The 129,648-nt window shown below is 45.9% G+C and overlaps 1 protein-coding gene across 1 annotated transcript; it reads left to right on the plus strand.

Annotated features, from left to right (window-relative positions):
• Window positions 1–75,271: 75,271 nt before the first annotated feature.
• Window positions 75,272–111,887, plus strand: LOC119969513 (serine incorporator 1-like). Its single transcript, XM_038803210.1, has 10 exons — window positions 75,272–75,480; window positions 83,742–83,903; window positions 92,107–92,300; window positions 93,077–93,156; window positions 93,414–93,551; window positions 102,094–102,263; window positions 103,663–103,753; window positions 104,966–105,149; window positions 108,769–108,999; window positions 110,985–111,887. Exons 1-10 carry the CDS (start codon window positions 75,442–75,444, stop codon window positions 111,121–111,123), a joined length of 1,428 nt encoding a protein of 475 aa, XP_038659138.1. The 5' UTR covers window positions 75,272–75,441; the 3' UTR covers window positions 111,124–111,887.
• Window positions 111,888–129,648: the final 17,761 nt, after the last annotated feature.

The raw sequence follows: 129,648 nt of genomic DNA on the forward strand, positions 1-129,648 counted from the left end.
GGGAGACTTGATAGAGGTTTATAAAATGATCAGGGGAATAGATGGAGTAGACAGTCAGAGACTTTTTCCCCGGGTGGAACAAACCATTACAAGTGGACATAAATTTAAGGTGAATGGTGGAAGATATAGGGGGGGGATGTCAGAGGTAGGTTCTTTACCCAGAGAGCAGTGGGGGCACGGAATGCACTGCCTGTGGAAGTAGTTGAGTCGGAAACATTAGGGACCTTCAAGCGGCTATTGGATAGGTACATGGATTACGGTAGAATGATGGGGTGTAGATTAATGTGTTCTTAATCTAGGACAAAAGTTCGGTACAACATCGTGGGCTGAAGGGCCTATTCTGTGCTGTATTTTTCTATGTTCTATGTTTTCTATGATCTGTTCAGCTGGTCCTAATGTTACTGCTTTCTTGTTGTCGCTGCATGGATTGCCCTTTTGTTAAATGCAGGAGTAACTGGTGTAGCTTGTTATGAAAACACTAATTGATTGAGCAACCACAGTTCTCTGGGGGAGAGAGAGTAAGGCTGCATCCAAGTAATCTTCCTTCAAGTATGCCAAATATAATAGATCTCCAGAAGGACACCTGTACTGCAAAGTGCTAGACTGCTTGCAAAAATGGGCAGACTGCTTTCATAAAGCTGAGTGCTTCATATTACCAGAATACAACCTTCAGCAAATTAAACAATCCATCATCTGCTAAGCCCTTTGGATAGGTTCCATTTGAAATAATTGTCCAACTTCTTCAACTCTTGTGAGTGAGAGCAAGAACTGGTGGTACAGGGGTTGTAAACAGTACAAAACTGCCTTTGTCCAAAGTCCCTCTTCTTATGGATGGGAGCTTCCACCATCTGCCCCACAACCTGTCTGAAGATACAATAAACCAAGGGCAGTTCAAAGTTCTTACAGGGCTTGACAGGGTGGGTGAAGGAAAGATTATTCCCCTGGTTGTTGCTGTTCTAGAACCAGGGGACACAATCTCAGGATAAGAGGTGGAACATTTCGGACTGAGACAAGATGAATATTTGGAATTCTCAATTCCAGAGGACTGTTGAGCCTCGGTCATTGAGTATATTCAAGACAGAGATTGAGAGATTGCTAGGTATTAAAATTATCAAGGGATGTGGGAATATTGTGGGAAAATGGCATTGAGATAGCAGGTCAGCCATAACCTAGTTGAATGGTAGAGCAGAATTGAGGGGCTCAGTGATATATTCCTGCTCCTATTTCTGTTGTCCCTACGATCAAATCAAATTTATCTCCAGTTTCCTGATCAGTGACCACCTGTCTATGCCCATTATCAAGCCACATTGGAAATTAAAATCATTTCTAAAGTGTCCCCAGTTAATGGCAGTTAGTTGCATGGTTTGAATCAATTCAGATTATGGCTTCAACTCGCAGAATCAACACTACTTGAAATATTTTTCAATAGTTGTGTATTGTAATAAGTCTCCATCCCTTATGTTGTCAATGTTTAGAATGGGGAGCGGTCTATAATGGGAAATGGTGCTACGCCATTTGTTAATAATATAAAAGTTGCTTGCAAAGGTTCTGATAACACATTAAACAAACTGCCTATTTCTGGCTGTTTAATAGTGCCTATTTATTAATCCTCTGTATGTTAAAAGTTTTTTAGTCTCAGTAATTGGATTTATCAAAGACCCATGTTGGAGCCCTGAAGAAGGAGAGGAAGGGTCAAACACCCAATTGAAACTAGCCATTAATCCAAAGGCTGCTGTTTAATCCTTGAGACCTGAATATTATCAGCTTGTTGAGAAAATGTTCAGGATGATCATGACGTAACTGTCAGCCATTGAATTGCACTGTGTTGGCAAATAGTTTTGCAAGCCAGTATGAGATATACGGAAGGATGCCCTGCAAACAGAACATTTTACAGCAAAGTCTATTTACTCAGTAAGCAGAATTTTCTCGAAACAGTACAGAGCAGCAAACAGTCAACAGAATCTACTTTGAAAGAATCTTTACAAATGATAGCAAACAGAACGCATGACCAAAATTGACAGCTAAGGATGGATACATAATACAAATTGATTATTTCTCCAGAAAAGTGCAGAGAGTGAAGCTGGCTATATACAGATTATATACATAAAATTAATCCCTGTCACTTACAGCAGAGTGGTGTCCAGGCATGATTGGTGAGGAATTACCCAAATATCTCCATTCTGGCCAGGAATAGAGGTGTCACTAAATGCAGCAGAATATTTTAACTAGCTTCAGTCTGTTAGAGCAACAAAATGAGGAAGCTTAAAACTGATCTCAAAATAAGGAGACTTAACCTATTATGGTCTAACTGACCACTGCTTATAGCAGGCAAATTGTATTAATTCCAACACAGTTACTTTGAGCGGTTGAAACTGGAATGCATTAATAAAAATAACTACAGATTTACTCCTACTGTAAATTTAATACATAATTTTTCTTGTTGTGACAAGTTTTTTTCATTACACTAGTAAGTAGGAAGTAATTTTATAATGTTTTCAATATTCGATCAGAATAATCTTTACATCTATTTCACAATATTAGTAACAGTTAGTGGTCATAACATTCCAATGGTATTGGACGTTTGGATGGCAACGTTTTTATATTTGACTAAAATAGGATTCCATCTAACATTGTGTGAAATGATGCTGACAGTGTATCTGAACTCTCATTGCAAGACTTTACAATAGCCATTGGGGGATGTTACAAAGCGATCAACCCCTAGGCTAGATATCATCCCTGAAGAGAAACAAATGAGAAATAAAAATAGCACTAATCTTCACACCATCGCCTCATCAAATTTAACTGAGCAACTCCAATGCATTAATCTGACGAGCACAATCCTGAAACACTGTAAATGCGAGCATGAAAGATTTGGGGCTGGATTCTCCATTCCTGGGGCTAAGTGCCGGTGCCAATGGAGGATCCGTGGTGTTTCACGATGGGAGAATCACCTCAAAACCCGCACCGATTCCGGTAACGGTGAGAGGCGAGCACCGGTGCCTTGTGAAACACCCGCGGAACACGCGGAAAACGGTCGGAGAATCGCTGGGTCCCGAGTCGCAGATGCGCAGGACTGACAAGCTGCAGCCATAAACACCGACACCCCCCATGCACGCATCAGTTGTGGCGGTCATGCTGGACCGCATACACGCCCACTAGACCCCACAGCCCACCTCCTGGCCAACCCCACCTCAGCCCTCAGTCCTAGCAGACACCTCCCCGGCCAGTGGCATGGATCTCGGCTGAGTGTGGTGGCGCTGGACACTGTCCGCAGCCAGTACCCAGGCTTCCGACGGCTGGGACCACACATGGCCTGCGCCGTCGGGAACTCGGCCCATTAGAGGCAGAGCATCACGGGTGGGTGGGCCAGCTGATGGCGCTCCAACGGGGTTGTGACTGCGCATGGCACCCTTCCTGATGACGGCGATTTGGAGGGGCGGAGTATCGCGAAACGGCGTCAAACCAGCGCCTGTCGCGATTTCGGAGTCGAGAGTCATTCTTCGCCCGATCGCCGTTCTCGATTTAGCCGGGGGCTACAGAGAATCCCACCTCTGATGTCAAGCCACATGCAGATGGAATGCAGTTGTGTGATTCTTTTTCATATGATATGAAGATAGCTGTTTTGATCAGCATTTGTTGCCCACTTTTTATTTCCCTTAAGAAGGTGGTGGTGAGCTGCCTACTTGAACTACTGCAGTCCATGTGGTGCAGGTACACCCACAGTGCTGTTAGGAAGGAATATTCCAAGATATTGACCCAGCAACAATGAAGGAACGGTAATATAGTTCTAAGTCAGGATGGTGTGTGGCTTGAACGGGAACATGCAGGTGGTGGTGATCTGCTGTCCTTCTCCTTTCAGGAGGGTTTGGAAGATGCTGTTGACGGAGTATTAGTGAGTTGCTGTAGTGCCTTTTGCATATGGTACACACTGCTGCCAATGTATGCAGGTGCAGAGAGTGAATGGTGAAGGTGGTGGGTGTGGTACCTGTAGCTATCTCAGATGGCCACCTGCAAAGGACCATGGGAATTATGGCCAACCCAGGACTCAGACAGACTCAGAGCTTGTGTGTGTATTTGCAACCCAGATAGCTAGACGCGATCGAAACCCCCCACTCGTTTGCATTCTCATGACCCATTTCCCCAGAACAAAAGAACTGTACTCGGATAACCGATACAGATACAGACTAATCCGTGCCACTCCCTTTACTCAGGGAGCCCAAACAACCAAGGTCAATGACTGCTAAGGACACGCCCAGCCATCAAGGCACCCACCCCTTTATTAGCCAAAATCGAAGGCAGTGATCGAAGCCTGTAGAATTATTGGTTCCAAGTTAAAGGCCGGCCCAAGGAGCGCGAAATCCCAGAGGGATAAGAAGAGACACAGCCATGTGCTTGGTCTCTCTTGGATCCGGCCTATGCCAACATAAGTGCAGCATAATGACCAGACAGACAAGTTCAAGACCAACGATTGCTACCAGACGGATGAGCCCAGCAGTAACAGAGCGACTTCTTCCACCCAACCATGCAAGATCCAGGCAAAGGCCTTATCCATCTGCATAGAGCCGGTTGCCCTGAAGTTAAGTATAGGTTATTGTCGTTGTTAGGTGTAGTTTAACTTGTCATGTTTTGTGTTGCATGTCGAAGTAATCCTTGTGTGTAAATAAACCATCTTTGAACTTGAACTGACTAACTGGTTGTGTGGCCCTTTGATCGACATCCGGTAAACCCTTGCGGTGGTATCATTTGATACCTGGTGACTCTAAAGAGCACCATAATTAATTGGCAACATTACTCCGGTGCCGATTGGCAACATACCAATCAAGCAGGCGGCTTTGTTTTGGATGATTTGAGACAACTTGAGAGTTGTTGGAGCTGCACTCATCCAGGCAAGTGGATAGTATTCCATCATTCTCTTGCTTTGTGCCTTGTAAATGGTGGACAGGCTTTGCAGAGGCAGAAGATGGGTTACTTGTCACAGAATTGTCAGCCTCTGATCTGCTCTTGAAGCCTTTGTATTTATGTGGCTGGTCCAGTTCAGTTTCTGGTTAACGATAACCCCTAAGGTGTTAATAGAGGGGGATTCAGCAAAGGCATTGAATATCAAAGATCGATGGCTAGGTTATCACTTGTTGGAGATGGTGATTTCCTGGCACCTGTGTGATGTGAATATTATTTGCGTGACAATGTCAGTGGATAGGAGGCATTCTTTGATGTCTGTAGAGCAAGGAGGTTTGCTTGGCAGCTAACACAAGATTGATCCAGTCTAGCTTTTGACTGAAGTATCTAGTGCTGTAGATATGTTATTGGGTTGCAGATGGCATGTTCGGAGGAAATTGGAGCTCTCACATAAATCACTGCTGTGAACAAAACATAGCACTCCACTTCATTTTTTTTCTTTTTTTAAAATAAATTTAGAGTACCCAATTATTTTTTTTACAATTAAGGGGCAATTTAGTGTGGCCAATCCACCTATCCTGCACATCTTTTTGGGTTGTGGGGGCGAAACCCACACAGACACGGGGAGAATGTGCAAACTCCACATGGACAGTGACCCAGGGCCAGGATCCGAACCCGGGTCCTCAGCGCCGTAGGCAGCAATGCTGACCACTGTGCTACCGTGCTGCCCGCACTCCACTTCATCACATTCAAGTCGCAAATGTGGAAATCTGAATGAATGCAATGCAGATAAGAAAATATCCCTTTTCCCCACTCAGTGTCATTCTGGTGATCCAAAACCATCCCCAGAAAGAGCAAAATTTGCGTCAACCAAACCTCCTTTTTCAGATGAATAAATCATCCTCTCCGCACTGAGCATTGTTTTAGAGGTTTTGTTTCCTATTCCCCTCTCCAAATTGAATTTGAAGCACAATTGAACCAATCCTCTTGCAGCCCTCAAATTATGTGATTGTCTGTGAAACCCTATCCAAGATCCAATGTGACCACCATGTAGGCAAAATGGTTCAAACTTTTCTTCACGGCCTCAGCACTGGCCACAGGCTCAGCAATGGACATCCCAAAAAGAATCAGAACTGTTCCTTCCATTGGAGGCTTCTCCAATTAGTTCCTGCTGCCTTCAGGTGTGTACCACCTTGATCTACAAGGGAGCAGAAAGCATGTCAGTGAACGTTGTGCAATGTATTTGGCTGACATGGCTGTCAGTGATGAATAGCTGGTAATCTGTGCTAGCTGTGAGTTTTGGGCTTACAGCAGTGCTAACAGTGTGAGGGTGCAGTGGTGCTTACACATGTTGAGGATAATCTTGGTTGATAGACATTGTTTGGTGGTTGAGTGGGAGGGATGTGATGAACTGAGCAGAGCAGCTGGGAGGATCTGCCGTTTGAAGACATATTCACTGACCTTGACCATTTGCGATGAGGACATTGAACTTGTTGCAGAGTTGTATTCAGGTACTTGGCACTTGACTCTTCGCATTGAATTCCACATCTGTCTGCTCCCACTACTTTTTGAATGTGTGTCTGGAGGGCCTCTTGGCTCCCTGTGAATGTAGGATATCTCCTCTCTTGCCCAATTCACAATAATATCCTCCTGCTCAGGATTCAGATTACCACTGATTAGATGCTGGAATCATTAAAATGAGTAAGCAACGCAAATTTGGTGTTTGACTGCAAAACAATGGGCATGAGTTAATCGAACATGACGAATCTTCACCTGTTTTCAGAGACTATCAATTCAGCTCCCATTGACTATCCGAGTCAATGTTTGATTATCTTTTTTTAAATATTTCATGAGATGTGGGCATTGTTGAGTAAGCCAGAATTTATTGCCCATTCCTAATTGCCCTTGAGAAGGTGGTGGTGAGTGACCCTCTTGAACTGCTGTAGTCTCTAATGTTGGATACCCACAGTGCCATTAGGAAGGGAGTTCCAGGATTTTGACAATGACAGTGAAGGAACCGTTCTTTATTTCCAAGTCAGTATAGTGTGTGACTTGGAGGGTTATTTGTTGGTGATGGTGTTCCTATGCATCTGCTGCCCTTGTACTTCTAGGTGATAGAGGTCACAGGTTTAGAAGGCGTTATTGAAGGTGCCTTGGTAAGTTGCTGCAGTGGATTTTATAGATGTTAGGACTGCTGCAATTGCGTGTCAGTAGTGGAGGAAGTGAATGTTAACTGTGGTGAATGGACTGCCAAACAAGTGGGCTGCTTTGGCCTGGATGGTGTTAAGCTTTTTGAGTGTTAGAACAAAGAACAAAGAACAATACAGCACAGGAACAGGCCCGTCGGTCCTCAAAGCCTGTACTGGTCATGATACCAACCTTTGCCAAAACCCTCAACACTTCCTTGTGCCGTATATCTCTATACCCATTCTATCCATGTGTTTGTCAAGATACCTTTTGAACACCGTTAATATATCTGCTTCCCCAACCTCCCCTGGCGACGTGTTCCAGGCACTCACCACCCTCTGCGTAAAAAATCTGCCTCACAAATCTCCTCTAAACTTTGTCCCATAGACTTTAAACCTAAGCCCCCTGATGACTGACCCCTCCACCCTGGGAAAGAATACCTGCCCATTCACTCTATCCATGCCCCTCATAATCTTGTCGACCTCTATCGAGGTCCTCCCTCAACCTCCGTATTTCTAATGAAAACAGTCCGAGTCTATTCAGCCTCTCTACATAGCTAACACCCTCCAAACCAGGCAACATCCTGGTCAACCTCCTCTGTACCCTCTCCAAAGACTCCACATCCTTCTGGTAGTGCGGCGCCCAGAATTGTGCGCAATATTCCAAGTGTGGACTTACCAAGATTTTATACAACAGTAGCATGACTTGCTAGTTTTTATACTCGGTGCCCCGTCCAAAGAAGGCAAGCATTCCGTATGATTTCGTGACTACTTATCCACTTGTATTGCGACCTTCAAAGATCTGTGGACCTGCATGCTCAGATCTCTCTGACTTTCTATATTTCTAAGAGTTCACCATTTTCAATATATTTCCCCTCTATGTTAGACCTACCAAAATGCATTACCTCACATTTGTCCGGATTAAAATCCATTTGCCATTTCTCTGCTCAAGTCTCTAACATATCGATGTCCTGCTGTATCTTCTGACAATTTTCAATACTATCTGCCACTCCACCAACCTCGGTGTCATCCGCGAACTTACTGAGCAGACATTTTCCTCCAAATCGTTTATGTATACTACAAACAACAGTGGCCCATGCACAGATCCCTGTGGAACACCACTAGTCACAACCTTCCATTCAAACAAACACCTTTCTACTACTACCCTTTGTCTTCTGTGACCGAGCCAGTTCTGTATGCATCTTACCACCTCACCTCTGATCCCGTGTGACTTCACCTTTTCTACCAGTTGGAGCTGCACTCATCCAAGCAAGTGGAGAGTATTCTATCACACTCTTGACTTGTGCCTTGTAGATATTGACAAGTTTTTAGTGGTTAGGAGGTAAATTACTCACTGCAGAATTCCTCAACTCTGACTTCCTCTTGTAGCCACAGTATTTCTATGGTTGTTCCAATTCAGTTTCTGGTCAAGATGGTGATGGCGGGAATTCAGCGATGGTAATACCATTGAATATCAAGCAGAGATTATCAGATTATCTTTTGCTGGAGATGGTCATTGCCTGGTACTTGTATGGCACAAACGTTTCTTACTACTTATCAGCCCAAGTTGACTCTTGTCCAGATCTTACCACATATGGACACAGACCTATTTAGTATCTGAAGAATCACGAACTGTGCTGAAAATTAATGGTGCAATCAGCAAACATCTCCACTTCTGACCTTATGATGGTGTGAAGGTCATTGATGAAGCAGATAAAGTTGGTTGGGTCAAGGATAATACTCTGAGAAACTCCTGCAGTGATGTCTGGGACTGAGGTGATTGACTTCCAACAACCATGTGCCCTTCTGCTAGGTATGACTCCAAAAAGTAGAGATTTCTATCAATTCCGATCGACTACAGCTTTGATGCCACATTGGGTCAAATGCTGCTTTAATGTTAAGGGCGGTCAATATTACCTCATCTTTTGAGTTCAGCTCTTTTGTCCCTGTTTGGACTAAGGCTGCAATGAGGTCAGGAGCCAACTGGCCCTGGCAGACCTCAAACTGAGTGTCAGTGAAGAGGGATCTCATAGAAACCTGTAAAATTCTAACCGGACTAGGCAGGGTAGATGCAGGAATGATGGGCGGGATTCTCTGATCCTGAGGCTAAGTGTCGACGCCGTAGTAAACACCGTTGCGTTTCTCGACGGCGTCAACATGCCCTCAGGAACAGCGATTCTGACCCCTACAGGGGGCCAGCACGGCACTGGAGCGATCCACGCCGCCCCAGCTGCCGAACCTGGCGTGAGATGGGTGCCACGGGTCTGCACATGCGCAGTGGGATCGGTGCCAATGCGTGCATGCGCAGTGGGACTGGCGCCAATGCACGCATGCGCAGTGGGATCGGCGCCAATGCGCGCATGTCGGAATGTGGTGACTAGGGGCTTTTCACAGTAAATTCATTTGAAGCCTACGCGTGACAATAAGCGATTTTCATTTCATTTCATTTCACTAGGCGCTTTTCACATTAACTTAATTACAGTGTTAATGTAAGCCTACATGTGACAATAAAGATTCTTACAAAAAAATTTTTTAAGGACTTTTAGAAACATTGAAAAATAGAAAATAGGAGCAGGAGGAGGCCATTCGACCCTTCGAGCCTGCTCCACTCTTCATTATGATCATGGCTGATCATCCCGTTCAACAGCCTAATCCAACTTCCCCCCCAAATCTTTTGATATCCTTCATCCCTAAATGCTAGATCTAACCGCTTCTTGAAAACATAAAATGTTTTGGACTTAGCTACTTTCTGTGGTAATGTATTTCACAGGCTCACCACTCTTTGGGTGAAGACATTTCTCCTCATCTCTGTCCTAAAAGGTCCACCCCGGATCCTCAGATGTGACCCCCTGGTTCTGGACACACCCACCATCAGAAACATTGGGCGGGATTCTTTCGGGAACACAGAGGGAGAATTCAGAATGTCCAAATTACCTAACAGCACGTCTTTCGGGACTTGTGGGAGGAAACCGGAGCACCCACGCAGACAAGGGGAGAACGTGCCGACTCCGCACAGGCAGGGACGCAAGCCGGGAATCGAACCTGGGACCTTGGCACTGTGAAGCTATAGTGCTAACCACTATGCTGTCTTTCAGTAATCTTCAGTAATATTGTAGAATGTTGTCAGAACCAAAAGCCTTTTCAGTATCAGTGCCTTCAGCCCTTTTTTGATACCATGTAGAGTGAATCAAATTGGCTGAAGATAGGCAACTGAGATGATGGGAACCACAAGGAGGAGGGTGAGATGCATTAACCACCAGGCACCATTGGCTGCTAGATGTGGTAAGACTGCAGAGCTTAGATCTGGTCCATTGGTTGTGACTGTACACCTGTTGAATCATGTGCTACTGAGGGAACATCAATTTTTCTACTCTGAAAAGAAAATCAAGTAATCACAAAGATCCCATAAACCCTTAATATATGAATCAAGATACAACTTTTAAAAAATAACAAACTTAACCTAAATCATCCATCTTCTTCAACTGTCCACATTTTCTCCATTCTGAGAATAGATTGATCCTTAAACCCTTAACGTTATTTGAGTGTTGTGAATTTTCTACTTGTGTTCTCCAATCCTATGCTCATTGCTCTGGATAAATGATTTGTTCACTTCTACTGCATATGTACCTTTCTGTATTTTGATCCAGTACCTCCAGTATCTCCCTCAGGCGTCTTTCCTCCAATGAAGATAAGTTTAGTCAACCAAACCCCCTATGACCTGGATTCATGTTGGGCAATCTTTGTAAAGGTTTTCTAACGCATTTTTATCACTTTATGGCAAAGAAGATACAAACAGCAGGCGATATTCCAATATATTGTTCCATTTACTTGTACCCAATGTCATCTCTGGACACATCCCAGTAACCAATTTGCTTCATTAATAACAAACTTACACAGATATTTTCAGACTATATTCAATAATTGCTTCTTAATCCTTTTTTGTTTCGGTTTTTGCCAAAGAGTGTGTACCCTGTCACATTTTCATCATGGATGCTTCTTCAAATGACACAACAATAATATTCAATATTCACTTTCTCGCAATCCACAACATGCATGTACTCTGAGCGGCAGATCAGTAGTTTGGATTTGTTGTCACTGGGGGCATTACTTGCTCCAATATTTCTTCAAAATGATAATCAAACTCTGCCCTCAGAAGTTGGTTTACTTCAGGTTTCATTGACATCTGGAACTCCAGTACTTTTCCCGTGACCAATCATTTTTGATTTACCATAATAATAATCTTTATTATTGTCACAAGTAGGCTTACATTAACACTGCAATGAGGTTACTGTGAAAATCCCCTAGTCGCCGCATTCCAGCGCCTGTTCGGGTACACAGAGGAAGAATTCAGAATGTCCAATTGACCGAACATCACGTCTTTCGGGAAGTGTGGGAGGAAACTGGAGCACCGGAGGAAACACACGCAGACACGGGGAGAACGTGCAGATCAAGTCAGGAATTGAACCCGGGTCCTTGGCGCTGAGTGAAGCAACAGTGCTAACCTCTGTGCTACCGTGCCACCCAGGGGAGGTCAATGTCACTAGTGCAGAATCATGACTCCCCAGCTTCTTCTCTCTATCTTCTGTTGCAAGCTAATTCTTAATCCATCCAACCAATGTAATCGGTATTTAATAAATTGTCTCTAGCGTTGCAGACAGACAGTCAGTTCAGGGATTGATGTTATGTTTCATTATCCCAAATATTCCTCGTCCCAACCAGATAAACCAGGTTAACCTACCTCTAAATACCAGACTTGTGCCCATTACAAATGCAGATCTTCTGTATATACCATCACAGGTTTTGTGGTAACAGCTTCTTCCGTGAATGACCTGAGTGTCTGATTTTATGGGAGTTGATTCACACTGCATATAGATATACTTGCATGATGGTGTAATCTGGGGTGTAACAATAATACCCCTTTGTGACCTAAACTGGATATGCCTGTCTTCCACACTGGTATGTCTTCAATCTCTTGGAAGGCACTTAGCAAGACAAGGTCAGATACAAATCACTAAGCTGTTTTATTTCACAGCACATGGTCATAGAGTCGCAATTATGATTAAAGTTCACTGATTCTATTCATTTTCACTCTACTTTGTTGAATAAACTTGCCTGAGTGAATCACATTGATAAACCATTTTATTCATATTTTCAGAACTTTCTGTGTAACTACTGGCAATAGAATCCTTCATTTTGACCTTTGGCCAGGCCCCTCTCAGCAATCTGACGCTTTTTCTCAATTCAGATTCTGCTGAGGGACAGAGGGGTCAGAAGAAAGGGCAGGGGTGGGCTCTCAGTGCCCTCCTCCATTCTTGCTTCCTGATGCCAGGTCCTTTAATCAGGTACTGAGTGCCTCCATCCCAGGAACCCTAAAGCAAACATGACAGGTTTTCTATTTGGCTCCCTGCCCGGCAACTGTCCTGCCTGTCACTAGTTCAATACCAGTGGAGGTGAGATGAGGTCGATGAATGGGCATTAATTTCTTACTTGAGGGCCTCATGGGTATTGGGTTGCAAGGCCATCCATGAGTTTGGTGTTCTTACAGGGAACAGATCAGTCCGAGGGGGAGTCGTTGAGGAGTCTTATAGCTGTGGGAAAGAAGCTGTTCCTATGTCTGGATGTGCGAGTCTTCAGACTTCTGTAAATTCTGCCTGATGGAAGGATCTGGAAGAAGGCAATGCCTGGGTGGGAGGGGTCTCTGATACTTCTGCCTGCCTTCCTGAGGCAGCGGGAGGTGTATACAGAATCAATGTGGGGGTGGCAAGCTTGTGTGATGCGTTGGGTTGCGTTCACCACACTCTGCAGTTTCTTGCGACCTTGGTCCGAGCAGTTGCCATACCAAGCTGTGATGCAGCTGGACAGGATGCTCTCTATGGCATATCTCTAGATCTTTGTGAGAGTCGATGCAGACATGCCAAATTTCTTTAGCTTCCATAGGGAGTAGAGATGTTGTTGGGCTTTCTTGACTGTTGCATCAACATGAGTGGACCAGGACAGACTGTTGGTGAAGGTGACCCCCAGGAACTTAAAGGTATCGACCATCTCCACTTCGGAGCCATTGATGCAGATGGGAGTGTGTGTCATGCTATGCTTCCTGAAGTCGATGACCAGTTCCTTGGTCTTTCCAACATTTAGAGAGAGGTTGTTTTCGGTATACCATGCAACCAAGTGATTTATCTCCCTTCTGTAGTCTGAAGTCTGTCGTCGGACTACATGGTGAGAGAAAGGCAGAAAAGAGAGATGGCAGAAAAGAGAGACAATGTGTGCATTGCAAGAGAAGAGAAAGCACAAGACCTTAATCCTGTCCTTCTCCCACAAGACCTCAAATCGACACCGAGCCACATCTCCCCACTCCATGCCACCATCCGCCCACCCACTACCCACACCCACCTTATGCCTTCCCTATCCTCTCCATGGGAGATTCAGAAGAGATTGATCACTGAGAAAAAAAAAATTGACATCTGTTGTAGTGAGAGCTGGTGAATGCTGGAAAATTATAAGAATTGCATATGTTCGGGTTGCAAGGATGTGGTTAATAACTGCCTTTAACTGTTTTTCGAAAGAATATCTGTTTGAAGCGAAGGCGAAGACCTCAAGATGAAAATTCTAGATAAAGATTTTAAAAGATACGAGAGAGGGAGAGTGAGAAAGAGAGAGAGAGCAACATGCGTATGTCAGGGTAGATTTTCACCTCCACTCCAACAGAATAAAAATTGAGCATAGTTCCAGATGATCAATGGCTGCTTTCCCCTTTGAGGGGAAGCTTATTGTTGGTGGTTTAACCTGAGGATCGCCAACCTCAGGTGAGATTGAAAAGGCGGGCCTTTCATGAATAACCTCTGCCCGTACGAGAATTCAGCCCGTGCTATTGGCCTCGCTCTACATCACAACCCATCTGTCCAGCCAACTGAGCTAAACCGATCGGCTCTACCAGCTAGCGAAGATGAAAATGCACATCACAATTTGTGGTGTTTTTGTCTGAAAAATTTTAGACGTTAGAAGTTTTAGATGTAGATGACAAAAAATGGCAACTGAAAAATATTCCAAAAGCTTTTGGAAGGAGTCAATTGGCTCACATCCTCCTTTCTTTTATGCACCATGCAGACGCTGCGACAATGGAAGAACGGACATCGCGCGACAATCGCCAAGCAGGAATGTTCCCTTCCAGTCAGGGAACACTTCAGTAGTCAAGGAAATTCAGCCTCTGATCTCCGGGTAAGCATTCTCCAAGGCGGCCTTCAGGACGCACGACAACGCAAAATCGCCGAGCAGAAACTTATAGCCAAGTTCCGCACACATGAGTGTGGCCTCAACCGGGACCTGGGATTCATGTTGCATTATATTCACCCCCAGGATCTGGCCTGGGCTTGCGAAATCCTACCAACTGTCCTGGCTTGAGACAATTCACATCTCTTTAACCTGGGGTTACCCCTATCTCTGGATCTGTAAAGATTTAATTACCTGCAAATGCTCGCATTTTAAGCATAGTCGTGCATCTTTTTTTATAATAAACAATTTTATTGAGGTAGTTTTTGGCTTTATAAACAGTTACAGACATCATCAGAAAGGAAGCAAAAAAGGCAAAAATGTGCAAACATCCACGTACTTTCAATACTTCCATCGTAACATATTGCACAAACCCGCTCCCCTCCCACCGGTACTACCCGCCATATTTTCCCTCCTACTCTACTCAACCCCCCCCCCCCGCTCACTCGCCCGCAAAGAAGTCAATAAATGGTTGCCACCTCCGGGTGAACCCCTGCACAGATCCCCTCAAGGCGAACTTAATTTTTTCCATCCCCAGGAAACTCGACATGTCCGCAAGCCACCACTCAGTCTTCGGGGGCTTTGAGTCCCTCCACGCCAATAATATTCGTCGCCGGGCTATCAGGGAAGCAAAGGCCAGCACATCGGCCTCTTTCTCCCCCTGGATGCCCGGGTCTTCCGAAACCCCAAAAATTGCCACCCCTGGACTCATCACCACCCTTGTTTTTAGCACCTGGGACATGACCCCCGCAAATCCCTCCCAGTACCCCCTCAGCTCAGGGCATGCCCAAAACATGTGAACATGGTTCGCTGGTCCTCCCGCGCACCTAGCGCATTTGTCCTCTAACCCGAACAATTTGCTCATCCGAGCCACCGTCATATGGGCCCGGTGAACGACCTTAAATTGGATCAGCCCGAGCCTAGCACATGTCGCGGTCGAGTTTACCCTACTCAGGGCCTCTGCCCACAGCCCGTCCTCCATTTCCCCGCCTATCTCCTCCTCCCATTTAAGTTTCAGTTCCTCTGTCTGGGACCCTTCCTCCCTCATGAGCACCTTATGTATACCCGAGACTCTGCCCTCCCCTTCTTCCCTCCTAGAGACTATTCTGTCGAGGATCCCCATTGGTGGGAGGCGCGGGAAAGATGGGACCTGTCTACGAACAAAGTCCCGCAACTGTAAGTATCTAAAATAATTTCCCCTTACCAACCCAAATTTCTCCTCCAAGCTCCTCAAACTCGCGAAGCTCCCTTCCAGGAACATATCACCCACCCTTCCCGCCCCTGCTCGCCGCCATACTCGGAACCCCCCATCCATACTGCCGGCGGCAAACCGATAGTTGTCGCAGATTGGCGCCCAGACAGACGCCCCCATCTCCCCCACATGCCTCCTCCACTGGCCCCATATCCGCAGGGTCGCCACCACTACCGGGCTGGTGGTGTATTTGGCCGGCGGCAGCGGTAGAGGAGCCGTGACCAGGGCTTCCAAACTGGAGCCCCTGCACGAAGCCGCCTCCACCCGCTCCCAAATAGACCCCGTACCCACCATCCACTTCCTTATCATAGCGATGTTGGCCGCCCAGTAATAATTGACCAGACTCGGCAAAGCCAGCCCTCCCTCGCTGCGATTCCTCTCCAACATCGCCTTCTTCACCCGCGGAGACTTTCCCGCCCAGACAAAGCTCATGATCAGCCCGTTAACTCTTTTGAAGAAGGACTGTGGGATAAAGATCGGGAGGCACTGAAAAATAAACAAAAATCGAGGGAGGATTGTCATCTTTACAGTCTGCACCCTCCCTGCCAGCGACAGCGGGAGTGCATCCCATCTCCGAAACTCTCCCTTCATTTGCTCCACCACCCTGGCCAAATTTAACTTATGCAGCCTGCCCCAGTCTCGTGCCACCTGGATTCCCAAATACCGGAAATTTTCCTCAACTAGCCTAAACGGTAGCCCTCTCAATCTGTTCTCCTGGCCCCTTGCCTGGACCACAAACATTTCACTCTTGACCGTATTTAATTTGTATCCTGAGAACTGGCCGAACTCCCTCAGCATTCCCAGTATAGTTCCCATCCCGGCCACTGGGTCCGACACGTACAGGAGCAGGTCGTCTGCATAAAGAGAAACCCTGTGTTCAACCCCACCCCTCACCATCCCCTTCCAACCCTCTGCGGCTCTCAGCGCAATCGCCAGCGGCTCTATGGCCAGCACAAACAGCAGCGGGGAGAGCGGGCAGCCCTGCCTGGTCCCTCGGTACAGCCTAAAGTACTCCGACACTTCTCTGTTGGTCCTGATGCTGGCCCTCGGGGCCTGATATAATAATTTGATCCAATCCACCAATCCCTCCCCGAACCCAAACCGTCCGAGCACCTCCCATAGATAGTCCCACTCCACCCGGTCAAAGGCCTTCGCGTCCATTGCCACCACTACCTCCACCTCTCTACCCGCCGGGGGCATCATTATCACATTGAGCAATCTCCTCAGATTGGCCGCCAGCTGCCTACCTTTCACGAACCCCGTTTGATCCTCCCCAATCACCTCCGGTACACAGTCCTCAATTCTACCCGCCAGTACCTTTGCCAGGAGCTTGGCGTCTACATTAATCAGGGAGATTGGCCTGTAGGACCCGCACACCTCCGGGTCTTTACCCCGCTTCAATATCAGAGATATGGTGGCTTGTGACATTGTCGGTGTCAGGGTCCCTCTGTCCCTTGCCTCATTGAAAACCCTCGCCAAGACCGGGCCCACCAGCTCAGAGAACTTCCTATAAAACTCTACTGGGTATCCATTCGGCCCCGGGGACTTCCCCGACTGCATGGCCTTTAGGCCCCCCAATACCTCCTCTACTCTAATCGGGGCCCCCAGCTCTTCCACTCGCCCCCCCCCCCCCCCCCCCCCCCCCCCGCAACTGTTGGGAATGTTAACCCGTCCAGAAACCTTTTCATCCCCTCCGGTTCTTCCGGCGGCTCCGAAGTATACAGCTTACGATAGAAGTCCCGGAATACCCTATTCAATTCTGCCGGATCCTCCACTTTGCGCTCCCCCTCGTCCCTCACTCTACCTATTTCCCTGGCCGCCTCCCTCCTCCTGAGTTGCTGCGCTAACAGTGTGCTGGCCTTTTCCCCATACTCGTACACCACTCCCCTCGCCTTCCTAAGCTGTTCCACGGCCCTGCTCGTGGATAGTGCCCCCAGTTCCGCCTGTAGTCTCTGCCTCTCCCTGAGTAAAACCTCCCCCGGGGACTCCGCGTGCTCTTCATCTATCCGACCCATTTCCCTGACCAATCTATCCATCTCTGCCCGGTCTACCTTGGCTCTGTGGGCCCCAATTGAAATCAGCTCCCCCCGCACTACTGCCTTTAGCGCCTCCCACACGGTCGCCGCTGAGACCTCCCCAGTGTCATTCACCTGCAGGTAATTTTTTATACATTTCCGAAGCCTCTCGCAGATCCCCTCCTCCGACAGCAGTCCCACATCTAGCCTCCATTGCAGGCGTTGATAGCTCGCTCCCCCGAACTGCAGGTCCACCCAATGCGGGGCATGGTCTGAAATGGTAATTGCTGAGTATTCCGTGTTCTTTACCTCCCCCATACAGTCCCTGCTTAGTACAAAGAAATCTATCCTGGAATATACTTTGTGGACGTGCGAGTAAAACGAGTAGCCCCTTCCTGTTGGCTGTCCCTCTCTCCAGGGGTCCACTGCCCCCATTTGCTCCATAAACCCTTTCAGCTCCCTTGCCATTGCTGAGAGTCTACCCGTTCTGGGACACGACCGATCCAAAGTCGGGTCAAGGACCATGTTAAAGTCCCCTCCCATTATTAGCCTGCGAGAATCCAAGTCCGGGAACTTCCCCAGCACTCTTTTAATGAAGTCCACGTCATCCCAGTTCGGGGCATATATATTCACCAGCACCACTCTTCTCCCCTCCAGTCTGCCCCGTACCATCAGGTATCTGCCCCCCCTGTCTGCAGATATGCCCTCTGCCTCAAATTGCACGCGCTTGTTGATCATGATTGCCACCCCTCTGGACTTCGAGTCCAAGTCCGAGTGGAAGACCTGGCTAATCCAACCCTTCCTTAGCCTGGTCTGGTCTGACACTTTCAGATGTGTCTCCTGCAACATAATTACGTCCGCCCTCAGGGCCCGCAAGTGCGCGAACACCCGCGCCCTCTTAACCGGCCCATTCAGTCCCTTGACGTTCCAGGTGATCAGCCTGGTCGGGGGGCACATCCCACTCCCCCCACCCCGCCGGTCAGCCATAGCCTTTCTCGGGCCGGCCCCTGACCCGTGCGTCGCGCCATTCCTGGCCCGCCCTTTGGCTGCCTCCACCCTCGACCTCCTTTCCAGTGCCTATTTCAAGTCCCTCTCCCGTCAGCAGAACAACCCCCCCCTCCCCTAACCCCATCCCCCGATACCCCCACCCCTGCCATCTACTGGCTGTAACTTCCCCCCCCATCTGACTTCCTTGACTAGCCAATCTGCTAGCCCGGTGACTCAACACTCCGGCGCCTTCCTGTCCCATTCCCCTTGTTTACCCGTCCTCCTCCCCACCCACTGGGGCAAGCCGGCTCCAGTGTCTTCCGCGAGCTGCACAAAAAGCACAAACCAGCCCAAACAGGGGAAAAAAAAAAAAAAACCACAGAAAAAAGAGAAAAAGCACATAAATGTCCATGAACAAAGGAAAGAGTCTCAAATGTTCCGCTTGGCCCCCTTGGCCCAGCAAACCGTTGAGCAGCAGTCCAGGCACATTCGGCGTTCCTTCCCACAGAAATCCTCGGGCCCTAACTCGCGTCCTTGGGGCCTCCTTTCGGGACCAGCCCCAGGTCCCTCACAAAATCCATCGCTTCTTCGGGCTCGGAGAAGTAGTGGTGTTGACCCTGGTGCGTGACCCATAGCCGAGCTGGGAACAGCAGACCAAACTTCACGTGCTTCTTGAACAGCACCTCCTTGACATTCTTAAAGGCTGCTCGCCGCCGAGCCACCTCCTGGCTTAGGTCCTGATAAATGCGGAGAACACTGTTGTTCCACGTGCTGCTCCTGGCGCTCTTTGCCCACTGCAGCACCCGCTCCTTGTCCACGAACCTGTGGAACCTAATCACCATCAGGCGGGGGGGTCCGCCCGGCCGCCCCTGCCTTGCCTGCACTCTGTGTGCCCCCTCCAGCTCCAGCGGTCGCGGAAAGGCTTTGGCCCCCATCAGCTGCTTCAGCAGGTCTGCTACAAATGCTGTAGCATCAGCTCCCTCTGCCCCCTCCGGGAGGCCGACCATCCTCAGATTGTTCCTGCGGACTCTATTCTCCAGCTCCTCCACTCTGTCCAGCAGTCTTCTCTGCCGCTCTTTCAGGCCGTCCACTTCTAGCGCTGCAACCGTTTGCGCGTCCGCCTGCTCCTCCACCGCCTCTCCCAGCTCCTTAACTTTAACATCCTGGGCGTCCAGCCTCTGGTTCAGCTGATCCACCGCTTTCTGGATTGGGTCCAAGCTGTCCCGCTTCAGCGCTTCAAAACTGGACTTCATTACCTGGAGCATGTTATCCAGCGCCAGCTGGATTGCTGAGTCCGGGGTCCGTGTGTCCGCCAACTTAGGTCCCAGGTAATTTTCTTCAGGTCCTTGTCTCTGTCCCTTTTTCTCCTTCTTCTTCTGCCTTCTGGAATCCCGCTGTTCCATGTGCCGCAGCCCGCTCCTCAGCGCCTTCGCTGCCGCTTTCCTTCGCCCAGCTCCTTGAATTTTACCTCCTGGGCATCTGAAGTGGGTCCAAGCTGTCCCTCCTCAGCAACTCCAAACTTTTTTTTCCCTTTGTCCTGGAGGAAGGAAGGTCCGTGGGTCCGCCATCTTACCCTTCAGGTCAGCTTCCTCCTTGTCTCCGTCTCTCTCTCTTTCTTCCTCACCTGCTGGCCTCCCACACTTCCATCTGCTGCAGCCCGCTCTCCTCTTCTGTTCCCCGCAGCCTTTTTGCCGCCCCCGTGGTCCCGTTATCGCGGGGAATCAGCTGTTCAGCCACGCCGGAGTGAGAGCCCACCGAATGTGCGGCTCACTCGTACATCGCCGCCACCGGAAGTGATTGTCGTGCATCTTTGACTCTGTCTATGTATATGTTTCTGGAACATACCTCTTCATAGCCACAGACACCAAGGGAAAAGAGTGCTAATGCCAGTCCCCAGAGAGAATAAAAGGTGTGAGAAGCCAAACAGCAGCAAAACTAAAATCAGAGGGTAAACTGTGACAGATGTAGGGGGGAGCAAAGGGGAAAAAAGGTAAGGAGAGGGGAGGAGAAGATAAAGAAGGAAATATATATATATATATATATATATATATAAGAAAAACAAGAAAGAAAGAAAATGTAAAAGACAGTTAAAATGAAATGGAATGAAAACAAAGGGGTCGAGGTGCAGAGACCGCAGAGACCATTCCCTCGAGATAAACAAGTCCACTCGTCCACCATACCCTACACCTCTCAAAGCATGATGGTAATTCAGTCAACCATTGGCAAAAAAAGATAGTAATGCATTCTATGGCTTCTCCCTCAGAGAACCCTACCTACCTTATCATTTCCAGTAGCAGCAGACCAATTTTGGAAATGCTCATAGTGCCTATTACATAAATACATTGTAAGCATAGATTCTGAGCCAGAAGTTTACGTTGTTTACGTTTACGCCAGTTTTGGCGCCATCGGCAGAGCGGGAACCACTCTGGCACGGGCCTAGCCCCTAAAGGTGCGGAGAATTCCGCACCTTTAGGGAGGCCCGACGCCGGAGTGGTTGGCGCCACTCCGCTACGCCGGGACCCCCCCGCCCCGCTGGGTAGGTGAGAATTTTGCCCCTCATCTCATCATCTGAACGCTACAACCTTCAGGTCTCAACATCGAATTCAACAACTTCAGACGATTAGCTCTACCCCACCTCGACCCCTTTGTCTTCATTCCATTTCATTTTAACTGTCTTTTACATTTTATTTATTTCCTGTCTTTCTTTGGATATATATTCCACCCCCCCCCCCCATCTTATCTCCCCTCTCCTTACCTTTTCTTCCCTTTGCTTCCCTCTCCCCGCTACATGCTTCTGACTCATTTGCGCGCCATTGGACCAAAATATTGCGCGTATGTGCGATGATGTCAGGACAAGTCCCCAACATCTTTACGTGCAGTTTCACCAATCTGCCCAAACAACGTAAACTTCTGGCTCAGAATCTATGCTTACAATGTATTTATGTAATAGGCACTATGAGCATTTCCAAAAGTGGTCTGCTGCTACTGGAAATGATAAGGTAGGTAGGGTTCTCTGAGGGAGAAGCCATAGAATGCATTACTATCTTTTTTGCCAATGGTTGACTGAATTACCATCATGTTTTGAGAGCTGTTAAAACTGAATGAACTGTGGCAGGATTGGACAGAGTCAGCATGTATTTATGAAGGGGAAATCATGCTTGACAAATCTACTGGAATTCTTCAAAGATGTAACTAGGAGAGTTGATCAAGGGGAGCCAGTGGATGTGGTATATTTGGACTTTCAGAAGGCTTTTAACAAATTCCCGCATAAGTGATTAGCGTATAATATTAAAGCGCATGGGATTAGGAGTGGTGTATTGAGATGGATCGAAAACTAGTTGGCAGACAGGAAACAAAGTGTAGAAATTAACAGATATTTTTCAAATTGGCAAGCAGTGACGAGTGGGGTACCGCAAGGATCGGTGCTGGGACCCCAGCTATTCACAATATATATTGATGATTTAGATAGAACATAGAACAGTACAGCACAGAACAGGCCCTTCGGCCCTCGATGTTGTGCCGAGCAATGATCACCCCACTCAAACCCATGTATCCACCCTATACCCGTAACCCAACAACTCCCCCCCCTTAACCTTACTATTAGGACACTACGGGCAATTTAGCATGGCCAATCCACCTAACCCGCACATCTTTGGACTGTGGGAGGAAACCGGAGCACCCGGAGGAAACCCACGCACACACGGGGAGGACGTGCAGACTCCACACAGACAGTGACCCAGCCGGGAATCGAACCTGGGACCCTGGAGCTGTGAAGCATTTATGCTAACCACCATGCTACCGTGCTGCCCCATGATGATGGAACAAATGTAATATCTCCAATCTGGCATATGACACCAAGTTGGTTGGGAGGGTGAGCTGTGAGGAGGATGCAGAGATCCGTCAGTGTGACTTGGACAAGTTGAGTGAGTGGGAAAATGAATGGCAGTTGCAGCATAATTTGGATAAATGCGAGGTTACCCACTTCGGTAGCAAAAATGAGAAGGCATACTATTATTTAAATGGCTATAAATTAGGAGAGGGGAATGTGCAATGAAACCTGGGTTTCCTCGTATACCAGTCACTGAAGGTAAGCTTGCAGGTGCAGCAGGCGGTAAAGAGGACATATGGTATGCTGCCCTTCATTGCGAGAGGATTTGAGTACAGGAGCCAGGATGTCTCTCTGCAAATATACAGGGCGTTGGTGAAGCCACACCTGGAATATTGTGTGCAATTTTGGTCTCCTTATCTGAGGAAGGATGTTCTTGTTCTAGAGGGAGCGCAGCGAAGATTTACCAGACTGATTCCTGGGATGGCGGGACTGACATATGAGGAGAGATCGAATCGGTTGGGATTGTATTCGCTAGAGTTTAAAAGAATGAGAGGGGATCTCACAAAAACTTGTAAAATTCTAACTGGACTAGACAGGGTAGACACAGGAAGGATGGTCCCGATGGTGGGTGTGCCCAAAACCAGGGGTCACTGTCTGTGGATTTGGGGTAGACCATTCAAGACAGAGATGAGAAGAAATTTCTTCACCCAGAGAATGGTAAGCCTGTGAAATTTGTTACCACAGAAAGTAGTTGAGGCCAAAACATTGTGGGCGCAATTCTCCGCACTCACAACGGTGCGGAGAATAGCGGGGGTCGTAAATTTTTACGGCCACGCTAGTCCGACACCCTCCCGCTATTCTCCCCCCCCCCCCCCACGCCCAACTCCCGACACGAATCGTTGCCGCCGTTTTTTTTACGGCCAGCAGCGATTCTCAGCTGGCCGATGGGCCGAATTCCAAGCCCTTTACGGCCGTTTTTACGAACGGCAAACACACCTGGTCTGGCCGTTCGTAAAAACGGCCGTAAAGTCCCGATCTTGGCAACCATGGCACCGATTGGCACGGCAGTACCACGGCCGTGCCAAGGGTGCCATGGGCCCGCGATCAGTGGGCACCGATCTCGGGCAGCGGGTCCGATTCCCGCGCACTCTTTGTCCTTCCGCCACCCCGCTGTAACACTTCGCGGGGCGACTGAGGGGCATCCCGGCCCGCGCATGCGGAGGTTTCGCGCAAATGCGCGATTACATCATCCGCGCATGCGCGGGTTGGAGTCTTCCAATCCACGCATGCGCGGCTGACGTCATGTGACGCGTCAGCCAGCGCAAACTCTGGCAAGCGGGCTTAACGAAATTCGTTAAGCCCGCGATGCCGGAGTTCACGGCCGCGGCATACTAGCCCCGACCGGGGACCAGAATCGGTTCCCGGTCGGGGAGGGGGAGGCTGGCGTCAAACCCGCCCGGTTTTGACGCCAGCCTTACGATTTCTCCCTAGTCTGGGAGAATCGCGCCCTGTATGTTTACAAGAAGCAGTTAGATATAGCACCTGGGGTGAAGGGGATCAAAGAATATGGGGGGGAGATTTACCAGGATGCTGCCTGGTATGGAGGGAAGATCTTATGAGGAAAGGTTAAGGGACTGACGGCTGTTTTCGTTAGAGAGAAGAAGGTTAAGAGGTGACTTAATTAAGGCATACAAGATGATCAGAGGATTAGATAGGGTGGACAGTGAGAGCCTTTTTCCTTGGATGGCGATGTCTAGCACGAGAGGACATAGTTTTAAATTGAGGGGAGATAGATATAGGACAGATGTCAGAGGTAGGTTCTTTACTCAGAGAGTAGTAAGGGCGTGGAATGCCCTGCCTGCAACAATAGTGGACTCGCCAACATTAAGGGCATTTAAATGGTCATTGGATAAACATATGGATGATAAGGAAATAGTGTAGATGGGCTTTAGAGTGGTTCACAGGTCGGCGCAACATCGAGGGCTGAAGGGCCTGTACTGCGCTGTAATGTTCTATGTTCTATAAGAGTGGAATTAGGCTATTGAATTGGATGACATATACTGGGGTTATACATTTTGCAACATGATACAAAATATACATAAGGGTGGAGGTGAATCTTGTAACTATCTCCCAGCGATAAACTGTGTTTTAGGAACAGGGCAAAGGGTGTAGTGCAGAGTGACAGCATGCCTGTCAAAGAGTATTGCTAGCGGCATGAATTAATCAACACAGCATCTAGTTGTAGTGGAGCAACAAAAATATTTCAAAATGCTTTTCACTTCCTTTGATGGGGTGGGGCCTCTGCCACATACTTCAATGGGGCTACAGTTCTTTCAATGTTAAGGATTATTTTCCTGCAGGATTTTCTTTTGACACAGCCACAGATTGTGTCAGATTTTGGATGCGATTTAACGGAAACATTTCTAGAAGTGTCATTTTGGGAACGATTGCAGGGGTTGAAATTAACAAGGTTTATTGCAATAAAATTCCAAAACTCCTCCAATCCCCTAAAGGTCTCCTTCCCCCACCTGCACCCAGGTCAGGGTTTTTATACAAGTTGGGGCTCTCCTTGTTAAGGGGAAGCCCTGACCCCCTTAAAGGGGGCATTCATATTCTGGGGAGGTCATGGGAAACTGTATGGTCGTGATCCCATCTCCTCCATAGGGGTTTTAACAATGCCATAGCACAATACAAAGAAAAAGGGAATGAGCTTTGATGTCCTAGCCAATATTTATCTCTCAAAAAAACAGACAATCTGGTCATTTTCTGACCAGATTCTAATTCTGAGTATTAGCTGCCACATTTCCGACATTACAGCAGTAACTCCAGAAATGAAGCAATACATTTGGGGAGGGCAAACAAAGCTGAGGAATACACAGTGAATGGGAAATAGTGAGAGGGATAAATGAAATCAGAGACCATGGCATGTCCACACGTCCTTGAAGGTGGCAGGACAGGTGGATAATGTGGTTAAAAACACATTTGGAATGTTTTCATTTGTTGGACGAGGTATTGAATGCAAAAGCAAACAAGTAATGCTGAAACTGTATAAAATGCTGATTATGTCACAGCTGGAATTTTGTGTACAGGAACTCAAACGAAAATAGGATTAATGGCAATCGGGGAAACACTCCTCCAGGTTGGACTCATGCCTAGTACAAAGGGAGTTATGGGCAGCACGGTGGCCTAGTGGTTAGCACAACCGCCTCACGGCGCTGAGGTCCCAGGTTCGATCCCGGCTCTGGGTCACTGTCCGTGTGGAGTTTGCACGTTCTCCCCGTGTCTGCGTGGGTTTCGCCCCCACAACCCAAAAAAATGTGCAGAGTAGGTGGATTGGCCACGCTAAATTGCCCCTTAATTGGAAAAAATAATTGGCTAATCTAAATTTTAAAAGAAAAAAAAACAAAGGGAGTTATGGTGCTTTGAGGTCAGTCACCTCAATTCCAAGATATCACTGCAGAAGTTCCTCAGGATAGTGTCCGAGGCCAACCATCTTCAGCTGCTTCATCAATGGCCTTCCCTTCATCATAACGCCAGAAGTGGGAATGGTTCTGGTGATTGCACAATGTTCAGCATAATTTGTGCCTCCTCAGATACTGAAGCAGTCTGTGTCCAAATACAGCAAATCTAGACTTGAGCTGAAAAGTGGCAAATTACATTTGCACCATACAAGTGGCAGGCGATGGCCATGTCCAACAAGAGAAAATCTAACCATCGCTCCTTGACATCCAATGGCATTATTATCGCTGACTCAACTATCAACATCCTGGGAGTTCCCATAGTTCAGAAACTGAAGTAAACCAGCTATATAAATACTCTGGCTACAATAGCATGCCAGAGGCTAGGAATCCTGCAGTAAGTAACTCATGACTCCCCAAAGCCTGTCCACAATCTACAAGACACAAGTGAGGAGTGTAATGGAATACTGTCCCCTTGTCTGGAGGAGTGCAGCTCCAACAAGAAGCTTGACATCATCAAGGCCAACGCAGCCGGCTTGATTGGCATCCCGTCCATAAACATTCACTCCCTCCACCACTGACACAGAGTGATGGCAGTGTGGACCATCGGCAAAAATGCACTACAGGAACTCATCAAGGCTTCTTAGGCAGCACCTTTCAAACCCATAACCACTAGCATCTAGAAAGACAAGAGCAACAGACACCTGGGAACACCCATCTGGAATTTCCCCTCCAAGTCACTCACCATGCTGACTTGGAAATATATTACCACCCCTTCACTGTGGCTGGATTAAAGTCCTGGAACTCCCTCCCTAACAGCATTGTGGGTGCAATTACACCACATGGTTGCAGCCGTTCAAGTAAAATAAATAAGAAAAAACTGCTGACCTGAACTGCAGCAGTTCAAGTACGGGCGGCAGGGTGGCACAGTGGTTAGCACTGCTGCCTCAGTGCTCCAAGGTGCTGGGTTCAATTCCAGCCTCGTGTGACTGTCTGTGTGCAGTTTGCACGTTCTCCTGTGTCTGCATGGGTTTCCTCTGGGTTCTCTGGTTTCCTCCCACAGTCCAAATATGTGTTGGTTAGGTGGATTGACCATGCCAAATTGCCCTTTGTGTCCCAGTGTCCACTGGTTAGGTGGGGTTACTGGGTTCCGGATAGGGTGGAGGCATGGGCTTAAGTAAGGTGCTCTTTCCAAGGGCCGGTGTAGACTCGATGGGCTAAGTGGCCTCCTTCTGCACTGCAGATTCTATGATTCTATGTACCTGGATTTACACCTGAAGTGCTGTAACTGGCAAGGCTACAGCTCAGATGCTGGAAAGTAGGATTAAAATGAGCGGCTATGTTTTTTTCCACTTTTTTTGGCTGGCACAGACACAATGGGCTGAATGGCCTATCTTGGTGTTGTAACTTTTCTATACTTCTATGGTTGTAACTACACTTCAAATTGCAGGATTAGCTGTAAAGTGATCACGGTGATCATGGAAAGCTCTATAAAAATGCAAGTCTTTCTTATTTTAAAATAATTTGGCTGCTGACAGTCAAAGGGGTGAATTTGACTTTTAAGAGAGAAGCTGCAGTAGGCCTCTATCCTGGGAGAGTTTGGTAGGACAGACAGGCTGTAGCCTGTGACCCCTGACCTGGCTCCCTCCAGCTCCCCAAACTACCCCAACCTCCTGAAGCCCCCACCCAAGCACTGGGGGCAGCACCTCGGGGTCCTTGAGCTGCATGCCGGTAAATGGAAATGGCTACTCACCTCCTCACATCCCCTCAGTAGCCATTGCACCAGCTGCCCATTTTTGTAAAGACGTACTAAACAACACCTGCGTGACTTCCCATTGGGGAGTCAGTTGACTCCCGGGTGGCCACTGCATTTGACTTCAATCTCACTAACAAGATTAAAATCAATACAAATTAGGCTTCATGACTTTCTCACCATTTTTGGGCCAGATCCAGAACTCACCATCGGGATCAGACCGGGTGAATTTCAAACGGGCGTGAATCTTGATTTTGGGCTCTCCAGCAATTCCCTGACATGCCCTGCTCCAGTAGGGTGCAAATAGGTGGCTGAATCGCGGTCAACACGTTTTTAAAATGGCACTATCAGAATTAGGTTTACTTTCAACAGAATGCCATAATCTTACTCTCAATATTTCAGGAAATAGAAGCAATGTGATACTTTTAGTTCATTTTTCCTCCAATAATAAATACCTTAAGCACAGGTAAATAACTCTTTTGAACTCATTTAGAATGTATTGGCAGGTTAACAAATTTTGGAAAAAATTTCAAAACAATATATACAAATATTAAGCACTCCTAGAAAATGAAAATTCATGAACAAGCCGTTTTATTAATGAGGAAATTTAATCCTCAAAACTACCTTGATGCACACATCTCAACAGAAACACACCCTACATAAAAATGAATATATAAGCTATTCAGCATATGAACATTGCACATTAGTCTCACCGATCACGGTTAAAAATAAAATAAGCAAGTCAGTTAGGAAATTATTGAAATGTTAAATGTTATAAACGTTTGAGTAAAATATTTCCGAGTGGAAATTTTGTTGTTGAGAAATAAGGGCTGAAATTCTCCAGCCGTTTGCTGGCAGCGTGATTCTCTGGTCCCGCTGGCAGCATCCCCTGTCTGCAGGTTTCCTGGCGGCATGGGGTGACTTCAATGGGAAAATCTCATTGAGGCAGGAACACAGAATCCCCCCTGCCAGCGAACAGCGTGCCACCTCCTGCCGCCGAGAAACACGCGGTTGGGAGAACCAGAGATCCCAGCCCAAGGTTTTGTGTTGTAATTGTGGCCGGGATTCTCTGACCACCTCCCCCCCTCTCCCCCCCCCCCCCCCCCCCCCCCCCCCACCCCGGGCCAGGTAGGGGAGAATCCCGCCCTGTATATATGCCATACAGGTCCATCCGACAGAAGCTTTATACAATTGCAATCAATATCAAAAAAATCAATTGATCATCGAGAGATGAACTACAAGATCACAAAGTTGCAAGTGCACTGATAATTCGTATTCAAGGAAACAGTTAACATACCTGTAAACTGGGACTTCAATACATTGGTGTAATTCCTTGTTTTAAAAGATTGCCCTTTGTGACCAGGCCTGTGTAATTGCCTTCCATCAGCTCAATCTAAACAATAATATTAGTGTTTTATTTAAATTCATAGATTGAATATGAAATATAGGATATATTGACTATTATAAAAGGGGCCGAATATGGGGTGGGGAAGAGGGGAAGCAATAAACTAAAAACATGTCATAAGCGGCCTTATGACATATTTTTGTCTGAGGCAATTTTCAGTGGAGAGGATATGTGGTCATAAAGGACTTTCAGAATTTTCGGACTAAGATGAAGATGCACCAAGTTCCACTGTTGACAACCCCTGTGCAACACAGGTGCAGGACTATTCAGAAAAAGCTATTTAGGGCAGGGTCAATTGATTGACAATGCAAAGAAATTGAGCATCATTACATTTAGATTAAACTATAAGTAGAAACATTCAAATCTCATCCGTGGATTATTAACTTGTTATATTGATTTACTGTTTAATCTCCTCGCCTGTCTGACAAAGCAGCATCTACTATTCTTCACTGTATCCATGAGGTGGATTTTGTTGCACAATGAACGTGCTTGATATACAAACCAGCATTATTTTCTAAATTTAGCTTAGTCACATGCCGTCCTCAGTTTTCAAGGAAATGCGTGAAGTCAGTGCCACACTAATGACTTATTCATTTTTCAATTGATGTTGTTATTTCCAATCCCATTCTCCTCTAGAATAACATCTTTTTTATTCATCTTTTGAGTTGAAAAACCTGCATTGTCACGCTAAGAACAGGCTCTCTCTAGATATAGTTAACACGGCAAGTAATTTGGTCATTGTACTAGTGGCAACTTGATACACTAGTATTTAATATCAAATTTCATCCATTTAAATTCACTGAAAATCAAAAGCTGAAAACAACACTTTCAGTTAAAAATATTGACTTTCTGCACTGTATTTTCAAAGTCTTTTTTCAGCACCGATTTTCATTTGCAGCTCGAGTACTGAGAAGTGGGCAATGTTCTTCTTCTGATAAAAAGTCATTGATGAAATGAGATGAAAATCGCTTATTGTCACGAGTAGGCTTCAATGAATTACTGTGAAAAGCCCCTAGTCGCCACATTCTGGCACCTGTCCGGGGAGGCTGGTACAGGAATCAAACTGTGCAGCTGGCCTGCTTTAAAAGCCAGCGATTTAGCCCAGTAAGCTAGATATGGAACATTGGGAGAGACAACCGGTAGCAACTCTGCTATGGTCATATCTGGGCATATGATCATCACTTCACGTTGTTGACGGATCACAGGCTGTTAACAGCTATTTTTGGGCAGCAAGTAAACTCCAACGATGGTCTTTGATTCTATCTACACAATCATTTGAGATCAGATACCAAGAGCCAGAGAACCACACCAATGGTGATGCATTGCCATGTTTGCCTTTGCCTGCTGGTCAGATAACACCCACTATTGAATATATCTTCTCTTGTGCACAGATAGATCATATTCCAGTGACTGTAGCTCAAGTCCAGCGACATACCAGAAATGATCCCATAATGGGAAGGTACTGGAAATTGTATTAAACGGGAGGATAGCAGGAACACATCCTGAATTAAAGCTGAATTTGCAGGGAACTTGAGTTGACAGTACAGGGTCTGTCGTGGGGGATGAGTAATAATTACAAAGAACAAAGAACAATACAGCACAGGAACAGGCCCTTTGCCCTCCAAGCCTGTACCAGCCATGATACAAGCTTGGTGAAAACCCTCAGCACTTCTTAGTGCCGTATCCAGGGGCTAAACCAGGGGCTGGTTTAGCACACTGGGCTAAATCGCTGGTTTTTAAAGCAGACCAGGGCAGGCCAGCAGCATGGTTCAATTCCCGTACCAGCCACCCCAAACAGGCGCCGGAATGTGGCAACTAGGGGCTTTTAACTTCATTGAAGCCTACTTGTGACAATAAGCGATTTTCACTTTCACTTTCACTAAGGGGCAATTTAGTATGGCTAATCCACCTAACCTGTACATTTTTAGGGGCTGGTTTAGTTCACTCAGCTAAATCACTGACTTTTAAAGCAGACCAAGCAGGCCAGCAGCACGGTTCGATTCCCGTACCAACCTCCCCGGACAGGCGCTGGAATGTGGCGACTAGGGGCTTTTCACAGTAACTTCATTGAAGCCTACTCGTGACAATAAGCGATTTTCATTTCATTTTCATTTCATCCCTCTACACCCATCCTATCCATGTATTTGTCGAGATACCTTTTTAAAAAAAATTTTTATTCAAGTTTTTCAAAAACAAATTTTCTCCCCACAATTTAAAACAAACAAGGCGTGTTTCCACACCAACACAAGAAAAGAACTCACCCCCCCAAAGACGCAAAGGCCAGATTGCCGGCCGCTCTCGCCTCCTGCACTCCCGGCTCCGAAGCTACCCCAAAGATCGCGAGCCCCCAGTCCGGCTTGACCCTAGACCCGACCACTTCCGACAAAGTCCCCGCCACCCCCTTCCAAAACCTCTCCAAGGCCGGACAAGCCCAGAACATATGGGTGTGGTTCGCCGGGCCTACCGAACACCTCCCGCACCTGTCTTCCCCTCCGAAGAACCGGCTCATCCTTGTCCCTGTCATGTGAGCCCTATACAGCACCTTCAGCTGAATTAGGCTGAGCCGTGCACAAGAGGAGGAGGAATTCACCCTCTCCAGGGCGTCCGACCATGTTCCATCTTCAATCTCTTCCCCTAGCTCTTCCTCCCACTTCGCTTTGAGGTCGAGATACCTTTTGAATGCCGTTAACGTATCTGCTTCCACAACCTCCCCTAGCAGCGCATTCCAGGCACTTACCATTCTCTGTGTAAAAACCTGCCTCGTACATAGCCTCTAAACTTGCCCCAATGACCTTAAACCTATGTACCCTAGTGACTGATCCCTCCACCTTGGGAAAAAGTGCCTGCATATTCCAATCATTTGTACTAGTTATCTATGTCCAATCAGGATTACTGATCAAGGTTAAATCATGCATAGTTTATGGGAACAACTAACCAATCAGAGACAAATCGAGTCCCTGTATTATTACACTTAGCAGTTTGTTTTTAACTGTGTAACTCTGTGCCTTCTTCCAGTATAATGGAACTAAAGGTTTTAAACTGGCTTCAGTGTAACATCTATCATCTAATGCTGCCCAAATATCCCGCTTCAGTCTGCCCGAAATCTATTGGTCTCCCAGTGCAAAGAATTGTCCCCAACCGATTGTTGTAGACTGGTGCATTCCAAAACCCTGGACTACATGCTGAGGGATGGACTACATGCTGAGGGATGGACTACATGCTGAGGGATGCACTAAAGCTTACGGAAACCGCCAGTGGGGCTTAGTAGAAGGATCTTTGCTGGAGCGCCTTGACTAGGCTGAGTGGGGCAGGCTAGCCAGACCCAGTCAAAGAGACCCACCCCGGCATGTGGTGGGGTGGGGGTGGGGAGGGGCATTGTTATCAAGGGAAGGGGACTGTCTTGCTGAGGGGCCCCTTTGTTTTACTCAGCATGCCGGAGAAAGAGGGATTCCCTCCGCCAGGCCACTAGACAATGAAAGGAGGAGGGGAGAATTAATAAATATATATATAGAAGTCAGTATAAAGACTTTTTAAGAAAAAGTAGCATTTTTATTAAGGGTTTCAAATTGATTTTTCAGGAACATTAAAAAAATATATACTTAGACTCTGAACAGGAATCTTGGGAAATAAAAGATAGAGGGCTAATTGCTCTTTCCAGGATGAATGTAAGAACACATAAAATTGCAATAATTTCTTAAGCTTCTTAAAAAAGAAGTGACACTGAAAGTTATAATCTTAAGGGGTTATACTGTCACACGATTAAGATTCTCATCGACAGTTGCCTGAGGAGAGAATAAGTTAAAACGTTACCTCAGCCAGTATGTTGAAGAGAAATAGTTTGCCCTGTAAAATCATGACTGGGAAGTTTCCAAAGCCATACCTCAACGGGTTACTGACTGCTAGAAAGTGAATTGAAATTAAATTTATTAGATGTCTATCTAAATAAATGGTTTTAATAATAATAATCTTCATATTGTTACACGTAGGTTTAAATTAACACTGCAATTAAGTTACTGTGAAAAGTCCCTTGTCGCCACATTCCGATGCCTGTTTGGGTACACTGAGGGAGAATTCAGAATGTCCAATTCATCTAACAGCACGTCTTTCGGGACTTGTGGGAGGAAACCAGAGCACCTGGAGGAAACGCACACAGACACAAGGAGAACGTGCAGACTCCGCACAGTGACCCAAGCCAGGAATCGAACCTGGGACCCTGGCGCTGTGAAGCAATGAGCTGGCAGGATTCCATAATTGAAACAGCAGTTACATTAAATGGAAGTGTAGTTCAAAAGAATTACCAAAACTGCATCAATGAAATGCAATTTATTTCAATTCCGTATCATAGCGAGGAATTGCCAAGACAAAGCGTAAACAGCAGAGGTAATGAGTACCCCATACTTAAATAACTTTGTCACTTGAGAGGTGAGAGGATGAATGATTCCATTTGGGAAACTCAGGTGTTATTACAACCACCACAGGAATGTTTTCTGTTTTGCAAGTAGTTTAAGCTAGAAAATTCTATTTCCTTTTCGAAATGCCCTGCAAGCTCACAGCTTACATTATCCACTTTGCAGTTACCTGATTGATGATATGTAAATAAAATATACAAGAAGTTAAAAAGACTACAAAGTACATTGTGCTGTTTCGATTATTATAGTGCTCTCCATTAACTCTGTGTTAGTGCTGCAGCAATGACATGGTTATATGAAATCTAGTAGTTACTGTCTGATATGTGCTACACTACCATTAGATTCAGAAAAAAAACATTTCATTGTCTGTCTAATCTTTGAAATGCATTAATTGGCAAGACATTGATGCTTCTTTGAGGTAGTTACGAACTAAACTCACCTCGGGAAGGTATGTCTTGTTAATTTCAGTCCAAGTAACCTTTTAATGACATATCAAATGTTAACCTCTCTGGCACTGAACATGTGAAGTCTAATTTTTTGGGGTTTTAATTGTTACTGAAAATTTCAAGCTTCTGTTTAAACTTTTCTTTCTGTCTCTTTTTTGCTCTTTCATGGGGCTGGATTTTACGTTTGCAAATCAGTATTGGTGCCATCCCGCACGCGTGTAAAATCTGGAGCGGGTTGTGAACCTGACTCCGCCAAGCAGATTTCAATAATACAGGGACGTGGACAGTTGTTGGAATTGGCAGCCCAACTGTCATTTCTTTTTTTAAAAACGGGCAATAAGCTTGTCAACATGCCGATTGACTGAATATTATGCTGCCCATACTATAATGCAGTTAGCATGGACAGGCAGCAGAGAGTTGGGGGTCTGTTTTTTCATTCTCTGTGGTGAAAATGCAAGAAGGAAGAGGGATGCGTGCTTTGTGGGGGTGCCCTGTGCACATTGTAAACACTACCAGCCCAAGATTGTAACTTTCTTTGTGGTTCCCACCCCCTCCCCTGACAAAGCTACAGGCTCCCTAAGCTCCTGAAAAATTGAAAAAGAGCTCAAAGCTTGAACATGTTCTTTTTGTTTGTTTGCAAAGAACGGGTCTCTTGTATGAATTAGTGCCACTTCTAGCAAGTGTAAATGAGCTGCATTACGTGGGCAGTATGGTAGCATAGTGGTTAGCACAATTGCTTCACAGCTCCAGGTCCCAGGTTCGATTCCCGGCTTGGGTCACTGTCTGTGCGGAGTCTGCACATCCTCCCCGTGTGTGCGTGGGTTACCTCCGGGTGCTCTGGTTTCCTCCCACAGTCCAAAGATGTGCAGGTTAGGTGGATTGGCCATGAAAATTGCTCTTAGTGTCCAAAATTGCCCTTAGTGTTGGGTGGGGTTACTGGGTTATGGGGGTGGGGTGGGTGTGTGGGCTTGGGTGGGGTGCTCTTACCAGGAGCCGATGCAGACTTGATGGGCCGAATGGCCTCCTTCTGCATTGCAAATTCTATGAATTACAAACTTGACTGATTATCTTAAATTGGTTCTTCGTGCGGCTATCGGGCCCTCAGGGGTGTTCAGCAAATGCTGTTCAATCACAGAATCGCATCTAACAGTAAATGTTTTGTTTTGGGATTTGGAAGCATGGGCTGGTTGAGTACTGCCTGTACTCTGCCTATTATGAACAACCGAAGCAACATCGTGTTTGGTTCGATCACCCAATCACTGCGACATATGGCTATGTATCTTGTATTGCACCAACACAGATTCACGTGTGACATTGCTCAAATATGTGGGAGGCAAAATGTCTTTTTGGGCTGATGTCAGCAAGATTACACGATATACAGCAAATAATGATGTGATCAGGGTAGCCATTGTGCCATTGCGTCTCAGGTTCAATTCTGGCCTCGGGTGACTATCTGTTTGGAGTGTACACTTTCTCCCCGTGTCTGCATGGGTTTCCTCCGGGCACTCCGGTTTCCTCCCACAGTCCAAAGATGTGCAGGTTAGGTGGTTAGGTGCCATTGTAGCTTCGATGCTTTTTATTTCTGTATCAAGTTTGTAAGGTAATCAAATGACTCGGGCCCTTTTACAAAATTGCTGATAAAGCCAATCTTCCAGCATGTGGTGCTATTCGAATCCCAACATATCTAATCTCTGGTGAAGGTAGGCTTGCGTAATTTCTGTTAGGGTTCTCCACAAATACATTTTTTTTACACTTCTGTCACTTTAAATGCTAGAAATTCAGCAAACAGTAACCCAAGCAGCACAGTGGCACAGTGGTTAGCACTGTTGTCTCACAGCTCGAGCATCTCAGGTTCAATTCTGGCCTTGGGTGACTATCTGTGTGGAGCCTGCACTTTCTCCCCGTGTCTGCCTGGGTTTCCTCCGGGTGCTCCGATTTCCTCCCACAGTCCAAAGATGTGCAGGTTAGGTGGATTGGGCATGCTAAATTGCCCCTTAGTGTCCAAAGGTTAGGTGGGATTACAGGGATAGAGTAGAGGCAAAGGCTTAAGTAATGTGCTCCTTCCGAGTGCCGGTGCAGACTCCTTCTGCAATGTAGGGATCGTATGATTCTATAAGTACCGGAGAATGTATATTGCGCACATTCATTGAACGGGGAGCCTGCAGACTGCAGTTTCCAGCCTTTTTCACTCTGCTTTGGAGGAAATAATTAGCTTTCACTCCAGCAGCAATGAAACTAACTATCACCCACAGGATGTGGGACTGTATTATCTAACCCCTACAAACTGGTACTCAGCAGATTCGAAGAATCCCTAACAGCACAAGAGCCGTTTGCAGAACCATTCTGCGCTGTAAACATTCAGTGAAAAATTCAGTCACGTTCTTGTGTCTTTGAAATGGTTCTCTGACTCTCCCTGGTGGCGAGTTCATGGGTGACTGAAAAGGAATGCAGCCATCCATAAACAGGGTTTTTTAAGTTATAAACATTCCGCGGACAAGGATGGAGATGGAAGGCTTCAGCGGGATGTAAAATGGTGTAAAACAGAGTGAGGAAGGGAGCAAGAGAGAAAGAAGGTGAGAAAGCAATTAAGGGGGCTCGTGAGGGAATGAGGGGCTGGGAAGGAAAGTGGGGGTGGGGGTGAGAGATTGAATAATGGATGAGGGAAAGGAAGGGAGATGTGATGAAATGTGTGAGCTTGATTGCAAAGAAAATTGATGTGTGAATTGTTTCTGGTGATATCAATCTAAGCTGTTCTTCTTTTCCATTTTGGTGTAATTGCCAAGAAATATGGAGCAAACTCGAGAAATCAGTGGCCAAGGTGAGAAAGATGTTGATCCAAACTCATAGAAGGGAAGCTACATATGCCAGCAGTGTGGCTGACTGCTTACTGGCTATGGTGCCTGAAGCTTTCAAGAAGTTAAATAAAATATTACATTCATTGCAAGCACCATAGCAGTGGTACAAATGTAAAATAATCCCCAAATATTATTTCTGAAATATATTACCGCTGCCTTATTTCACTGAATATTTATTTGTCTCAGCACAGTTTCTCCTCAGTGATACGCTGGCAATATACAGCTGTGATGCTCGGAAAGAAACAAACATTCTTGTATATACAAAGAGCCACTGTGCAAAAGACTCACACCCGGTGTAACAGCTAGTGAAGTGTCTGGCTGCTCCCTCTTTGCAAGATTTTATAGTGTTACAAAGATGGTTGGAAACTTTCACAAGTACAAGCCCCCGTCGCAGCAATTGAAAATTATACACAGCAAGATTGGAGACGAAGCAATCAGATGAGAAGGAAGTACAGTGGTAATATTGAACTGTAGACCTGGAAATAGACGAATAATCAAAAGTGCAGAATACCATGTGACACTGATGTTGAGCCTGGCAGGAATAAAAAGCAAAGTTTGGGAATTTTCTGCATTTCAGGTCAACTGGACAAAAGTGTTTATTTTCGGAATGAGGGGATTGTTCATTTATGCAGATTACAATGTATCTTTATAATGTCAGGCAATAAAGCTCTAAATTTGAAAAGACATTAAAATATGAATAAACTCAGGTGAGACTGCAAAAGTAGGATCATAAAGATAAATGCACCAAACCAAACTGCCCCTGACCTTGGGGTCAAATGGGGGTTCTGACTCATCATAGTGAGGAAAATAGTCACCCAGCAGCAATTGTCCCTGAATTGGCCAACTAGTGACCAAAGGGCATGCTCGCTGTCCAATTATGGGTGCCCACAGGGCTATCCAGCATGGAAGCAGCTGCAGCCTTCAACTTAAGGAACCCTGTAAGCAACTTTTCAAAGTTTACAATTAGCCCATGGCCACAGTTACTTGGCTACCATTCTGGAGGGGAAATCTGCTAAAGAGGGTGGTTGTGACCAGGCAGGTGAGAAACTTGATTTTCCTGCTCCCTTGCATCCTTGCCAAGGCCCCCACCCCCTCTCCCCAGCCCACCTCACCCCAACCTTGCCCTGTAGCATAAGGTTCCAGCATTGGTTAGGTGTTGCTAGCCTATTAATGGATTTGCCACATTCATTGCAATATCCTCTCACATTTTCTTCACAAACCCTGCAATTGCAGCTCTCAGCTGGCAGTGAATTGACAAAAGAAGTAGTGTATATTATAAAACTGGAAATAGTTTGTCAGTTGAATCTTGGAAGTGAAATCAAATTTAACGCAATCTGGCAATCATTTAGAAAGAAAACACCAAAAAGGCTGAACTTAAAAGCCAATGAACCTCTTGAATACTTTATTTTTGATTCAGCCCACACATTATAATTTACCATCAGTTCTGTCATTTCAACAAAATTGAATCTGCACATGCATTAAGCATGGAAGTGGGCCATGCTGAATTTTATGATCGCAGCCCAAACTCTTTCAAATAAGTGACAGACTCCAGGAAAACCTAATGCAGCTTATTGCGCACAAGCCAGAAAGGGAGCAGTTCTTCAAAGGAACAGCTTGTCAAGAAACTCAGGAGCGAGTCCATTTTCCAAAGATTCCATTGTTACAGCTGCTCCAATAATGAAACAGCTCATGCCAACATCCGGCAAAACATAGTTAGCATCTCAACATTGGCTAACAATTCGTAGAGAACATGGACACGATTCTCCCAGTCCCGTGCCGGGCCGGAGAATCGCCGCAACCGCGCTACGCTGCCCAGATGCCAGCGCGCGATTCTCTGAGGTGCGGAAAATTGGCACCATTTGCGCTGGCGCGTTTGGTACGGCGCTGGTCGTGGGCCGCTGTACGCGTCGCAACTGCCGATTCTCCGGCCCGGATGGACCGAGTGGCCGCGCGGAAAAAGCAGAGTCCTACTGGCGCCATCCACATCTGGTCACTGCCGGCGGGAACCCTTCAACTGCGAAGGGTTGGGGTAAGGCGGCCTGTGGGAGGGGGCTCCGTCCCCGGGGGGGCCTCCGATGGGGTCTGGCCCACGATCGGGGCCCACCGATCGGCGGGCCGGCCTCTCTCCCCGGGCCTACTTTGTTGCGCGTCCGGCCCCTGAACCCTCGCGCCATGTTGCATCAGGGCCGGAGCATTCAGTAAGGCCCCCTGGGGGGGCCAGAATCACTACTGCCCGTGCCCGTTTCGTGCCGTCATGAAATGTGACGGCGTTCATGACGGCGTGGCAATCTGTCCCGCGATCAGAGAATCGTGCCCCGGATGAGCCATTTAAGTGTCAAACATGGATGTAAGCAGTGAGGGTGTTCAAGGTATTTAAATGTTCCCAAAACACTTATTCTTTTGAAAGGCCATGCCTGAGATTGTTACTTAGAATGTTCTTCTAGAGCTCAACACTCTGCAATTAAATTAGTGAAAATGAATTCCTTGGGTGTGTGCGTCTAATTGTTCACCGGAATATTGCAATGAATAACAGCAAAGTTACTAATGGACGAGTGACACCAAACCAATGCTTGAACTTCTTTCTACAGAGTTTTATCTGACAAGACTGTACTTTATTTTACTTATTACGTAAATAATAATGTTCTAATTGTACCTTATTATGAAATTCCTATTTGAAAATTAGCGGCCGATTTCTCTATATGGTGGTTAATCTCCCTAGCCCTTTCACCTCATCCTCTCACTCACCGCCCCTATGGCCTCATGCCCCCTTCATACCCCTCAGATCCTCATGCCCCTGCCATGCGCCCATGCCCTTTTCTAACCCCCATACTCCCTCCATACACCATATGCATACTTCATATGCCCTCACCCAATTTCCAAAATGAGCAAACACGTGAGCCATATAAGAACACTATGAAGTCTTTGAAATGCTCATGAAATAAAAGAAATAGAAATTCTAGTTGAAAAAAGCTCTATTAGAAGCTCAGAAAACTGTCAATCAAACACACATTGCCCAGGAAACCGCAGCTGGTGGACCGGGGAATCCCGCTCACAGTCGTTGAAATTTCCTTTGAAAAAACCTTCTTCTCTCAAGTGCTCAGTAATATGTCAAAATAAACTAACAGCCATTCAACAAGTTCTTCAAAACATTTAATCCTATAATCTCCTCACAAAACTGTTAATAAAACCATGCACATTATCCTCTCTACAGCATTATCAACAACACCTGCTGAATTCAATCGATTAGTGGGGTTTGAAACTCAGTCCAGCATTCATAATGAGATTCCACCACACAACTCAAAAAACAACCCCTATAGAGCTTAATATAATTTTAAAAAAAATTTAGAGTACCCAATTCATTTTTTCCACGTAAGGGGCAATTTAGCGGGGTCAATCCACCTAACCTGCACATTTTTGGGTTGTGGGGGTGAGATCCATGCTGACACAGGGAGAATGTGCAAACTCCACATGGACAGTGACCCAGAGCCGGGATCGAACTGGGACCTCGGTGCCGTGAGGCAGCAGTGCTAACCACTGTGCCGCCCTTAGAGCTCAATACCATAGAGTTTTTGAAGTTTCCCTTTTTCTTCAAAGGCACACCAGATGCAGTTTTGTCAAATCAGCTCTTGGATCTGGGTTTGCACAACATGAAATTTATAAATGTAGTAAACAATGAACGGGATTGAACAGACTCCATGAGAACAGAAATAGACTGGTCAATTGCACAGATACAAAACAGATTAAATTTAACACGGAAAATATGAAATTATACATTTTGGTAGGAAGAAAAAAGAGAGGAAATATGAACTACATGGTACAATTTTAAAGGACCTGAGGAAGGGGCAGTGCTCCGAAAGCTCATGTTTAAAACAAACCTGTCGGACTTTAACCTGATGTTGTAAGACTTCTTACAATTTTAAAGGAGGCACAAGAACAAGGAGACCTGAGAATGTGTGCACACAAAACCTTGCAGGTGGCAGGACAGGTTAAAGAAACTCAGAACAAGATCTACTGGATCCTTGGATTTATTACTGGAGGCATAGATAAAAAACACAAAGAATTTCCAAAACCATTATAACACATTTAGCAGGCTGTAGCTGGAGTATTCTGTTCAATTTTGAGTACTTGGTTGTCTAGGGCTGACAGAGGGCCCAGAAGAGATTTACTAAATGAAAGCAAATTACTTCAGATGCTGGAATCTTAGAACTCCCTTAAATGCACAGAATCCTTACAGTGCAGAAGGAGGCAGCACGGTAGCATGGTGGTTAGCATAAATGCTTCACAGCTCCAGGGTCCCAGGTTCGATTCCCGGCTGGGTCACTGTCTGTGCGGAGTCTGCACGTCCTCCCCGTGTGTGCGTGGGTTTCCTCCGGGTGCTCCGGTTTCCTCCCACAGTCCAAAGATGTGCGGGTTAGGTGGATTGGCCATGCTAAATTGCCCGTAGTGTCCTAATAGTAAGGTTAAGGGGGGGAGTTGTTGGGTTACGGGTATAGGGTGGATACGTGGGTTTGAGTAGGGTGATCATTACTTGGCACAACATCGAGGGCCGAAGGGCCTGTTCTGTGCTGTACTGTTCTATGTTCTAAAAGAGAAAATGCGGCAGGTCTGGCAGCATCTGTAAGGAGTGAAAAAAGCTCACCTTTTGAGCCCAGATGACCCTTTGTCAAAGCTAAAAGGTATAGAAAGTGGGAGATATTTATACTGTAGGCTGAGGGAATAAAAGATGAGTCATAGCCGCAGAAACCAAGGGAAGAGAGTGCCAATGGCTGTCCCCAGAGAGAATAAAAGGTGTGAAAGCCCTTTGGGGCAGAGAATGGCAGAGAAACTAAAATCAGAGGGTAAACTGTGACAGATGTAGATGTGGGGGGAGGGGGGACATGGGTGGGAGGGAGCTAAAATGAGAAAAGGGGGGAAGGGGGAAGCAAACGGGATAAATGGTAAGGAAAGAGGGAATAAGATAGGGGGAATGAGTTGCGGGGGGGGGGGGGGGGGGGGGGGGGGGGGGGGGGGTAATTATATATAAAGTAAACCAAGAAAGAAATAAAAGGTAAAAGGCAGTTAAAATGGAATGGAATGAAAACAAAGGGGTTGAGGTGGGGTAGAGAGATTTACTAAAATTGTATGAGAGATGAAGGACTTGTGGAGAGACCAGAGAAGCTGGGGTCCTTCTCCTTAAAGCAGAGAAGTTTAAAAGAAAATTTGCAAGAGGCGCTCCAAAGAGTGAATAAGAAACTGGTTCCACTGGCAGAAGGATCTCTAATCAAAGTTGATTTGCAAAAGTACACGATGTGACCTGAGCAAACGTTTTATTATGCAGAAAATTGTTGTGATCTGGAATGCATGACCTTATAAAGGTAGATTCAACAGTAATTTTTGAAAGAAATAGGATAAATACCTGAAGAAAACAAATTATAAGGCTATGTTGGGGGGTGGGGATAATTGATAATTGTCTGTGCCTCTACGGTAGAGGCACAGACAATATGGACTGTTTGGCATCTTCTTTGATGTATCATGTGATGATTCTATTTGCAGGTTGGTGCCCAAAATTCCAGACCCAAAACATTGATTCATGATTATTCAGGAACTGAAAAATGTAGCATCAATCTGAATTCTTTAAGCTGTCTAAAATTATGTGCGGGACTCCCCGTCGGCCGTGCCAGAATCGGGAAAAGCAATTGGGCGGAGAATTGGTTCCGCTCCAAAATTGCAGCAGGTGCCAATTTCACACCAAATCGCAATACTCCGTCGCCTCGACAGCCGGGTCAATATGTTCCAGAACGCGCAAACAGTAAACGCCATTGGCATATCATTAGCGGGCTCAACAGGGTGTTCTCAGGGGCCTCCACAATTCTCCGTCTCCAATGGGCCAAATTCCCGATGGCAAGGTTCACTTGTGCTTTTAAAAATTGTAAAACTGGTGCCATGGCTGCTGAGGGAGAGAGAAGGGGGTACGGAAAGTGTCCAACGTCACCATAATTTGCTGACAGTTGTGCTGCTGGCCGGGAGGCTACTGCCATGGCTGGGAGGAGTAGCGGGGGGTGGCCAGGTGGTGGGCTGTGCGATCGGGGTGGGCGGACATGGACACCATTGCTGCAGCCTGCAAGGCAGCCATGCAGCTGCGCACGCCACTGACTGCCCACTGAGAACGTAGGGCCATGGGTCGTACGGGTGTACCCACAGGCCACCCCCCAAGGTGACGTCTGGCCTCAGCCGGTCCATCAGTGGTATGGGTGCGCCCCAGCACAACCAGTGCCACCTTGTTGGCTGGGATGGTGTGTGGGGAGTGAAGTGTGTATATGTGGCTGCAGCTTGTCGGCCTCCTGAGTGTCAATCACGAATCCAGCAAATCCAGCATGGTTTCTCGTTGGAATCGATTGTGTTCCACGCAGTACCAGTGCTAGCCCGTCAATAGTCACTAAATCAGTCCAGCTGCAGCGCCAGTTTTGCTGTCGTGGAAGTCCATGAATCTTGCCCCGAAACGGAGAATCCATTCTTTTAAAATTCCACTCTGTTCTGTTTACATGCACTAATGTGCTTGGGTAAAATTCTCATATTACGACATTGTCATGATATGCAAACATGCAACCAATGAACAGTCAGGACACTCAGAGGTGGCATCACCACAAGGGGGCATGGCATAAACACTATAAAAGGGATGAGGCACTCACATCCTGCCTCTTTCCACAGACAGACATCTAGAGAGTTACACAGGGTTGATCAGCAGCATCACACCCCAGCACGTGGCTTACAGCAAGCTGGTACAGTTAGACTGAGTTACTACAGTTAGATAAGCAGAGAGTCGAACTACTTTGAGAACTGTGTTAATAGTTCAATAAACACGTTGAACTCATTTCAGAGTCTGGAGCATCCTTTAGTTAAGACTGCATCAAGTAGCAGCCTGTGTTATCTGAAGCAGCATAACACAACAGACTTTATTACACACATTATTTTAAGTGGATTAATGACTTGCCTACTTAACAAACCTAGGCCAAGATCTGAAAGGAAAATCAGTTCCTGTATTATATCAGAACACCTTACATTCATCTAATCAACCATTCCTTTGCAACTTTGTCACAACAGAAAAAGTAGCAATTCCAGCAATTCCAGGCAGCCATTGGGGAAAAAAGTAACATGCTACAAATAAGATAAAACTGACCTTCAAGGAGTTACATTCACAAGACAGTGGGGGGAGTCTCACCAGAATTTGGCAAAGTGTCAAACTCTCACAGAAAACTGGGGCGGGATTCTCCCCTACACGGCGGGCCGGGGGGTCCCGGCGTAGCGGAGTGGCGCCAACCACTCCGGCATCAGGCCTCCGCACCTTTGAGGGCTAGGCCTGCGCCGGAGTGGTTGGCGCCACGCCGACTGGCGCCAAAACCGCGCAAGCGGCCTTTGATGCCCGCCGCCCGGCGCCGGGGCTGGCTGAAAGGCCTTCGCCGGTTCACGCATGCGCCGGTGCGCCATGCTACCGCTGACGTCACCACCGGCGCATGCGCGCTGGAGGATTCTCTTCCGCCTCCACCATGGTGGAGGCCGTGGCGGCGACGGAAGAAAAAGAGTGCCCCCACGCCACTGACCTGCCCGCCGATCGGTGGGCCCCGATCGTGGGCCTGGCCACTGTGGGGCACCCCCCGGGGTCCGATCGCCCCGTGCCCCCCCCCCAGGACCCCGGGGGCCTGCTCCCGCCGCCGATCCCGCCACCACCAGAGGTGGTTCAAACCACAGCGGTGGGAGAGGCCTATCAGCGGCGGGACTTCGGCCCATCGCGGGCCGGAGAATCGCCGCAGGGGGCTCGCCGATCGGCGTGGGGGCACGCCGATCGGCGGGTCGTGATTCCTGCCCCTCCAATTCCCGGGTGGTGGAGAATTCCGGCCACGGCGGGGGCGGGATTTTCGCCGGTCCCAGGTAATTCGCCCCAGGTATGTGGAACTCTCCAGTTCTACAGACCGGTTTTCACATGGAATCTTGAGCGTTTTTGCCAAAAGAATGTGGATGTGCTTGGTTTACGCCGTCACTCTGGCGGGGTGGGGACTCGTAGAGATGGAAACCCCAGCGCCACACAGATCAGGGTGCCACCTTTAAAGGAAGTTAGTCTCATTTAAATATGTCAGTGCTCGATTCTCCCGAGGCCCGGGAACGAACCGCCTCATATGGGAGACCTCGCCAGATATGGACTTGGCATAAAGGCACCTGGGTGGACGGACTGTGGCACTGCCACTGCTACCCAAGGTTATCAGTAGACTTTAAATCAAGAATTTTTAATTTTTAAATCAAATTTCACCATCTGGCATTGTGATATTTGAACTTGGGTCCCCAGAGCATTACCCAGGGTCTCTGGTGTATTGGTCCAAAGTGTATAATAAAGTTCACCTAACCTATATGTTGAATTTGGCTAGGATGAGCACAAAGGCCTACACTTCAGGTGTGATTCATCAGACTTCCTAGTCGCTTTAATCAAAACAAGATTTATTCTGAGAATGTAGTTAACATATATATAAGACAGGAAGAATTTTTTTTATCAATTACAAACTAAAGACAACACAACAGCTACAGTAATCTTGTATATACCACTTAATTAATCCCCCTTTAGCTGTTCCAATTCAATAACAAAATCCAATAAAGCAAAACCCCTTTCAAGGGCGTGGCCCAGCACACTGTATTCTCACTTGAATGGGACGGGCCCTTTCCCTGAAATTCCTATCCGGTTCCAACCAGCAGATTCAAACTCCTTCCGGAAAGCAACTCTATCTTTAAAGTTGCCAAGGCAGTTTACCACACCGAATGTGCGTTTTCACTGGAACAGCTTTTAAAATGGAAACAGAGAAAAACAGGGAAACGCTTCTCTTTCCTTCTGCAGTTCAAAGCAGCAAAGGCAAAACTGAAACCCAAAACCCTGACAGCCACAGCCTAGCTCCACCCACAAATGACATCACTGAAGCCGTGCTACAAGTCACATGGTAAGAGAAGAGACCAAATGTTTCTTAAAGGCACACTCACATGACACACTACCAATTTGGGGGACTATTCATGCAGAGTGCTATTAGACCCATGGGCATACCACACATTGTCCAGCGCTCAAGTCTGGAATAACCCATTTTTTTGCAATGTGTACACATTGGTCTCCGGGGCTTCTCCTTTTGGGCTACAAAAAGGCTGCTTGCACCCTCTTTTGAGTTTTTATTTTTGATTTGTGTTTTTTATTTTTGAGTGGGGGTTCTTTCCTAACTTGATCACCATGACTTTCTTTACAATGCTCATAGGAATAGTTTGGAAACGGTCTGCCTGAATTTACAGGACTATGAGTGAGATCATATCTCTCTACTCCATCCCTAGCTGTGAGGATTCTCTGTCTCTCTAACTGCATTCACAGATTGGAAGGTAATCATTTTAAAATTTCTCTAACAATACCAACTTACACAACCCCTTATAGGTGCATGGGATTTTTAGGGGCCTTTCTTGGCGGCCAGATACAATATGCTTCAGGGATGGCATGACTGCACAGTGGTTAGCACGGCAGCCTCATAGCGCCAAGGCCCTGGTTTGATTCTGACCTTGGATGACTTTGTGGAGTTTGTACATTCTCCCCGTGTCTGTGTGGGTTTTCTCTGGGTACTCCAGCTCCCTCCCACAGTCCAAAGATGTGCAGGTTAGGTGGACTGGCCATGCTGAATTTCCCTTAGTGTTCAGGGATCTGCAAGTTAGGTTACGGGATTATAGTGCTGGAGCGGTGTGGTTAAGAGACTGAACCTAGGTAGAGTGCTCTTTTGGAAGGCCGATGTAGACACAATGGACCAAATGAGCTCCCGCACTGCAGGGAGTCTACGATTCTATGTTTGAACGTGAAAGAGGTTTGTTTGTTTGGGCTTTTTTACCAGTATTCTGGAATACCTAGCGATATACAACTGGGGCTAACTCATTGATGCTTTGGATGATAGCCTTGGGTTGCTCATAATTCAAGTCCACATCAGATGTCAGCTTAGAATGGACCTCTCCCTGACAACTGCCCTTGAATTAGAAATGTCCAGATCTCCAAAGGCCATTTTACTTGTCCTGCTACTTTCTCAAAAGTGGCAAAGAATGGCTCCACATCACTCTATTCAAATATAAGAATAAATCGAGCACATGTGAGGGCCTCAGAGAGTGGTCGTGGGTTAGGAGGGTATAGGTTAATATCAGGTAGGGAGAGATTTTTCCTCATTGGGTCCAGCTGTCTGGCCTTTCTCTCCCTTGAGCTACAAGCTCCATTTCCAATTTTTGGAGCAAGAATTATTTTTCCCCCACATTCGGGTGGCCCTGGTGGAGGTCAACATGAGGAGAGATCGACAGGCATGAGTCTAGTCATTTCCATTCACCTTGGATTGTACTAAAAGCAATGAGAATGAGCAGAGGCAATAGGAAGGCTGACAAATTGCTCGCAATGGGAGGTGGGGCCTCAGCAGGAGCCACATGCACCATGATCTGCAGGGAGTTCAACATTAGTGTGAAACAATGGATGATACTAAGTGGAGGCACCTCACCCAAGCCAGAGTTCTGCATCACTTCTTTTCAGGAATGCCCACTGTATTAAGTGATGAGTCTTCCCTGGGATCAAGGATCTCGGGGCAGAAGTCCCAACTGCTTGAAGTAGTTGGCCAATCGGAGGCCAATTACTCAGCAGCACCACCAGGGAGGGGTGGCTTCTGGTGGTACTACACCCATCTGAGGTCCAGGATTACCAATGGACCCTGGATCTAGGCACAGGTGTGATCGTGGTGAAGGGGAGGTTGGTAGGGTAGAAGCATCAGCAGAAAGGCAGAAGGAGGGGGTGGCTCTAAGTGGGCCCCCTTTCCCAGTGCCAGGCCCCTCAATCAGATATTGAGAGTCGTTGAATGAGAAGCCCCAACCACCCGGAAGCTCGCAAATAACCCAACAGGGTTCACTTTTCAAGCTTCCTGCATGGTGAGTTGTCTGTCGATTGCTAGGTGATTACCAGTGGCTGCTTGATGAGGACCCCTCCTCCCCTCCCGGTCTCACCCCTCCACCCACTCCAATGACCCCCCTGCACTTTGTCGGGCATCACCCCCACTGGGTCTACCCCTACCAATGTCTGAGCCACCATTTACCTTCTTCCCTTAAATTGTCCTTTATAAACTCCATTACAGCAGCCAGTGCTGTAAAAATGGGGCATGTACCTCTGCTCTGTGCCCCACTTACTCTCCGTTGATGCAACTGGGGGCATGCTTCACTGCTCCTGTCTTACCCAGCCTGTGGGAAGAAGTTTGGGGAAGACAGGAGCTTTGGAATTTCAACGTGCATATTACGATCCTGGACCAGACCCCAACAGTTGCTAGGATACCGGACAGAAACCCCAATTTTAATTTAACTCATAAGACTGTGAGGAAAGGATACTTCACTCCAGGAGTGATTTCACGCACAAATAGAGATACAGTATATTAAAACAGGATTAATACAGGATTAAAATAACTTTTATATCAGACAAGAAAATAGTTTATAAATACCCGGTAAACAATGCCTAACAATGACAATGAAACACTGCTATCTTTTATCTCCAAGCAAACAAAACCAATCTCAGGTCAAAATCCACTTTTAAATACAGTTAGCTAACTCAGGAATACGTGCTGTAAACCGCTTTGAGAGAGAGATCCTTCAGGAACCTGCTTGCAGATTCTTGCCTGTGTAAAACTATTGTTAAAGCTGCCAGCCTTTTCAGAAATTGCTGTTCTGAAAAATATTTTTACTGAACTACTTTGAGAGAAGCTGCTGGTCTGTCCAAAGTCAAATCTCCAACTGAACTCCAAAACTGAAACTCAACACCTGACTGCTTCAGCCCCATGGTTCGTCCCATTAACTACTTACTATGGTCAAACACAATGGGCGGGATTCTCCGTTGCCCGACTCTGATATCGTAATCGACAATTAGGTGGAGAATCCACTCTGACGCCCAAATCGGGGATGGTGCAGTTTTGATGCTGGTCAGTGATGCTCCTCCCCGATGGGCCGAATACACGACTGCGCGGGACACGTGTGGTCTCGGCGGTCAGGAACCCGGCGTGGCGGCTGCAGACTGTGTCCAGCACCACCACACTCAGCCAGGATTCATGCCGCTGGCTGGCGGGGCTTCCGCGAGGGCTGGGGGAACTGGTGGGGTGTGGCCAGAGGTGACTTAAAGGGTCGCGGATTGCGGGCTGAGTTCACGCACGACTGGAGCCATGTTGTACGGCACACTGCTGCAGGTCATCGCCTGTGCACATGTGCTGCCAGGGACCCGGCCATTCTTCGACCGTTTTCAGCACTGGAGCTGGGGGTTTCATCCAGCGCCGCTGCTAGCCCCTCACTGGTCCCAGAATCGGTGAGGGGTTGGCGGTGATTTTTGTGTTGGAGAACTCCGTGAATTCTCTGTTCAAGCCTGATGTGCTATATGAGTTGGTTTAACACTGACTGCAACTGGATGCAGTAAGACGAGAAACAGGCTTCCGACACAGGAGATGGTCCAACACTGTTTTATTGAACCTGCTGATTGCTATACATAATCTGCTGTGGGTTGACACTCTATTAATCTAAATTTATAACCTCTGTCTGGCTTGACCAGACTGGCTCTCTGTCACATGGAGACGGTGCTCACTGCACTGTGCACCCTGACTATCTCTGTAGCTGTATCCAGTGAGAAGAGGCAGAGTCTTGATGCCTCGTGTGTTTTATGGTGGTGGTGTCCCCTGCAGTGTCCTGTCTGGTGATTGGTTGTTCTGTGTCCTGTGTGTTTATTGGTTATTCTGTGTGTCAGTCACTACCTGTCTGTATCTCATTATATTCATGAGTGGATATTATGACACAAAAAGAAACGGAGGTGCAGCAAAGAGAAATGGAGAGGAAGCGATATATTTTTATGGGCTTTTAAGAAAATAACAACCTAGATGGAGTGACCAAGAGCAAAGTTGGCATTACCCATGCAGAGTAATTTGACGGGGCAGGCACAGGGGGCTGGATTCTCCCAAAATGAGACTATGTCCCCACCATGCCGGCGTAAAAACGGTGGCGTTTTACTCCCAGGATTCCTAGAACAAAGTTAGACGAATTCAATGCCATGCAGTTGGCTAGCAGGGACCTGGAGTGAATCTCGCTTTTGCTGCAGATACGGGCCCCCGCACCTCTGGGTCAGAGGCCGCACATGCGTATGGCAGCGACCTTCAGCAGCCGCGCAATGCTCCATGGCGGACTCGGACCGTGGAGCTAGATTTTCTTTAAAAATCCCCCGATCGGCCGCGCGCCCGAGCCTCAAACCCCGCACGTCTAATCCCCGGCCACCTATAAGGCTGGTCTCCGATATGCCCAACCTGACCAGGGCGGCCGTGGACTGAGTCCACAGTCGCCACGCCAGCATCCCGACTGGCAATAGGTGGTTAGTTCCACGCCGTCGGGAACTCGGCCGGTCGGGAGCTGAGGTTTGCTCAGCGGACGTACTCTGCGGTTCTGCCGATTTCCGGGGCAATGAGAATGCCGGGCCCAATTACGGCCTGAAAGTGGACCCCCCCCCCCACCGCCCCCCCCCCCCCCCCCCCCCCCCCCCCCTCCGTCAGCCATGATATCGGCATGGGGCTGTGGAAAATCCAGCCCAGGATCTTTATGCTTTCCTGTCAGAGCAGGTGAATTATGAGGCAGTAAAGAAAGCTATTCTGGATGCATATGAATTGGTTGCTGAAGCACATAGGCAGAACTTCTGGAATTTCTGGAGGCAGCCGGGACAGATTTAAACAGAATTTGAAAGGGTTAAGCAGAATAATTTTTATAGCTGGGTACGAGCATTGGAGTTGAAACTACCTATGAGGCTCTGAGAGAGATCATTGTCTTAGAGGAATTTAAGAATTCCCTCCCTTCTACAATAAGAACCCATGTTGAAGACCAGAGGGTAAAAACTGCTAGACAAAGAACAATTATGGCTGATAATTATGAGCTAATCCATAAATTTAAACCTTTGTTCCATCACCCCCATAATTTTGAAAAGGATGCTGACGGGATTCTTCGCCAGCGTGATTCTCCATTTGCCGGCAGCCGGAGGTTGCCTGACGGCGTGGGGCTACCCCACAATGGGAAGCCCCATTGACCGGTCGGCGTAACGGAGACTCCTGCCGGCGGGTCAGGGCAGAAATGTGGCGTGGCAGGGCGGAGAATTCCACCCAGGAAGTCGGAGAATGAGAGGAAGGCAGGTAGCCAAGGTAAGCAATGGATTGCTGGGAATGCTCTGAGATCTTCTCCTCAGACTTGGAAGGAAGGTACTAAGGGTGGAAGTGAAACTTGTAAGCTTGGACATTACCATTGTAATAAGGGGGCACATGTTCATTCAGCATGTTTGAAGTTACAAGAAAAACCTGTGGAACTAGTGGGAGTTCATAAGGAGCAGGTTGAAAAGCGAACAAAAGTGGAGAATACTACAGGGCAGACTGTAGCCTTAACTGGGCTTAGGAGACTTGAGGTAAACTCTGCTGTGGGAGCAGATGTGAAGAATGAGGTTGTTGCTGCTCTCTGCTGGTATCAACTAAGGACACAGACAAAATTGAATACTCACTGCAAGTTTGATATACTGTTTTAAAAAAATATTTGATTCAAGGCATTTTCATATAAACAAACAGAAGCTGAAGAACAACCAAACAACCCACACCCACTCTCCCCTTGCTCCCTTAATACTGTCCCCTCCTCAGCTCCCACCTTCCTCATTTTAACCCCCTTACCCCCGCCATCCCTACCTCCCTGCTGACCGTTCAAACCTCCTTCAAGAAAACAATAAAGGGTTTCCACCTCTGGGTGAACCCATCCACCAACCCTTCAAGACGAACTTGACCTTCTGCAGCCTCAGGAATTCCGCCAGGTCACTCATCCACACGCCCCACTTTCAGAAACTCCAAGTCCCGGCACCCGAGCAAAATCTGTCTCTGGGCTATCAGGGAGGCAAAGGCCAGAACATTGGCCTCTCTCACCCAATGGACTCCCGGGTCTTTCGACAGCATGAATGTCGCCACCTCTGGATTCAGGACCACCTCTAACCCCACCCTTGCCAGAACCTCTTCAGCCTTGTACTTGCTCAGAACATGTGGACGTGATTCGCAGACCTGCAGCTGCCTAAACCCTTCCCCCTGGGCAACTTGTACTCTTCCTCCAGATCCTCCAACTTGGCAAATTTTCCCCCTACGAATAGATCGCCAAATCGCTCAATCCCTGCCTGCTGCCATCCCGAAACCTCGCATCCAACCCCCCCAGGCGCAAATCTATGGATTTCACAGATCGGTGCCCACACCGTGGCACCCTCCAGGCCCAAATGCTGCCTCCACTGTCCCCACATCCTTTGAGCCAGCATCACAACTGTGCTCATGGAGTACCTGGCTGGGGAGAATGGCAGAGGCGCCAACAACAAAGTCCTCAAACATGTATCCCTACACAATGCTGACTCCATCTGACCCTTTCCTCATGATTCACTTCCGAACATTAGCGATATTCGCCTCCCAGTAGTAATTCATCATGTTCAGCAGTGCCGGCTCCCTCCCTCCTCTAACTGCCCACCTCCCCGCGCCCCTGCTCCAGGAAAGTCCTCCTAACCCATGGGGTCTTCTCCACCCACACAAACCCAGAGATCAATCTTCTTAAAAAATGACATATGGACGAAGATTGGGAGGTCCTGAAACACAAACAGACACCTTGGTAGCACCGTCATTTTACTGTCTGCATCCGCCCTGTCAGCGACAGTGGCAGCACATCCCATCCCACCTCTTGAAATCCACTTCCATCTGCTCCACCAGCCGAGCCAGGTTCAACTTGTGCAGCTTCGCCCAGCACCACGTCACGTTGATATCTAAAGCTCGCCCCACCACCCGAAACGGCAATTCCCCTAACCTCCTCTCCCGCCCTCTAGTCTCAATCGGAACATCTCGCTCTTTCCCATATTTAACTTGTACCCTGAAAAACGGCCAAATTCCTCTAAAACCCCATGATGCCTCCCATACTGCCCAACTGAACTATCCAGCATACAATGATATCTTGTGCTCGACGCCCCCCCCCCCCCCCGCTCAATGCCCGAAGCGCCATTGTCAGTGGCTTTATCGCCAAAGTGAAGAGCAATGGGGGGAGCGGGCACCCCTGTCTGATCCCCCGATGCAGTCCAAAATACCCCAAACTCACTCGGGTCGTCTGCACACTCGCGATCAGCACCTTATACAGCATTCAGACCCAATTTACAAACCCCTGCCCGAACCCAAACTGCCCCATCACCTCCTGCAGGTACTCCCTCTCCACCCGTTAAAACGCCTTCCCACATTCACCGCCACCACTACCTCCACCTCCTGCACCTCCAAAGGCATCATGATTACATTTAGCAGCCTCCTCACGTTCGCCATCAACTGCCTCCCTTTCACAAAACCCGTTTGATACTCACCTATTGTCCCCAGGATGCAGTCCGCAATTCACGAGGCCAACACCTTCGCCAATAGCTTGCCGTTTACATTCAGTAACGATATCGGGCGGTACGACCCACACAGCTCCGGATTCTTATCCTTCTTTAATATCTGGGCGATGGAAGACTGCCACTATGTAGGGGGAGTTCCCCCACTCCCTTGCTTCATTATACGCCCTCACCAGCAGTGGCCCCAGGTCCGCCTTTACCTTTTGTAAAACTGCACTGGTAACACACCTGGCCCTGGGGCCTTCCCTGCCTGCATCCCAAAATACTGTCCATCACCTCCCTCAACCCAATTGGTGCCCCAGTCCCTGAACCTGCTCCTCCTCTACTGTGGGAAACTCCAGCTTGTCCAAAAACCACTACGTCCCCTCCCCTCATGGTCAGGGGCTCAGACTTATATAGCCTTCCATAAAATGCCTCAAACACGCCATTGTTCCCCTCCAGATCCATCACCACCTTACCCTTATCAGCCCTCATTCTGCCAATCTCCCTCGCCACCTCTCACTTCCTCAATTGACGGGCCGACATCCTGTTCACCTTCTCCCCATACTCAAATACTGGCCTCTAGCCCTTCCCCGTAGACAAAAGCCGAAACACCATTGGAGCCCCTGTCTCTCCTTCAACAGCCCTGCCACCGGTGCCTCTGAATACCTCCTGTCCACCCTCAAATTCTCGTCCCCCAGAATTGCCATCTCCGCCCACTCTGCTTTCTCCCTGTGCGGCCGAATTGAAATGAACTCCCACTCACCAGAGCATGGCGGCCATGACCTCCCCGTGCTGTTTAGCTCCACATATCCCCGAATAGCTGCCCTCACCTGCTCTCACACCAACTAATCCACATTAGGCCTCCACTGCGGCCACAGCACCCCCCCCCCCCCCCCCCCCCCCCCCACTCCACCAGGCCACGCACAAATCCATCTAGTGCAGCTCATGGTCAGAAACCACAATCACCGAATACTCCGAGTGGGCCACCCCCACCAACAACGTTCTATCTAGCACAAAAAAATCAATCCGGGAGTACACCGGGTGCACATGAGGGATGTACAAAAACTTCTTCACCCTTGGCCTCCCAAACCTCCTTGGTCCACACCCCCCATGTGCTCCATAAACCTCTTCAGCACCTTCGCCACTGCCAACACCCTCGACGACTTGAGACTCGATCAGTCCAAGCTCGGTTCTATAACCGTATTAAAATCCTTCCTCATAAGCAACTGGTGCGAGTCCAAGTAAGGAATCTTCCCTAACACCTGCCTCATAAACTCTACATCATCCCAATTTGGGGCATAAATATTTACCAGAACCACCAGCATTCTCTCCAACATTCCACGAACCGTCACATACCTGCCCTCCGGATCGGCCACAGTGCTCCCCACCTTGAAAGCCACCGCTTATTAATCAACACTGCCAACCCCCCCTGTCTTCATATCCAGCCCCGAATGAAACACTTGCCCCACCCATCCCTTCGTCATCCTCGTCTGGTCCCCTATGTTTAGGTGGGTCTCCTGCAAAAAGGCCACATCCACTTTCAGACTCCTCAGGTGCGCGAACACACGTGACCGTTTGACCGGCCCATTCAGCCCTCTCACGTTCCACGTGAACAGCTGGTTGTGGGGCTCCCTGCCCCTTTCCCCTGCCGATCACCCCCATCCCTTTTTGAGCCAGCCCCCGACCCATGTCACCTGACCCTCCAGGCCCGCCCTCGGATGTCCAGCCTCATCGATCCCTTTCCAATTGCGCCACACCAACCTTTGTCAGCAACCCTCCGCCCACTCCCCCCCCACCCCACTCTCGAACAAAGAACCCGCCCCATCACACCTTTCGCCTGCCTCCTGGCAACTCCCCACTTCACTCCCGTTAACTAGCCCACCCAGCTAGTACGGTGGTCCCCGCCTAAGGCTTCCAACCTCCCTACCTCCCCCAGTTCCCCGCCCCCAAAACCATACAGCACTAAAGAATAACAAAAGGCGCACTCACCATTGTTGTTCCCCCATGAAAAAACCTGCCCCCCAACAACCCACCATCAAAAACCTCAAAAAACACACCAACTCCTCCAAAGTTCAATATCCTCTCACTCCTCCCAGTCCATCGTCCCTCACAAACTCCATGTTTTTCTCAGGCATGTCAACATAATACTCTCGCTTAAGGAAAGTCACCCACAGGCGGGCCGGGTGTAATACTCCAAACTTCACCCCCCTTTTAAAGAGGGCAGCTTTAACCCAGTTAAACCCAGCCCTCTTGTCGCCAGTTCTGCTCCCAGGTCCTAGTACCCCCACAGATCGTTCCCTTCCCAGGTACATTTCCTGGTCTACCTCTCCCATCGAAGAACCTTCTCCATGTCCAGGAAGCGGTGCAACCGGACCACCATTGCCCTCGGCAGCTCGCCCGCCTGCAGCCTTTTCATAAATGCCCTATGCGTTCGGTTGATCTCCAAGGGCAGGTCAAAGGCTCCCTCCCTCACCAATATCTATTGCATCTTTGTCACGTACACGTAGGCCTCCGCACCTTCGATACCTTCAGGCATACCAACAATCCTGAGGCTTTGCCTTCAGGAGCGATTCTCCAGATCCTCCACCATTTCCCTCAGCCTCTTCTGGGTCTCTCACATCACTCCCATCTCAGCCACCAATGAGGCCAACTGCTCCTCACTCCCCCCCCCCCCACTTCCTCTTCCACTTTCTAGATTGCCCGGCCTTGGGACTCCAGCCTCTGCTCCACTCGCTTGATCCGTGACTTACTCAGTTGCACTACCTTGACTAGGTCCTCCAGGGCGTCTTTCCTCTGCTGCCGAAACATTTCATTGAGGAATTCTATTAACTGCTCCATCGACCTCTGGGCAGGCAGAGCAGTCCCCTTGCCCTCCGCTATCTTATCCTGTGGTGCACCATGAAGACTCTCCTGCTCTAGCAGCTCCTTCCTTCTTGCACCACTGCTAGTCTATGGGTCCATCCACCAGCCACACCAGAGGAATAAAACTTTTCTCCTGACCCTCTTGCTCTCAAATACTTTGCCCTTCGAGCGGGGAAAGGACTAAAAATAATCCGCCTTGAGCGGGAACCATCACATGTGCGACCATTCACTCCATGGCCACTACCGGAAGTCTCAAGTTCGATTCACTGTTGTACAGTTTTTATTCTTTAACTCAATTCCTTAGCTATGTGTCGATTCAAACAGTTACATAAGTTTCAAGACGCATGACTTGAACAAAAATATACTACCCGGATAGGTAGAACTTGGCCAAGCTTGTTCTGGAGGGTGTATGTCTGTCAGCTTCCAAACTCAGGTCTGATCTTGTGAAGGTTGATCCCCCGGATTATCGCCATGGAATCTTGGAAGTCCCTGCTATTTTATAAGGTTTAAGTTAAACAATCCTTTAGCTTCTAGGCATCTGGGGCTGTTTAGCTCACTGGGCTAAATCGTTGGCTTTTAAAGCAGACCAAACATGCCAGCAGCACGGTTCAATTCTTGTAACAGCCTCCCTGAACAGGCGCAGGAATGTGGTGGCTAGGGGCTTTTCACAGTAACTTCATTTGAAGCGTACTCGTGACAATAAGTGGTTTTCATTTCATTTCATTTCATTCGACCTTGAGAGAGCCTTGTTTTCGATGTTTCAAAACAAAAAGTGTTATCAGTGAAATAGGTTGCAAGCAGTCATTCTGTCTCCCACGAAAGTCATTCTGCAGAGAGACAGTCTTTCACACAGACATACCTGTTGGTCTTTTTTACCATCATGCCTCACGGCACATTTTGCCCATCTTTCCTACTCAGAACCCCCTTCCCCTTTTTGATCCACTGAAATGAGCAAAGTGCATCACAAAAAACCTTAGCCAGTTCTATCCTTCAGGCAGATACACAAGTCCAAACTGTGTTACAACTAATCATAACTGCTAAAGCAATTACATTAATGTGTATATATATAAAACATACTTGGCTTGATTGGAGGGGTATACTGGATATGGACAGGTTATACTTTTGCTGGCTTGCTGACATTTTGTCCAGCATAATTCCTACTAACGTGTTGTTCTTTATCTAGGGGGATTGATAAACATAAGATAATTCTCACACTTATTGCAAATTACGCTTCAATATGCTTAAAATTTCACATTTAACTGGTCTTGTTGAATTCACAACTAAATCTTATATAAATTAACATAGACATATCCATAATCATAGATATGCAATTTTCTGGGTGATTTAGAACAAACCAGCTGTCTGCTTAAATGGTTAATTTTCCTGCAGAACCTGAAGGGGCAGTGAGTGGGTGAATAAACTCGGCACACCATTGCGTTCTTTAAGCAATTTTAAAACTTATTTTGTTCAATTCCTTCAATTTTGCTTAAAAACTTCAACTCTTTTGTATATCTTTTTTACAACCAATTTCAATTTCCAATTTTTGATACGTAATCAAAGTTACAAGAGATGTTTGGTAAAATGGGTTGTTAACTGACTCTCAAAATTTTTTTAGAACTCAAATGTTCTGGAAGATTCAAATTGGATTGCTGCCAAGTTCATCTTATCTTTGTTTTGAAATAGACAGACCTCCACAACTGCTTTATCTCAAACTCAAGCACAACCCTTTCGAATTCTAGTATGGTTCAAATTTATTTTCAACAGAAATGCATAGCAGTTCAAATTAAATGAATTTTAGTTCCCTTTCCAAACTAATTCTTTATTCATTCCTTCCAAATTTTCCCTCAATATCCTATCATCCAATTTCCATAAATACTGCAAAGAATTTGATTCTGATTCTGGTCTGATTCATTAGCCTTTTCGATTATTATTTGGTTAATTATTTTTGCATATCCTTTCAGTATTTTCATAATATCCAACCCTGCTTGATTTATTTCTTTATTTCTTGTTTGATATCTTCATTTAATTTCCTAAATATACTTTTCACTTGTCTTGTTAAAACTCTCAATTTTCATCCAGATCTTTATCCAAATCTAATCATGATGTGGAGATGCCGGCGTTGGACTGGGGTGAGGACAGTAACAAGTCTTAGATTACAGGTTAAAGTCCAACAGGTTTGTTTCAAATCACTCACTTTCGGAGCACTGCTCCTTCCTCAGGTGAATGAAGAGGTGGGATCCAGAAACATATATATAGACAAAGTCAAAGATGCAAGACAATGCTTTGAATGCAAGCATTTGCAGGTAATTAAATCTTTACAGATCCAGAGCGATGGGTAATCCCAGGTTAAAGAGGTGTGAATTGTCTCAAACCAGGACAGTTGGTAGGACTTTGCAAGCCCAGGCCAGATGGTGGGGGGTGAATATAATGCGACATGAATCCAAAGAACCGGTTGAGGCCATGCTCATGTGTGTGGAACTTGGCTGGAAGTTTCTGTTCGGCGATTCTGCGTTGTCGCGTGTACTGAGGCTGCCTTGGAGAACGCTTAACCGGAGATCAGAGGCTGAATGCCCTTGACTGCTGAAGTGTTTCCCGACTGGATGGGACCATGTTCTCTGTTGGGGACGGGCAGAAAGTGTAACTGCGTCTTCCTCACCTGCATTTAGCAACACATGGGGCTGGTGATTGCTCTCATGGTTGAATAACTTTAACTGGTTTACATGGTACCACCCGGTTTAACCAGAGTCTAACATGACTTTGTACACCAAGACATGTTTTATCTACTGTACAATGAGGTCCACTATATTTAGGGGACAAACACATTCCAGGTTGGTGAACTTGGAGCATGACTTTAATCCCAATCTCATACGCCACAGGCTTGACCCTCTCGTCAAAATTTGCTTCGCTGCCCTTCTTTTTCTGTCCCACTTTAGCTGCATCGGCCATATGGGCAGCTTTGATATCATCCATCAATTATTGTACAGCCTTTCCATGGCTGACAGCGTTAATTCTGGCTGTATTACGTCCAATCTCATCGAGGGTTTCACTCCTCTCATGGGGCATCCTGTCATCAGGAAATGGGGAGCAAAACCTGCTGAACTGGATAAGGTATTTTTAGGACAAAGAGCAAGACTGCATTCCCAGTAGAATTATTTTGTTGGACTGTTTCCGAAACATGATTTTCAAGGTTAGTTTCATTCTTTCCACTCGACTGGGGGGTAGGCAATGTGGAATTTCTGTTTTATTCCTAATAGTGTCATTACATCCTGTGTAACCTGAGCGGTGAAATTAGTTCCTGGGTCTCATTCAATGTTATGGGGGAGCCCCATCTAGTTAACACCTGCTGTACCAGCACATTTGCGGCTACTTTTGTCATTTCTATCCTAGAAGGGAATGCTTCAATCCCTTTGCTAAAGGTTTCAATGATGACCAAAATGTATTTCTAACCTTCCCTTACATGGTGGCAAGGGGCCCACATAGTCTATTTGTAAATTTGTCCACACCCCATTTACTGGCCTGGTGTGTCTAACCTCTTTTTTCTTAGCATAGTGGTCTGGATTATTTTGGCACAAACCAGACAATTACTTACATAATGCTTTACGTCTCCATCTACTTCGGGCCACCAACATAAACTTTTAATTCTTTCCGTAGTTGTATTCGCACCTTGCTGTCCTTGGACATTGTGACAATGATAGATTATCTGTTTCCGATCATGGATCATAAGACCATAAAACATAGGAGCAGAATTAGGCCACTCAACCCATCGAGTCTGCTCCTCCATTCAATCATTACTGATATTTTTCTCATCCCCATTCCCCTGCCTTCTCCCCATAACCCCTGATCCCCTTATTGACCAAAAAACTATCTGTCTCTGTTTCACCACCCTCTGACTGAAGATATTCCTCCTCATCTTTGTTTTAAAGGATCGTCCCTTTAGTCTGAGATTGGGTCATCTGCTTCTAGTTTTTCCTACAAGTGGAAATATTCTCTCCATGTCCACTCTATCCAGGCCACGCAGTATCCTGTATGTTTCAATAAGATCCGCCTCATCCTTCTAAACTCCAATGAGTACAGACCCAGAGTCCTCAACCGTTCCTCATACGACAGGCTCTTCATTCCAGGGATTATTACTGGGGGCTGGTTTAGCACAGTGGGCTAAATCGCTGGCTTGTAATACAGAACAATGCCAGCAGCGCGGGTTCAATTCCGGTACCAGCCTCCCCAAACAGGTGCTGGAATGTGGTGACTAGGAGCTTTTCACAGTAACTTCATTGAAGCCTACACGTGACAATAAGCTATTATTATTGTCAACCTCCTCTGGACCCTTTCCACGGCCAGCACATCCTTCCTTAGGTACGGGGCCCAAAACTGCTCACAATACTCCAAATGGGGTCTGACCAGAGCCTTATATAGCCTCAGAAGTACATCCCTGGTCCTGTATTCTCGCCCACTCGACATGAATGCTAACCTTGCATTTTCCTTCCTAACTGCTGACTGAACCTGCATGTTAATCTGAATAGAATCGTGAACAAGGACTCCCAAGTCCCTTTGTGCTTCTGATTTCCTAAGCATCTTCCAATTTAGAAAATAGTCTATTCCTCCATTCCTCCTTCCAAAGCACGGTAGCATGGTGGTTAGCATAAATGCTTCACAGCTCCAGGGTCCCAGGTTCAATTCCCGGCTGGGTCACTGTCTGTGCGGAGTCTGCACGTCCTCCCCGTGTGTGCGTGGGTTTCCTCCGGGTGCTCCGGTTTCCTCCCACAGTCCAAAGATGTGCGGGTTAGGTGGATTGGCCATGCTAAATTGCCCGTAGTGTCCTAAAAAGTAAGGTTAAGGGGGGGGGTTGTTGGGTTACGGGTATAGGGTGGATACGTGGGTTTGAGTAGGGTGATCATTGCTCGGCACAACATCGTGGGCCGAAGGGCCTGTTCTGTGCTGCACTGTTCTATGTTCTAAAGTGCATAAGCTCACACTTTAATGTTAGCCATTGTCCTCTTTTACCATCATGCCTCACAGCACGATGTTGTCCATTTTTCCCCTCAGCAAGGTAAATGTGAGAAATGCTGGATTTGTGTCTCAGGGGAAGTTCACCACATTTTCCTCCACTGATGTAGCCAAACCCATAATTTTTTTAAATTTAGAATACCCAATTCATTTTTTCCAATTAAGGGCAATTTAGCGTGGCCAATCCACCTACCCTGCACATCTTTGGGTTGTGGGGGCGAAACCCACACAAACATGGGGAGAATGTGCAAACTCCTGTAGCCACCTAAAATGGACGCTGAGCTACAAAATAAGCCAAACGCTGAGACTGCAGGGAAACAGGCAGTTTAGCCAGAACAGCAGTCTGCAAAGAGAGCATTTTGCATTCTGCAAGTAGCAGAAACCAGTTTGGGCTCAGGTGAGAAGACCTTAGCTAGGTGCAAATGGCAAAACGCTTTGCATGCTAATGAGGCAATCAGACCTGAACACCCACACAATAGAAACATTTGATTCTGAATGGACACATTTGAATCAAGGCCCAGACATCGAGGCACCAGAAACCTCCAAACAAAAGGGCATAAGAAACGCCCCCCCCATCACGGAGACCCCCTCGCATTGGGGAATTAAAACAGTATCGATAAGGAATTGACCCAATAGATATCCAAAGGTTAAAGCCCGCCCAAGAAGAGGGAAGGACAATGGGATCCCTATAAAAGACAGGGACCTCGTGTTGTCCGGTCTGTTTTCCGTGCTCCGGCTTAACTTCGGTCAAGGTCTGTTTTTCGTGCTCCGGCCCTGACCAAGAACTTGAAGATATACTCTGACTCCAGCCGTCGAGCACCAGCCGCCGAACCGTAAGTGCCAGTACGACGCTCGCTACACGAACTAAGCCCGCTAGAACCCCCAGTGACCAGAACGTTTGCTGAAGGTTGCAGCCCAAGACCAGGACGAAGGCCTCGCTCCCTGACCTTGCCTGTTCCTGTTAGATAAGTATTCTGATTACTTTAGTTTAGTCATAGCTTAGTCTCTTAGTGTGTGCATGAGTATTTATTATAACTGTATAATAAATATTATCGTTTGGACCTTACTAATCGGTGTATCGTCTTTATTACTTTGAACTTGACCTTGGAATACTCGTGACGGTGTCTATACGGCACCTGGCGACTCCTAAGCTGAATAAATACACAGAACAGAGCCTAGTGGTGTTAAGCACTTGGAAGTTAATACACCCCAATAAACGCGTTTTGCCCACATACCAAAACGTGCAACATTTAGTGGCGACTTCCTGACGGGACACGGTTGTAAGTGGAAACCCCACACCGTCCAGGACCCTGAAATTTGAATTAGAACTCCAAATTACAGAGAAAGTAAGAAAGTAAAGAAAATCACGAGTATTCAAGGTGTTCAAACTAATAAGCGTAATTCGGAAGTGTGTTTAGTGCATGCGTACTAACAGGGCTGTAAGGTAAAGCTGAAAGCATTTTTGTTGCGACAAACTTTCGGTAGTTTTTGAACGGAACATAGCGTAAGCCATACCCGTTTCTTGAAACACAACCCCAGCAACCCCCTGTTCCAAATTAACTAAAAGAGAGTCAGAGGAAATGGCCATGCAGGCAATGGAACGTCTGATGGATCCAGAAAGGTTTGTGGTCGCAGCGACCAGCAGCAGTAGCAGGGTAGGTCAGTGTCCCACGTGGGAGCTGGAACTCCGCAAATATCTGCAAGGAAAGGGATGGCCCCTTTGGAAAGAGTTTTGTTTGAATGAGGAGACAGGTCCCGGAAGTACAGGACATACTTGGTGGGAGAACCTCTCTCAAATTCACAAAAAGAACCTTAGTAAAGCACGTAAGCCGATGGCAATTGTGTCCTGTTTGGCACAATTGCGAGGCACAGAGGAGGTCGTCAGGACGCTCCGGGCAGAAATTAGAAGAAAGGAACCGAATGAGTAAGGTCGATGTCAGGGACATTGAGAAGGAAAATCTGGATCTAAGAGGGAAGTTGGTAGAGAAAGGTAGAGAGGTAGAAGAGATGCCAAGAGGGCACATCAGTCTTGTCTAGCCCATCTCAGCAGTTCCCAGACCCAGTACGAAAAGGCTTATCAGGACGTGCAACGTGCCGTTCTGATAAGAGAGGAATCAGACAAGCAGGTGGAGGCGTTGCAGAGGCAATGCTCTGATCTCAAAGCAGCTTTGAGAGCACTCCATGCTGCAACCACAGAACAAAGGCAAAGTACTGTGGATCACGCGAAATGCAGGAAACAGATTGCAGAGCTGCAATCGCTGCTTTCGGTGCAAAATGGGTTCCAAAGCACCTTTGGAACCCAGTTAGATGGAGAAAATGCCCCAGATTGGCAAGAATTAAGTGAAACAGCGCAGTGATATGTTCAGGGAACATGTGCGCCAGCAGCGCAACAGAAAAGGCAGGCACCCCCACCCCCCACAGATCAGATCATAACCACACCCATGAACCCAGTAACCACGCAGAGAAAAGCTATAGCAGAAGGCGCACCAGATATAACCTACACCACCCCCTTAACTGTAACCCAGCTCAGGGACGCATGTGAGAAGATCACTCCGTTCCTCCCCACCGCAGACCCCCACCAGTTTTTCGCTAAAGTGAAACAGCAGGCTACCATGTACGGCCTGGATGAGAGAGAGCAGGTTAAGCTCACAGTTCTGAGCTTAGACCAGTCAGTAGTAGCAGCCCTCCCCGACCCACAGAACGTTGCCGGAGGCACCCTAGAGGAGATGCACACCTCCATTTTAGATGCCATAGGGTATAATCGAGGTGACCCCGGGGAAGGACTTAATAAGTGCCGGCAGAAAAGATCCGAACACCCCACAGCATTCGCAGGAAGGCTGTGGATTCATTTCAACGCAGTTTTTGGCGAGTTAAATAGAGCACATTTGAACCAGGAAAATATGGTCAAATGGACGTGCACCATTATCTCACACGCGACAGAGGCAGGACAGAGCGCTTGCAACAGTTATGACCCCTCAGAAGAGGCCCATAATGAGAAATGGGTCCTGAAAAGGTTGTCCCGCGCTTGGGAGCAATCAATTCAGGGAAAGAGTAAGGTTAAATCCCCAGAAGAGGCTCAGGCTGCAGCAGATATTCAGGCAGTGAGAGAGCACCAGAAACCCGCATGGGTAAATGAAGGGAAGAGCAGCCCACAGCAGAAAGGACAGGAATGCTATAACTGTGGACAGTTAGGGCATTGGGCAAAGGAATGCAATGCACCCCAGCGATCTCAGAGAGGCCAGCAGACAGGCACTCTGAACCGCAGTAAGGCAAAACCCATCCACAATATAGCAGTACAGTCAGGACCCACCAATGTGGACGAGACGAACTGACGGTGTTCGGGCTCCCCCACTTGGGTCTGTGACACACTCTGGGATTCATCGGGGAGACCCGTAGTCACAGCGAGAGTAAAAGGGAAGCCCATAGAGTTACTCTGGGACACAGGAGGCTCCCGCACCACAATTAACTCTACGACCACGGCACACGCAGACACGTGGCCGACCACCTCCACCATTACACTTAGCGGGTTCACTCGCAGCAGGGACATATCACAGCACCCGTAGCGATCCAGCTAGGGAACATCTCAACCAAACACCCCGTAGTTTTAGTAAATCTAACCCGGACAGCAGAACACATCCTGGGGATAGATTTTATGAACGCTCATAGCTTGTCGTTCGACCCAGTGAACCAGTGTGTCTGGCGAATGGCTAGATCAGACAGAGCACCAGCCACCCTCACAGTAGGAGACTACGCTAATCGGATTAGCGCAGTGGGAGAGTACTCATTTGACCTGACTACACTCCACACCGACAGACAAATAAAAGCCCTACTGAACAAACACAGGACAGCATTTGCAAGTCACCGTCATGACTGTGGCAGAATGACTGGACCAGTTCACGTTACCGGACAGGACCCCCGACCACAGAAACAGTATAGATTTCCCCTGGAAGCAGAGGTGGAAATAGAAAAGGTGATAGGAAGCTTATTGGAGCAAGGTGTGCTCAGAACGGTAGCCTCGACCAATAATGCCCCTATTTGGCCAGTGAGGAAGCCCGATGGATCATGGCGTCTGACCATCGATTATCGGGAACTCAACAAAGTAACCCCCGCAGTAGCCCCAACGGTAGCTACTAGTCCCGAGACCATGCTCAAGCAGGGACTCAACTCCAAATACTTCACGGTATTGGACATCAGTAACGGATTCTGGTCAATACCATTGGCAAAAGCGTGCCAGTACAAATTTGCCTTCACTTTTAAAACACAACAGTATACGTGGACATGCCTTCCACGATTCCCCCTCCATTTTCCACCGACAGTTGGCAAGTGGTTTAGAGAAATTCTCCCGCCCCGAATGTCTGGTACAGTATGTAGACGACCTACTACTGCAGACAGACACAAAGGCAGAGCACATTACGCTTCTGGCCGAACTCCTGGAACTGTTGACTTCAATTGGATGTAAAGTTAACCCAAGAAAGGCCCAGATTTTAGAAAGTAAAGTGATGTATTTGGGAACAATCATCACACACAGCAAACGCGAGATTGAATTCAAAAGAATTGATTCGATTGTCAAATTGCCCCTTCCCCAAAATGTTTCAGCCCTCCGGTCGTTTTTAGGACTGGTTGGCTATTGTCGGAACCACATCGACGGATTCGCGACAAAAGCCGCCCCACTCTCAGACCTCCTTAAGAAAGGAGCCCCCTGGGAATGGCTTCCGCAGCATACAGAGGCTGTGGAAGAGTTAAAAAGAGCCCTTAGCGCAGCACCCGCGCTGCTAGTCCCAGACCAACTTTCCCCCTATGCAATAGAGGTAGCGAGCACCGATCTGACCCTCTCGGCCGTGTTGCTTCAGGAACGGCACGAGCAGCTAAGACCAGTGGCTTATGCCTCCCGACTGTTAGACCCGGTAGAACAAGGATTCTCTGCCTGTGAGAGGCACCTCCTTGCTGTCTTCTGGGCAGTACAATACTTCTCATACATTACCGGACTCAACCCCATTACTATTCTGACCGAACACACACCCACACAGTTACTCCTAGACGGTCGACTGAAGGACGGTTCAGTTAGCCAGATTAGGGCAGCTAGGTGGACACTACTCTTACAAGGACGGGACATTACAGTAAAACGGACCCGCACACACACATATTTAGCAGACAACCTCCAATACCCCGGACAGCCCCATGACTGTGAAATTGTAGCTCCCCTGCATAACACAGGACCCTTTATAGCAAAAACACCCCCCAGGAAGATAGGGAACCCAAAACAAAGTCCCCAACCCACAGACACGTGTGGACCACTGAGGATTTACGTAGACGGTTCCTCCACAGTTTTAAATGGTGAGCGTATCACAGGATGCGGCATCTATGTAGAGGACGTGCAGGGTCGCGCTCTCGAAGAAATCGCACTAAAACTACCAGGTCACTTAGGCGCGCAGGCAGCAGAGCTCGCGGCCATAGAGTATATAGTGGACCACCCCGCTTCTTTCCCCAGCCCAGCAGACATATATTCAGACAGCTTATATGTCTGTAATAGCTTAACCGATTTTCTGCCCCTGTGGAGGACACGAGGTTTTGTCTCCGCAGACGGGAAACCCCTTCCATCAGCCCCTCTACTCCAGCATATTTTAGAAAAAGCGAAGGACAGGACCTTCGGAATAATAAAGGTACGAAGTCACCATAGGTCATCCCCCCCCTGGGAATGTAAAGGCCGACGCACTGGCTAAGGCAGGTTCCAGGCGAGGACACTTATGGACCCCCCCGGCTAGCGCACCAGCTAGCGCCCCTGTGAGCGCAGTCCAAATCTCACAGACAGATATTAAAGATCTTGTAGCAGCACAGAAGCAGGATAAGGACCTCAGGGAGGTTTTTAAAGGCAACTTTGTGCCAGAGTACGAGAGATTTAAACACGCACTGACCACACATGAGGGTGTGATCATAAAGGAACAACTTTATGTGGTCCCGCAGCAGGACAGGAATGCAATGATTGCTTTATTCCATGATAACCACGGGCATCAGGGAATTGATGCAACAACGAGGCACCTCAGGCAACTCTGTTGGTGGCCTAATCTCAGGACTGATGTAACGCATTATATTGAGAATTGCCTTATTTGTGCTCAGAATAACCCGGAGAGGTATTCTAAAAAGGCACAACTTCGGCATACTCGCCCAGTTAACGGCCCCTGGACAAACCTCCAGATCGATTTTATAGGACCATTGCCCCCTTGTAGGAATGGCTATAAATACGTTCTGGTGGTCATCGATACCTTTACCAAATGGGTAGAGGCATTCCCCTCTAGAACAAATACAGCTAAGACAGCTGCAAAGATCCTGACCCACCACATCTTCACGAGATGGGGTTTACCCCGAAGTATTGATTCGGACCAGGGATCTCACTTTACAGGACGGGTCATGAAGAACGTCCTGACAATATTCGGCATAAAACAAAATTTCCACATTGCGTATCATCCACAGTCCAGCGGGATTGTGGAGCGCATGAATCGGACTCTAAAAACTATCCTTAGGAAAATGGTTCAGGAGAATAACTCCACATGGGATTCAGTGCTCCCATTTGCACTCATGTTCATAAGGAACACTGTTTCCACTTCCACAGGCTACACACCACACACACTCATGACCGGACGCCCTATGAAAGGGACAGAATTCCTTTTAGGACTGGACATGACCAGCCCCGAGGTGACGGCCCTCACACACGAAAAGACGGTTAAAGACTTAGTTGAGACTGTGAGGTCTGCACAGATTGCAGCCGCAGTTCAGCTTGGAAAACGCCGTCAACAACGCACAGCTTGTTTTAATAAGACCGTACACCCCACAGAATTCCAGGTTGGGCAACAGGTAATGTTATCTGTTTACAACCCCAGCAGTTTTTTGGCTCCAAAATATTCCGGCCCATACTCAATTTCGGATAAAATTAGCCCCTCAGTTTACAGGGTAAAATATCCTAATGGGAAGACCGCGTGGTTCCATATCAACCAGTTAAAGGCATATGGAACACAGTCTAACCATGCTCATCATGTACTGCTAGATGCAGCAGAACACTTCACCCCGCCCACTAGAGACACTTTTCCACCATCCCCCTCACAGACCAGTTCATCAACGGACTCGCCCACGACTCCGCCCACAGACCACGACAGACCACGCCCCGAAACGCCCACAAGCTGCCACAGCAGAGACAGCAGGACAGACACTGACTCTGAGGACAGCGACAGCACACAGCCATACAGCCCACACTGCACCAACTACGACCCCGACTCCAGTGACCCCATGGAAGTCACTTACCTTAAAAACCCAGAACCACCACCCGACCCCGACTACCCCGACACCACACTTGACACAACACTATGGCACAGGGACAATTCATACAGACTTGTCCGCAATGACGAAAGTGACCCCCGGTCACACAATTCAAAAATAGCATGCCTGATCCACACAAGGGTGTGGGATCCGGGAGAGCAGGACGACACGGTGTCTGAATCCCGACACGGCAACCCCTTTGTGACCCTGTTCACAGAGACAGAGGAAAAGTGAGGTGTCCAGATGATGTAAAATAGGAATCGCTTGAGGGAAGCGATGTCCTTTCTGATGGAACCTGCACGTATGTTTGTCTTCGTTTTATGTTTGTTTTGTTTCAGGAAATGTAAATGGTTCAGTTGGAGGATGGACATCTTCTTTTCAGCTGAAAAGATTGTGACCACCTCACATACACGTTAGCTTGTCCGCCGATACCTTTGAGAACTTCGGTTCCAAAACACCAGTTTGATTGGAGATCTTTTCAAAGTTGTAAGGCTTGTGACCGCCTTACACACACAATAGTTTATCTGCAGATACGTCTGAGAACTTCTATGGTGAGCAGCTCACCGTATCGGCTACAATATCTGAAGCCCAGCTCTTTTCCCAAACGGAGCATCTTGGCTCCATTGTTTTTAGGTGCCCCTCTATTCGGTGAATAGAGGCTGCAAGTCACGGTTAACACATTCGTACCCGTTTTAATCCAGGTTACTCAGGCAGTGGACAAACGGCACTGAGGACCCGCCCTGTCTGAGAACCCACTTTGGTCAGCCAAGCTCGGGTATGGCACAGCACGCCCTACCCGGGGATCCCATCCAACTCGTACCCGTAGCGGCCCATACGCAACTCATTCGGACGTTTCTTTCAAAATTTTGTTTTCATTTTTCGCTAGGCAGCCCTTAGGCCGCCATCCCACATGCTATTTACATCCAGGAACATTCGGATGGTAAACTAGCAAAGCCTGCGAGACGGCTCGCAGGAGAAGGATTGTTAGGTGTATTCTGGTCTTCAAATTCGCTTTTGAAAAAAAAAAAATGAGGGGAGTCACAGGGTGTGACTTGGCCAGTCATTTTTAAAGGGTCAATCGGAATATAAAAGACAGATGCACTAACAGGTAAAGATCTTAAACTGTGTATTGACAGATACTGTGCTTGATCCCATAGCTTTCGAAGGACGAGACAGGGATCGAAGCAAGGATTGTCCATACAGGAGGAAGAAAGAAGGAAAACCAAGTTGAAGATGATGGAAGCTCACCTATTGCTTTTAACTGTTATATCTGTTTGTGTGGAAGCAAGACACGTTTCCCCCACAACCCCCACCGTAAATGTTTCCCTTACAGCCACTCCCCAGTGCTCAGCTCTGATCAGTGAGGTTCAGACCTGGTGCACTAAATTTATGACATGGTACTCCATGTCATACGTAATCGAATCACTACTGGTGATTGCGATCCTCGTTATCCTTGTACAGACCCTCAGGTTGAGGAAGTGGAAGAGGAGAGCCTCCCGTTCTTGCCCTTCCGTCTATGGAGTTCGATCTCCTATTTTCCGATTTCATCAATCCCCTTTGCCCCATGATGAATAAAGCACTGTGTAATGAATAAAAAAATTCGACCCTGTATTGTATTGTCCGATACTCGACTGCCGAGTTAGGAAATGTGATGTTGTGGTGTGAATGGTTAAGGTTTTAGAGTGTGAGGAAATGTTTAAGTAAAGTTAAGGATAATGGTGATAGGTAGAGGTTCCCAGTTTATGGTAATGCATGTCCCCTTTGACATAGCGCCAAGTAGAGATGTAAGGTAAAAATTTTCTTCCCATAGTTTAAGATAGAGTAGCCCAGGAACTGGCAAGAGGTCAGGGGACACAAAGAAGGCAACCCAGATACACTCAAGGCGACGTACATAGGTGATCCTTCACAATATTTTGATTGTGAGGATCACAAGGAGGGAATGTAGCCACCTAAAATGGACGCTGAGCTACAAAATAAGCCAAACGCTGAGACTGCAGGGAAACAGGCAGTTTAGCCAGAACAGCAGTCTGCAAAGAGAGCATTTTGCATTCTGCAAGTAGCAGAAACCAGTTTGGGCTCAGGTGAGAAGACCTTAGCTAGGTGCAAATGGCAAAACGCTTTGCATGCTAATGAGGCAATCAGACCTGAACACCCACACAATAGAAACATTTGATTCTGAATGGACACATTTGAATCAAGGCCCAGACATCGAGGCACCAGAAACCTCCAAACAAAAGGGCATAAGAAACGCCCCCCCCCATCACGGAGACCCCCTCGCATTGGGGAATTAAAACAGTATCGATAAGGAATTGACCCAATAGATATCCAAAGGTTAAAGCCCGCCCAAGAAGAGGGAAGGACAATGGGATCCCTATAAAAGACAGGGACCTCGTGTTGTCCGGTCTGTTTTCCGTGCTCCGGCTTAACTTCGGTCAAGGTCTGTTTTTCGTGCTCCGGCCCTGACCAAGAACTTGAAGATATACTCTGACTCCAGCCGTCGAGCACCAGCCGCCGAACCGTAAGTGCCAGTACGACGCTCGCTACGCGAACTAAGCCCGCTAGAACCCCCAGTGACCAGAACGCTTGCTGAAGGTTGCAGCCCAAGACCAGGACGAAGGCCTCGCTCCCTGACCTTGCCTGTTCCTGTTAGATAAGTATTCTGATTACTTTAGTTTAGTCATAGCTTAGTCCCTTAGTGTGTGCATGAGTATTTATTATAACTGTATAATAAATATTATCGTTTGGACCTTACTAATCGGTGTATCGTCTTTATTACTTTGAACTTGACCTTGGAATACTCGTGACGGTGTCTATACGGCACCTGGCGACTCCTAAGCTGAATAAATACACAGAACAGAGCCTAGTGGTGTTAAGCACTTGGAAGTTAATACACCCCAATAAACGCGTTTTGCCCACATACCAAAACGTGCAACACTCCACACGGGCAGTGACCCAGAACCGGGATCGAACCTGGGACCTCGGCGCTGTGAGGCAGCAGTGCTACTCAAACCCATAAAAATTTTAAGGGACACAGATGCTACTCAAACTCTCGTTGTCCAATAGTTGTTGAAGTGATTAAGGAGTCCCCAGTGGAAGGACTAGACTTAATTTGGGGGAATTATCTAGCAGGAGTGAAGGTTATAGCTTCAAGCTTGATTACAGAGAGTTTGAAGATACTACTGCAGATAGCACATGAGATGCCAAAGGAATGTGAGAGTTAGGAAAATTCATTGGGCAGTGAATGACTCAAGAAAGAAATGTTGACAGACGTTGATCACATATCAGAGGACAGTGGTAGTGAACCAGATTCTCAGAATTTTAAGACGGAAGGTGACTATAAGCAAGTGGAGTCTGAAGTTAAGAGTGACAGTGATGAAAAGTCAGACCAGAGATTTGTCTTCAATTTTTGTTCTGATTTTTAAGTAATGATAAACAGTTGTTACCGAATAGACACGTCACTAATGAACAATTGGAAAGTAATTCTTCCAAAGCTAGTAAGGAAGATAGCAGACCGAGAGAAGAAAGTGAATTGGACTTTGCTAAATGTAACCTGTTACAGCCTGTTGCAGTAAACCCATTGCCAGTCGCTTCAGGTGAAATAATTTCCCAGAGCATGCTTGCTTTGAAGCAAAGTATACATGATAGCATGGCATCAATTCTTCAGGATAAGGGCAGTAAGGATTGTGAAGTGATACCAAATGAGTGGCTGGTTAATCCACATCCTTTTGAAGGTCCACAGTGCATCTTCGAGGTAAAAGAAGCAGATAGCAAGGGAGGTGAAGTAATCAGTAATCAATTCCTTTTGGGAATTAAGGCGAAGGCGGATGGAGAATCCTGTAGCAGTTCTGCAACCACATATGTCAGCAAAAAACAAAAAGTTCATAGTTCATCTGATTCTGGAAGTAAAGAGGAGCAATTGAAATCTGGAAAGCACAAATCATGTCAGTCCGTATTACTCATTGGAAATAAAGACTGTTACAAAAACTCTGATGAGGAGGTAAAAGTTGTCACCCAAGAAAAGTGCATATCGCGTCAACCAATTCTGAGAGGATTAAACCCTCTGTTGCACATGTTGCTGAAGGTGACCATGTGCAGGACAAGAGAAAATTTAAAGATGGAGGGGTTGAAAAAAGTCTATTGGTTAAAAATGAACTAAATATTTCCCTCAGCGTCGATAATCCTACTTGTAATTTAGTTGTAGAAGATCCTCAAAATTTGGTGAACATTCATTGGACAATCATGAAAGACTGACTGCATTACACCAGAGATGTAAAGAGACAGATCTAGTAAAGGTACTGAAGGAGTATAGATAGAGTTGTGGGGAAACACCAGGGGCCACTCTGTTAACTAATCATGACATAGACATAAAAAACATTGAACCACTACAGCCACATTCATCTTGACTAAAACCACAGCGACTGGCTCGTTTGGAGGCTGAAGAACAATACATGTTGGACATGTTTCAGAAAAAAGCAAAACCACTTTGGTCCATAGAATGGCAAGTAGAGTTTGGGAAATCGGCGGCCACGTTGGAGGATGAACCGATGCTGGCGGCCCCGGACTTTTCCAGACCATAATCCACGTGCATTTGCAGAAAAGTTTCAAACCCGAAACATAAGGTTGTCCGTTGGAGCTTATCATTACAGCAGTTTAATGTTAAATTGTACATATTCCGGAAAAGATCATGGGCTGGATTCTCCAATTTTGCGGCTAAGTCCGACGCCGGCGTGGGAACTGTGGCGTTTTACGATGCCACAATCGCCGCCAAACCCTCAACGAATCCGGGACCAGTGAGGGTCTAGCAACCACACCAGGTAAAACCCCCAGCTCCCGTGCCAAAAACGGTCGGAGAATGACCGGGTCCGTGGCCATGCGCGCAATCGACCTGCCAAATACTGTCCCATAGGACAACCCCTGGCCACCTCCGGCCATCCGTTACCAGTCTCCTCAGCCCTTGCGGAAGCCCCCCAGCCAGTAGGACAGTTCCAAGCCGACTATGGCGGCGCTGGACACAGTCCCCGGTTGCCATGCCAGGTTCCTGACCGCGCGGTCGGGAGCTCGGCCCATCAAGGCCAGAGCATCGGCGAGGACCTTCAGGTGACATGGCAACGCCATTCCAATAGTGTGTGCCGCACGACACGATGATGCTACTTCGGAGAGGTTGGAGAATCGAAAACTGGCGTCAAACCGGCGCCCCCCCCCCCCGGATTTTGGCGTCGGAAGGGATTCTCTGCCCCATCGCCGATTACGATATCGGCGTCAGGCAAAGAAGAATCCCAGCCCATTGTGGTTGTGGATGCTTTGTCACATGGTTAAAGGCCAATTGGTTAATTACCAATGTAGAGACTGGGAAAGGGAACTCGTATAATGGAAATGATTCAGGTGGCTATGTGTTTGTGTTCTATGTCTTGCATACCTCATGATGAAAGATCTGTGCCCTGAGGTTTCATTTTTGTAGGTATGTAAGGATCGTCCTGTTTCAACCCTGGTTATTCTTTTATTTTCCTATTACAATTTTCCTATTACAAATTTGATCCATGGAAGATTAATGGACCTCTGATTTTAAGACAAAGTGACTTTAAGGCAAAGTGACTTTAATTCAAACAAGGAGATTCCAGAAGGCTGTGCTGTTTTAGGCTGGTGATTGCAGATTGGCTGTCATCAGTGCTGACTCGATTTGATTGACTTGGCTGGTGATCAATGAATGAGCTGAAAAGGCTGTATTCTGCCTGGCAACAGGTGACAATTGGGTATATTTACTCTGAGGTACTTTTGAATGCCAAAACAAATCTAGTTACATCTTCTCCAGAAAAACTACTGCAAAGCCTCTCCAAAGATGATCCATTAACTCTCTCTATCCTAAGTCTGAGTGCCATTCTCTTGGAACTGCAAAGTCTTGAAATCAACCCAAGGGCTGGAAGCCAGTTTTGATATGAGACAAAGGGTCTCAAGAAAGAAATAGGCCTGAAGGTGATCCTTCGAGTTGAAGCCAGTTTTGGTATGAGACATCGGCCTGAAGGTGACCCTTTGAGTTGAAGGCCCAGTTTAATAAAATCTAAAGTGCCTCTTCAGAGTTAAGCCTACTGCTTGAGTACTGAACTAATGATTCACAAGTCGACCATCACCAACTGTAAACCAGAGGGTTGGAAGGAAAGCTTGCTGCAAGTAACTTATCACCTGAAGCAAGGACTGTTATCTTTTGCTCTTAACCCTTATTATTTTACTGTTTGCCACCCTCTATGTTTGTCTGTCTTGTGTGTTTGGGTAGATTGGGGAACAGATGGAAGAGGTTGTAGGTCAACTAGCTTGTTATCCAGCTGTAATTATTGCATGTTTCATCTTTATTTCTGTTATCAATTAACAGTATTTGTATTTCACCTTACAAACCTGGCGACTGTAATTATTCACCTGAAGGAGCTGCGCTCCAAAAGCTAGTGACTCCAAATAAACCTGTTGGACTTTAACCTGGTGTTTGAACATAAGAACATAAGAACTAGGAGCAGGAGTAGGCCATCTGGCCTCTCGAGCCTGCTCCGCCATTCAATGAGATCATGGCTGATCTTTTGTGGACTCAGCTCCACTTTCCAGCCCGAACACCATAACCCTTAGATATCTATCTTTACCTTAATAAGACTTCTTACTGTGCCCACCTCAGTCCAACACCGGGTGCACCTCCACATCACTGTAATCATTGGACAGCCAAAGGTAAAGGGAAGATAAAGATTTTAAAAAGCCACAGGAGAAAAGACAGGGAGAAGTTTAAATCAAAGTTCCCAACAAGGGAAGAAAATAGGAGATGTGCCTCAAAATTTTAATATTTTTTCATAGTGCACAGAGATGTGTTGGGTAAACCACTGCTGCGCACAGGGCTCCAAGTTTGCCTCAGGCGGATGGGAGAGCCGTGCACGCGCGCTAGCCCGCGCACGTCACAGGCACACTGGGCTCGCTGACGCATCGGGCGCCGCTCGCGGGCTCGCGGATCCTGGCTGCCTGGTAACGGGGACGGCGCGCGGCCATTTGCAGAGAGAGAGAGAGAGACCGCTCCTTCCGCTGACATTTGGATTGCTCGCCTGGTCGCTAAGCGATGGGCTCGGTATTAGGGGTGTGCTCCCTGGCCAGCTTGGTAAGGACGGAATGAGAGCAGCGGGCCCGGGAGTTTAGGCCGCGGTGGGGACGGGTGGGTGGTTTGTTTCCCAGCGGCAGAAGCTGCGACCCGGCCGGTTGGTTGGTTGGTTGACGGCGGCGGCTCCGAGCTTTAACGATGGGGTTTAGTTTCCGGGGATTAACACAGCGGCCGCCCGCCTCGCTTCTGTTCACGCCAATTGAAACAGAGAAGCGGCTGGAGATTCCGAATAAAGGTGTGGCGGTCGCCCTTCACCAGTCTATGTTTACACCGTGCCAGCGGTGTGCCGCACCCCTGGGGTTAATGACGTTTTTAAGTGTGGACTGACTCTTCCCCCACCTTCTGTACAAATCAGCTGCACCATTATTTCCTGCTACAGTATGCAACAATCATGTGATGTTTTTACACTTGATCGCATTAAGTGAAAAACATAAAAGTACCCCTTTGTCAAATATTTACAAGTTGACATTCTGGCGACAGTAGACTAAACGTTTTCAGAAAGCGGTGCAGTTGGGAATTCCCTTGAAAAAACCCCCCACTGCGGACCGGTATTCTTATTTCCCAGCTTTTACTGTTTTTATTTTCGTGAATGTTGCCAAAATTAACCTGGAAGGTGCACATTACTATTACTGATAAAGATTTGCGTTTGTATAGCACCGTGTTCATGACCTTGCAACACTTTACAACCACACTATCAAAAATTATTTGTTCCAATATGGGAAATGTGACAGCCAGTATATACATAGCTAGGGTCCGACAAACAGCACAAATGATCTTGGTTGAAGGATAACTGTTAGGCAGGATGCCAGGTAGAACTTCTGTTATTTTGCAAACAAGTACATGCCAATCTCTGAGGAAGCCTTGGATTAATGCCTCAACTGAAAGATGGCACATCCTGACAGTGCAGCACACCCTCAGACTGCACATGAAATGTCAGTCTTGACTCTGATATATTTTTAAGTGCGTGGAACCATAGAATCCCTACAGCACAGAAAGAGGTCTGCACTGACCCTCAGAGAGCACCCTACCTCGGTCCACTCTGCTGCCCTAGCTCTGTAACCTCACAATCCCAACTAACCTGCACATCCCTGGACATTAAGAGGCAATTTTAGCATGGCCAATCCACCTAACCTGCATATCTTTGGATTGTGGGAGAAACTGGAGCACCCGGAGTAAACCCACACAGACACAAGGACAACGTGCACCCAAGGCCGGAATTGAACCCAGGTCCTTGAAGCTGTAAGGCAACAGTGCTAACCACTGTGCCATCATGCTGCCCAATTATTAAAAGTTAAAAGTGTTAAGAATTCAACAATTATCTTTTGATTTCATTTTGGAATTTTCAGTTACACTCTCGAAACTGAGCGTATTGCATCTCAAACTGTTCTTTATCTAATTATGCCTCAAATGTATAACGTACCTGCAGTTTGTATGAATGGCAATTTGGCCTTGAATGTCTTATGACCTTGTATGCTGATCCAACAGTGGTGGCCAATTTCATTGGTGAACTTATTTTAATATGTCCCTAACAGGTGATATTGACCAAATAATCTCTTTGAGTAATGTTGATTGAGGGACAAATGTTGGCCATGACACTGGGAATAGATCCCATCTCCTACTTCTCTTCCAAGAGTGCCATGGGATTGTTTACATCTAAGAAGGTTCAACTTCTGCCCCTTTACCTCCTACCTCTTCACTACCCAAGGCCCCAAATAATCCTTTCATGTGGAGCAGTGATTCACTTGCACTTCTTTCAGTTTAGTCTACTGTATTCGTTGCTCACGATACGGCTTGTACATTGGGGAGACCAAACGGACTGGGTGATCTTATTGCTTGCCATTTGAATTCAGCATCTTGCTCTCAAGCTCCTGCAATGTTCCAATGAAGCCCAGCACAGATTGGAGTAACAGCACACTTCTGAGTAGGCACTTTACAACTTTCTGGAGCAGCACGGTAGCATTGTGGACAGCACAATCGCTTCACAGCTCCAGGGTCCCAGGTTCGATTCCGGCTTGGGTCACTGTCAGTGCGGAGTCTGCACATCCTCCCCGTGTGTGCGTGGGTTTCCTCCCAAAGATGTGCAGGTTAGGTGGATTGGCGATGCTAAATTGACCTTAGTGTCCAAAATTGCCCTTAGTGTTCGGTGAGGTTACTGGGTTATGGGGATAGGGTGGAGGTGTTGACCTTGGGTAGGATGCTCTTTCCAAGAGCCAGTGCAGACTTGATGGGCCGAATGGCCTCCTTCTGCACTGTAAATTCTATGTAAACATTGAGTTTAACAACTTCAGACATTTTGATAACTTTCTTTTTCCACAGCTCCCACTTCCTGCAGGGCCACTAAATCAAGAACATAAATCAAAACAAAGAGAGGGATTAAAAGACAGGGAGGAGACATCAAGAACATTTAAAATAAACTTATTTTATTTTTTCAAACCATCACCGATAATTAAAATCCAAAGTAGTTAATTTTGAATGCTAGTAATATTATTTATAGTAATTGTCTTATGCCATTAAGGGTTTACTTACACTTGAATGGATAGATGCTAACGTTTTTTGGTGAGTTTAGTCTGTTTATCATGTAAGTATAGCAACTTCACACCTGGTGGATTATAACTGAAATTAAATACTGTTCAATATTGAAATGGATAGAAAACATTTCTCAATGATACTGCTTCTGAATAGCTGTCCCAAGTATTTGAATGGTGAATCTCTGTTTTATTTTTTATGGCCTATTTACATTACAATAGCTGAAGCCTACGCTACCTATTGTCTTATGTAAAATGGCTAGAAAGTAGCAAGTTCTCACCATGGCTCCAACTGCAACCCTACTTGTGGGAGAGGGTTCACAAGGTCATCAATGCAGTCAAAACAACTAAACTTCCTATGCTACAGGCCAGGTGTGGTCGGCAAGGTTTGTGGTGGCTTGGGCCAGAGACATCTGCAGTAAAGGTTGGTGATGTCCATATTGGCTCTTGTTCAGAGACTTTCTGTGCTAAAGGTCGGTGAGGTTCATGTTGGCTCAGGTTCGGAGACTCCCATGCTATATGTTGGGTACGGTCGACGAGGTTAATTTTGACTGGTCAGAAATGTCCCGCACTAAAGGTCGGGTGCAGTCGGCGAGATTCATGCTAACTGGGGTCAGAGACATCACATGCTAAAGGTCAGGTGCAGTCGGCGAGATTCATGTTGACTCGGGTTAGAGACATCCCACGTTTTGGATGTTTTCGGATTTGGAGAAAGAATACTCGATCTATACAGCAAATTGGATATCACCATTAATTTTTTAAGGAGTGGCAATATCATGAAAAATCCTCTCTATTTTGGGGAGTTTCTCAGTATAAAAGGTACCAGGACGTTTTGGCATAAGTAAAGGCTTGACCTTATGCCATAATTTTATGAAAGTTTTATGTCATAATAATGTCTCCTATTCAACAAAAGCAGACGACAGGATGCAGGAAAGTATAGACCAGTTGGCCTAACTCCTTATTGGCAAAAACCTAGAATCTATTATTAAGGAGCTTGTAGCAGGACAATAAAACATCATTATACAATTAGATAGAACTCAAATTGATTTTCTGAAAGAGAAATAATGTTTGACAAACTTATTAGATTTCTTTGAGGGTGTAAGAAGCAGGGCGGATAAAGAGGTGCCAGTATATGTAGTGCATAAGGGCTGGAAAATTAGCTAACAGGAAACAGGATAAATAGTTCATTTTCAAGTTGTCAAACTAACAAATGGAGTGTCACAGGATTCCATTCTAGGGCTTCAATTATTAACACACCCCGATCAGAGTGAATAACTTCATTGGACACAACTATTCCCCTAACACTGCATACTCTGACCGTCTCCCAGGCTCGAAAAGAAGCAGTCACTCCAGGAAACGTGGAAAACGTGCAGGCCTGCAGGTGAGAGTGAAACAACGCGGCCCCAAAGCCCCTCTGCCTAGCTTACTCCGAGCTAATGTCCAATCTCTAGAAAACAAGCTAGACAAACTTAAAGCCAGACTCACTTTTCAAAGAGAACTAAGGGACTGCTGTGTGCTCTGCTTCACGGAGACATGGCTCACTCCTGCTTCACTGGACTGTGCCCTACAACCAGAGGGGTTCTCAATCCACCGAATGGACTGTACGGCAGCCTCAGGCAAGACAAGAGGAGGTGGGGTCTGCCTCCTAATCAACACCTCCTGGTGCCTGGATGTAGCAACACTGGCGAGTTTCTGCTCCCCGGACCTGGAATACCTGACGCTAAAATGCCGGCCCTTCTACCTTCCGTGGGAGTTCAGCTCCGTTATCCTGATGGCAGTTTACATCTCACCCCATGCGAATGTGAAAATCGCACTGGATGAAATATTCACCACCACAAATAGCCTTGAAACGAAACATCCCGAGGCCTTGTTCATTGTAGCTGGGGACTTCAGTCAGGCCAAGCTCAAGAGCGGACTACCAAGTTACCACCAACACGTCACCTGTTCCACCAGAGGCCCAAACATCCTGGACCACTGGTACACAAATATCAAACATGCCTACCACTCTATCACCCGCCCACACTTTGGCAAATCTGACCACAAGGCTATGCTCCTGCTCCCTGCTTATAAGCAAAAACTGAAGCGGGAGAATCCGTCAAAGAAAGTTGTGCATTGTTGGTCTGAGGAATCGGATGATCTCCTACGGGACTGCTTAGAGTCAGTGGACTGGTCAGTATTTAAAAACTCTGCGAGCAGCCTGAACTAGTACGCTACAACAGTAACTGACTTCATTAGTAAGTGTGCAGAAGACTGTGTGCCAAAGAAGCAAATCCGTGTGTTTCCCAAGCGGAAACCCTGGATGAAACAGGGATATCAACTGCTTGCTGAAACCTAGGTCTGAGGCGTTCAAGTCAGGCGACCCTGACCTCTACAAGAAAGCCAGATATGATCTAAAGAAATCAATCAAAGACGCCAAAAGACAGTACCGGACCAAGCTCGAGTCCCAGGCTAGCCACGCTGATCCCCGCCGCCTATGGCAAGATCTGCAAGACATAACAGGCTACAAGATGAAGGCATGTAAAATCGTCGGCTCCAACGCACCCCTTCCTGATGAGCTCAACGCATTCTAAGCCCGCTTTGAGCAAGAGGTCAGCGAGAGCGAGCCCTCCACCCCAGAAGCCGCGGATGAACTTGTATCTGAGATCACCACTGCAGACGTCAGAGCAGCCTTCTCGAAGGTCAACCCACGGAAAGCCACTGGTCCGGATGGGGTATCCGGACGAGCACTCAGGTCTTGCGCGGATCAGCTGGCGGGTGTATTCGCAGACATCTTCAACCTCTCTTTACAACAATCTGAGGTTCCTATCTGCTTCAAGAAGACGACCATCATCCCAGTACAAAAAACAAGTCAACCAGCGTGCCTTAATGACTATCGTCCAGTGGCTCTGACATCCATCATCATGAAGTGCTTCGAAAGGTTAGTCATGGCACGAATCAACTCCAGCCTCCCGGATTGCCTTGATCCACGACAGTTTGCCTACCGCTGCAACAGGTCCACAGCAGACGCCATCTCCATGGCCCTGCAGTCTACCCTGAAACACCTAGATAACAAAGACACCTCTCTCAGACTCCTATTTATCGACTAACGCTCAGCCTTCAACACGATAATTCCTACGAAACTCATCTCCAAACTCCATGGCCTTGGCCTCTGCTCCTCCCTCTGCGACTGGATCCTGAACTTTCTAACCCACAGACCACAATCAGTAAAGATAGGCAACAACACCACCTCCACGATCATCCTCAACACTGGTGCCCCACAAGGCTTGTGTCCTCAGCCCCCTACTGTACTCCTTGTACACCTATGACTGTGTGGCCGAATTCCCCTCCAACTCTATTTTCAAATTTGCTGATGACACCACCGTAGTGGGTCGGATTTCAAACAATGACGAGACAGAGTATAGGAATGAGATAGAGAATCTGGTGAACTGGTGCGATGACAATAATCTCTCCCTCAATGTCAACAAAACGAAGGAGATTATCATCGACTTCAGGAAGCGTAGTGGAGAACATGCCCCTGTCTACATCAATGGGAATGAAGTAGAAAGGGTCGAGAGCTTCAAGTTTTTAGGTGTACAGATCACCAACAGCCTGTCTTGGTCCCCCCATGCCGACATTAAAAAAGCCCATCGACGACTCTACTTTCTCAGAAGACTGAGGAAATTTGGCAAGTCAGCTACGACCCTCACCAACTTCTACAGATGCACCATAGAAAGCATTCTTTCTGGTTGTATCACAGCTTAGTATGGGGCCTGCTTTACCCAAGACCGCAGGATACTACAAAGGGTTGTGAATGTAGCCCAGTCCATCACGCAAACCAGCCTCCCATCTATTGACTCTATCTATAATTCCCGCTGCCTCAGAAAGGCAGCCAGCAGAATTAGGGTCCCCACGCACCCTGGACATACTCTCTTCCACCTCCTTCCGTCAGGAAAAAGATACCAAAGTTTGAGGTCATGTACCAACCGACTCAAGAACAGCTTCTTATCATAGAAATTTTGATTATCATAGAATTTACAGTGCAGAAGGAGGCCATTCGGCCCATCGAGTCTGCACCGGCTCTTGGAAAGAGCACCCTACCCAAGGTCAACATCTCCACCCTATCCCCATAACCCAGTAACCCCACCCAACACTAAGGGCAATTTTAGACACTAAGGGCAATTTATCATGGCCAATCCACCTAACCTGCACATCTTTGGACTGTGGGAGGAAACCGGAGCACCCGGAGGAAACCCACGCACACACGGGGAGGATGTGCAGACTCCGCACAGACAGTGACCCAACTCGTGAATCGAACCTGGGACCCTGGCGCTGTGAAGCAATTGTGCTATTCACAATGCTACCGTGCTGCCCTACTTCTTCCCTACTGCCATCAGACTTTTGAATGGACCTACCTCGTATTAAATTGATCTTTTCTCTACACCTTGCTATAACTGTAACATTATATTCTGCAGTCTCTCCTTCCTTCCTTATGTACGGTATGCATTGTTTGTACAGCATGCAAGAAACAATACTTTTCACTGTATACTAATATATGTGACAAGAATAAATCAAATCAGATCAATCTATATTAAGACTTGGATGAAGGGGACAACTGTATTGTAGCCAAATTTGCTGATACTACAAATATGTGTAGGAAATCACATTGCGAGGAGGATACAAAGAGCCTGCAAATGGATATAGATAGATGAAATAAGTGGGCAAAAATCTGGCATCTGGAGTATAATGAGGGAAAATGTGAGGTTGTCCACTTTGGTAGAAAGAATAGAAAAGTGGAGTATCATTTGAGTGGCGAGAGACTGAAGAATGTTGCAGTACAGAGGAATCTGGGTGTCCTTGTACATGAGTCACAAGGTTAGCATGTAGGTACAGCGAGCAATTAGGAAGGCATGTGCAATGTTGACCTTTATAGCAAAAGGGTAGTGTTTCAGAGTAGGGAAGCCTTGTTACAACTGTGCAAGACATTGGTCAGACCACACAATTTTAGTCTTATGAAAGGAAATATTTTCATTAGCAGTTCAGAGAAGGTTCGCTAGGCTGATTTCTGGAAGGAAGGGCCTGTCTAATGAAGAAAGGTTGAGCAAATTGGGCCTATACTCATTGGAGTTTAGAAGAATGAAAGGTGATCTTATTGAAACAAATAAGATTCCAAGAGGGATTGACAGGACAGACAGTGAGAGGATATTTTCTCTCCTGGGGGAATCTAGAACTAGGAGCACAGTTTTTTTTTAAAAAGAGGAATTTCTTCTCAGAATCATTTGTCTTTGGGATGCTCTTTTACAGAGAACAATGGAGGCTGGCTGATTGAATATATTCAAGGTTGAGCTAGACTGATTTTGAAGCAGAGTAGAGAAATCAAGGGTTGGGAATGGGGCACCAGGAGGACGCAGGAAAGTGGAGTTAAGATCCAAACAGATCACACATCATCTTAGTGGTCGAGCAGCTCATTGGGCCAAATGGCCTACACCTCGCATTTCTTATGATCTTGTGTGTATGCCATAAACACACCACTTCATATCTTCAGAAATGCTTGGGCCGTAATCATTATAAGGAACAATGTGGGAATAAATTATTTGAAGCTTCAATATGCTATTATAGGATCTGAATGTACAAATTGGATCGCCACACCCCTAGTTAATTCATCTGTGATGCTTACACGGTTTCTGAATTTATGCTCCAACTTGATTTGCTTTAGGGAGTTAGTCATTTCTAATATTTGTTTGTAATATTGTCTCATAGGTGCCATGTCTGTGCAGCACTGCTCCTTGTTTGCTGTGCACCTGCTGCCCCAACAGCAAGAATTCCACAGTGACCAGATTAATCTATGCATTCATTCTACTTCTGGGCACCCTTGTAGCTTGTATTATGCTGGCACCTGGAATGGAAACACAGTTGAAAAAGGTATGTTTTATACTATTATTCCTAAGTACAAGGAACTTGGAAGAGATTAGCACTGCAACCTGTTTTTATGGAAAACATTAATTTTTCATTTTTGAATGTTTTTGTTTATCTCTAAATGAGCTAAATGAGTTGCATTCACATAAACTGTTAGATAGGATACAAAATTATATGAATCGTTATTTTTTTCAATTGTCACATGGACCCATATTTAAGCTTAAAGATCCATGGCATTCGTTCACTGTTTCGTATTGATTGAAAAAAGAGGGCCTGTACTGCGCTGTTATGTTCTATGTTCTAAAAGAGACATGCTGTTGATGCTTTTCAATCAGCGCTCTCTTCTCACACTTTTTCCCTTTACTATTGATCTTGTAAATCTGTCCCTGATGAGCTTTGGCAGTATGTCTCTTGTTTCAACAATACTCAAGTTCTGTATGACTATGTTTACGTAATCTCAAACATCTCTAAACACAACATAACACATTCCATGAACAGGCAGTAGTTGGACAATAAGTTGGAACTCTCCCTTTTGAGAAGATCAACAAAGATGGGAATGGTGGAAGCCAGGAGGAAATGTTGACACCAATGAATTTGCTGCTTATAGTTTAGATTTCTTCTAATTCCAAAAATGTATTTACTGCAAACTGTCCAGAAATGCACATTCCAAGTTCCTTAGGTGTGTAATGTTGAGTTGACAGTATGCACCTGTATCAAACGTGACAGTCCTTTTATAACTCACTTGACAAGATTATAATATGGGAAGGTAATTTGGTCCAATTTAGTTTCTCCATCTGAAAAATATAAAGTGACCAACGGTTCATCACGCCATTCAACAGGCACCAGAATGACTGAAGTTTTTATATGAAGAAATACTTCCTGATGTGTGTCTTATATTTGCATTTCAAGTTTGAGCCTATGTCCCCATGACTTGCTCTTGAGTTTATTTGGAGGTAACATCCTGGTTAACCTTTCAAACACTGTTTAGCATTTATATACTTTTGTAAGATTCCTACTTTGTTACTTTCCTTCAAAACTTTTTCAAAGACATCTTTCAGCCATGCTTTCAGAAATCATTAACCATTCATAGAGTATGTACGTCAATTTTTTTCCCTCCAGTACCGTACACGTCTCTCTCAGATTGTATGTGTTACTGTTCGGCCCATTTACAGATTTTCTCTACTTCTCGATATAGGGCCCAATCTATTCCTGTTGAGCCATCTGCATTGATCATTTTTGGTTGAGTTTGAGTCCGATCCTGGAAGTACCTGAGAAAGAGTTAGGTCCCAACACTGAATCCTGATGCACGCTTGTTGGTAGTTGTCATTTCTACCACCTCCACTCCCCATGCAAACCATCCCAATACAATATTAATTCCCAGGTATTTGCTGTTCCTTGCTTTCAGCCAGGTTCTTATCCATTTGCACATGTTGCATTGAAAACTAACTGTTATACATATATCTTTACAGTGAGAGTTTGGCTCAAGTTAGAATCAGAGCATGATGGGAAATGGAATGAGAGTTTGGCTCAAGTTAGAATCAGAGCATGATGGGAAATGGAATGAGAGTTTGGTCAAGTTAAATCAGAGCTTGATGGGTAATGGAATGTCAGGTTTGTATACCAGCTTTGTGAAATGTATTGTTCCTGTGAGAACGCGTTATCACGACTTTGACGGTCTGTGAGAATCTGTGGTGGGAACAAAACACAGCCGGGGGAAGATTCACTCCTTAGGACTTTCTGATAAAGAATTACTATGCTATGAAACTAACCGTATTACTAATCATGGGAAGAAAATAATTACTTAAAGGAGGGGCGTAATGGGCTAATTGTATCACTAATGATTGAAAGGTGTGATGGGTTTTGTAAGAATATATAGTCAACTGTAACTGAGAGAAATTTGCTTTTTCACTTGCTGTAACTCTGAGTCACAGCTGTGCTACAGCCCCGCGGTAAATAAACGGCTCTTTTAAGTTATCTGGTGTTCGACTGATGATTACATCTGGACTGCAAAATTTAGTATTATCAACAGCATGGAAGACGTTTCAATGTATTGTCCCTTGTCACTGCTAGATTTCCAGTTTCTACTAATCCCCTGTTTGGAAATTAACTTTTAACTTATTCTTTTCGTAATGATCTTTATTCATGCCCTCTTGCTGTCAATTTGGCAATCAATGAAATCATTCTCGCCAAAACTTTTTATAACCTCTTTGATCGTGATGTTTTCTCTGTTTCATTTAAATATTAAATAAATCTTTTCTCATACCTTTCTGTGAATCTTGGCTGTCCCTTTTCCATGACTCTAAAATCTTTCGTAAAATTGGTTCTTCAGGACCCTTCACATTACTACTCTGGCCGAACCAATATGCTGTACAAATTCAACACCATTTCTTTGCTGTTAAATTAGAACCTCTAAGTCGAAAACCCAGAATCTTATTTGCCCTTTTTTTTGACATTTTCCATCTACATTGCCACCTACATAGCTCAACCACATCAATTTGTACTTGTATAGCATCTTTAATGTAGTGAGATGTCCCAATGCATTTCACAGGAGCATAATCAGCGAAAGACTCTCACTGAAGCAAACAAGGTGAATTGAGGACAAGTGACCAAAAGCTTGGTCAGAGGTAGATTTTAAGGGGCAACATAAAGGAGAGAGAGATGGAGAAGCAGAAAATTGTAGGGAATCCTAGATTTGAGGCCGAGACAGCTAAAGGCGCACTGCCAATATTGGGGTGGAGGAAGTGGGGAAGCCTCTGAGATCAGAATTTGAAGAATTCAGAGTTCTCAGATTATAGCACTGGAGAGTTGACCAAGAGGGGCAAGGCCATGGAGGAATTTGAATACTAGAATAAGAATTTTAAAATTGAGCTGTGGGCCGGTAGCCAATGTAAGTCAGTGAATGGAATATTGTGGAAGGAACAGTTCTTTCGGAATGCTGCAAACAGAAGTGAGCCTGCAGGTAACAAATGTGTCGATAGGGGTTTCGGCAGCAGAGAAACTGAGGCGCAGCATAGTCAGGTAATGTTACTGAAGTACAAGTCAACGGCTTTTGTGATCGAGTGATGGAGAGGATGTCAATTGGATTCTCAGTCTGGTTGAGACTGAAAGGGGAATGGTGTTGATAGTCAGGGAACAGGTTATATGTGGTGGGGGGAAAAGTCAGTTGCTTCAGTCTTCCCAGAATTTAATTGGACAAAATTTCGGCTCGTCCAAGGCTGCATGCAAGACAAGTACCCTGACACTCAGGCAGTGGAGGGGTTCAGATTGGTGGCGGTGAGACAGAGCTGAGTGTCATCAGATTACATGTTGAATCAGAGATAATTTTGATATTGCTGAGGGGCAGCATATGGATGAGAATTAGGCCAGAGCAAAGGATAAGTCCTTGGAGGACTCCAAAGCTAACAATGTTGGGGTTGGAAAGAAGTCACCGGAGGATGTTCCTTGGATATAATTGGATAGGTAAGAATGGAACTAGGCAAGGATACTTCCTCTCAGCTGAGCAATAAGAGAGAGACATAGGAGGTTGAAGGTTTAGGCAACTGTGTTCCAGGCTGGAGGAAGCTCTCAAAATATTGAGGGATGGTTCACTACATCCTTAGAGAAATCACTAGTGACTTTGTTTGGCGTGCTCAGTGACAGGGATGGAATCCAGATTGGAGATGTTCAAACATGGAGTAGTATGAAAATTAGGCACATTTGGGAAGTGACATAAATTCAAGAACTTTGAAGAAAAAAGATGGGGCTAGAGATGGGATGGGGTAATTGCAAAGACAGGTGGTTCAAGGGTTTAAGGAAGGGGTGAAAGCATAAATCCTGGGCGGGATTCTTCCAGGCCGTGTCGGGCCGGAGAATCCCCACGAACGCGCCACACCAGCACGTGATTCTCTGCAGGAGAATCGGTGCCATTGGCGCCGGCCACGTGTCGCTCTACGTGGCCGACCCGCTGATTCTCTGGCCTGGATTGGCCGAGCGGCCATTGGAAAAGAGCTGAGTCCCGCCGGCGCCATTCTAACCTGCTCTCGGACGGCGGGACCTCGTCGTGTAAGGGTCGGGTGGCGGTCTATTGGGGGGGGGGGGGGGTGGCCTCCAATGTGGCCTGGCCCGTGATCAGGACCCACTGATCGGCGGGCCAGCCCCTGTGGTTGGGGGCCTCCTTTCCTACGCGCCGGCCCCTGTAGCCCTGCGCCATGTTGCGTCAGGGCCGGCGTGTTGAAGGAGGCCACTGCGCATATCCTCATTGGCGCCGGCACAAATGCGCATGCGCAGATCCCGCGGCGCCCAATTCGCGCTGGGATCTGCAGCTGGAGCGCCATGCTGGCCCTCTTTAGGGGCCAGAATTAGACGTGGGAGCGGCCCGTTCATGCCGTCGTAAAATGCGGGGCATTTACTACGGTGTGGACACTCTGCTGCGGGTTTGGAGAATCCCGTTCTTAGAACTTTGTTCTTGTTTTAGGTGTACTTGCTTTCTTGAAATATGGTTCATATTTCTCTCGAACTGTATTTGCCATCTCTCAATTTCTCCACTACATTTATTATGATGATGCCACCTTCTGTACTCATGTTTCTGATTTGTCTTCCTTTCTCTTTGTCTGAGGATTTCCCTCAACTGTGCCTGCTCCTTGGGGTGGCATGGCACAGAGGTTTGTAAACTGTTGAGGTCCGAGGACTAACCTCTGCCGCACAGTTTGCGAGCCAGAGAAGGACCCATTTATCCCAACCCTCTGCTTTCTGACAGTCAGCCAATCCTCAATCCAGTCTAGTACTCTACCCCCAATCCCCTTCGATCTCACCTTTTATGCGGCGCCTTGTCAAAAGCCTTCTAGAAGTCTATATATATACCACATCTGCAGGTTCCCCATTATCCACCTTGCAGTTACGTCGTCAAAGAACTGAGTCAAGTTTGTCATGCATAACTTGCCCTTCATAAAACCATGCTGACAATGGTGGATTGAGTTTTGACTTTCCAAATGTTCAGTCATCTCCTCCTTAAATGATTGATTCCAGCAACTTCCCCACCACAGAGGTCAAGCTAACCGGTCTATAGTTTCCTACTTTTTGCCTCTCTCCATTTTTGAATATGGGCGTCACATTAGTGCGTTTCCAATCCACCGGGACTCTTTCAGAATCCAGGGAATTCTGAAATATCATAACTAATACATCCGCTATCTTTGCTGCCACCTCCATTAATACCCTAGGATGCAGACCATCAGGTCCCAAAAACTAATCTGCCTTTAATCCCATCAGTTTATTCAATACTGTCTCCTTAGTGATGTTTATTGCCTCAAGTTTCTCCACATGAACTGTAGTTTTGGAAATTTTTAATTATCTTCTACCGTGAAGATAGAGGCAAAATATTAGTTCAGTGCCTCTGCCGTCTGTGTTCGCCATTATTACATCACCAGTATTGTCCTCTAAAGGGCCAACATTACTTCAGCTACTCTCTACCTCCTTATATACTTGTTGGAAGCTTTTGGTATCAGTATTTGTTTTCTGCTAGTTTTCTTTCGTAGTTCATCTTGGCTCTTTTGATTTTGTTTTTAGTACGCTTTTGCTGAACCTTAATGTACTCTCAATTCTCCCGCTTACCACTACCTTTTGTAGTATGGTAAGACCTAGTTTTGGCCTTTAGGTTTTCCTTGACTTCCTTGTTTAGCCATGGAATGTTTTTTTCCCTTTTAGCATTCCTCTCCCTCTCAGGAATAGACTTTAATTGAGAGGTATTTAATATCTACCTGAACATCCACCATTGTTCCTCAACTGTCCTACCCTCACTTATCTGTGTCCAATCAACTTGGGCCAACTCTTTCCTCAGACCTGTATCATTACCTCTGCCCAACTCGAGTATGGCACTCTGTTTTCTCTTGCTCAATCTGAATTTGAATTTGAAATTCTAGCATGAAGTGAATTCCACAGTTTCACGACCCTTTGAAAGAAGTATTTTCTCCTCATATCAGTTTTAAATCTGCTACCCCTTAGACCTCTTGCCCCAAAAGAAGAAGCAGGCACTCATTCTCTCATTTAGAAGATCTTTCATTCTTCTAAACTTGAAAGTGTATAGGCCTAAACTGCTCAATCTGTCTTCATAAAACAGACCCATCATCTCTGGAAGCAGGGCAGCAGGGTAGCATGGTGGTTAGCATAAATGCTTCACAGCTCCAGGGTCCCAGGTTCGATTCCCGGCTGGGTCACTGTCTGTGTGGAGTCTGCACGTCCTCCCACTGTGTGCGTGGGTTTCCTCCGGGTGCTCCGGTTTCCTCCCACAGTCCAAAGATGTTGCGGGTTAGGTGGATTGGCCATGCTAAATTGCCCGTAGTGTCCTAATAAAAAAGTAAGGTTAAGGGGGGGTTGTTGGGTTACGGGTATAGGGTGGATACGTGGGTTTGAGTAGGGTGATCATGGCTCGGCACAACATTGAGGGCCGAAGGGCCTGTTCTGTGCTGTACTGTTCTATGTTCTAATCTAATGGACCTCCTCTAAATTAACTCTAATGCAATTACATCCGTCCTCAAATAAGAGAGCCAAAATTGTCCACGGTATTCCAGGTGTGGTCTTACTAATGCCTTGTTCAGTCGCAGCAACACTTCCCTATTTTAATACTCTATTCCTTTAGCTGCAAAGGCCAAAGTTCCATTTGCCTTCCTTATTACCTGCTGTACCTGCAGCTAGTTTTCTGCGATTCATGCACGAGGACACACAAATCCCTCTGCACTAAAGCACTCTGAAGTTTCTCTCTATTTAGATAAGTTGCCTTTCCATTGTTCCGACCAAAATGGATAACCTCACACTTATCCATGTTAAACTCCCACCTGCCAAATTTTGGCCCATTCACCTAATCTGTTTATATCCATTTGTAAATTTTTTATTTCCTCATTGCAACTTACAATCCTATGTGTGATCCTGCATTCCTTTTCACCGATTGGCATGTATTTGATGTCTAAACAAAGTTTGATCCTTTTTTACTGGTGTCCAAATTATTTATTTAAAAGGTTTATAAAGAGGCCTCAGCAAAGATTTATGCAGCAAGCCACTAATGTCCTTGGAATGGGGAAATATTTATTTGCCTTTTGTTGCATGCATATCTCTATCCATGTGGCTGAATTCCCTTTAATAGCATCTGCTTACTTTTTGTAAGTTTTTTATGTGACACATTAGGAAACACTTTCTGAAATTCCATACATACAACATTCATGACATTTTCTTTGTATTATGATATCCTCAGAAATTATCGTTTAAAGTAACTCATGAACTGGCTAAGAGTCTGGAGGCATCTGACCTCCAGTTTTGGGGAAAGTGTTGGAAGTGAAGGGAAGGTTAATGACCATGTGACAGATTGGAACAATATGGAAATGGAGAATATAGAGATTAAGTGCATAGTTCAAAGAAGGGGTAGGGATAGTGGTAGGAGCAAGTGGTTGGTATGAAGAGGCAGTTAAGAGGCAGGACATGTGATGAGAGAATGAATTTGGGAGAGGAAATGTGAAGAGGGAAATGTTTTGATTGTAATCTTCACCCCAATTGAGGCCTGCAGTCAACATTATGTTTACTGAGACAATTATATTTTTTAATATAAATTTAGAGTACCCAAGTATCTTTTTTCGAATTAAGGGGCAATTTAGCATGGCCAATCTACCTACCCTGCACATCCTTAGGGTTGTGGGGGTGAGACCCACATAGACACAGGGAGAATGTGCAAACTCCACATGGACAGATCGAAACCCAGTCCTTTGCGCCGTGGGGCAGCAGTGCTAACCATTGTGCCACCCACAATTCTATTATTGTTACTATTTTCTCTTTAAAACCTGCAGGGAAACCTGTCTATTTGTGTCTCACAGTCACAGCCTGTAAGTTGCTCAACACTCACTGAATTGACAAGGAATCTTTTTAAAAAGACCTATCACGGCCAAACAAGGATTTTTGATTTGATTTATTTATTGTAACGTCAACCGAGGTACAGTGAAAAGTATTGTTCTGCGTACAGTCCAGGCAGATCGTTCCATACATGAATAAATACACAATGTAAATACATAAATATTACACATTGGGTGCAGCATATGGAATATAGTGTGAAAGGAACACAGTGTGAAAGGAGGGAAGCCATTCTACCCCATCTCACCTGATCATAACATGCTAGTATAATGAGAAACATGTAGAATGAAAGACATTCAGTTAACTTATAATTTAGATGTAATTCGATTTTTCTGTTTGATAGATTCCAGGATTCTGTGAAGATGGCTTTGGTTCCCAAATTCCAACTGTTCATGGGTCCGTGAACTGTGATGTGTTAGTTAGCTACAAGTCAGTTTACCGTATCTGCTTTGGATTGGCTGTCTTCTTCTTTCTTTTCTCTCTGCTTTTAATCAATGTGAAATCCAGCAGGGATCCCAGAGCTGCAATACATAATGGGTAAGTAATCTTATTATATTCCTTGTGTATAATTTTGTAGTAAAAGAGAAGTTAATGCTTGCAAAATTTGTTGCACAGTTTTATACTTTGCTTCTGCTGATCCAAGTTCCAGTCTTGTAATTGATAAAACTGTCCTGTTTACATGACACAGTATTCTGAAACAGCCAGGATGGAGGATGTGGGTTCATAAAAAAGGATCCCTCAGGTTAAGTAGCGGGTGCCTTTGAGGAGGGTGGAGAGCATATCCAATTCTTGACCGGGGAGGGGGCGGGGTAAGTGGTGCTCCTGATCCTTGGTGGAGTGGGGGAAGGAAGGGGAAGGAATGGATGTTGTGGGTGCTTGGTCTGAGGGTGTGGAGCTTGGGAGGCTGGTGGGAAGCTGTCCTTGCTGAAACTGTCCCTTGCCTTCCATCAGCTGCTGGGGTTTCTGAGGCTGAGAAAGCTGACCCCGATGGTTAAAATGAAAGCGGCTTAAATTAATGGCTGGCTATTCTCATTAAATTATGAATTGGCCAGACCGTCTCACTGGGCGTGAACTGGCTGCTCATCCTTTGTCTTGCATCCATTAAAGCTGGAGCAGATTGGATTGGGGTATGATGTTGGAGTTTGACAATTTTAAACATAACATTTCACCTGACTCCATCCCACCTGCTTTTGGGAGCTAAGCCTTTGACTCTGCAAGATGTGACTGTGTTTCTCCTTTTCGTTTATCTATATGTTTTCAAAGTTGCTTTATTTGAAAGTTTGCATTGTAATTCATTTTTTTGCTTTTGACAGATTCTGGTTCTTCAAAATAGCTGCCATCATTGCTCTTACAGTAGGAGCCTTTTACATCCCTGAAGGACCATTTACAAGAGGTAGAATGATAAGATGTATTTTAAGGAGAAGTATATTGGTTATGTGTTCATAATTTTCTTATTAAACCAACAGTTAAAATAAATAAAAGAATGTTACCTTAAATAGGAGAAGGGACTTTGATAATTGATTATTTAGAACTGGATAAACAACAGTGATTTGTTTCCCTCCCTATAAAAACAAGAGAAGAGATGAAAAAACAATGTTTTCTTAGATGTTAAACATACAGCTTGCTAAATTCTGTTTCCTTTTCCATTAGCCCTGTTTGCCATTGGTACAGCTGGTGCATTCTGTTTCATACTAATCCAGTTGGTTTTGTTGGTTGATTTTGCGCATTCCTGGAATGAGTCATGGGTAGGAAAGATGGAGGATGGAAATTCAAAATGCTGGTATGCAGGTGAGTAAAAAAATAACAATCTGTACTTGCAGAAACAGTCTTTTGGAAATATTCAACAACTTTCATGCCAAGCTGTTAGAAACTAAGTTTTCTTTCAAATCTCAATGAGTCCAGTACATGTGCTTTTGTAAAATTTCTGAATTGAAACCGCTTAATCTATTTGTAGCAATTTAGTTAATTTGGCATTTCTGATAGATTTGTTTCCAGGAACATTTTTGATTAATGCATAATTTCCTGTAGTGTGTCCTTGTTTATTTAGGCAATGTGCCATTCACTCTTTCATAGCAAATCTGAGCTGGCAGATTTCTCTTGTGTAGGAGTATTGGAAGTATTTTGGATAAGGATATTTTGACGGTATTTGAAGACTTTTTGAACATTGTCATAGCATTCCAATCTATTTGAATAATTTAATTTACAATGTTTCCAATCTTAATTCTAGACAGGAATATCAAGATAATTTTAACTTCCAAAGTCTGTGAGCACAAATGTGCTTTAAGAAGATTGTATGATGTAATAATATGCTGAAACAAAAGCAAAGTATTGCAGACACTGGGAATCTGAAATTAAAAATGCTGGAAGTACTCCGATCTGACAACATCTCATGGAAAGCGGAACACAGTTAAAAGTTTCAGATTGATCTTTCATCATACCTGGAAAAGGTTAAAAACAACAGAATTAAGTGCAATTGCACAGGCAGGAAATGGTGGGGTTTGGTGGGGGGGATCAAAATGGACCTGCAATAGAGTAGACAATAGGAGGCATTAAATGACAGAATGGATGATGTTGTAAGGATAAATTGGTAATGGGACAAATTAGGAAACATGACAAATCTAGAAGAGGTGGAATCGGAAAAGTAAAATTAACACTAACAATGCCGCCCAACTGCAAAAGTAATTAAACAAAAGGGGCGGAGGGTGGGGGGCAGTTGTGGACTTGGATGTGATGATTGTAGAATTTGTTTGCTTACTTTTTTTGATTCAGTCGTGAGAATTACAGGGAATAATGGAGGGCACTCAAGCTTGGATTAGTGATCTAACCTTAGTGCTGTCACACAAAATATATCAAAATATACAATGGACTACCTGCAGTAACAATTTGTTCAAAAAATTAAACAAGTGAAATATAAAAAATACCCACGAGTGATCAACATCATGTTGATTGGAGTTTCTTTCCTGCAGTTGTAACATTGTTGTTTCTTTAACAGTATCTTATTTTGGGCAGCGCCATGGCGCAGTGGTTAGCATTGCTGCCTCATGGCGCCGAGATCCCAGGTTCAATCCTGGCTCTGGGTCACTGTCCGTGTGGAGTTTGCACATTCTCCCCATGTTTGCGTGGGTTTCGCCCCCACAACCGAAAGATGCACAGGATTGGTCATGCTAAATTGCCCCTTAATTGGAAAAAATGAATCTGGTACTCTAAATTTATAAAACAAACAACAACAAAAAAAGTATCTTTTATCCCTCCGTTCTATGTGGTATGCTGACACATTTTTAGTTCAATTTGTATTTTGATTAGGTCAATATACCTTACCTTTGTTTAAACAAGGCTGCCTTGTTCCAATCGTTTTTAAACAGTAACTTCATTGAAGCCTACTTGTGACAATAAGCGATTATTATTATTACATCTTTCGGTCCGATTCCATCAGTAGATGGGTGCTTGGGATAGTTATTAACCTCTGATGTTTGACTGGACTCGGCTATGCTAGCATTCTACTAGAAGAGTTTGTCTCTTTAGCCTGCCTGATATTGTTGGTATCTTATCTGAACTGGTCTAAATCGTTCATTCTCAAGGTCTGCTAGCACATTTCAAGCACAGGCATTTCATCTCTGCACAGCCTGACTTTGTTCAATTTGATAGAACTGTCTAGGAATACATTATTATAGAATAATAATTATCAGATTTTAACAGAAACAGAACCGTCCCCCACTCAAAGTATGGTGGTAATTTGGTCAATCTTTAACCTAAAGTCAATTTTTAATAACGATTATCTTAAAACTGTAAATTGCATAATTGAAAAATGATATGCTGTTCTATGAGCTTATGTTGTGTTTCATTAGAAGTGGGACATGGGGCAACACAGTGGTGTAGTGGTTAGCACTGCTGCCTCATGGCGCCGAGGTCCCAGGTTCGATCCCAACTCTGGGTCACTGTTTATGGGGAGTTTGCACATTCTCCCCGTGTTTGTGTGGGTTTTGCCCCATAATCCAAAGATGTGCAGGGTAGGTGAATTGGCCAGGCTAAATTTCCCCTTAATTAGAAAAAATGAATTGGGTACTCCAAATTTATAAAAAAAATATTATACAGGTCAAGCATCGTTATCCAATTGCAATTCGGATTGCAGATAATTCAGTTTTGGGATACTGCATATAAACTTACATTATAATAGCCTAAGCTTAGACTAGCTATTGTCTAAAGTAAATAAAATGGCTAGAAAAGTAAGATAATAAGTACAGGGTAACGGTAATAAGTTGCTTTTTGACAAGTTCACCACACAAATAATAAGGTAAACAATGCAGACAACCGACTACACTTCCTATGAAAAAGATCATTGAGGTTATAAAAAAAAAGTGGCGTTTTTAGTTTTGTTTTACGGATAAATGCTACTCGACCTGTATAATATTATAGTATTTGATCACGCCACCCTGCTGTACTGCCTCTTCTCTGTGGGCCAAATCTATGGGCTTGCATGGTTCCTGTCTCAAATTGCATCTCGAGTGGCAGCTCTTGGCACTGTATAGGCTTGCTTTTCTTTTTTCCTCTACAGCTACTCCTTGAAGACATAATTCAAAGCTGTGAGATAAGTGTACGCCTCTTATATTTATCTCTCAACACTCTCTTGTTCCTACAACTACCTGCGGGACAATGACTGGATGAACCCCAAATTTCTCCCAGCGTATCAAAAAAAGCTATTGTTTTCAGTTCGCACCCTCTACGCCAAAAATGTACTCCTTTGCTAGTAGTGCCATCCCTCTCTGAATGCTAACACAGACTGCACTAGACATTGTGCAATCTCAGCACCTTGTTTGCAACTATACGTTAAACTGTCTCCTATCCAACACCAAGATCTATTTATTTTCATCTTAATAACATTGCCTGCCTCTACCACTACCTTCACTCGCTGAAACCTTGTTCGTACTTTGTCACGGCAATTTTCTCAAAAAGCCTTTCCTGCTTGTCTCCCCTATTCCAGCCTCCCTGAACTCTGACTTTCCCAGCATTCCGCTGCTCACATCCTGCCCTGAATTAAGTCTGCTTGTCTGGCAGCTATGCTCAAGTGGACGTACAATTGTTCCCCTTTGCTCATCAAATTTTATATCGTTATCATCATCTACCAATTCACATCCTCACTGCACTCCACCACAACAGCCAGTTCTAACCTTGCATCTCTAGATATATGACATTGACCTTCAGTGTACCTATTTCTCCCTTTGTTTCATCGTTGACTAGAGTTTTAAATTATCTCAGTTCTCTTCTGCAACTCCCTCCTTTGTCTAGTTCTATCACTGATTTTAAAATCTTAAGCCCTTCTCTTTGAACAATTGTTTGTTAGCATCCCTTAATTCCCATGGATTAGGTCTTGTCACACAGTGGGTAGTGTCCCTATCTCTGAGCCAGAAGCTCTGGTTTGAGTCCCACCCCAGGACTTTATGACCAAGGAAGGTGCGTTCATAACTGGTCAAACGGGTTGAGTGTGTCAACCTGAAAAATCCTTCCAACATGCCTGTGGCATGGTGGTAAGAGTGGGAGAGACTCCTGGTCAGCTACGTTTGATGTGGAATGGCGCCCCTCAAACTCTAAACCTCTGGTGACAAACTAGCAACCTGTTCTGGGAATTACTAGCTATGGAAATGGGCAAAGTCTGCTTTAGTGAACTACTAGGTGCAGGAAGGGAATTGGAAATTCCCATACAAAGGCTGTGTTATTACTTTCTTCTAATGTGAAGTGTGATTGCAAGATACTGTTGTAAGACATGCCAGTATGAAATTCTGCGACCAAACAGTTGAGAACGAACGCAGGTGTAAGAAGATCTGAGGGACTATTCGTCCAAATTGTAGATCCCTCAGTACGTAAGCACTTAGAGTAATAATGGAAGAAACTGGGAGCCAGTGTAATACTGGAAGAATGTAAGGAAGATTTTTTGAAATGCATTTCTCATGGAAGCTGAATCATTCTCTGCCCATTTTCTAACCCTCTGCAGCCTGCACTCAAGAATAAGGATTTGACATTTTCATTTTATTATTTGTTCTTTGCCTACAATTTTGTTTAGGTTAAATACGGAATGATAATTCTGTGTCCTCTCCTTTTTCCTTCATGAATTTTCATTACTTACTTCCCCTTCCGCCTTGCTCCAGAAAAAATTGCACTCTGCTGACTTAAGACCAAAGGTTTTGGTACTAACCAAATTGAAAATTTGTTTGCAGCTTCAATTTTCATCCAATCATAGAATTCTATGAAAATTGAAGCTGCACACAAATTTTCAACAAGCCTTTTACTTTGCGAGCCAATACAGTGGAAACAGCCTTATCTTCACAGTGCATTTGAATATACAGCATTCATTAATTGTTGTGTGCTTTGACTGAAGGCTGGTTCTTGGCTCATTGTCTGCTGATGCTTCATTCTGAGCTGTTTACTTGGCGTTTTTTTGCCAGTGATCTTCCTGTCTCAGAGGCAGATATTTCCAGAATTGAGTGCTGAGTGGTGACGAGAGTGGGCTAATATCAGCAGAGATCTTTGAAAGTCATTGCCTGACGAGAATAAATTAGGAAGACGTTGAGATAAGTACATAACAAATGAGCAAAAGAGGTGCAAGGAAGGATGTAATTGTTTTTTTAAAAATACGTTAAATGAATTTTCCATTGAACACCATTAGAATGAGATACCAAGTAACACTTCAATGTGTTGGATATTAGAAAGCTTCAAAAGGCTTGAGTCTTGATTAATATACTGTGGTTGTTAAATGGTGCTCTTGCTGAGGATTACTGCATGTGAAACTGAAACGTAGTTGAAGGCTCCTATTTAAGAATGTTTTAAAAATCTAATTCTGAAAGTGAAGTGCTTTTTCAAGGGTTGAAATAGGAAGTTTTCAAGTGTGTTCTCTGCTGTGATTAGGAAGGTTATAAATTGCAGCATAATTACTCAAAAGTAAAATATTGTGGATGTAGACATATCTGAAATAAAAACAGGTGAAATTGAAATATTCAGGTCTGGCAGCACCTGTGGAGAGAGAAACAGGTGTTAATGTTTCCGTTTGGGATCTTTCAACAATAACTGTCTGTCGTCAGAAATGACACTTTAAATTATTGTTTTCTAGGACTGAGTTCTGATGCAATGGCTTTGCAATCCCCTTTGTGCTGACTTTCCTTGACTAGGTTCTCATAGAAACATGGTCATTATGATAAGCCAGCAAAAGTTGATGACTTCAAACTAAAAGAGTAAACAGTGGAGAAGGAAAAAAAATCCTAGTGTTGAAACATTACCAAAACAGATTATTTGATGATCCATTCATTTCCTGTTCGAGAGACGTGGGGCGGGATTCTCTCAGCCCAGGCCGGGCCGGAGAATCGCTGAGACGGGCACAAATCGCACGACACCGCCCGACACCAGTCCGCCGATTCTCCGGAGAGTGGAGGATCGGCGCCAGCGCGGTCGGTGGTCGCTCTACGAGGCCCCCCCCCCCCCCCCCGGCGATTCTCGGCATGGAATGGGCCGAGCGGCCGTACAAAAAAAACGAGTCCAGCCGGCGGCGTTCACACCTTGTCTTAACCGGCAGGACCTCGGCGTGAATAGATCCAGGAGCGGCTAGTGGGGTGGGTCCGACCCCAGGGGGGGGGGGGGGGGGGGGGCTCTGCTGTGGCCTGGTCGGGCTGGGGGCCTCTTTTATTCCACACCACCCCCTGTAGCCCCATGCCATGTTGCGTTTGGGCTGGCACGGTGAAGGGAGCCACCGCACTTAAACGGCAATTGTTCCGGTCCCACTGCGCATGTGCAGACTCGCGGCACCCAATTGATGCCGGGATCGGCAGCTGGAGCGGCAAGGGTCGCTCCAGTGCCGTGCTGGCCTACTGAGAGGGTCAGAATCACTGCTCCTGAGGCCATGTTGATGCCGCCGAGAAACGCAACGGCATTGACGATGGCGTCAATACTTCGCCTCAGGATCAGAGAATCCTGCCTATAGTTGTGGACAAATTTGTTGCTTTTTGCCTACCTGAACATAGTGGCTTGCTTCAGAATGAATCCATTGGTTATAAAGTACTTTGTGATGTCTTGAGGTGAAATGTTACCTTTTAATTCCTTCAAACTTTCCTTCCATCCCACCTTCCTTTTGTGCTTCCTTTTTGCAGAACTCCATTTAGTACAAATCTCTAGGAAGTATTCTGTGGCTACACTGATGTTTGCGATGACACGATTGTCCTGTAAGGAGAGGATGAGGAAACGGGGCCTACATTCTCTAGAATTTAGAAAAATTAGAGAATAAAAATGTATTTAGCGACTGGACACTGTAAATGATGGGAGCATAACTTCCCCTTGTAGTGGGAGTCTAGAACTGGGGGCGAAATTCTCCCAAAACGGGAAAAATCGTCAAACCGCCGTAAAACCCGGGCGGGTTTTACGGCATCGCGCCCCTTCCCGACGGGGGACCGATTCTGGTCCCCCGTCGGGGCTAGCAGCCCGACGTCGGAGGCTCCGACAAGTCGGGCTTAACGAAAATCGTTAAACCCGCTTGTCGGACTTAGCGCCGGCTGACGCGTCATATGACGTCAGCCGCGCATGCGCAGGTGGGAAGACGCCACCCGCGCATGCGCGGGTGACGTCATCGCGTTTTTGCGCGAAACCCGCGCATGCGCGGTCCGGGTTGCCCCTCAGCCGCCCCGCGTATTGATACTGCGGGGCGGCGGAAGGACAAATAGTGCGCGGGCATCGGGCCCGCTGCCCGCGATCGGTGGGCACCGATCGCGGGCCCATGGCACCCTTGGCACGGCCGTGGTACTGCCGTGCCAATCGGTGCCATGGTTATTTTTTTCCAGGTGGTCACGACGTTTTTACGAACGGCAGGACCAGGTGTGTTTGCCGTTCGTAAAAAGGTCGTAAAGGGCTGGGACTTCGGCCCTTCTAACAGCTGTGAATCGCTGCCGGCCGTAAGAAAACGGCGGCAGCGATTCGTGTCGGGATTTCGGCGGGGGGGTGGGAGAATAGCGGGAGGGCGTCAAAAAAGTCGGGAAGGCCCTCCCGCTATTCTCCCACCCGTCGTGGGGGGCGGAGAATTTCGCCCTGGGTGTCACAATCTCAGAATAAGAGGTTAGACATTAGGACTGAGATGAGAAAAAAAATCTTCACTTAAAAACTAAAGGCAAATTGCTGCGGATGCTGGAATCTGAAACAAAAAGAAAAAATACAGGACAACCAAGGAGCTAATGTTTTGAGTCTGGATGACTCTTTGTCAAAGCTGTCAAAGCTTTGATAGCTTTGACAAAGACTCATCCAGATTCGAAACGTTAGCTCTTTCTTCTCTCTCCACAGATGCTGTCAGACCTGCTGAGATGGTCCAGTATTTTCTGTTTTTGCTTCACTCAAAAACATTTGGAATCTTTGAATTCTTTACCCTGAGATAGTTATAGGTGGTCTGTTGTTGAGTATATTCAAATCAGAAGTCAATAGGATTTTGTGACTGACTGAATTGATGAATATGGAGATAATGTGAGGAAGTGGAGTTAAGATTGGTTAGCCATGATTGTACTGAATGGTGGAGCAATAGTGGAGAGTCAATGAACTACTGTTCTTATGTTATTTCAAGTATGAAAAGAAGCATGATCATAATCGGATATTAGACATCGGTAGAAGAGGCCTTACAGTAAAATGTATTTTAAATAATGTACTAAGAAGTGTAATAAAGGGTAAAATATTGTTGCTATTCAATTGAATCCTGAAGGAAGTGAATTTACTTCTGGGATGAACCTTGGTGGGCAAATGGGTATCTCTAATCCATGACTTTTTTTCATGTTCTTGTCTTCAAACTCAAAGGGATGTAAAAAATGATAAGAATTCTCTTTGATGTTTGAACCATCCAAACGGACACAAATGTCATTAAGTTGTACATTGGAATTCCGATTTAAGCCATTTATGGCTTAGAATATGTGTATTGAGAATTGATTTTTTATTTGTTGCTGCAATCTTTCTGAAGTCCTCTTCCTTGACAATATTATCGAGCCCATGATCCTTTTCTACTCAGTGAACATTTTGACAATCCCCCAGAAAAGTTTTTCCATGTTTCCCACTGAGAGACACTGCAGAGACCAAATTTAACACCGTGGTGTTGCAGGAACTGCTACACAACACACAGTACTGTTACAAAGTTGTTTCACAGTGACATTTGATTTAGGATGATTTCAACTTAATTGACCAGAAGTATGGTGTTCAAAAGAAAAAGTTTGTTCTGTTAGTTGATAATTCATTTTTGGAGTATGTTCTGTTAGTTGATAATTCATTTTTGGAGTTTTTATTTTCAGTTATAATATAGATTTAATTTTTCTGATTTCTTTTACAGCCTTGATCTCCATCACTAGCCTGAATTACATCTTGTCTTTCATAGCAATTGTGCTTTTCTATGTATTTTACACTCAGCCTGAAGGATGTATTGAGAACAAGTTCTTCATTAGTTTCAATATGATTCTTTGCATTGCTGTGTCCATTACTTCTATCCTTCCAAAAATACAGGTATGAATGTCCATGATTTCCTGGGTTTTTTTGTTCTCATACCACATATTAATATGAAAGCTCTGGATCAGTCCCAGTTCTCCATCTACTCTGTTCTTGAACCAGCTGCTTGAGTGCCTAAAATTATTTCCTTAGTTTATCTAGTATTGAGGGTTGGACTGATTTTTTTTGAGAAACTTGTTTAAATTGAGAGGGACTTAATGGCACACAACGCTAAGTCAAATATTCCTGAAAAATGAGACTAAGTTACTTGCAGAAGGCTTACCATCTACCTGTTGTGCATTTACAGCAGCATTTTTTAAATATTAAAGAAGAAATCAGGGCAAACTTTGAAGCTTAACCATAAAGAAGAGGGGGTACCCACAAAGAATCCAGGTTTCCTGAATGCTCCTTTTGAGTTAGAATTTTGCCTCAATTAAATTATTGTCATTTATTTCTATAATGCTAGTTTCAGCTTTCAGGAGTTTTTGTGCGAAATATCCTTTTGTGTTTGGTTTCACCACTCACTCCCATAAACTGATTTCAGATTATCTAAGATCTAAAGCACACCTTTCAGTGCCTATTTCTAGTAAAATGATAGAATAACGACTTCCAGTGGTGTGAGTGGTCATACCTTTACAGGGTAGTATTTCAACTTGTACATTGGCTTACCAGGTAACGATTGTTTGAGGGAACTTACCTCTGGCTTTTACATTGATTCCAATGGGAACCCATGATTCACTTAGTAATTTCATTTATTTGCAATTTTAAGGAGGACAACCATTTAAATGACTCCCTGTATTTGAAAAGATTGCAGGAAGCCTAGTAAAGATCATATTTGGGAGCCTTAATTCAGTGACCCTATTTAATAAATTGATTTATATGTTATCACTGTTTAATTTTATTTGACTTCCCTTTGTGAATGAGTACATTTTTGACTTGTAGTATACAGTGTTATTGGAGTTGGCAAACCATTGGACCTCGAAAATTACACTTGCTGATAGACTAAAGCGGGAAGGAGAAGAAAGCAACTTGGAAAAAGAAGAGTTTCTGGTTCCAGCGCATGGAAAGACAAAGCAACTTGGATTTTTTTTTTCCTCCATCTCAAATGTTCATGGTGTTTCTCTGCTTTTTTGCTAGTGGTAAACCTTTCACTGCCAGTTTCCAGTCAAATAATAGAATGACGCCGAGATTGTAGCTTGCTGAAAATAACTGAAGATATACTGAAAATAATCTTCATGCTGCCACATGAATTGATGTGCTGGTGATTTTCCCCAGTCCACTGACTAATTTCTTCCAGTGTAGGATTTACTTGCATTCCAGAAACATTTTTACTCAAAATGTTTTATTATGTTGGGGTTCAAAATCTTTGTGCACTGTTAAAATATTTTTCTAAACTATATTGTTTTAACTTTTATAGGAAGCACAACCTCGGTCTGGTCTTCTTCAGTCGTCAGTCATCACACTGTATACTATGTATCTCACATGGTCTGCAATGTCCAATGAACCCGGTAAGCCCCAACGTGCTTTACAAAAGGATTTAGCTGAGGATAAAGTGCTCTGTGCTTTCAAATGATAAATGCAAGATGGAAATTGCATTCCTGGAGAGTCTCACTGGATCCTGCTGTCTCTGGAAACTGATGCAAATTCCAAGGGCAGGATAATGAAGGGGCAATTGAGGAGGAACAGGGAACCCGCTTGCTCCCAACAGTCCAGTAAGCTCATTGTTAACTCGCCATTAAAGATGAGAATGCAATCTTCAAAGCTGAAATCGCCATACCCGAACAATTTGGTGCACATTAAGCACGGCTATTGGGTTCAAAGTGGGCAGAAGTTAAGTTTTAAAGTTTCAAGTATCTTGGGAGCTGGGGGAGCTTTTTTAAAATAAATTTAGAGTACCCAATTATTTTTTTTCCAATTAAGGGATAATTTGCCATGGCCAATCCACCTAACCTGCGCATTTTTAGGTGGGGGGATGAAACCCACGCATACACAGGGAGAATGTGCAAACTCCACATGGACAGTGATCCAGGGCTGGGATTCGAACTTGGCTTTTCAGCTCCCTAGACCCAGTGCTAACCACTGTGCCACGTGCCGCCCTGGAGCTGGGGGTTCTTCCTCCAGATGTTGCACTTCAACTTGCATTTGGTAGTTTGACCAATTTTGTGTTCAGTGAAGCTACTGGCCCTCCGAGGTGCCGCATACCTCCTCTCGTCTGCAGGGCAGGCCTAAACATGGCTGCTATTTGCCTTTGCAGCTTGCACTCTGTAGGCACCTCTTTACCGCTCCACCCTGATGACCGTGCTTGGACACTATTTGGACACTGAACTTGCCTCCAGCCCAATTAGGGCATTTACTTTTGCAGACACCATTGAGTGAGCATGCAATTGCAGTAAAAGTTTGGAATCTGGAAGTTATCTGGGTGTCGGGTTCCCAACTCCAGTTTGAAATGAATTTTTCATGTGGGTAACCTACCAAATATATTGGGCCTGATTTTTACTCTTAAGTGAATGGATTGCCAATGGGTTGAAATTTGGCCCATTATTCCTATAGAAATATTTTGTAGCATCTTCATCAATGGCGCTCCTTGCTATTCAGCTTTTGCAGTTTGTTTCATTAATCAGCTAAAAAACCATTGCTCACTTAATTGCTCATGTAAATTTGTGTAATTGTAGGTCAAGACAGAGCAATATTTAAGCTAAGTTCCTGTGTTTTATTTTCAGACCGACATTGCAATCCTAGCCTTTTGAACCTTATTAAACAGTTGGCTGCACCTACATTGAGTCCAGCCAATAAGAGTGAATCTTTAGTAAATGTAACACCATCGCCTCAAATCTCAATGCAGTGGTGGGATGCACAGAGTATTGTTGGACTTGCCCTCTTCATCCTGTGTCTACTATATTCGAGGTATGATCTGAGGGGGGATGTTTAATCCACATTATCATTAAAAATTGTTATATCTGACAGTTTTTCAATGTAAATATATTTTTCGTTCAGCTGTTTACTGGAATTGTCATGGGTATGTTTGCTGGAATTGGGTTGGATGGCTAATGCATCTGACCCATGACCTGAAGAAACCTGATTTCCCTATTCTTATAGAAACGCATTTAACTTAAAAATCTTTGGTTGTAGGGAGACCAGCTGTGTCAACACTTGAAAGGAGGGGAATGTCACATTAAAAGAAATTCTGAAATTGTAAATGTATCAATATTTTGAAATAGGTGAGCCTGAATGATATATTGTTAGAAATATTATGGCAAAATTGCATTTGCTCCCAAATACGAGCACAAAGATTGACCCCTATGTTTGAATGAGGCATGCTTAATGGCCTCATTGAGCTGGAGACACTTAATGGGGTGGCACAGTGGTTAGCACTGCTGCCTCACAGCGCCAGGGACCAGGGTTCATTTTGAGCTTGCACTTTCTCCCGTGACTTTGCGGGTTTCCTTCCACGTTCCAAAGATGTGCAGGTTAGGTGGATTAGCCATGTTAAATTTCCCCTTGGTGTCCAAAGATATGCAGGTTAGGTGGGGTTACAGGATAGGATGGGGAATGGGTCTAGCTAGTGTGCTCTTTGACGGTCGATGCAGACTCAATGGGCCAAATGGCCTCCTTCTGCACTCTAGGAATTCTATGGGTGTAGTCACCCCACCTTTGACTTGAGCCTTGTAGCTTGTGGACAGCCAACTTGAGAAGAGTCCTTAAATATCGGCTTCACCTACAGGAACCCCTTTGGTAAGTTCTTAGAGAGGTTTGATCAGGAGCGTAGAGGTGGCTGTCAGGGGAATTAGTAGGAGAGGTGGTTTAATCATCAAAACAAATCCCTAGAGGACACTACTTGTTGCATATGACCGATCAGAGACTCTTCATCCTTACTCTCTTCTGCCCTAAATCCCCGCTCAAATCAAAGGCCAACTCTAATTCTGTATGTTCTCACTTTTGTTCATCTCTTAAAGGAAACTAATTGATTGCCTTCTGGAATTATGTGTGAATAGCATTCACAGGTATATTTCTTGAGTGTTGGGTTTCGTGAGCCATAGAGAATCAGCACAGGGCTGTTGCATTCAAATCACTGGCAGAATATCAGGAACAGAGCCTCATTTAAATATAATTAAGGGCTTGCTTTTGCAGAATGGATTACAGAGGTGTCCAAAACTCAACTTGATCAAAACTGAAACATGCATGCTGGTAGCATGTTCCCTGAATTTGTTGATTTAGGCTCCCCGTCACCCTGACCCATTCCACCCCGTCATGGAACAGTTAAAACTTCCCCTTGTTGTGAAAAGTAAAATCTGTAGCTATGGCATGTACTCTGGATATGGAGGGTTGAGTATCGAGTCTGGTACTGGAGCATTTTCCTGGATGGTGTTTCAGTTTCTTAAGTTCCAACTGTATCCACCCATGCAAATTGTGACTATTCCATCCACCTTTGACTTGAGCCATGTAGCTCGTGGGAAACTTTGGAGATTGGGATGAACCGTTCATTACAGATTTTCCAATTTGTTAATGTGGCTGACCCATTTAAGCTCCAGGTCATTGGTGACCAGCAGGATATTGATGATATATCATGGTTCTGTTGAGGGTCAAGCAGAGCTCGTTGGGTTTTTTTCTTCATGGCGATGGGGGTCTCATCCTTAAATTATAGGAATGTTGCTTAGAACTTGTCAGCTCATATGGATGCTACCCAGGTTCTGTTGTACACTGCCATGGAATGCTTCATTTTTGGAATGGCTGTGAATGGAGATGAACACTGGATCATTAACTACCACTAACCTTGAGTAGGCCATTGATAAAACAGCTAAAGATTGTTGGATTAAGAAATTCCTGCAAAAATTTCCAGCAGGCTGCAATCATTAGCCTCTGACAACTGTAACCGTCCTCATTTTGAGTAAGGTATGACTCTGATCTCTGGAGGATTTTCATTTTTCGAGACGGTGTCTTGATTCCAGACCTACTCAAATGCATCCTTAATGTTAAGGGAGCTAATCTCAGCTCTCCTAAATTGACTTTAATGTTGCTGCTGTTAACTGCATGCATTCCAGCTGCAGTAAGTAATTTTTAAATGTTTTCATTGGGATGTGAGTGTTGCTGGCAAGGCCAGCATTTATTGGCCATGACTCTTCAGCAGGTGGTAGTGAACTGTCATCTGGAACCATTGCTGTTCACCTGGTCTAGGTATACCCACAGGGCTGTTAGAGAGTCCCAGGCTTTTGACCCATCAACAGTGAGGGACATACATAGATCATAGAACATACAGTGCAGAAGGAGGCCATTTGGCCCATCGAGTCTGCACCAACCCAATTGAGCCCTCACTTCCACCCGATCCCCGTAACCCAATAACCCCTTCTAACCTTTTTGGTCACTAAGGGCAATACATCATGGCCAATCCACCTAACCTGCATGTCTTTGGACTGTGGGAGGAAACCAGAGCACCCGGAGGAAACCCACGCAGACAGGGGGAGAACATGCAGACTTCGCATTGGTAAAACAGCTGAAGCTGGGCTGAGGGAGTCCCGCAGCAATGTCCTAGGACTGACATGATTGCCTTCAAACAAGCACAATCATCTTCCTTTGTACTCAGTATGATTCCAATCAGTAGAATTCTCCCCCTGATTTCGATTGATTTCATTTTTGCTAAGGCTCCTTGATGCCACATTTGTCAAATGCTGCCTTGATGTCACCTTTGGAATTCACCTCTTTTGTTAATTTCTGGCCTCAAGCTATGACTAAGTCTGGAGCTGACCGACCTTGGTGGATCCCAAATTGAGCATCAGTAAGCAAATTTTGTAAGTGTTGTTTGATAGCACTGTTGGCAACACCTTCTATCACTGATAATGGAGTATAGACAGATGAGGCAGTATTTATCCAGGTTAGTGTTGTCCTGTCTTTTGTGGACAGGGTATACCTAGGAAATTGTCCATTGTTGGGTCGGTGCAAGTGTTTTTTTTATTTCTTCGTGGTACGTGGGTGTCGCTGGTTGGGCCAGCATTTATGCCCAACCTGATGCTGTTTAAGAGTCATCCACTTTGCTATAGATTGTGGATCCGGGATCACATGTCGACTAGACCAGATAAAGGCCAGACCAGGTAAAGATGACAGATTTACTCATCTAAAGACTATTAGAGAACCAGATGGGTTTTTACGACAATGGTCACCATTAGACTTTTAATTGCAGATTTCTTTTTAAATTGAATTCAAATTTAACCATCAGCCATGGTGGGATATTCTGACCCATGTCCTCAGAGCATGACTCTGCATCTCTGGATTACATTGACATGTTGGGCTTCCTCATCATTGAGGATGGGGATGTTTGCAGAGCCTCCTGCTTGGTTATTTATGCCTGGATATGGCAAGTCTGCAGAGCTTTGATCTAATCTGTTGAGTGTAAGATTTCTTGGCTACTGTCGCAAGCTACTTCCATGTTTGCCAAGGATATAGTCCTGTGTTGTAACTTGGCTGGTTTGGCCCTTCATTTTTAGGTATGCCTGATGCTGTTGTACTGAATATTGTAATTTTCTGTTCGCAGCATTCGTTCCTCGAACAACAGTCAGGTGAATAAGCTGACACTCTCTGGCAGTGAAACTGTCATGTTGGATGACTCCTTGGCTGGAGATGCCGCTGGTATTGAACAGGGTGATGGAGTACGAAGAGTCCATGACAATGAGCAGGATGCTGTCCAGTATAGCTATTCATTCTTCCATTTCATGCTTTTTCTGGCTTCACTGTACATTATGATGACGCTTACAAACTGGTACAGGTAAATAATTATTTTACAGCACAGACTTATTTTCCAAGGGTGAATTATTCCTCATTATTAAATGCACTGTAATTTTAGAAACTGGAAATAAATCTTTATTCTCTCAGTTTTTGGTGGGAATGCAGCACAAGGTTGCCAATAATTTTAGCACATGTGCTTCCTTTACTTTTTATATAAATTCTCACAGTAGAATGCAAGCGATACTTCCTCTGTCTTAGTTGGTGTTGTCGAGAATGTCTGCACTCGATATAATTTGAAATGTGATGGTGGATACGCCCCAACTGAAATAACACCAGTATTTTGGGTTTATAATATGAGAATAGAATAACTCCACAATTATAGCCACAAAATAACTAACAAAGCAAAGCCCGCTACTTCTTGTAAGTCAAGTGGACTTTTAGTGTCACTTGTGCTCAGCCACCTGAGACCCCATACATTCTGATTGAAGGTAGCATTTAATTCTGTTCCCTTCCTCACTGCTGGTCTGTTTCCTGGAGCTGGCTGCAGTTACATCTCCTCATTTCTAACTATAAATGAATTATCTACATAAGAGAATACTTGAAAGGGGCGGCAGGGTAATGCAGTGGTGAGCACTGCTACCTCACGGCACCGAGGACACGGGTTCAATCCCGGCCCGGGTCACTGTCCGTGTGGAGTTTGCTCATTCTCCGATGCCTGAATGGGTCTCACCCCCACAACCCAAAAATGTGCAGGGGAGGTGGATTGGCCATGCTAAAATTGGCCCTTAATTGGGGAAAAAGGAAAATATTTAAAAAGTAAAAGTTTTGCAGGAAAGAGTTCGGGGAAGACAATGGGGTGTCAGACTTGCTGAATAACTTGATCAAGGGACCAGAATAGTCACAATGAATGAATGGCCACCTTCTGTGCTACTATCTATTCCACAAATTAACGCTTGGAGACCACAATAGGGAAATAGATAATCTCATATTGGTGTATTAGATAGGAGATTCTGTGCCATCGTTATGATCAAGTCACATTGGGCATGATTTTCCAGCCCTTCCTGCCAGTGGGATCTTCCGGTCCCACTGAAGTTGACAGCCACCCCCACCCATGTGGGTTCCCAGATGGGACAGGTGAGCCACGCAAAATACCGTAGACCTCAGCAGGACTGGGAGATCCAGCCATTGGTAGTGACCTTAACTCCATTTTATTACTTGTTTTCCCCCTCCCCATAACCCTTGATTCCCTTGTCAAACAAAAATATGTCTAACTCGGCCTTGAATGTATTCAATGATCCAGTCTCCATTGCTCTTTGGAGAAGAGAATTCCAAACTGACGAACTCCAAACAAACAACCCTCGGAGAGAAGAAATTGCGCCTCCGTCTCTGTCTGAAATGGGTGACCCCTTAATTTTAACCTGTGACCCCTAGTTCTAGATTTCCCCCTGTGGGAGGAAACATTGGCCCTGTCAAGCCACCTCAGAATCTTATTTATTTTAATAAGATCATCCCTCACTCTTAAATTTTACTCCAGGTGCAGTTTCACCAATGCTCTGTGCATTTCCTCCTCCTTATAATAATGACCAAAAGTCTATTTGCCTTCCTAATTACTTGGTGTACGTGTATGCTAACTTTTTGTGATTCATGTATAAGGACACCCAGCTCCCTCTACTGCAGCATTCTTCAGTCTCTCCATTTAAATAATATTCTGCTTTTTTATTCTGCACATTTTCCTGTATTATACTCCATCTGCCAATTTTTTTACCTACTCACTTATCTATATCCAATTGCAGACACTTTGTATCTTGTTCCCAACTTGTTTTACCACTTATCTTTCTATCATCAGCAAATTTGGCTGAAATGCGGTTAGTCTGTGTTGCAATCACAAAATATTATGTTATCTGAAATCTTGTGAATATGCAAAATGGAAATGTTCTTCTGATGACATCCTTTTTGTTCAGTTTGGGAATGATTGCAAACCTATTGTCAACTTTTTATTTTTAATTATTTGTTTTCCCTCTACAGCCCTGATGCTGATTACAAGACAATAACGAGCAAATGGCCAGCTGTGTGGGTGAAAATCACTTCCAGTTGGGTCTGCCTTCTGTTGTACGTCTGGACATTGGCGGCCCCTCTTGTTCTCACTAACCGTGACTTTGACTAGAGTGTTGCATTCTTGTTTGACCGTGATTGCTGAATTAAACAAAGTCCAACTAACCTGAAACCAGATGGTATAGCTATTGATTTTTTTAAATTGTGAAAGCATTGCATTCCGCAAAACATTTATTGGGCCTATTGCACTGAATCATTGTATAAAACAAAAAACAATATTTTTAGCCTTAATAATATCACCTCGAGATGAATATGCACTTTGCTGCATCCTATTGAAAGCTATAAGAATGGGGAGGTTGGTGGGAGGATGGGAGGTCATGGTCAATTTTGAAATTCTTAATTTAGGTTATCTCTCATAGTTTGTAAGGCAGTTTTGATTAGAAGCTCTACAGTTTCCCAAAACTTTTAATGCTGCTTTTCAGAGGCTTGCTGGTCTGTGTTAATGCTCCATTTGGCTTTTTTAAATTGAAGATTTTAATAATGTATCATCAAGAATTGTGCATTATATAAATCATATGGATGTTATGGTTAATAAACATGTAATTCTTCTGTACTTTTAAGATCTAAAAATAAATAAATAACATTAGTGATTTGTACCTAATTTAACTTGTTTTGTATGTCTAGTAGGGATCATTATGAATGGAAATAGACCAACGATAGAGTGAGCAAACTTTTCATGCATGTTCAAATGAAGCTTCGTCCAAATAATCTTGTCTGTAAAGAGTTTATATTAAAAAAGACAGAAAAGATGAATGCTAAATTATCCTAACCAAACTTGTATTGAGCATTAGCACTATTAAACTACTGGAGAATGTATTACTGTGTTTGTCATTTTCTCTTTTTTTCCCCAAAAATTAATAACTGAAAGCATTCTCATCCACGATGAGAACGTTTGTTGAATGCTATTGGTAATGCAAACTGGCAAAAAAATACTTTGAGACAAATATTTGTTTTTGGAATACTTAATTTTGTAAGAGTAACCTGATTTGGAAAGATAAAGCGAAAAAGTATTTTTTTGCGCATCACACGCATGTTTTGAGGGGAGGGGTTAAAAAAGGGGAGTGTCCTTTGGGAGAACCCTTTTCCCTGGCAGTGTCTTTAGGCTACAGAAAGAGATGTTCAAGTCAATAAACCTCATTATTTTTATTTCATTATTCTTGATTGCAATACTGCTTTGTTTACCCATGATTGGATCCAAGGTGCTGCACAAATAGATGGTTGCCAGGTCAGGAAGAAAGAGAGTAAAGGAATCACTAAAAGCTTGGTAAAGAAATTGGTGCAGCAGGCAATTGTGGACAGATAAGTGTGGAGGATGGAAAATATAGAAAGGAGACAACTCGTTTTCTCTTCCTGGGCGCCATATTAGTTCATACTTCTCTGGTGCTAGATTCACAACTCTTTAAGGGCGATTAGGGATCACCAGAAAGAATCCAACCTTGCCACTGATGCCCACATGAATGAATAATAGAGAACATTGACGGCCATGCTTTCGGATGCCATGGTGCTAAGCTCTGGAATTCTGACCCTAAATCTTTATTTATTTATTTATTTATTTTAAATTTAGATTACTCAATTATTTTTTCCAATTAAGGGGCAATTTAGCATGGCCAATCCACCTACTCTGCACATTTTTGGGTTGTGGGGGCGAAACCCATGCAGACACGGGGAGAATGTGCAAACTCCACCCGGCAGTGGCCCAGAGCCGGGATCGAACCTGGGACCTCAGCGCCGTGAAGCGGTTGTGCTAACCACTAGGCCACCGTGCTGCCCTCGACCCTAAATCTCATTGTCTCGCAGGATTTTGGTCATCATAGAACATTACAGCACAGTACAGGCCCTTCGACCCTCGATGTTGCGCCGACCGTGAAACTCCTCTAAAGCCCATCTACACTATTCCCTTATCGTCCATATGTCTATCCAATGACCATTTGAATGCGTTTAGTGTTGGCGAGTCCACTACTGTTGCAGGCAGGGCATTCCACACCTTTACTACTCTCTGAGTAAAGAACCTACCTCTGACATCTGTCCTATATCTATCTCCCCTCAATTTAAAGCTATGCCCCCTCGTGCTAGAAATCACCATCTGAGAAAAAAGGCTCTCACTGTCCACCCTATCTAATCCTCTGATCATCTTGTAGGCCTCAATTAAGTCAACTCTTAACCTTCTCTCTAACGAAAACAGCCTCAAGTCCCTCAGCCTTTCCTCATAAGTTCTTCCCTCCATACCAGGCAACATCCTGGTAAATCTCCTCTGCACCCTTTCCAATGATTCCACATCCTTCCTATAATGCAGCGACCAGAACAGCACACAATACTCCAAATGCGGCTCCACCAGAGTTTTGTACAACTGCAACATGACCTCATGGCTCTGAAACTCAATTCTTCTACCAATAAAAGCTAACACACCGTCGCCTTCTTAACAACCCTCTCAACCTGGGTTGCAACTTTCAGGGATCTATGCACATGGACACCGAGATCTCTCTGCTCATCCACACTACCAAGAATCTTACCATTAGCCCAGTACTCTGTATTCCTGTTATTCCTTCCAAAATGAATCACCTCTCACTTTTCTGCATTAAACTCAATTTGCCACCTGTCAGCCCAGCTCTGCAGCTTATCTATGTCCCTCTGTAACTTGTAACATCCTTCTGCACTGTCAACAACTACACCAACTTTAGTGTCATCCGCAAATTTACTCACCGATCTTTCTACGCCCTCCTCCAGGTCATTTATAAAAATGACAAACAGCTGTGGCCCCAAAACAGATCCTTGTGGGATACCACTAGTAACTGGACTCCAGTCTGAACATTTCCCATCAGCCACCACCCTTTGTCTTCTTCCAGCTAGCCAATTTCTGATCCAAACTGCTAAATCACCCTGAATCCCATGCCTCCGTATTTTCTGCAATAGCCTACCGTGGGGAACCTTATCAAACACTTTACTGAAATCCATATACACCACATCAACTGCTTTACCCTCATCCACCTGTTTGGTCACCTTCTCAAAGAACTCAATAAGGTTTGTGAGGCACGACCTACCCTTCACAAAACCATGTTGACTATCTCTGATCAAATTATTCCTTTCCAGATGATTATACATCAGATCTCTTATAAACCTTTCCAAGACTTTGCCCACAACAGAAGTAAGGCTCACTGGTCTATAGTTACCGGGGTTGTCTCTACTTCCCTTCTTGAACAAGGGGACAACATTTGCTATTCTCCAGTCTTTTGGCACTATTCCTGTAGACAAAGATGACTTAAAAATCAAAGCCAAAGGCTCAGCAATCTCCTCCCTAGCTTCCCAGAGAATCCTAGAATAAATCCCATCCGGCCCAGGGGAATTAACTATTTCAACACTTTTCAGACTCGCTAACAACTCCTCCTTGTGAACCTCAAGCCCTTCTAGTCTAGTTGCCTGTATCTCAGTATTCTCCTTGACAACATTGTCTTTTTCCTGTGTGAATACTGACGAAAAATACTCATTTAGCAGTCCTGCTATTCCCTCCTGTGACTGTTGTATTGGCAGGGCTATTTTAAGCTTCTTGGCATGTGTTACTTTGTTAAATGCACTAATTAAATAAGGTGTATGTCGGTGGTATTTGGTTTGTATTGTACCATAGTTTATGCACTGTATTTAAAATGTATCGACCATTAGTGTAACAAACTATATTCCTGCCAATCTGCACAGGTGTGCATCCACGCAGCAGCCTGAAAAGTACCATGCAAGCCTTCCTTTCTGATAAAGCATGTGTGTGACCATGCAAGAAAATGTAGTTACCGAAAGCTATTTTTAAAACTTGATCTTGCTTCGTGCCAGTCACGAGTAAAAAAAAAATTGAATACATACACGTGTTGAGCTGATGAATTTCTGCAGAATTAACAATAATTTAGAGGGAGCTGCTGAGTTCCATTGCATTAATTTTTTAAAGAATATTTTTATTGGGGTTTATACATGGTATATTTACAAAAACATATGACATAATTAAAAAACCAAAAATAAAAACAGGGTAAGTGTATATACAGAGAAGCAACAAAGAGAAAATGTTATTATACATGGCTTTCTTCCCCACGCACTTTTCTTTTTAAAAAAAAAATACACAGAACAGGCTAAACAAAGCTGGGTGGGAGGGGCGTCAGGGTGGTGCCCCTGGTGTTACCCCTGGTGTTACTTGCTTCTCCCAGTGGTTTTCTTTTTGTTTTTGTGTGTTTGCCTCTGCCTCGGCCATTGGTCGTTTCTTCCTCCTGCAGTTTCTTACTCTCTGTTGACCTGCTGTGTTTGTTGTGGTCGTTTTCGTTTCCTGTGGTCTCCTTCCAGTTTGTGTTCCCTCCTCTTTCCTCCCCTCTGGCGTACCTCTATTATTCTCCTCCCATTGTCCTTCTTCCTTCCCTGCCCCACTCTTCTCTCCCTCCCTCCCTTCCCTCTGTTTTCTCATGTCTTGGCTACTTTCCTCTGGCTCTTGGCTACTTGTTTATCTATTTGTTCGTTGGCCACAAACAGTTCCATTGTGTTAATACCAATTGTGGGAGCGTTTTGTTTCTGTGAACTCTTGAATCTTCATAATCTGGATTAAATAACTCAATTTCAACTAATTTAGAGTATCACAAATTCTTGTGTTTCTTTAAATAAAAGTTATTCATTGACTTTGGCCTGGCATCAGTTAATATCATGGATTTATGTTTGCAATTAATTGCATTGTTGAGTCTTTTGCATGTACCACAAGTACGGTAGAAACAGATTTCTACGTGCAGTACTTTGTAAAATTAATGTACCAAATGTGGGCATCACTGGCTAGGCCAGCATTTATTTCCTATCCCTAATTTTCCTTGAGAAGATGGTGATGAGGTGCCTTCTTGAACCATTGCAGTCCACGTGGTCTTGGTACACCCACGGTGCTGTTTGTGAGTTTCAGAATTTTGACCTAGTGACAGTGAAGGAATGGTGATATTGTTCAAAGTCGGATGGTTTCTGACTTGGAGAGGAACCTGCAGGTGATGGTGGTCCCATTTGTTTGCTGCCCTTGTACTTCTAGATGATACCAGTCATGGGTTTGGAAGGTGCTGACTAATGAGCATTGGTGAGTTTCTGCAGTGCATCTTGTAGATGGTACACACTGTTGCCACTATTCGCCGGTGTGGGAGGGATATAATGGGTGCAATTCTCTTCCACCCCCCCCCCCCCCATGCCAGGTGGGAGAATCGCAGGGGCGCCGGGCGAGACCGCCACGCCGCCCCGGCACCCGCACGCGATTCTCCTCCCACCCCCCCACCGCAAACTAGCGTGCCGAGATTTACGGCTGGCCGCTCGGAAAATCGGCGCTCGCTGTTTGTAACAGGCGAGTGGCGATTCTCTGGCCCGGATGGGCCGAGCGGCCTGCCCAATACGACGTGTTCCCACCGGCGCCGACCACACCTGGTCGCTGTCGTTGTGAACAGTGCGGGAACGCTGGGGGGGGGGGCGGCTTGTGAGGGGGGATCCAGCACCAGGGGACGCTCAAAAGAGGTCTGGCCCGCGATCGGCGCTCACCGATCAGCGGGCTGGCCTCTCTGAAGCAGGCACTCCTTTTGGTGAATTATATACCTAGTAATTCACACTGTTGTATTACATGTATTGTGTCCTCGTGGGCTCTGTATACGAGCCGTTGCGCGGCTCTGCCCATAGGGGGAGATGAGTTTGTACTCGGCTCCACCCTTGGTTCTGCCCATGGCTCCTCCCACTAACCGGAAGTATAAAGCACTGCAGTCATAAGCCTGCTCTCAGTTCATCTCATCGCAGGCAGGCTCAGTTGTAAGACTATTAAAACCACTGTTCACTTCCAATCACGTGTCTTGTGAATTGATGGTCACATCAATTTAATAGTCTTAGAAAACTTGAGGAAAACTATTATGGAATCAGCCCTCAAACCTGACCGACTAGAACTCGACCCGCAGGCTGCAGAGGTGAAATAAATCTTTCTACACTGGCTCAGATGTTTCAAGGCCTACCTGGCTGAATCAAGCACTTCAGAAACTACGGAGGAGCAGAAACTCAGCTTACTGCACACAAGGGTTAGCCATAGTATATCTACTCAGCTTAATTGTACTACCTCGTATATGGAGGCTCTGGCCATGCTCGACCGAATGTACGTGCGGCCCATCAACGAGGACTACGCGCACCACATTTTTACAACCTGCCGCCAGCGCCCCGCGGAGTTGCTGGAAGACTTTCTGCGCGATTTAAAAACCCTAGCTCAGGACTACAATTATCAGGCTGTAACAGCCGCCCAACATATGGAACTCGCTGTCTGTGATGTTTACGTGGCAGGGCTCAGGTCCAACTATGTGCGCCAGCGATTGCTTGAGAAAGGGGCCCAGAACCTGGAGGACACTGTAGAGCTAGCTACAACCATGGAGGTCTCATTCCGCAGCCTCACTTCGTTCCCCGCGGACCAAGCGACCCCATCATGGGCCCCCGACCAGCGACTGCCCCAGGCCTGTGCTGCGCGGCCACCCACCCACTATGCAGCACCAGCGTGCCATTTTTGTGGGCAGCCCCAACACCCACGGCAGCACTGCCCGGCCCGCAACGCAACCTGCAGCAGCTGCGGTCGCAAAGGACACTATGCCCGGGTATGCCTGGCGAAGAAAACTCCTACTCCAAACTCTCTCGCAGCCCAGAGCACTCGCCTCCCAAACCCACAGGCCCGCAGACCCCGTAATGCTGCAGCCTGTATGCCGACTCCAACCCCCCACCCGACATGTGCGACTCATGGGGGCCGCCATCTTGGATGCCACCTTCCTCGCCGCCTGCCACATGCGATCCACGGGGGCGGCCATCTTGGGGTCCATCCTCTTCAACCTCTGAAACTCATCTCGAAGACTACACCTCAGCGGACAGTCATCGCAGGCCACTCCAGCACAGCTGATCGAGCCGCCGACTACCCGCAACACAGCGTGGTCACGTTGGACCAGTCGCGTTCGAAACACCTCCGGAACTCTATGATGACTGTTAAAATCAACGGGTACAAGACACCGTGCCTCTTCGACTCCGGGAGCACCGAGAGCTTCGTACACCCAGAACTGGTAAGACGCTGTTCGTTCCCTATCTTCCCTGCACGGCAAACTATCTCCCTCACACTCTGTTCACATCCAAGGGCGCACCGTCGCGACCCTAACAATTCAGGGTGCCAGCTACTCGAACTTCAAGCTGTACGTACTCCCCGAACTCTGCGCCCCACTCTTACTGGGACTTGACTTCCAGTGCAACGTCAAAAGCCTCACACTCAGCTTCGGCGGACCCCTACCTCCGCAATGTGCAATGTAATCTCACATAAGAAAACATGAACTTGCAGTTTAATCCTTTTAGACGGGCGACTAACCGTGCTAATTCAACACAATTAATTTCATCAATAGTAAACTAAACGTTGCGAGTTTTACAAAAGTATGTCGAGTAGAAAATACTCACTTCATAACACATATAGAGTGAAAAGAACACCATGGAAAAATTGTACACAATCATTATTTGCTTCAACTTCAGCGGCTTCCTGTTCTCCATTAGTTTTGGTCCAAAAAAGGTGACAAAGTAGAGGTAGACTCCAAGGATAATGGTTTGCGGCAGTGGAGAAGACATTAGTGGCCAATCTTCAACTCTGGGATCTGCATCTTTAAGCCATTCATCATACAGGAGCACAGCTCTCGCTGTCAGTTCTTTGAAAGACATTCCCAGTCTACAAAATTCTCCGCTATCTGCAGTCTAGCGACGCTAAAAATCGACCCCCCTCCACTCTTTGCTAACCTGACTCTGGACTGCAAACCTGTAGCCACTCGCAGCAGGCGGTATAGCCTGCAGGACAGGGTGTTTATCAGAACCGAGGTCCAGCGGCTCCTACGTGAGGGAGTCATAGAGGCCAGTAACAGCCCCTGGAGAGCTCAGGTGGTGGTCGTCAAGACCAGGGACAAATTCCAAATGGTAGTGGACTATAGCCAGACCATTAATCGGTTCACGCTCCTCGATGCGTGTCCCCTCCCCAGGATTGCAGACATGGTGAATCAGATCGCCCAGTACCGCATCTTCTCCACGGTCGTTCTGAAGTCTGCATACCACCAGCTCCCAATCCGCCCAGAGGACTGCCGCTACATGGCATTCGAGGCAGATGGCCACCTCTTCCATTTCCTCTGGGTTCCCTTTGGCGTCACAAATGGGGTCTCGGTGTTCCAATGAGCAATGGACCGAATGGTGTGGCCATGATCAGCAGGACTGAGACGCTGACCTCCATCGATTTCTCCAAACTGCCTAGAAACTTAACCTCACGTATAACACGGAGAAATGCGTTTTCCGCACAGCCAGGCTAGCCATCCTTGGCTATGTCGTGGAAAACGGAGTCCTGGGCCCCGACCCGGACCGTTTGCGGTCACAACTCCACAACTCCCTCTCCCTCATTGTCCCAGGGCCCTCAAGAGGTGCCTGGGATTCTTCTTTTTGTATTATGCCCAGTGGGTCCCTCAATATGCAAACAAAGCCCGGCCACTATTTAAGGCCACACTCTTTCCCCTGTCAGCTGAGGCTCGCCAGGCCTTCACCTGCATCAAGGGGGACATCGCTAAAGCGGCCATGCGGGCGGTGGATGAATCCGTCCCCTTCCAGGTGGAGAGCGACGCCTCAGAGGTAGCTCTCGCAGCCACCCTAAATCAGGCAGGGAGACCAGTCGCCTTTTTCTCCCGAACCCTCTCCGCTTCGGAACTTCGACACTTCTCGGTTGAAAAAGAAGCACATGCCATCGTGGAAGCTATACGACACTGGAGGCACTACCTCGCAGGTAGGAGGTTCACCCTCATCTCCGACCAAAGATCGGTTGCCTTCATGTTTGACAACTCACAAAGGGGCAAAATTAAAAATGATAAAATCCTGCGGTGGAGGATCGAACTCTCCACCTACAATTATGATATTATGTATCGACCGGGGAAGCTCAATGAACCCCCAGATGCCCTGTCCCGCGGCACGTGCGCCATCACGCAAGACGACCGCCTGAAAGCTATCCACAATGACCTCTGCCACCCGGGGGTCACCCGGCTCGCCCACTCCCCTCAAAGCCCGAAATCTGCCTTTCTCCACCGAGGAGGTAAAAGCCATCGCCAGGGATTGCCCGATCAGCGCGGGGTGCAAACCGCACTTCTATAGACCAGACAAGGCCCACCTGGTAAAGGCATCCCGGCCCTTCGAACGCCTGAGCATCGATTTCAAAGGGCCACTCCCCTCGACACATAGAAATGTGTACTTTCTGAACGTCATCGATGAGTTCTCCCGCTTCCCGTTTGCCATCCCGTGCCCCGATATGACCTCCCACACAGTCATCAGAGCCCTGCACAGTGTCTTCACCCTGTTCGGTTTCCCCTATTACGTACACAGCGACAGGGTTTCGTCCTTTATGAGCGACGAGCTGCGTCAGTACCTGCTCGACAAGGGCATCGCCTCGAGCAGGACTGCCAGCTACAACCTCAGGGGTAACGGGCAGGTGGAGAGGGAGAATGCGATGGTCTGGAAGACCGTCCGATTGACCCTCCAGTCCAGGAATCTCCCAACCTCCCATTGGCAGGAGGTCCTCCCCGACACGCTCCATGCTATTAGGTCCCTTCTATGCACAGCCACCAACCAGACCCCTCACGAACGGCTATTTGTTATTTCTAGGGGCACTACCACGGGGGTTTCGCTCCCAGCTTGGTTGAAGACACCGGGCCCGGTTCTCTTCCGGAAGCACGTCCGGGCACACACAACTGATTCACTTGTAGAAAGAGTGCTCCTACTCCACTCAAACCCCCAATACGCTTTCATCGAATACCCTGACGGCCGTCAGGACACGGTTTCCCTCCGGGACCTGGCATCTACAGGATCCAACTCCACCACCACTACTCACACTACACCCCACCCAACCCTCCACGCCCTGCGCCCCCGCACCTATAGGTTCACTGCCCGTGCTCCCAGCGCCCATAGGTTTCCTGCGGTCCCCATCACCCATCGCACCAGTCGGGTATGAAGCACGGACCGAACCACCCTGGAGTCCATCATCGTACCCTCGCCGACCGCCCCCACCCAGCCACCCGAAGAGGCTGCAACCCCGGTGCTCTGCCGATCCCAAAGGACAACTCGGCCGCCGGACCGGCTGAATTTGTAGACCCATCACCCCCGCCGGACTTGATTTTTTACAGGGGGTGAATGTGGTGAATTATATACCTAGTAATTCACACTGTGCTGTATTACATGTATTGTGTCCTTGTGGGCTCTGTATACGAGCCGTTGCGCGGCTCTGCCCATAGGGGGAGATGAGGAGTTTGTACTGGGCTCCACCCTTGGCTCCGCCCATGGCTCCTCCCATGGCTCCTCCCACTATCCGGAAGTATAAAGCATTGCAGTCGTAAGTCTGCTCTCAGTTCATCTCGTTGCAGGCAGGCTCAGTTGTAAGACTATTAAAACCACCGTTCACTTCCAATCACGTGTCTTGTGAATTGATGGTCACATCACTCCTTTCCTCCGCCGCCTCGCAAGATCACTCCGACATTTCTTGCGGGGCGCCCGCGGGGAGGATGGCAACCGCGCATGCGTGGGTTGGCGCTGGCCAACCTGCGCATGCACGGGTGACTTCATTTACGTGGCGCCGGCCGCGTCAAGGCCCCGCGCGCGTAAATGATGTGGCGCCGCTCCTAGCCACCCGAGGGTGGGAGAATAGGGGTGAGGAGCGGCCTCCGACGCTGGAGTGAAACACTCCGGTTTTCACTCTGGCATCGGCACTTAGTCTCCCGTTGGGAGAATCCCGCCCAATGTTTGTGGGCGAGGTGCCAATCAATCGTGCTTCTTTGTCCTGGATGGTGTAAAACGTTTTAAGTGTTGTTTGAGCTGCACTTATCCAGACAAGTGGAGAGCATGGCATCACACTCCTGATTCAAACTTTTTAGATTGCGGATAGGCTTTGAGGAATCAGGTCAGTTACTTGAGACAGGAGTCCTGTCTCTGACCTGCTCTAGTAGCGATAGTATTTAAATGGCTTGCCCAGTTCAGTTTCTGGTCAATTGTAACCCTCAGGATGTTGATAGTGGGGGATCAAGTGATGGTAATGCCATTGAATGTCAAGGGCCAATAGTTTGATTAGGAGTCATTTCTTCGCCCAAAGAGTGGTGAGCCTGTGGAATTCATTACAGCAGGAAGTAGTTGAGACTAAGACACTGAATACATTCAAGAGGCGGCTAGATATGGCACGAGGTGAATGGGATCTAGGGTCATGGGGAGAAAACAGGATTAGCCTATTGAGTTGGATGATCAGCCATGATCGTGACAAATGGCAGAGCAGGCTCGAAGAGCCGAATGGCCTCCTCCTACTCCTATCTTCTATGTTTCTGTTTCTAAGTATCATAAGTAACAGACGCAGGAGTAGATAAAGTCTGTCAAGCCTGCTCCAGCGGTCAATTCCATCGTTGATTTGCAGCTTCAATTCCCCTTTCCCATCCACTTCCCATATCCCTGGATTCCCTGAGACACCAAAAATCTGTTTTTCTCAGTCATAAGTATTTTTAATGATGGAATATCCACAACCCACTGAGATGCAGAATTCCACAGATTCACAATCTTGGAGTGTCCTCATCTCAGTCCTAAATGATCAACTCCTTACTTTGAGACTGCACCCCATGTTCTAGATGCTCCAGCCAGGGTATATAACCTCTAACTGTCTACCCTGTCAAACCCATAAGAAGCTTGTTTATTTCAGCGAGATCTTCTAAACTCCAGAGAATATAAATGCAATTTACTCAGCCTCTTGTCATAGGAGAACTTTTTCATCCGGGTAGTTCTATCGAACTTTCACTGTCCTGCCTCCAATGCAAATATAGCTGTCCTTAAATATGGAGACCCAAAATGCCACACTGTTTTCCAGGTGTGGTCTCATCAAAGCACTGTACAATTTTCATATACTCCAATTCCCTTGCAAAAAGACCAACAAGTCACTTGCCTTCCTAATTGGTTGCTGTACCTGCGTGCTAACATAATGTATTCCTTCCACAAGCACACCCAAATCTTCCTGAACATCAATATTTACAGGTTTCGAGTTAAAAAAAAAAGTTTTTTTCCATTCTGACCACTGTAGTTTCGGCCTCCTTTTCTGAGGAAGGATGTACTTTTGAGGGTGTGCAGCAAAGGTTTCGGGGGATGAGGATTGATTCCGGGGATGGTGGGACTGTCGTTGAGGAGAGATTGACTTGGTTAGGATTGTTTTTGCTGGAGTTCAGACGAATGAGGGGGGAATCTCTTTGAAACTTATAAAATTCTTACAAGTCAATTTAGCATAGCCAATCCACTATCTTGCACATCTTTGGGTTGTGGGGGCGAAACCCACGCAAACACTGGGAGAATGTGCAAACTCCACATGGACAGTCACTCAGAGCCGGGATCGAACCTGAGATTTCGGTGCCTTGAGACAGCAGTGCTAACAACTGTGCCACCATGCTGCCCTGAAAACAATCTTAACCTAGTCAATCTTTCCTCATATTACAGTGCTGCCAACCCTGGAATCAGCATGGTATACCTTCGCTGCCCACCCTCCTTCCTCCGAAAAGGAGACCAAAACTGCACACAATATTCCAGGTGTGGCCTACCAAGGCCCTGTGTAATTGCAAAAACACATCCCTGCTCCTGTACTCAACCCCTCGCAATGAAAAGAGGGAAGTAAAGCTCAGAGTCTGTTCTCGACCACGTGGAGTTGTAAAAGTTGCGTTTATTCGGAATTGCTGAGTGCACACATGAGAGGCAAGTTCTGCTGCTAGCTTTAGCTCACAAAAGCCAGCTCTGATCAAAGTCAGAATTACACGCATATTTATTTAAGGTTCTTTCAGATTTGCAAATAGGCATTGACGTCATCAATTCTGTCAGATCAATACAAGGTGATCAGTATGAATATCTTCTGGTCTTTAATGGGAAACGATCAGCTAATACAATACTTCTTTACAATCTCCTGGATTCTGTTCAACATGTTTAACTTCTGGATAGGGTGTTAATGTGTTTTTATCCCCTGCACTGGGCTGGACGATGAATCTTTTCCAGGCAGGCTGGAGCCATGAAGTAGTTCCCCTTTCTTATACTAATGCCCTGTGAGATGATTGAATTATCTCCAGTGCTGGTGACTTTTCTTTAATGTCCAACATATTAACCCTTGTCTGCTGGTTTTTCCCTTGATCTGTGCTGTGAGACATCTTTATTATTACTTATATCAATTCAGACACACATATAACAATTTCTTCCGCTAACAAAAGCCAACATACTATTTGCCTTCTTTACCGCCTGCTGCACATGCAAAATTACCTTCAGCGACTGGTGCACGAGGACACCCAGGTCCCGCTGCACATTCATCTCCCAATTTACAAACATTCAGGAAGTAATCTGCCATCTTGTTTTTGCTTCCAAAGTGAATCACCTCATATTTGTCCAAATTATACTGCATCTGCCATTGATTTGCCCCATCACCCAACCTATCCAGATCATGCTGTAGGATCTCTGCCTCCTCGTCAAGAGTTCATCCTCCCACTAACAAACTCTGCATGAATGTTTGCCTTATTCAAAGAAAACTTCCTGAGATTTTTCAAAACAAATTTTATTTACAGTTGCAACAATTAACATCAAATGGAATATTCCAATAACATTAGTTGAGAAAAGTCTCAGACATATATTTTGATGTTGCCATTTAGGCCTGTTTAAGTATATTTTTGTGAACATGACTTAAAACAAAATTAACGGCCTAGCCCAAATTTTAATGTAACAAGTTCACATATTGACTTATGCCAAAATGCTCCAGTACAAAAGACACAATATAAAACACTTATTGAAATAAAATTTCTTCATTTCCAATTTTTGCCCCTGAAGACCTTTCTAGGGTATGGTGCCCTAGGGTGACACGGTAGCACAGTGGTTAGCACAGTTGCTTCACAGCTCCAGGATCCCAGGTTCGATTCCCGGCTTGGGTCACTCTCTGTGTGGAGTCTGGACGTTCGCCCCGTGTCTGCGTGGGTTTCGTCCGGGTGCTCCGGTTTCCTCCCACAGTCCAAAGGTGTGCAGGTTAGGTGGATTGGCCATGCTAAATTGCCCTTGGTGTCCAAAAAGGTTGGGTCGGGTTACTGGGTTTTGGGGATAGGGTGGAACTGTGGGCCTGGGTGGGGTGCTCTTTCCAAGGGCCAGTGCACACTTGATGGGCCGAATAGCCTCCTTCTGCACTGTAAATTCTATGATTCTATGACAATTATTTATCAGAACGTTTAACTCGTGGAGGCATGATAGCCAGGTTTAATGTGATCCCTCCGAACATTCAAATGCATTTATTTCCAAAACCGGCTGTTGGATAGTGATCAGCAGCATGAATCCTCACTGATTTTCAACCCTGTTAACTCAGGAGAATTGCAGTGCAGGTACTGCCATCCTTTTGCAGATCAAGACCAAGGTAAAACTTGGAAACTGTTTGATATCATTTACATAGAACATAGAACAGTACAGCACAGAACAGGCCCTTCGGCCCTCAATGTTGTGCCGAGCCATGATCACCCTACTCAAACCCACGTATCCACCCTATACCCGTAACCCAACAACCCCCCCCTTAACCTTACTTTTGTTAGGACACTACGGGCAATTTGGCATGGCCAATCCACCTAACCCGCACATCTTTGGACTGTGGGAGGAAACCGGAGCACCCGGAGGAAACCCACGCACACAGGGGGAGGACGTGCAGACTCCACACAGACAGTGACCCAGCCGGGAATCGAACCTGGGACCCTGGAGCTGTGAAGCATTTATGCTAACCACCATGCTACCCTGCTGCCCTAGTTTAGCTATCCATTGGTAAGCAAATATCCCAACATGGATCTCATCGGCAATACGATACATCCTTTTAACATAACTCCATATTTAAAAAATAACTTTCAATGTTGAATACTCTTTAACTGAACGGTGGTTGTGGAGCAGAATACAATAGAACCCGCAAAGCAATTGTCAGGAAAATGCAAAATACTCTTTCAAGAAATAGATATAAAATATTTGTTAAGTGCTTGCTCTCCAGATATTAGTGCTACTATAAGAGAATTTTACAACATTTGATTTGGCACAAAGTAATTATGATGGGATGCTGACAGCTGCTGAAAGCTTTCTGGAATTAAACACCAAGGGATCCATCTAAACCCTTCCTGTCCAGTGAAAACCAAGAGAGGGACAAGAGGTTTGATTTGGCTCGCAACTCAAGCCTTTCTTGGCATCGTTAATTTTAACTTGGAAGGTTCTTGGGCAGGTGAAGCACTCTTCCAGAGCAGGCAAGAATCCCAGTACTTTCTGCAAATGATCTTATTGTGATCCTCAATTGCACTTTATCCTGAGCCCGAGTAGAGACCCGCTAGTTGAAAACAGATTGGCTGCTGTTGGGAAGGATGAACAGGTCGTCCATGGTAAGTGAAATCTTTTTCGCCCAGCCCCAATCAGTTGTACAAACTAGCTCAGTTGGCTGGACAGCTGGTTCGTGATGCAGCGCGGGTTCAATTCCCGTACCGGCTGAGGTTATCCATGAAGGTTCCACCATCTCAACCTTGCCCCTTGCCTGAGGTGTGGTGATCTTCAAGTTAAATCACCACCAGTCAGCTCTCGATAGGAACAAGCCAATCGTCATCTGATTGGGGCTGGGCAGTTAAAGTTGCTAAAAATCATTTTTTGCCACTGCTAGATGGGTGATTAACTTGGTAAGTATGGTTCCTTCTTCTCTTTCCAAACCACCAGGATTTAGCTGTGGTAAGTGAGTCAGGAAGGCTACTCAGAGTTTGTCAACTTGATTATTTAAAGTTCTTGGCAGCACAGTAGATGTACTTCTCAAAATATACACTAAAACTACAAACAATACTCTCTCTGTAAATTAAAAAAAGCACTGAGAGTGGTTTATTTCTGTAAAGGTGCACTGTCACCACAGTTTCCGAAATTATACAGGTTTAAAATAGGGCACTTGTTTTTAGTTTTGAATCAATTGGCCTTCTGTGGGCTGAGAGTTATTAAATGGGGTAATTTGATAATGTTAGCAGTGAGCTAGATCAACTTTAGCAACAGTTTGAACAACACTTTTGTTGAGTCTTGAGCACCTTTAGATTTGTATCTGCAAAGTGCTCAAAAGTTCAATGGCCACAGGGATACTGTGAGAATAAAAGGGGGGTGGGGGGGGGTTTCCAATATCAAACCAAGCCACAAACTACCACAAAATGTAATGCACTGCATGTTCAAAGAAAGACCCAGTATTTCATTGTGGTTAAGATAAAGAAAAGTTTGTCAAATTAACTGGTAAACTGAATTTGAGAGGTGAGGCAGGATTTTCAGTTTTAGATTGGGATCCGCAACATCATAATTCAAAGCCGGAACCTTCACTGTCTTAGGAATAATAACCAGACATCTATTTTTTGCTGAATTGGCCAATGAGTAACCAGAGAGGGGGGGCACTCCACACCCAGTTTAGGATGACCGGCAGGCTCTGCAAGCTGGAAGGTCAACAGTAGGCCCTCCAGCATGGAAAGAGCTGCAGCCTGCTGTTGCAGGTAAGGGACTTTAACGTACTTGGAACTAAAAATGGCCACAACTTGCTGGACCATCATTATAGAGCTGAAATCTCTCAAAAGGGAAGCCTCTAGCAAATTCCATGTGGCAGCTGCAAGGGGAAGACTCAAATTGATTCTGGAGCACAGGTTCCCGGTCCGCTGGCGGGAGGCTAGCAGGCCTCTGATGCCACAGAGGCTGGAAAGACACAGAGGCAGGAAAATTCTTTCCAGCCTCTGTTCAATGGCCTTTTTAACTGGCATCATACTACCTCCATCACTTGCAGGTGGTAGCCATTCCTCATCTGATCCAACCTGCAGGAAAGCTGTCCGAAGTTAGGACTGTGGCACGGAACTAGCTTGCTGGCCGATGTTGGAAAACTACCCATTTCACTGTTCCAGCTCCCAGCATCGGGGCCAAAATCCCACTTGTGAACCAAATTTGGCAGTAAAACTTTCGGAAGGTTCAGATACTAATGCAGAGGCAGGAAAGATCTGCAATCTTGCTAGTGCCACACTGAAGTAAAGAGATTCAATTTCTAAAGTTGTTCCAGATTCAAAAAGTGTTCCTCTTCCAAGTGAACAATTTACACTGGCTTATAGAAAACTGCTATGCCAATGAGCCAGTTACAGTGGATAAGGTTCAATAAAGTCAATTTTTATTGCCAATTTAAAAATGTACTATTTGGCTGCATTTTGGTTTTCTTTGGTATTACAAATTGAGTGAAAATCAAGGGTGTTAAACTAACCAAGGTAAATGCAAAATGTATGTCTATCTCTCTGTTGGGAGAGGGAGGGATGATGGCTGGAGGGCGTTGAGTAGGTTTAAATAATAAAATATCATACAATTTGACTATAAACGAGCAATACCACAGAGATGCACTCATACAAAAATATCCAACCATCTGGAGCAGTGGGTTAGAATCAGTGAGCAAATTTACAAAAACAACTTGCTCTTGTCCTTTAGAACAGAGCTGCATTACTGCAGACACAGTGCTGCTGGGAGCAGGAGCTGCATGATATTCTGCTGTCCTGTTGCTGGTAAAGGCCCATAGCACTGCCCAGGTACTTTCTTAATTTCCTATCAACATACAGGCAGATTAATAGTTTCCACCAGTGGGAGGGACTCAAATCTGGTATTCAGTGACAGTATGGATTGGGCCTCTGAGCTGCTGATTGGCCCATGACAGTGTAGTGACTTGTACTTAAACCTTTCTCTCTCTCCCTTCCCAAACAAATACAAGAAGCACAGTTGGTCTTTGACAAATGATCTTCCACTGAGTCTCAAAAATACTCAGTGGCAATAAACCAGATAAGAACTCTAACTGAATGGGTGACTGTAATACTCAAAATTCAGGTCTTGCAATTTGTTTCTGCTTTTGCAATAACAGTAACTCCTCAATACAGCACAATGATACAACATTAATTCAGCAATTGAGAAACATCAACATATTTTCGGACATGTTTTCGTAAAATTCTCCAAACAGGAGAAATCAATGAACTTTGTACATTACAATGCCATGTACAATACTGAAAAATAGCTGAAAGATGATTAGTTAAATCCAAGTCTGACAATTCCAGGTTTCCTCCGGTTTCCTCCCACATCCAAAGATGTGCAGGTGGATTGGCCATGCTAAATTGTCCCTTTGTGTTCAAAACGTGAAAGTTAGGTGGGGTTACGGGGATGGGCGGGTTGGGGGGACAGGGCCTAGGTAGGGTGCTCTTTCAGAGGGTCAGTGCAGAATCGATGGGCCGAATGCCCTCCTTCTGCACTGTAGATATTCTGTGGAATTCTGTTGACCATTTTACCCATAAGTCAAATGTTTACCTGGCAGGCATGGTGGCACAGTGGTTAGCACTGCTGCCTCATGGCGCCGAGGACCCTGGCTCAATCCTTGCCCCGGGTCACTGTTCATGTGGAGTATGCACATCCTCCCAGTGTCTGCATGGGTCTTACCCCACAACCCAAAGAACTGCAGCATAGGTGAATTGACCACGCTAAATTGCCCCTTAATTGGGAA

This window comes from Scyliorhinus canicula, chromosome 7, assembly GCF_902713615.1.
Source record: "Scyliorhinus canicula chromosome 7, sScyCan1.1, whole genome shotgun sequence".
NCBI lineage: Eukaryota > Metazoa > Chordata > Chondrichthyes > Carcharhiniformes > Scyliorhinidae > Scyliorhinus > Scyliorhinus canicula.

Bases quoted from the DNA above. Each gene is read 5' to 3' on its own strand.
- LOC119969513 (XM_038803210.1), top strand. From the start codon at position 75,442: ATGGGCTCGGTATTAGGGGTGTGCTCCCTGGCCAGCTTG. The intron at 75,481-83,741 runs GTAAGGACGGAA...ATTGTCTCATAG, and splicing joins TGTGCTCCCTGGCCAGCTTG to GTGCCATGTCTGTGCAGCAC. The intron at 109,000-110,984 runs GTAAATAATTAT...TTCCCTCTACAG, and splicing joins ACGCTTACAAACTGGTACAG to CCCTGATGCTGATTACAAGA.